Here is a 144,179-nt window from a genome sequence, read left to right on the forward strand (position 1 = left end):
GGAATTTAATTTACATTTTATATAAGCCACTAGAACAATGAGACTCTGGGTCTAGCGTTCAGAAATTTCAAGTCTGTGGCTACAGGAAATAAGATTTTCTTTCAGGGCACACATAGAAACTTTCACATCCTTCATGCAGCATTTAAGTTGAGAATTTGAAGGCTTGATCTTACCCCTTCTTTTACAATTGTATCCAGTGTATTTAGGAACAACCAGCCAACATCACCATACCTTTTAACTCCACAAAACTCTGTTAAGGTGTCAACAACACTTCCACCCAGAGCCTTGCCTCTTATATGCATTTGAGCAGCCAGCGGTGATCTTTTGCATATCTCTAAGGCCAACTCATGCCAGGAGCCATCAGTGTCATCTTGATTGTTGGAAATAAGTGTCATTAGTGCCTTTGAATTTATAATCAGATGAGAGAATCAATTCCCAAAACCCCAGAAGCAATTCAGAAATCTCATCCTTTGGATTCTGTTTCTCAAGAACCACTCCTGGTACCAAAGCTTTTAAGTCAAGGGTCTCTAGGGAAACAGAACTGACAAGAGATACATGTAAATTTTGTGAGATTTTTATAAGAATTTTCTCTTGAGACTGTGGGAATGGGCAAGTCCAAATTCCATAAGGCAGACCACAAGCTGGGAACTCTGATGAAGGTTTTTTGATGAATTCCCCAGAAGCCGGTTGACTGAAGTAGAGATGGAAATTCTCCCTTCTGACTGCTGAAATCACTTCTCCTTTTAAAGCCTTGAACTGATTGGATGAGACTTCTCTCATTGTTGAAGGCAATTTCCTCAGTTTATTGTAGATGTAATCAGCCATAGATGCAATCAACTTACTGAAGATTTAAGAACATGAAATACCTTCACAGTAACAATCATGCCAGTGCTTGCTTGACCAAACAACTGGACACCAAAACCTTGCCAAGTTGACACATGAACCTAACCATCACAGGCAACTTCCCAGGTCTTGCATTTTGTATCCATTTTTTAATCTGAGCATCTTCCTGAATTTTAAATAGCAGGATTACATAGTTGACTCGTAGTCAGCTTGTGTTCTAGTATGAAACTTAGCTTTTCCCATCTCCCTAGAGAGTAAGCCACATTTGTTCTACTGGTTTCCAAAACTTGGAATCACCTGCATTCTTTCTTCATCACATCATATTTTCTTCTTCTTTGTCTCAGCGCATGTCTAGCTGCTTTTTCCTCAGTGAAAAAATTTATACTTACAAAGAAATTTCAGTGTTACTTTTCATTGTGTCATTTTAAAACTTAGCAATCAATGGCTAAGTAAATACAAAAAAACTTGATTTTATATCTTCCAAAATTAAAGAGTTCCAGATCTAAATCATTTAGAGTTTACCTGTAAATCACTTGTAAAGTTGTTATTACTGGTCTCAATTGAGTCATGTGGCCTATGTCCTATCCACATTTTGCTGAATACTGGGTAGAAAGAGAGAAAGCATATCTCAATATTTAAAAATTCAAAGTAAATAAGTGATATAAGACTAATTATATTTTATATATTTTACTAGTTTTAAAAGTGAAGTGACTTTATACTGTGTCAACTTAGATAAGCTGGAAATATACTTCCCAGAATTCCCTTCTCTGTATGGTTCTGAGTTAGACTTGACCAGAAGAGAAATTTTGGTAAGATCTGAGTGGTGGAAATGAGGAGCAGCCATATTTATGTTCTGGAGGTCAGCATAGGACCAAGGATGGTTGCATCTCATACTAATTGTTGCTGACCTTCAGTTTCAACTTGTTGGTATAGGGCAGCCGTCAAGCCTGTGGCTCCTCTAGCTCAAGCCAGACTCCTCCTTCAGCTTCTTTAAATCCTAAGTCAGGTATATGTGAAAGTACCAGCTTTTCTTGCAGGTTTTCACCTAAATGATCAGTGTCGGCAGCCATGACAGAAACAGGTTCCAGTTTATGCTCATGGGTTCTGGTTTGCCATCACAAGATCTAATTTTTTCTCAAGGATTCTAATTTGTCTTCTTGTGTTTACTTTCTTCCTGCTTCCCCACATCATGTCCACCTTTCCTTTCCAACCTTAATTGTTTAAAATAACTTGTGAGTGATGCATCGGCTCAGGGTCTTTTACTAGCCTACAAACAAGGTTTTGGAGGGGATTGCAGTCTTATCTGAAGGCTTGACTGGGGAAGAATCTGCTTCCAAGCTCAGTCATGAGATTGTTGACAGGATTCAGTCAGTTCATTGCATGTTGTTGAACTTAGGACTCATTTTCTCACTGGCTGTTGTTTGGAAACCTCCCAGTGTCCCTTGCCATATAGGCCTCTCCATAAGGCAGCTCATATCACGGCAACTGATTTCCATCAGAACAAGCAAATGAGAAAACAGGAAGGGTGAATAGGACAGAAGCCAGCCTTGTTGTAACCTAATCTTGTAAGTGACATCCCATCACTTTTGTTATATTCTAATTGCTAGAAGCAAGTCAATAAGTCCAGTCAACACTCAAGGGTAGAACTATACAAGAATTGAGGTCATTGGGATTCATCTTTGAAACTGCTTATTACAAAAACTGCCTTTTTCTTTCAAACAGACAAAAGACCTTTTAAGCACATGCTAGGCAGACCCTCTCTTTTTAACACTAGAACTTTGGCGAATCTTAAGAGAATTTTCCCACAGCACTTCCCTGAAGAATAAATTTGTGAGTATGTCTTTTGCCTAATAGAGTGGATTTTAAATTAATACACAGGAAACTCATAGAAAAAAGGAAATGTATCAGCCTGGAATAAAGACACAGAGACAATACAAAATTAAAACAGGCATGTTGACTCCTGCACTTCTATAGGCAAAGATAGGCTAAAAGTCTACTCATTTACAAATACAGGCTACTTCTTATGGAAACAGAAGAATAACTCAGAAAGTAAAACTAAGATTCCACATGGTGGAGCCAAGAGCTAGGGAGACCAATTCCCAGAGAGTAGGACAGAGCCCTAAGCAGAGAAATGGCAACATTACCAGGCTGAATTTCAGAATTACTGTGGACCAGTGACTGCTGTGAGTCTCCCATTTTCTCCCTCTTTCAATGCAACTATCTATTGTGGTTATGCTTTGCTTATCTCCCCAGTCAATATCGTGTTTGTGGTAAATAACATATGTCCTTAGCTCAGAGATTTTCAGACCTTTAAAGAATGGTCCTCAAGAAGCTATATCCAAGGTACTACATCTGAGGAGCCTCAACCATACCTGAATCAGACAAGACCCTGTACACTGAACCTGAACCCAATTCCATAACGCGATACTTTCGGGGGGCTCTTGGAAGGGAATGAATTTATTTTGCATATTGGACACGTGCAATTCTTTGCTATTCCTTTCATTAAGAGGTTAAGTCTGTTTTCCCTACCCTTAAATCTGGGTGGGTTTGTGTTTCCACCAATGGAGTATGGCAGAAGGAAAATTTTATTTCCAAGGCTGGTTCATCAAGGGTGGAATACTTTCTGCTTTCTTGGCTGGAACACTCACTCTTGGAGCCCTAAGCTACCATGAAAGGGGTCTGAATACTTTAAGACTGCCATGCTGTGAGAAATCCAAGCCATGGAAAGGACATGTGTAGGCACCCTGATCCACAAGCCCTAGTCTTTGAGTAGTCCCAGCACAGGCATCAGATATGTATGTGAGCAAGCCTTCACGTGATTCTAGCCTCCACCACTGAGTCATCCCCAGTCTTTAAATCCTTACATCTGATGCCCAAACATTGTGGAGCAGATACAAGCCATCCTTGCTGTGTGGTACCTGAATTCCTGATGCACAGAATCCAGGAGAATAATAAAATGGTTGTTTAAAGCCATTACATTTTGGAGTAATTTGCTATACATGGTAACTGAGGCTAAGTTATGCAAAACCATCACCATTAAATTGTGAATAAATGCATATTTGGGACCAATATTTAGCTGAGGGCAGTGAACAGTGTGTTTATAATTATAAAATCTCATGCAAATTAGATAATGGGTGTAAATACTCCCAAGTACAGTTCCTGGCAATATATGACAAGGACTTTTTATTATGCCAAAAAGAAATATATGTATACATTTATTTCCAAATGCATATCACCAATGACCCTACTAGTAATAATGTTCTGGTCCAACATTTCAGTGCTTTAATGTATTGCTTCTAAGTTGCAGATGAATAAAAATGTAGTTTATTGCTCAAGGCCACACAAAACTGGGAAGAGCTGGAATTAAAAATCCAGACCTTTTTCACTCCAAATCCTTTACTCTTAACCACTGCATTTTCCTTCCTCCAGATATGTTGGTATTTACTGAAAAGATTAAGAAACAACAATTATGAAAAGTTGGCCCCACAGAAGAGGCTCAAGAATGGAAAATTAACTTTGTACTCTATAAAGAGAGACTAGGAATGATGTAATGATTGGGATCATGATAAGTTCGTATGTAGGGGGATAATTTTCCACCTTGCCTAAAGAATAAATAAATATATCTTTAATTCATCAAAATTAAAATTTAGCTGAGCTTGAGGAAGCACTTCATTTTGATGAGGATTAACACTTCATCTTATGTACTGAAGTGTGTTCAACAATCTTTACTTCATGATTGAAAACAAAAAGCACTAATTGGTACATTTAATTGGTATGTTTCTGTATACCAATACCAATGATAAATAAAGTTCAGGACTAAATGGTTATTAAGGCCCCTTGAATTTTAATTGAGATGTAACAATACTCCCATCTACTCATATTGGTTATTTCACAGATACTGGGCAAAAGACTCTCTAGATATTTAATCCCCCAAACAGGACTCTAAAGTAGGTATTACTTTACTGTGCCTTTTTCTACAGGGGAGAAAGCTAGTGTTCAAAAAAGTTAAGTAATTTTTCCCAGATCATTCAATCTCTCATTATTTCTTCTTTATAAAGTACTCTAAAGAAAACACAATGAAATCACATGTGGGGATTATAGAGTGACATGGCTAATCACAGGCAAAATAAACCTGTAGTGCTCTAAGTTTGTTTTTATTTCTATATATGTAGGTTCTTTTTGAATTACAACTATTGATCTCCTTTGAGAATAGCATTGATATTACAACTGTACAGTTCTAATAGCCACCTCCACCAAATATATAAATGTCCTACATTTATAGGTTGGTAATTTAAAAATATATACACAGAAAAAACATACGTACATACAAATCAAATGCAAATAAAAATCTTTTAAAAATCTTAGAAAGTTTTTTAAGCAGGTTATGTTGATCCTATTAAAAATGGTTCTTCTATGTACAATACATAATCTTTAAAAATACTAATCCTGGAAACAAAAACTCTTTGGTTTAGCAAAAGATTCTAAATGTAGAAATTCAATTTGCTAAGCATGTACCTTCTTGGGTTGGGCCTCCCCTATGAAGTGTAACTCTTCAGGAAGTATGTAGCTGGCTTCCTCTGATTGCTGCAAATATGAGTGGGGAGTGGTAGAGGGTAAGTTTCACATAGAACATTATCATATGACAATATAACCAAAAGCTTGAGTAATGCAGGAACTTAGGCGCTATTATTTACTCTTCCAGATCAAAAAGATTCAGAGAAAACTCTGCTTCCCATCCATTTTGGAAGGGAGGTGTGGGAATGATCATGGTCAGTACATAAAACAATACACTGTAAAGTTCTTAGATACTGGCTTCCAGTGCTATTGAAACTATCCAATTCTTATTCTGGAAAATTGCAAGGAGGAGACAGGAGGAGGGCAGATGCTGAATGACCCTTTTATTTCTAAAACCCTCCCATTTTTCCAGAGGCTTGCCTGCCTTAACAATCTAAAATTATAAACACATCCATGACTCAAATATCTTTAAAAAGAGTTATCTTAGTGATTACAGTGCATAAACATTTGCCAATGGAATTTTCATTAAAAATTAACTATGATTGTTCTATACTCTTGGTTTATTAATCACAACAATCAAAGAACTGGCCAAAATACCTGAGTTCCAAAGAGTCAGCAATGTTACCTATTAGAATATATTCTCCTCTATATTTAATGGGGAGGAAAAGCCTTAATAATTTTATTCTTACTTATTTTCTACTTTCACTTTGGAAAGATTTAGGGTATGAGATAAAACTTTTCCAAAGGCCCATCACTTGCCCATACACTATAACCACTTTAACAAGGGTTTTCAAAAGTTTCTGAGGTATCACAGCTGATCACAGGAGGATGAAAAAGTAATTTTCCTTTCTTTGTTTGTTTTTTCCTAAATTCCCCAATAGAATGTAATTACTTGGTTGGGTTAATTAACTCATTTACTTTAGGAAGAGGTATCACTAACTAATAATCAAATCTGCATTTCCCCAGACTAGATCTGAAGTATGATATTAATAAATGTCAAGGTTGAATGCAGGTGGAAGGCAAGAGCCTCTTTTTACTGCCAAAATTTCTGCAAACCACCATTCTAAGATGCTATAATGCTTCCTTGAAAATGCAAGCCAGGGAAGCTTTTCAAAAGTCAGCCTTGTTCTTTCATCTATTTGGATGACTTAGTTGCTCTTTAAAAGGCATGATCTTTTTCAACCTTATTAGGGCTCAAAGGAAAGGAGTATGATTGAGATGGAACAACAGAGTATGGAGAAAACATCTCTTCAACAAAATAGTTTTGACTGTGAGAAGGGAGATGCGATACCTTCAAATGTATAAAAAGCAAAGAATGCAATACATCAATAATTCACAGCATCTAAATGAGACAATTTAGAACCACCACCGTACCACCATCTTTCACCACCAACCATAGGCAGAGATTTCTTTTCCTTAAAGGTCTTCTAAAAGGTATTATATTACTCCCAAGAGAGAAATAATCTACGTGGGATTATTGATCTTTATAGTCCTCTTCTGTAGTGTATAGGCAGTAATCATCTTTTCTTCCGTCAGAAGTCTTTGTCCCAGCCTGACAGTTCATCTGGAGGTACACCCTTTTCCGGAGGATACTTGTCAAAGTAGCTGTGATCTGTGGGTCCACTGAGCTAATGCAGAAAGGATTAAAACAAAGGCGGGGATAACATTGACTAAGCATGCAATTACAGAGAGGTAGTGCTTATATTTTAACACTGGTTTTATAGAGCAACTACGTTTAAGTTACAGGCAAGGAAAAGATGACTAATTATCATTCTTGAATCACAGTCTCAGCCTCATGAGATCTCCCTTTTAGAAACAAATGGATTTGGTTTTTGCCACATGACAGAAGTTATTTCCTAAAGAAAAGGGGATGTGTTTTTTTTTCAAATTGAAAAAAAAAAACATTTTAAAAGTGAATATTAGAAAACAAAAATTTGTCAGAGTCCTTTCTCGACTTTATAAAAGTTTCTCACTGCCCCATATAAAACCTCCAGGATGCTAAAGGGATAATTAAAAATATTAATGATCCTTTTGAAAGAGTGAAATAACTTTTGTGTCAAATTATTTTGCAAATCGAGTGATTTCTGATTCTTTGTTTTCAAACAAACTTAAGACCTAATTGAATTATCAGTTGATAGATCATTAAAAATATTACCTATGATAGATCTCAATGTGTTTTTTTCTTGGTTGGGAGAGGTAACTCAAAGAGAGTTAAAATGACATTATTATAATAAAATCCTTTCATTGTCACTTACTTATTTATGTGAACCAGGCTCTTAGCATTTGAAAATTTAATAATAATAATAAATATAAAAACAAGGAATATAACTGGTGCTAAATTTGATACCATTCTTTTAATAAATAATATTTATGTATGGTTAAATTAAATACTTTCTTTCAAAAAACTTCTGTTTAATACTTACATTTTAAAATTTATAATATATTTGTTTGAAACTGCATGCTATGAAAATGTAATTATAACTGAATCCAGAAGAATTTCTGTTCTCACAGAAATTTTTAAAGTTTTAAAACTAAAATTTAAAGACATTTAAATGGTGATCAATAGATTTTTCAAGCATAAAGATATTTTATATTAGGATGGAATTTTAAGGGGAAAATGGAATGGAAATATGAGATTAGGGAGAAAAAGGAATGATATAATATTTCTACCTGTGCCTTTTAAATGACTACTGGGTATCAAATGTCAGTGGTATTTAGATTATATTGGGTATATCTAAAGGAGAGAAGTAAGGTTAATGTTTTGTTTTAAAATGTCAATATTTACAACATACTAGAAATTACACTCTCCACAACTGTTTTAGCTTGATGAAAGAAACCAGATTTCAATCTAAAGTGTACAAGGGGAGACATAGTTCTTCAAACTTCTTTTAGAAAACACATGAGAATAAAGTTTGTGGGGTGCTGACCTAAATCATTCCTAAGTCATCCCCCTATCCTCAACCCGACGTTCCATTAACAACAGATTATGGCAATTGAGCACTTGAAATGTGGCTAGTCCAAACTGAGATATGCTATAAGTGTAAAATACACTTATGTAGGAAAAAAATAAATGTAAAATATTGCATTGATATTTTATATTGATTACATGTTGAAATAATGATTGTAGGGATATATTATGTTAAATAATTAAAATGGATTTTACCTGTTTATTTTACCTTTTTAAAATTACATATATGTGTTGCGTTACATTTCTAGAGCAGTTAGCCTGACCAACACTGACTACTATGGAACTGAGGTGACATTTACATGTAACTGGTTCCCATCATGCACTAATGCTCATTAAAAGGCAATACTATCCTATGTAGTCCCTATAATCACAACTACTATGACATTTTCATTTAATTAAAAAAAACTTAAAAAATAGGTAATATCTGTTTATAAAAACAAATTCGTAGGGGGAAAAATCAAGAGATTAATACAGTAGATACTATACCTCTCTTTTTAAAGGTGATGGAAGGTTTCTTGCTTTCAAGCCCTCCCAATTAAAACCATTTAGCCACCTAAGAAATGAGAAAAGTACAGAGGAATATTATTTGCCTCATAAATTTTTAGCACATCAAGTTATCCATGTCTATTTTGTTGCCTGCTCCAGGTCTGCAACAGTGCGGCTGAAAGTGGCCAGAGGAAAACATACAACCATGCTGGTTGTCTGGTCTCACATTGAATTCATGCTCTCACATGGGCATTTAATGCTTCCCAGCAATCATACTAGATTTCCCTGGTCCACTCATTCTCATGCTTCCCTAGACTTATAATTCCTATGTTATCCTCTCTCTCCAAACTCTGGTACCTCCTCCCCATCATTATCTCAAATGATGATCAATCTTGTTTCACTGGGAAAGCTGAAGCAAAAAAAGAGTATTTCCACAAGCTCCCACCACACATCTGCACAACCACCCACATCTGTGCTTTTCTCCTCTACTGTGGATTAACTGTCTTTATTTCCAGCTAAGGTCACCTTCTCTACTCTGTACTTGATCCTGTCAACTCTTGCCTATCTAAAAAAGTGCTCCACCAATTCTCCTCTCTCTTGAATCTTCACCATGTCCTTCTCTACTGGATCATTCCCATCAGAACACACACATTTTGCTATTTCTTCCAATAATAAAACATTCTCCCTTGACCTGAGTTCCCTTCCAACCCTCACTCCATTTTTCTCTTTCCCATTAAGAGAAAAACTCATTGGAAGAGCTATTTAATCATCCTATTACCCATTTTCTCTTAACCACACTGAAGTTGTGTTTCACCCTTTTCACTCCATTGAATCTCCTCAATTCTCAGTTCTCGTCTTACTTAACCTATTGGTAGCGTATACCACAGTTCATCACTCAGTTTCTGAACTTTCTTCACTAGGCTTCCAGGACTTTCTTTACTTGGCTGTCCTGGTTTTCCTCCTACCTTTCCAAGTGTTCTTTTTCATTCTCTACTGCTATCTCTTTATGAAGTTGGGGTATTCCAGACTCTTTTCAGCTGTACTTACTCCTTAAGTAACCTCATTCAGGCTCTTGGCTTTAAGTAGCATATAATTATTATTATTCCATACAAATTATTCTAAAATTTCTATTTCCAGCCAAGACCTCACCATTACTTTAAAGGGTAATATATAAAATGGCTATTCATCATCTCCCACCTGTATCTCTAACAGGCATCTAAAACATGTCAGGTCCAAACTGGAGCTCAAATTGTCTGCACCAAACTTTCCCCAACTCTTCCAGCTGCTCAGAACAAAGGTCCTGGAGATGTCTTTTATCACACATCCTACCTCAATCCATAAAGAAATCCTGTCTGTACCACCATCAAAATATATCTGTTTCCAGAATCTGACCAATTTTCAACACCTTCACTGTACCAGTATGGGCCAAGCCACAACTGTCTCTTGCCTGTGTTATTACAATAGCCTTCTGCTTTTATCCATTGTGCCTTTGTTCAAAACTCCCCAATGCTTCCCAACCCACTTACAACTAAAGACAAAGCCCTTACTTTACTTATAGGTCCTTACAAAATGCCACTTCCTCTTTCACCCTTCCCACTGCCTACTTTTCTCTTTCTCTCTCCCTTGCTCATTTGCCCCGTTGCCATTCCTCCAAGAAGCTAGGGATGTTCTCAGTCCAAGGCCTTTGCACTCAAAATCTTCTGCCTGGATTGCTCTTTCCCTAGATTTCTACATGGTTCATTCCCTCGACACCTTCACATCCTTCCTCAAAGGCTGTCATCTCAGCAAGGCCTTCTTTGGCCATCCAATAAAAAATGGCAGTTCTCTCCCCTCCCACACATTTCCTATCCCCCTTCCCTGCTTAATGTTTTTCTCCTTAGTTACCTACCACTATCTAATACACCTGTTATATTTGTTGCATGGTTATATAGTTAATTTTCTGTCTCTCCCACTAGAATGCAAGCTGCCCGAGGGCAGAGATTTCTGACTGTTTCATTTCCTTCTGAGTCTCTAGCACTTGGAGCAGTACTTGACAATGAACAGGCGCTCAACAAATATTTATTGAATAACTGAATGACTCTGCAAGAGGATGCACTAACACAAGACCTCTTTCAATTGTGTCTTATAAAATCACATTGCCACGGTGGTGAAATTTCTGGTGATATGGATCTAAAAAGCTCCAAGATTAAAAATTATTTTATAGTAATCTGTGAAAATATGGTTTGAGCGGACACCAGATTTATGGATGTCTTTCCTTTACTGCTTCTGTATCAGTAACTAAAAGGACTGAACTGGTCTCTTGAATAAATGTCAAGCTTGGTGGGCTGGAAATTCAACACCAGAAGTCAGGAATGAGCAGAAGTGTGGCAAATACAGGAGAAACTAGAAAGACATGATGTCCAAGAAGTAGCCAGGGGCCAGCTCATGTAGGGCTTGAAGGCTATGATAAAGAATCAGGAGTTTTAAATGTAATAGGAAGCTATTCAAAAGTTCTAAACAAGGAAATGATGCAATCTAGATATATTTTGATCCACCCATCTCAGCTTCATGGGGATCCCAGTGGCTCCTTTGCACAGATTGAGGCTCCATTTTTAGGGATTTCTAGATACATAGTTCTGCAGATTCTTCTCTTCTTCCACAAAATACTGCATCAATTCCTTTCAACATATTTTACAATGCTCTCCACCCAGGTGCTCCATAAATAAATACTAATAAAAATTATTACTGTTAATCTACTGCTTCAAAGAGCCTTTGCATTTCTTGCTGAGTAGTTTTTACAATTTGATTTATGGCAATATTTATTTAAGATGAGTGACTATTCACTTATCACTGGGTCTTTTGACACAAACCACATTTTAAGTAAGGCAAGTGGCAGCAGGCACTGATGTGAGAAAAATATTCATCAAGAAATATTGGCAGCAACAGCACATAAACTGCTTCTTCATTTTTAGGATATGTGTAGAAGTGATTCTTGAAAATGACTTCAGAAACTTGAAATATTAAAGGTACCATTAAAACACTCACCGCAAATTATTCCTCTACCTAGCAGGAAATATTTAATTGTATATTAGTCTTCTTTCAAAACAGGTGTTTGGAGACAGGATTGGTGCCAATACTAATTACCCAGTAAATAGTGACTCGGCAATTATTTTTAGGAAAGATGATTAACATTTAGAATGGATAAATCCATATAACGATATGCCATGTTTAACTGTTTTGTTTTAAATACAAGGTTAAAGTGAACAGTTCTCTAAGAAAAAAAAGAGTTTTAGGTGATGGGAGAATGGGAAAATCTGATGTTAAACTTCAGAAAAAAAATAGCTATTTGTTTTTTATTCCAAGAAAGTGAAGGAACTCAGTATATCTTTGAAACTATTGTGGAAGGTTTTCCACACTCCTATTCAGAGGCAGAGATTTGTTTTTCAGGGTTTTTCTCCCTCCTATACACCTTAAAAAACAACATGAAAATAGAATGAAATAATGTCCATGAGCTCTCTGGGCCCACTGGAAGGCCCTGTGTAAATCTGGTGTATCTTATTAGTGAACTTACCCACTGTAGGTGGCAAAGAATATTCAGAACATTCTGCCTATTATTATTCAGCCATGAAAAGGAATGAAATTCTGATGCATGTGAAAACATGGATGAACTCGGAAGACATTGTATTGAGTGAAATAAGCCAGATAAAAAAGGACAAATATTTTATAATCTCACTGCTATGAAATAATTAGAATAAGCAAACTCATTGAGTCAGAATCTAGAATATAGGGGATGGAGTGGGAATATGGAAGAAGTTAAGGCTTAAAATGTCCAGGGTCCCTATTTGGAATGATAGAAATGTTTCAGTAACAATGGTGGTGATAGTAGCACAACATTGTGAACATACTTAACAGCACTGAAATATATATCTAAATGTGGCTAAAAGGGGAAATATTAGGTTGTATACATGGTATAATAAAAATAATTTTAAAAAGATCCCTGGAACTGTACTACACAAACAGTGAACCCTAAATTAAACCATGGTCTATAGTTAATAGTCATAAATAGTTATAAAATTGTGCTTTCATCACTTGTAACAAATATTCTACACCCTTGCAAGGTGTTACTAACAGGATGCTATATGGGAATATGGGAATCCTGTATTTTATGCATGATTGTTCTGTAAACCCTCAACTTCTCTAATAAAGAAAAAAAAAGGTGGAGGGAAGAGAGGGCAAATCAATCCCAACAGGGAAGGAAATACAAAATTCTTTATTGCCATGCTGAGGTGGGAAAATCCTTTAGCATCAATCTGCATGTGCATCTAGTCACAAATTTGACAGCTATGTTTAAATGAGCCTCAAGTATATTTACCTTACTTCTTATTAGTAGTAAGAGAGATAGCTGGAACCTGTTAACAATTGTATCAGTTCTATTTCCCACCTACCCCAAAGCAAAACATGAAGACACTTTTTTAATGAGAGAGAGGAGGAAAATATATTGGAACAATGACTTTAATTGACAGGAAACTTGTTTACTCAAGCAAGTGGGTTTATGTGTCAATTTATAATGAGAAAAGAAATTGTGATAATAGCATGCAGTATAGGAAGAAAAAGAAATTGGAATCTAAAAAGAATAATAAGCTTTAAACTGTAATCTAAAGGATGACAGAGAACGTCAAAGAACATTAAAATACTACAGGTGTTTTGATGACTACAACATCCACAGATGTGTCTCTTTCCCTCCCTCTTCCTTTCTCCCTCTCTCCCTCTCTCCCTTCCTAATACACGCTGAAGGCAGAGGCAGATAAAAATTTACAATGTTGAATACTTGGCTTTATTTCAAATAAGTTCATGAATAGAGAAAGCAGGGTTGGCAGCTCAGGGGATTTTTTTCTTTTTCTTTTTTTTGAAGCTGCACTGCTACTGTTGAGGAAAATGAATAGTGTTTCTATTCAGTGTTTCTCTCCCTTTATTTCCACACTGTGCTGATGTGCTCCTAATTCTTAGCAAAAATATCCATAGAGAAATAAAATGTCAAGAGGTGTTTTAATTTCTGAAAGAGAACATTTCAATGTATTCAAAGTTTTTCAATAATGAAATTCTCAAATGTATTTTTTGTACCATCAGTCTATTTTTCTAACTGGTATTTCATATCTATAAACCATAAGCAAAATAAGAACATCTTGAGACTTGCAGAATTTAGCCAGGCATTGATTTAAAAAAAAAAAAATCCTGAAGGCTTGAGCTTCTGTAATTGAATATTTAAAAATCAGAGAAAATGTCTTATGAAAGTTACCAATGGTTTTGAAGGCCAGGTTTTGGAAATTCACAGAACTGGAAAAGTGCATGCTAGATTACCACATATGAGTAAACATTGTTTGTGGTTTTGTGGAAATCAATGTACTTTATAACAAAAGTGAAATATAATATAAGGATTTAGAATTTGGAGAGCTAGTCAAAGGAAATTTATTTTTAAAATAAATAAATACTGTAAGAGGGTACTGCCTAATAGTCTCTTGAATATTAATATCAGAACAATGACTACATCCTACAAATTTACAAATCAAATGCCAAATGAGAACTTAATTCCTTTATAAGATCCAAGTAAATATGAAAAATAATAAAGATGGCAGTGGATAAAATATTAAGTTGCTATTGCTTGAAGATACAGTCTTATAACTCATTTTATAACTTCACTCATTCTTTTTTTCTTCCCTTTTATCCTTTTTATTATTATTATTATTTAATTAGAGATGTTAAGTTTACAGAAAAGTCATGTAAAAAATACAGCATTCTCATATACCCGTCTTTTGTTGACACACTGCATTAATGTGGTACTTTTGCTACAATTGGTGAAAGAATATTAAAATATTACTAACTATAGTTCATATTTTACATTAGGTGTATTTTTCACATATACGACCCCATTATATTACCCCTTGTAATAGTGTTGTATACATTTGTTATAATTCATGAAAGAACAGTCTTATATTTGTACTACTAACCACAGTCCATCATCCACAACAGGGTTCACTGTGTTATACAGTCCCATGTTTTATCCTCTAGCTTTCCTTCTAGTAACATGCATAATCCAAAACTTTCTCTTTCAACCACATTCACCAACATAATTCAGTGCTGTTAATTAGACTCACAATAATGAGCTACCATCTATCTATTTTCAAACACAACCTAAATAGAAAATCTGCACAAATTAAACATCGGCTCCACTTTCTCCATCCCATTCTATCCCCTGGTAACCTATATTCTAGATTCTAACACTATGAGTTTGCTTATTATAATTAGTTCATATTAGTGAGATCATAAAATATTTGTCCTTTTGTGTCTGGTTTATTTCACTCAACATAATGTCCTTAAGGTTCATTTACACTGTCACATGCATCAAGACTTCATTCCTTCTTACAGCTGAATAATATTCCATCATACGTACATGCCAAATTTTGTTTATCCATTCATCGATTGATAGACACTTGGATTGGTTCCATCTTTTGGCAATTATGAATAATGCTGCTATGGACATTGGTGTGAAAATGTCTGTTCAAATCCCTGCTTTCAGTTCTTCTAGGTGTACACCTAGCAGCAGGATTGCTGGATAACATGGCAATTCAATACTTAGCTTCTTGAGGAACTGCCAAAATATCTTCCACAGTGGCTGCACCATTTTACATTCCCACCATCGGTGAATGAGTGTTCTTATTTCTCCACATCCTCTCCAACACTAGTAATTTCTATTTTTTTAATAGGTTTGAAATGATGTCTTACTGTGGTTTTGATTTGCAATTCCCTGATAGCTAGACACGTTGAGCATATTTTCAGGTGCTTTTTAGCCATTTGTATTGCCTCTTTGGACAAATGTCTATGTAAGTCTTCTGTCCATTTTTAAATTGGGTTGTCTTTTTATTGTTGAGTTATGGGATTTCGTTATACATTTTAGATATGACACCCTTATCAGATATGTGATTTCCAAATACTTTCTCCCATTATGTGGGTTCCCATTTCACTTTTTTGACAAAGTTCCTTGAAACACAAAAGTTTCTAATTTTGAGGTCCCATTTATCTATTTCTTCTTTTGTTGCTTTTGCTTTGAGTGTAAAGTCCAAGAAATCATTGCCTACCACAAGATCTTTAATATGCTTCCCTGTATTTTCTTCTAGGAGTTTTATGGTCCTGGTTCTTATACTTAGGTCTTTGATCCATTTTGAGTTAGCTTTTGTATAATGTGTGATATAGGGGACCAATTTCATTCTTTTACATATGGATATCCAGTTCTCACAGCACCTTTGGTTAGAAGAGACTATTCTGTCCCAGTTGAGTGGACTTAGCAGCCTAGCCAAATATTAGTTGGTCATAGAAGTTAGGGTCTATTTCTGAAATCTCATTTCAATTCCACTGGCCTATATGTTTATGTTTATGGCAGTACCATGCTGTTTTGACCACTGTAGCTTAATACTATGCTTTAAATTCAGGAAGTATGATTCCTCACACTTCATTCTTCTTTTTCAGGACTTTTTCTGGCTATCCATGGCCATTACTTTTCCAAATAAATTTGATAATTGGCTTTTCCATTTCTGCAAAGTAGGCTATTGGAATTTTGATTGGGATTGTGTTCAGTCTGTAAATCATTTGGGGTAGAACTGACATATTAATGAGAGTTACTGTTCCAATCCATGAACATAAGAATGTCCCTCCATTTATTTAGATCTTTTTAAAATTTCTTTTAGCAATATTTTTAGTTTTCTGCATACAAGTACCTTACATTTTTGTTTAAATTTACTCCTAGATATTTGTTTTTTTGATTTCCTCCTCAGATTGCTCATTACTAGTGTATAGAAACACTACTTATTTTTGCATGTTGATCTTATATCCTGCCACTCTCCTGAACTCGTTTATTAACTCTGGAAGCTTTGTTGTTGATTTTTCAGGACTTTCTAAATATGGTATTATGTCAACTGCAAATAGTAGAAGTTTTACTTCATCCTTTCCAATTTGGATGCCTTTTATTTCTTTTGCTTGCCTAACTGCTTTAGCTAGAATTTCTAGCACAATGTTGAATAACAGTGTGATGGTGGGCATCCTTGTCTTGTTCCTTGTTCCAGATCTTAGAGAGAAGGCCTTCAGGCTTTCATCATTGAGTACAATGTTAGCTTTAGCTTTTTCATATATTCCCTTTATCATGTTGAGGAAGTTTCCTTCTATTCTTATTTATGAACTGTTTTTATCAGGAAAGAATGTTGGATTTTGTCAAATGCCTTTTCTGTGTCAATTGAGAGGATGATGTGGTTTATTCCCTTCAATTTGTTAATGTATTATATTAATTGATTTTCTTGCATTGAATCACCCTTACATACCTGGGATAAAACCCACTTGATCATGGTGTATAAGTCTTTTAATGTGCTGTTGGATTCAATTTGTATTGTTGAGGATTTTTGCATCTCTATTCTATATTAATATCTTTATCTGGCTTTGGTTTTAGGGTGAGGTTGGCTTCATAGAATGAGTTAGGTTCCCTCCTTTTCAATTTTTTCAAAGAGTCTGAACAGGATTCGTATTCATTCTTCTTGGAATGATTGGTAGAATTTACCTGTGAAACCATCTGGTTCTGGGCTTTTCTTTGTTGGGAAGTTTTTACTGACTGATTCAATCTCTTTACTTATAATAGGTCTGTTGAGTCTTCTATTTCTTCTAGAGTCAGTGTAGGTTGTTCGTGTGTTTCTAGGAATTTATCCGTTTCATCTAAATTATCTAATATGTTGGTGCACAGTTGTTCATAGTATCCTCTTATGATCCTTTTTATTTCTGTGGGGTCAGTTGTAATATCCCCCCATCTCATTTCTGATTTGTTTACTTGCATCTCCTTTTTCTCTTTGTCAGTTTTACTGATCTTTTCAAAGAACTAACTTTTGTTTTCTTAATCCTCACTATTGCTTTTTTCATACTCAATGTCATTTATCTCTGTTCTAATTTTTTTTAAGTTCTTTCCTTCTGCTTGATTTGGGTTTAGTTTGCTGTTGTTTTTCTATTTCCCTCAGATGTGCAGTCATGGCTTTGATTTTAGCTCTTTCTTCTTTTTTAATGTAGGTGTTTATGTATAAACCTCCCTCTCAGCACTGCCTTCACTGCATCCCATAAGCTTTGATGTGTTGTGTTTTTGTTTTCACTCATCTCAAGATAGTTACTGATTTCTCTTACAATTTCTTCTTTGACCCACTGATTGTTTAAGAGTGTGTTGTTTAACCTCCATATATTTATGAATTTTCCTGTTACTGATTTCCAGCTTCATTACATTATGGTCTGAGAAAGAGGTCTGTATAATTTCAATCTTTAAAAATTTATTTAGACTTGTTTTGTGACCCAACATGTGATCTACCCTGGAGAATGATCCATGTGCACCTAAGAAGAATGTATATCCTGCTGTTTGGGGTTGCAATGTTATGTATATGCTTGTTAGGTTTAGTTCATTTACCATATATTCAAGTTCTTTGTTTCCTCATCGATACTCTGTCTAGATGTTCTATCTATTGATAAGAGTGGTTTAAATTCTCCACCTATTATTGTAGAGATGCTTATTTCTCCCTTCAGTTTTGCCAGTGTTTGCCTCATGTATTTTGGGGCACCCTGATTAGGTGCATAAATATTTATGATTGTTATTTCTTCTTGGTGGATGCTCTTTTAAATAACATATAGTGTCCTTCTTGTCTCTTATAACAGTTTTGCATTTAAAGTTTATTTTGTCCAATATTAGCATAGCTCCCTCAGCTCTTTTTTGGTTACTGTTTTCATGAAATATCTTTTTCCAACCTTTCACTTTCAACCTATTTGTGGTTTGGGGTCTAAGGTGAGTTTCTTGTAGACAGCATACAGTTGGATCATACTTTTTTATCCATTCTGTCAATCTGTGTATTTTGCTTGGGGAGTTTAGTCATTAACATTCAATATTATTACTGTAAAGGTAGTACTTACTTTAATCATTTTGGTTTTATATGTTCTTTCTTGGCTGGCAGTTTTTCTCTTTAAGAATCTTAAATATATCATGCTATTGCCTTCTCTCCACTCTGTGGTTTCTGATGAGAAATCAGCACTTAATCTTACTAAGGATCACTTGTACATGATGACTCAATTTTCTCTTCCTGCTTTCAGGATTCTCTCTTTATCTTTGGCATTTGACATTCTGGTTACTATGTGTCTCAAAGTAGGTCTTTTAGGATTTTTTCTGTTTGGAGTTTGCTGTACTTCTTGGATATGTATATTTATGTATTTCTTAAGAGTTGGGACATTTGGGGCCATTATTACCTCAAATATTCTTTCTGCTACTTTTCCCTTCTCTTTTTCTTCTGGGACACCTATGACATTTATGTTTGTGTGCTTCATGCTATTATTCAGTTCCCTGAGATCCTGCTCAATTTTTTCCATTCTTTACTCCATCTGTTCTTCTCTCTATGAGTTTTTGCTCTTTCTGTCTTCTAGCTCACTGATTCCTCTGCCTGTTCAAATATGCTGTTGTATTCCTCTAGTGCATTTCAAGTATCTTCCACTATGCCTTTTATCTCCATATTTTCTGTTATTTTCCCATTTATATTTTCAAATTCTTCTTTATTCTCACACAATATCTTCCTAATGTCCTTTATCTCTTTAGCCATATTTCCTTTGGCTCTTTGAATTGAGTTAGGGTATTTGTTTGAACTTCTTTGATTTTTTGTCCAAATTTGTTCCCTGGACTGGGCCATTTCTTCCTGTTTCTTAGTATGGCTTGTAATTTTTTGCTGATGTATAAGCATCTAATTATCCTGATGAGTTTACTCTGAAGGTCAGTTTCTCTCTCTTTCCTAAGGTTTTATTTTTGATAGGCTTTGTGTTAAGGCTCTTCTTTGAAACTTGGTTCAACTTATTATAGGCCTTTAGAATTGCCTGTGCTTAACTTCAAATATTTTTTACTCTTTTTCATCTGATTTTTGCCCAGAGTATGCAGTGCAATCTTTAAGATTGCACTATTTGTGCAATTGTTTCTCCCTCAGGGGAAGCTTCCTTTCTTCTTTTCCTTCTCCTGGAATCTTGATCTGTTCTGCTGTTTTCGTTTTCCCTTTATTATTATTATTTTTTTTAATTTTACACTCCCTTCATTGCTTCTAGCTGCTTTGCTCTGGAAAGCAAATTCTGGGAAGATGGTCACCCCAGAGATGACTATCCCAAGTCAGTTCCAAAAAACCCTCGGGAGAGGGTAAGGAAAAATGCCCAAAGGCCTTTCTCACAGCTCCCTGAAACTGCACTTTCCTGGCCTGTCCAGCAGATGGTGCTCTTCAGCAAAATTTTCCCCCCAGCCTTAAGGGGGCCCTGAATATATGAACTTCCACCACTTTTGCCCCTGTCAGGGGCAGGTTTGAAACAATGGCCAGCAGTCCCTGTCTGGGGCAGGCTAAAACTGCAGCTCAAATTTGGACCCAGCAGTCCCAATCTTCTGATCAAAAGCTGTGATCTGTACATGGCCATGTGCCCTCCTGTTCTTGGGGTAGGAAGTGCACCTCCACGTGCCTCTCCATTCTAGGAACCAGACTGAGGCAGTTACTCTCGAGAGTAGGGAATGGGCACTGGCTGCCTCTACTGAGCATTTTACTCATAGTTTTTTTTTTACCATTGTCTAAGCCTCTTTGTCTTACTCTTCCCTGGATGCAGTACGGTGCTCCCCTGGCCTCTGGAGCCCCCAGAACAGTGTTTCAGACAGTTTCTGCCTGTCCACTAACTATTTTTTGGAGGAGGAGTGAGTCCTGGAACTCCCTACTCTGCCATCTTCCCCGGAAGTCCTCTGCCCATTCTTAATATGAATTTCTAACAGTTAAAAAATCTCCATTAATTTTGACACTAGAGAAATTATTTTGAAATTGATCATAATAACTGCACTAGTAAGACATAGAGAAAAACCCAAGCACCAAAAAGAAAAAAAAATGAATCTATATAGGGAGGTTTTGACCTACTGAGAGAAGTTGTCAAGATTACCACATTTTTCTGTATTTTTCTGTGCAAATAAGTAACTATGATACCTGTGTTTCTTAATGTCATTGATTCCATTCTTCAGATTTCCCAACCTTTCTGTTGGATTTTGCCTAAAATAATAATTAAAAAAAGTAGTTTATAATAGTTATGCTAGAGTGAATTTTAGATTAAAAGTTAATATTTATTTATTCATTCATCCTTTTATTCAGCAACCTTCATACTGTTCCTATTGTAGTAGAGCAGACATTTGAGTTTCGGGAGATGAAAAAGACATGGCTCTTGGTGGTGCGGAGGTGCGTATAACTGAATTAAAGATGGGTGTGTATATTATATGTGTTATATATATGTATTATAAAATGTATTATGTTTATCTCTTAATGCTTTAAATGCTTAAAAGAACAGGAGGGTGCCATTTTAAAACACTACTGAGAAAATCCAGGAAAGCTTAGAGAATCATTTACATCTGAGCTGGGATCTTATGATCATACAGGAAGTTTCTCATTGTACATTTATTAAATTTTAGTGCTGTAAAAATTGTTGGAAGTGCGTAAGAAACAGCAGCTAATTGAAGCTTAAACAAAAATTCCAGAACTCATCTGTTCTCTGATAAATTATTTTTAATAGTAAGTAGAAATTTGGGGTAATTTAAAATAAGGCCAGAAAAGGACTTCTTAAAATCAAGACTGAAAGAGGGCACATACTAACACTTTCTCATCACCACTGAGTTTTCCACAAAATAGCAAGGTTATTAATGAATTACTCCTTTACTATTCTAAGGTTTGTGGTGCTGTTTTGCTCTGTACCTGATAAAGGTGATTCCCAAAGCTAATCTGAAAAATGTAGATCTCCTTCGCTCTGTAAGTAGCTACTGAAATTCTGAACATGAGGTAAATTCAAACTCCTAATTTAGACTGCAAAAAATTACTTTCTTTAAATATAAGATAACTACATATAAAAGTGCAAAGAGTAAACATATACCTACTTTAAAAATGCGTTAAAATAGAAATTGGAGGCCTTCACTCTTTCCCCCAGACAAGGGGTTTTTCAAGTTCCACCTCCTATAATTGTCATTCTCACCTACAAAGCCTGCGAATCATATCCTCGGGTCGTCTTGTTATCTTTCTGGGAAAATCCATTTTTTCAATTCCTTTGAGAATCAAATTGTAGGTCATCATTTGGTCAATCCCAGAAAAAGGTGGGCTAGAGAAAGTCCAAAATAGAACATTAAAATCAGAGTCTAAGACCCACGTGGAAGTTTTCCTTCCTCCCTCCCTCCCTCCCTCTTTCTATTTCTTTTTCCACCTAACATAAGTTGCCAGATGGTTGTAATCACTAAAAAGAAAAGTGAAGGAGGGGACACAGAGTGATGGAGAGAGGTGCGACTTTTTAAGACAGTGTGGATAGGAGAAGCTCTCTGGTAAGTTGACAATTGAGCAAAGGTATGAATGAAGAGAGGGAGGAAATAGACCGTGCTGATCTATGTGGGTAAAGAGTTCCAAGACGGTAAGTACAAAGGCTAGGAGTCTAGAGTGTGTGTGGTATGTTCTTGGAGCAGGGAGCAGGGCAGTGTGGCTGGTGGACTGAGTGAGGAGCAGTGGAGTGTAGGAGAGGAAGGCAATATTCTGTAGCTCTAGCAGGCTACAGTAAGGATCAGGGAATATATTGTGAGTCAGATGATACAAATTACAGGGGCCAAATACAGTTTTGTTTTGTTTTGTTTTTTAATGGGAGTATGCCATGGTAGCTTGGACTTGGATGGTATTGGTAAAGGTAGTGAGATGTGGTTGGATTCTGGATCTACTCAGGTGGTAAAGCCAACAGGATTTGCTAATGGGATGACTGAGGCTTGTGGGAGAAACAACAGATTCAACAATGATGCTAAAGTGATTTGGCCTAGGCACTTATAAGAATAGAGTTGTCATTTACTGAGAAGAAAAATGGGGGTGGAGCAGGTCGTGGGGAGGCGAATCAAGACTTATGTTTTGAACATCGACAAGGAGATGCCAAGCAGGCAGCTGCATTTATGAGTGTGGCAGTCAGGGGAGAGGTCATGGATGGAGGTATGATTTGGGGGAGTCATCAGGCGATATTTATGCCATAGGGTTTGGTGATATCACCCAGGGAGTGAGTAGACAGAAAAGAGGCCGAGGACTGAAGTGGCAGTATTGAAGTGGTCTCGTGTTGAAAAGTCAGAAAGATGAGAAGGATCCAGTAATGGGGCAAAGAGTAAGTCCTAGTGTGGAAAAGTGAGAGAGAGGGAAGTCCAAGAAGCTAATGGAAGAGAGTATTTCAGGGAAACTTGCTAGGATGAATGACATGATGATTGAGAACTGACCACTGAATTTGGGTAACATTATAAAGCATACACTTTGCTTTTGAAAGCACTTTCATATTGATTCTCTTTTATTTAATTTTTGAAAATTAAAGGTGACTCATGAATAATCTGCTGTATCTTCATCATGCTTCAGACCTTTTTAGATACTGAGAGTTCCCACCCTTGGTAATAAATGTGAAACAGAATTGGTGAACCAACTTTTGAATAATCTGTTTTACTTGTATAGAAAATGAGATAGGAAACAAAAATCATTGCTATAATGTTTTTGATTCATCGATTTACAGCTACACTACTTTTACTTAAAAAAAAGTGGGGGGGGGGGGGGCTTTTAGTTTTGTTTTCTTTTTGGTTTACCACCTGACTCCCTAGAGTTCAGGGCATAAAAGTTAACTTTTCTCATGCCTTACCCTGAAAACCTTTACGAAAACAATTTCACAACTTCTTTATGACAGTTCAAGGTGAGCTTAGCAACTCCAAGTTGTAGGGTTTTTATTTTTGGTCCCTTTCTTATTCCCTCACTTAATTTCCCTATTCTTTGTAACAATTTATTCCAAATGATGAAGACTATGCTGAATATTCTCCAGTTGCCCCAAAACCATCATGTATGTCTTTGAAATGGATGTGGAAGCAAATTCTTGAAAACAAATTTCCATGTCCCAAGATGTTAAACAACTTTTCTCCCTGAATAACTGCCTGAAATTCTTCTCTTCCTTCCTTCATAATCTTAGGGAATGACTATTTGAAACTGATTACAGATAATAAAAAATAAACTCTCATATCTGTTTGCTCAGTACATATGGACAAGGAAGTAGAATGTCACCACAGTACTTTAACATTAAAGTGTGTTGTGTAGAAGAGTTCAAGAAAATTCTATGAAATCCCATTTTTGTAGAGTATGTGTTGAGACTTGTAACCCACTGAGTTCATTCCAGTATTTCTCATGCCCGTTCCTCATGTGACTTCCCCCGAAAGTTAAGACTGAGAATATTCAGTTACAAAGGGTTATAACGATGGTCAAATCAGTTAATGGAAAATACAGGTAGGAAACTGGAAAGAAAATGATCTGACTCATCTGTGTGTTCTATGCCTTATATTATAAACACACATGTAACACATGTATATGTGGCCTGCATGTGTAATAGAGTGTATTGCAGCTAGATTCAGAAAACCTGGGATCAAATCCCTGATCTCGGACAGGTTGCTCTCTGGCCCAGTTTTCTAATATATAAAATTTAATTCATAAAATAATCCTAATAAAAACTTAAATCATAAAATAATAAAATTCTTGCCTTATCTTCCACACAAGTCTGTGAAAACGAAATAAGAGTACACATGTAAGTGCTTTATAAACTGGAAGTACTTTACAAAAGTAAGGTAACAGTACATATAGTGTATATATGGGTGTGTGTGTTTGTATATGTGTATTGTGTGTGTGTACATTAAATATTTGAGATTCTGGAATTGTTAATGCAGGTCTTTAATCTTTTGGGGGAATGACAATTCAATCTTAACTGCTAAAACCCCTGTTGTGTCTTGCCTCTGTTCATTAGCACCTCTAGCAAGGAGCTGACAAGGGAATTAAATCCAGCAATATTGCTTTCTCTAGCATTTCCGGCTAACGATTAGTTGGGAAGATGGATGAACATGGCTAAATTTATGTTAATTGATCAGTGGATTTAATTTAACTATGGTTGCTATTTTCTCTCAATTACAAAGTAAAAAATAAGCAGATGATTACATAGCCTACAACTTCAATTCCTTCCTTATTCTAAAGTAGACTACCAAAACCTTCACAAACTTAAGTTGTCTATAATAATAGGTCTTTCCATTTTAGGCAAACAATTCTATCTTCCTTTTCCATCACTCCTTTTCCTTAATCTTTTCTCCATGTTATAAACTTAGTAAACATGCTGTATGTGGGGCAATGAAAAGAGAAAAAGGCATCATTATACTTATATATGAAAACATTTCTTAACTTATATTAATTTATCATTAGTAAGTTATTTTTTCACATTTCCAAAGAGGAGGCTGAATAAAACTTGAAGCCACTTACTTTCCAGTTAGGAGCTCATACACTAGAATTCCCAGGGACCAAAAATCCACACTGAAGTCATGCCCTTTGTTGAGAATGACTTCAGGAGCTACATACTCTGGGGTCCCACAGAATGTCCATGTTTTCTGTCCAGATCCTATTTTCTTAGCAAAGCCAAAGTCAACCTGGCAAAGAATGTCAAAGAAATTTTCAGAGATCATAAAGTTCAGTTTCCTTCAAAAATCTCCCTCTACTTCCCCAGTCTTTCTACACCCTCCCTTTTCCTTTCACACTGCACACACACACTGCATTCACGTGTGTACATGTGAGCACACATACACACCTAGGCACTGGCACTCTCATGTATTCTCCTATAGATTCAGAGGTCAATACTGAGAAGACACTGGAGAAAATTCCACTCATACATCTCTGTGCCCACCATGCATAAAGGAACAGAGGAATGTTTTAGAAAGGGGGAGCCATAACAAAAATATTGAAGCTCAGGACAAGCAGGACAAAAATAATTCTCAAATCATTGGTGATGTGTATTGGGAAAAGGAGGTAAGGGAGAAGCAATGGACCCCTGTGCACTTAAAGCTCAATCAAGGAAGGAAAGATAATGGCAGTATTGAGAGTTTGGAAAGAGGACTGTTGCTGAAAAGAATGGGGAATGAAAAATCTGGACAGCCTTTAAAAACCAGTATGTATAATGCCTGCATCCTCTAAATATCAGCAGTCCAAGGCAAAGCAAGGATCGCCCCATCCGAACGCTGTCTAGGCTCTGTACTCTCATTCTCAGGGAAGTGACTGATAGCATTTGCATTAACTTATTCATTCTGAAGACATATATTCAGCACCTACTGTAGACCAGGCTTTGTGCTAGGCCTACCAACAGAGTTGATCATAAGAACCTCAGAGTCCTGGGAAAACTTACATACTAATTATGTAATTAATTGTATTATGATTAATATTGTGTCATGTGAAACATCACGTAACAGAAGATTTTACAAAGCATAAAGTCAGAGGGTGGGAAACCATATACTTCTGGAACATAAAAGAGAAGGTAGTGGGGGAAGATGTCATTAAGGAGGTGACATCTGAGCTTGGCCCTGATTTAGGATTAATACTTCCAAGGTAATGAATCAGCGCTACCCTCAGCTCTCTTTGCAGAATTAACCCATCCACTTCTCAAAGAATCTATTCAAGGGACTCTGCACAGAAGAAAGACAGAAAGAAGGTTGGAGTAACAGAAGGAAGGCTGATTGAATAGAGGCAGGGTATATAACTGAAGTCCTGTCCTGCAAAACAGTTAGTTTCCTTCCACAGGGCTTATTTAGCACAAACTTTTCATCTCCAATATGTACACACAATATTTTAATAAAACCACCCCTCCAGCTCCCTCAAATAAACAGACACTCAAATTGTACATTTTAATATGTGCATTTTAATTGCTTTATTATGCATGCATTATCTCAATAATATGGCAATAATCTTGGCTTTTAAATTAATAAGATTAAAGCTATCAACAAAAACCCTCACCTAAAAAGTGAGACAGTGAACTATGAAACCCATCCCCCATTTATTTATTCAAATATTAATATTTAAATCTCTGTTTTACCTGAAATAAATCTCTTAGGAATTTACCTTTTTACTGATGCTTTTTAGTATTTATCACAGAGTTGCAAGTATCCCCTTATTAGAAAAAGGGAATTTTAAAAACCTAATTTGAAGTGGGCTTCTGCTGTTTTCTTTCATGCAGATAGAATGACTCATAAAGAGTATATCTGAGAGAAAGTCTGGGGATATTATGAAATTAAAATTTGTAAACAGCTGAGATTAGCATATCTACTTATTCCTCAGAGAAAGAACCAATATGAAAATCCTAGCTAATTTTGTAAAGAATGTAATTTAAGAGACAAGAAAGCAATGCTTATAATTGCATTTGTATGCATGCATATAAGGAAATATTACATTTTCTTAATTTATAATAACCTTTCAGCTTACTTTTTCATTGCATTTAAAATATCCTTTTAAGGATGCCTGGAAGTTTATTAGATGTTTGAAGGAGTTTTTCTATCTCTGAAAAGTGGCTTATTTTAATTTGAATAGCTGGTTTTGCTTTTTTAATATTTGTACATTGGCCCAATGAGATGGGAATAATTGTATTAAATTTTTAAGATTTAAGAAAATTTATTACTTTATCTCCTTTGATCATGTCAACCTCAGTCTAATCTATTAGATGTAGAGAAACTGCGACTCAGAATTTTCCAAAGTCATGTGTCTATTGTAGAAGGCCCCAGATCTTTTGATATCAAGTTCTATCTATTTTCTATAAAAGCCACACTACCACTGTTTCATATCACTATGGGCCCCTATCCCCTCTAGCAGCCAAAAGGTAAGTTCCTTCATTTATTCATTCAATGAATATTTACTGATCTCCACTATATACCAAGTACAGAATATAGACAAAGCCCCAATCCTCATAGAGATTACATTCAAGAGAAAGGAAAGATAGTAAGCATAAAAATATAATATATACAATAATGTCAGATAGTGACATATGCTTTGAAAAAATACATAGCCAGTTAGATATAGAAAGCAATAGGGGTTGTATTTTCAACAGTGTGATTAGGAAAAGCCTCCCAAGGAGAAGCATTTGAGCAGAAATCCAAGTGAAATACAAAAGGGAGCTCTGTAAAAAAATAAGCAAGATTGTTTCTGCCAGAAGGAAAAGCTAGAGTTCAAAGGCCTGGAGATGGGAACATTCATGGAAGTTCAAGAACTGGCAAGAAGGCCAGGGTAGCTGGGCCATATATGTGAAGGGGAGTGAGGCAGGAAGTGAGGGCATCACGTCACAGCCTTCCAAGCCACAGTAAGAACTGTGGAACTTTTTTCTAAGACATCACTAGAAGATTAAGAGCAAGGGTGTGGCATGGTCTGACATGTTTTAAAAGGATCATTCTAGAAGAAAAGAAAATGGACTATTTTTTCTACCCCAAATTCTACTAGCAAAACTGGGCTTTCAAAAAGAATCTCTTGAGGAGCTGCACATAGGTATTCCCACTACTAAACATGGCTTATATTGTGCTGAAATTTGAAAAAAATTATGTCCCCAACAATTTTAATAAGCTAGAAGATTTTAAGATGCTTCTAAATCTGCAGGTATGATTACATCATTCGGAAATAGAAAAATCATCATTGTGGCTTACTAGGACCAGTGTCCAGTAAGTATTAGCTATTTCCCAGAAGTTTCTATCTCTGGGTCAGTAATTTTTTCAGATATGGGTTCTCTCAGTCACATAAAAATGGATACAAAGTGACCATTCCAATTAAGTCAGATGATTCATGGAGACATAACATTCCAAAAAAAAAAAATATTTATGTGGCATTTTTAGGGCACTTAACTTTTACCCATGTCTAGACAAGGATAAAAAGAAATCTGTTTATTTTGCCCACCAACAACCAAAATTGATTTAATGTCTTTTGACACTAAGGTCCACCAACTGAAACAGGCAAATGTGGATAGTTTCCATAGTGGAAAGTGAGAGAAAGAGAGAGGCAGAGAGAGGGAGGAAGTGTGTGTGTGTGTGGAGAGAGAGAGAAGCGGGGGGCGGGGAGAGACACTAAGGTACGGGTGGATAAGTCCTTCATAGCAACAACGATTCTTTATGGGGTGTGGTAACTAACCAGAAATACTTATTTAGTAGAAGGTAAGCAAGATGAAAGGGAGTTTTCCAGAGAAACAGGAAAAATCCTTCAAGGCTCATGTCAAGGCTCATGTCATATGCCACCACCTCCTTGAAGCTTTACTTGAATTTACAAAACCAATTCCTTTCTCCTATGAGGTTCTCTAATACTGTTTACATTCCATGACTGAATCACTCATCCCAGCACCTTCTAGAAGCATGTGACTAAATCTAGCTCCTTCAGGAGAAGCATTGTATCTTATTCAGTTCGTATTTTCCACAGTATTTGTAATACAGCAAGTATTCAACATGTGTTTGATGAGGAAAACTGAATGAAGTGATAACCATTAACATCAATTTCAATAAGATGCATATATATATATGTATATATACACACATACATATAAATTATTTTAATATTCACAACTTTGTGAGGCAGGGATTATTGTCCCTATTTCAAAGATGAGAAAATTGAGGTATAGGAAGGTCTTAGATACTTGTATAAGGTCAGACTTGAACCAGGTTTCAAACGGAACCTTGTCATTAAAGGTAAATTGATGAGTAAGTAAAAGGTGTCTAAGGGATAAGAAGCAGCATATGTTAAGCACATTGATGGGAAAGCTTAATTGTTTTTAAATAAGTATAGCTAACAATGATCTGGCAATACAAATATGGTTGGAGTTGAAGATTACTTTTATTTTTCAATTTAGGAAATATTTGATATTTATTAAATAATGTGACATACGTATAAGATAATAAAGCAGAATAAAACACCCCTGAAGCCACCACAAGTTTAAGAACTAGAACAGAAGCACTGAAGATGATGTGCTCTTCCCATAATATTCCCCTGACCATCACTGGAGGTAACTATTATCCTGACTTTTGTGTTTATCATTTCCTTGTATTTATTTCTAATTTTACAACCTATCTAATATCCATAAATATGGAGTTTTAATTTTTAAAAATTTTAGATAGATCTTATATCTAATCTTGGGCAAACTGTACCTTTCACTTTCCTTTAACCCAAACTGTAGTCCGTATATTTTCACTGCTGTATAAATATACTATTGAATTAAAATGCCATGATTTTTTGTCCATTATCCTGTTGACAGACATTTGCATTATTCCCAATTTGGTGCTATTACAAAAATGCTTCTATTAACATTATTTTCCAAGTTAAGCTAGTGCACATTATGTAAGAGACTATAATTGCTGGGTCAAAGATACGGTATCTTCAACTTTATTAGATATTTCCAAACGGTTTGTTCTAAACTACCCATCCCCCTTTACCAGCAGTGTATGAGTTCCCATTGCTCTACATCTTTACCATCATTTAGTAATATAAGCTTTTTATTTCTTGCCATCTATAAGTGTAAAATCATAGTGGTTTTCATTTGCATTTCCCCCAGTAGTAGTTAGTTTGAGCTGTAGTATTATTGTTAATTTTGATATCTGTGAGAGCAATTTCCCTCAACCCTGTTCTTTATTTTCAGAAATGCCATGGCTATTACTGGTCCTTGGTTATTCTACATAATTTTTTTTTTTTTAAATCAGCTTGCCAAGCTCCATGAAAAGGCCTGCTGGAGTTTCCATTGGAAGTGTATCAAATCTGTAGATCAATTTGGATTGTACTGATATTTTTAGGATGTTGAGACTTCCTATTTTAAAACATAGTACATTTTTTGGAATTAGTTAAGATAATTCTCTTTACTGCAACAAACGTATCCAAGAATGTATAAAAGCTTAAACCCTAGATAAATTTGCTTCTTCCTAACATAATAGGTTTTCCTGAGCAACAGGAGGAGGGTGCTTTTCCAAGCCATGATTCAGGGACCCAGGCTCCTTCCATCGTATGGCTCTACCAGCTTCAACAAGTCTGCTATGTTCATCGGCAATGAGCCAGAAAGACTACAGAGAGAACAGGTGGGGAAAGTTTTATCATCAGGTCTGATCCTGATAACATCACTTCTAGTCACCTTTCATTAGCTAGAATTGAGCCACATGGAGATCAGATGGGGAAAGTTTTATCAATCAGATCTGGTCATGATAACATCACTTCTAGTCACATTTCATTAGCTAGAATTAAGCCACATGGCCATTCCTAGCTACAAAGGAGGCTGGAATATGTTGTATAGCTCTGTTATCAGAAGTAAAGGGAATAAGTCACATTACTTATTTATTTCAGCTCTTTTAATATCTTTCAATAAATTTATGTAAGTTTCTCAATAAAGCTCTTACACCTCTTTTGAATATATAGAATATATTCCTAGGTATCTTATATTTCTGGACATTTGTAAATGGTATTTATATTTCTATTTATTAACTATGTTTCTGGTGTTTAAAATTGCACTGAATTTTTACATTATTTATCTTAAATGCAGCAACCATACTAAGCTCTCTACTTAATTCTAATGATTTGTTGTTACATTTGGGATTTCCGTATAATCATATCACCTGGGAGCAATAAGTTTTGTTTGTTATATTCTAATCCATCTTTTAATTTTGTGTATATCTTACTGCACTGGGTAAGACCATATATAGAATGTTTAATGATGAGTGACAACCAAGATTTATTGGCTTATAACTAATTTTTTCTCCCCATCAACCCCAAGAAAGCTGGCAATTATATAAGTTCTGCTTACGTTGAGAACAATGTTTTTTGTTGTTGTTGCTGTTAATAACTCTTTAAGTGCAGTCTATGGCCAGAAAAAAAAAGGCCATTAACCATTATTGCTCTCATCAGCATTCCTTGGCCTTGAAATTGAGAAAGATTTAGAAAATTATTGGATCAGCATGTGGGAGGTAGTGAGGGGAGGGTCTTCAGGGTACTTGAGTAAAATCTGCTCATCCTTCATCCCAACCCAGTGTGTTCCCTGTGGAGATAGCTTGGTCCCAGGTAGGATTTCCTTTGGAATGGATGAAGACGGCAATCTAACACGTTGGGGAAGAATAGAATAAAGGCTTCATCAGTCACTGTAAACTCAACCTTGGTGACTATCAGGGAAGGATACACCTTTACAGACTCCAAAGAGATACTTCCAAAATCCAGAACGTTCTTTTATTTAGGTCTTTCTTCCAGGATTCTACTGGTTTTTCTCTGCTGGGAAAAACTCTTTCCTTAGCTTGACTTCCTTAAATATCTGACCCCTCATGGATACTTGTCAAAAAAAAAATGGTGAAGGAGGATGAAAACGTCAGTTATCAAAATGAATAGAATGTGGTGACCTTGGGGTCACCCACATAAAGAATCTTTCACCCTCAGAGACATTTGTGTCTGTTGGAGATTGAATCATGTTCCCCACAAAAGACATATTCAAATCTTAATCCACATTCCTGTGGGTGTGAGCCCATTTGTAAATAGGACTTTTTAGCTATTATTAGTTAAGGTGTGGCCAAATGGAATCAAGGCGTGCCTTAATCCATATGACTGGAGAACCTAGAGAGGAAATTCAGCTACAATCAATCAGTAGTCAGTGGAAGGTAGGAGTCAGAAGAAGCTGAGAGGAGCAAGAGATCACCAGGTGACAGAGGACTGCCATCACCTGACTTCTATAGACCCTTGAGAGAAAGCATGGCCTTGTGACCTTTTAATTCTGTATTTTGAGCTTTCAAAACTATGAGACAATAAATGCTTGTTTTTTTAAGACAACCCATGTGTGGTAATTGTCACAGCAGTTCTGGCAAACTAAGACAGTGTTCAAGGTTGGATTGCCCACAGTGTCCATTACCCAGATGCTCTGCTGCTGCACTGTCACCAGGCACCCCCCACTGCCCACAACCTCAATTGCAGGCTGCTCAGGAACCCTCAGTTGAAGCAGCTCTGCTGGGCTCCTAGCAGAAAGCCCAATTCCTATTTATGATATTTGCTGAAACTTGCTTAATGTCCCAGTGTATGATCAAATCTTGTTAATGTGTAATTCTCCCACTTTTGGGAGCGATGTTCTATAAGCTCATTAGATCAAGTTTTTCCCTTGCGTTTGTACACATCTTCTAAAGCTTTAGTGATTTTTGGTCTGAATCTTCTACCAATTTCTGAGAGAGGTATATTAAAATTCCCTACAAATGTTAGTTTCTCCTCATTCGTTCTACTAAACTCTTGATTTTATTTTTGAAGAATTTTTATATGGTAAATAAATAAAACACTGGGATTTTTATATTATCTGGGTGAAATGAACCTTTCATTATTATATAGAGATGACATTCTATCTTTAGCAAAATTTCTCTGATATTAACACAGTAAAACCTGCACTGAAATTTAATGTTCTCCAAGATACCTTTTTCAATTCTTTTAAATTTAACCTTTCTGCATCCTCATGTTTTATGTCTATCTCTTGTAAGCATCATACAGCTAATTTTTATTTTTAAAATCTGTTCGACAATCATAGTTTTTAAGTGAAAAGTAGAGTCAATTTACATATGTTAGATTCATATCTACTCTCTTGTTTTGCGCTTTCTCTCCGTATGATTGGTTTATAGGCTCCCTGTTTCCCCTTTGCTGCCTTTTTTTGAAACAATTGACATTTTCCCTATTACTTTAATTTCAATTACACCTACTTTCAGTTTCCATGCTTCTGTTGTTTGGTTAACACTGTATATTAGAATAATAATTATTACTTCATTCCATTTAAAAAAAAAACTTAAAAACAAGTTTATCATTTTTCCTTGCTCACCATTCCTTGTTGCATTTCAGATATTATATCAGGGATCATTTTTCTTCTCCGTAAGTACATCCTTTTGCAATTCCTTTTGTGTAGGAATGTAGGTGGCAAACACCCTTATCCCTGTTTGAAAATGTCTTCATTTTGCCCTTCTTGAAAGATTGTTTCCTTGGACTTATAATTCAGTATTGTCAGTTATTTTACTTGAAAGCTATTATTCCACTGCATTCTGGCACTTTAAGAATGCATTCTCAACAACATTCTCACTTGTTGAGAAGTCCACTGAAATCTAATTTTTATTCCTTTAAAAAACTGTCTTTTTTCTTTGATGGCTTTTAAGACACTCTGTTTTTGATCTGTATTTTCACCACTACAATAGCCAACCTCCAAGACAGCCCCAGTGATCTATACTTCCTGGTATTGATGCTCTGATGGAATCCTTTCTCACAGTGAACCACAGCTGGCTCTGCATGACCAACAGCACACAGCAGAAGTGTCAGTAAGTGACTTCAGAGTTGGTATTAAAAGGCATTACAGCTTTTGCCTCAGTCTCTTGGGTGTCTCACTCTGAGGAAAGCCAGCCACCATGCCACAACGACACCCAACCGGCCTGTGGAGAGGCCCACGTGGAGAACAAACCCCCGGCGTCAGTTTGTCAGCTATGTGAGTGAGTCACCTTGGACTTGGACCCTCTGGTTCTAGTCAGTCTCTAGGCGACTGCAGCCCAAACAAACATCCGTCTGAAACTTATGACAGACCTGGGGTAAGGACCACCCAGCTGAACCATTCTCAAATTCCTAACCCACAGAGACAATGACAGCTCATAAATGATTATTCTTTGTTTTTGGAGTGATTTGTTACACAAATATAGGAAGCAGAATAAATAAAATTTGTCCCATTTGAGATTCATTGGGATTCCTTATTTGATGATTGGTGTCTTCTCTAATTTCTGAAAACTTCTCAGCCATTATTTCTTTGGATATTGACTTTCCCTCATTCCATCTATTATTTTTATCTCAGAGTACAATTAAACATAGCAAGAAATTCTTATTCTATCCTCCAAGTCTCTTCTTTTCTCTTTCTTAGATATTCTTGCCTTGTCGACAATCTAATGGGAAAGCATCAAATATTTCACCATTAAGTATGATGTTAACTAGATGTCTATCCCCATACCTTATATATTGAGAAGTGCCCTAAATGGCTACACTTAACAGCTTTGCAGAAGTAAATATCATCCTTTGTGGTTTTTTTTCAAGATTTGAATGCCCTTTATTTAAGGTTTGAATGTTTACTTTTTGTTGTTCTCTGATGACTTCAGACATTTTTATACATATATTACAATTAATCCAGAAAAAGGATTAGTCTAATGCAATGAAAGCTTCCATTGAGTTTTAATTATAATTATTATAATCTTAATTTCTGTTAGTTTTTTCCCCCAAACTATTTCTTTTTCTTTCTTTTTTTTTTTTTTTTTGATAATCTCTTGCTCCTAACTCATTTTTTAATTTCCTGTCTTATTTTTTGGATTTTTTAAAATAATTTAATTTTACTGAGATTGTTCACATACCATAGAATTATCCAAAGATCCAAAGTGCACAATCAATTGACCATGGTACTATCATACAGCTGTGCATCCATCACCACAATATTTTTTTTCAATTTTTGGAACATTTTCATTACTCCAGAAAAGAAATAAAGACAAAAAAAGAAATCTCAAGTCCTCCCATACCCCTAGCCACCCCCTACCCCCTCCATTGATGAAAGAATGCTAAAATACTAACTGTAGTACATAGTTTGCAATTGGTATATTTTTTCCCTATATACCCCTCTATTATGAACTTCTAGTTATACTGTCATACATTTGTTCTAGTTCGTGAAAGAGATTTCCAACACTTGTACAGTTAATAACATTGTCCACCACAAGATTCAACTGTTTTATGCATTCCCATCTTTTAACCTCCAACTTTCCTTCTGGTGACATATGTGATTCTAAGCTTCCCCTTTCCACCACATTCACATACCATTCAGCACTGTTAGATATTCTCACAACATGCTACCTCTATCCATTTGCAAACACTTTAGTTCAACCTAGTTGAACATTCTGCTCATAATAAGCAACTACTCCCCATTCTTTAACCTCGTTCTATATCCGGTAACTTACACTTCATGTCTATGAGTTTACATATAATAATTACTTCATATCAGTGAGACCATGCAATATTTGTCCTTATGTGTCTGACTTGTTACACTCAATGTAGTGCCCTCAAGGTTTCTTCATCAGTTTTTTTTTTTAAGATGGTTTTGTTCACTCACCATACTTTCCATCCTAAGTAAACAATCAGTGGCTCCCTGTATAGTCATATATTTATGTAGTCACCACCATTACCAGTGTTTATATAAGGACATCTCTATTTCTTCCACAAAGAAGGAGGAAGAGTCAAAGAAGATAGAGATACAAAAGGAAAAGAAAGAAAATGACAGCTAAAAAGTAACAAAAGGAAAGACAGAGTTAACCTAAAGTAGAATAAAAGAGTCAGACAACATTACCAATGCCAAGAGTCCCATACCCCTCCTTTATGTCCCCCTCTTAAAGGCATTTAGCTTTGGTATATCGCCTTTGTTACATTAAAGGAAGCATAATACAATGTATCTGTTAACTACAGTCTCTAGTTTGTGTTGATTGTATTTCTTTCCCCAATACCGTCCTATTTTTAACACCTTGCAAGGTTGACATTCATTTGTTCTCTCCCATGTAATAACATATTTGTACATTTTATCACAATTGTTGAATACTCTAGATTTCACTGAGTTATACGGTCCCAGTCTTTATCTTTCCTCTTTCCTTCTAGTGTCCCACATGCTCCTAACCTTCCTCTTTCAACCATACTCACAGTCATCTATGTTCAGTGTACTTACATTGCTGTGCTACTATCTCCCAAAATTGTGTTCCAAACCTCTCGACCCTGTCTTTTCCTTCTGTCTGCAGTGCTTCCTTTAGTGTTTCCTGTAGAGAAGGTATCTTGTTCACAAACTCTGTCAATGTCTGTTTGAGAATATTTTAAGCTCTCCCTCATATTTGAAGGACAGTTTTGCCAGACATAGGATTCTTGGTTGGTGGTTTTTCTCTTTCAGTATCTTAAATATATCACCCCTCTTCCTTCTTGCCTCCATGGTTTCTACTGAGAAATCCGCACAAGTCTTATCAAGCTTCCTTTGTATGTGATGGATCACTTTTCTCTTGCTGCTTTCAGGATTCTGTCTGTCTTTGATGTTTGATGATCTGATTATTAAGTGTCTTGGTGTAGGTCTATTCATATCTGTTCTGTTGGGGTAAACTGCGCTTCTTGGATCTGTAATTTATGTCTTTCATAAGAGATGGGAAATTTTCATTGATTATTTCCTCTATTATAGCTTCTTCCCCTTTTCCCTTCTCTTCATCTTCTGGGACACCCATGACATGTACATTCCATGAGCTTCATGTCATTCAGTTCCCTGAGATGTTGCTCATATTCTTCCATTCTTTTCCCTATCTGTTATTTTGTGTGTAGGTGTTCTCGTTTGCTAATGCTGCTTCACTGGAGGATGGCCAATGGCGTCCGGAAAACCTCTGTTAGCTGGGAAGCCATGTGGCCTGCATCTGCTCCAAGTTCTGGTTTCAAAATGGCTTTCTCCCAAGATGTTCCTCTCTAGGCTTCAGCTCCTCAAAAGTGTCACTCTTAATTGCTCCTGGGGCATTTGTCCTCTCTTAGCTTCCCTGGAACAAAAGTCTGCTTTCAAAGGCTGTCTCCAAAATGTCTCTGTAAGCTGAAGCTCCTCTCTCAGCTTCTGTGCATTCTTCAAAGTGTCCCTCTTGGCTGTAGCAAGCTCACTCCTTCTGTCTGAGCTTACATAGTGCTCCAGTAATTTAATTCAGACCCACCCTGAATGGGCGGGCCAACACCTCCATGGAAACCACCCAACCAAAGTCATCACCCACAGTTGGGTGGGGTGCATCTCCATGGAAACAAAGAATTACAATCTAATTAACACTGATACATCTGCCCACATAAGATTACATCAAAGATAATGGCATTTTGGGGGACATAACACATTCAAACTGTTACAGTAGGATTTCGGGTGTCTTGTTCTCCAGTTCCTGAGTGTTTTCTTCTGCCTCTTGAGATCTGCTGTTGTATGTCTCCATTGTGTGTGTGCTTTTTGTTTTGTTTTGTTTTGCTTTTTAGCAAGTAACAATTTTGTGTATTTACCAGCAATTTGAGGCAGACATGAATGAACAGGAATGCTTGGAGGATGATCCTGATTGAAAAACATGTCAACATATCCAAAGTCCAGCCAAATACTGTGGTATTATGTAGTACAAAACAACTGCTCAGTAGTATTTCCATATTTTTACTTACAGTAATAAATTTTTTTCTATCTCATACATGATTGGATGCATATTTTGCTTTCAAATTAACAGTCACAAGTGAAGAAACAATGGTTTATTTTTCTGCTCAAGTCACCAAGCTGCTGAATCTTAAAGCTGCAACACATGCTGCATCTCATTATTTTCACTGAACAATAAGAACTTCTATTTTGATTCTTAGTAAATAGTAATTTTGTTTCTCCGGTGGCTTTCAAATGCCATTCATAACAGGTGGTTTAACATGGTGGCTATTGCTTTCAGTGGATTATATTAAACAAATCCTCATTTCCAGTGCAATCTTTCACTGAAAGTCCATCCATCAGGAATTCTCTATTGTGTTTGGCCAAGGCTGACAGCTTTGGCTGTCAGGGCTTCATTCTGCTGAATATGATATTCCTGAAATCTCATGGATACTCTCTGTGCCATTTTTAAGTATTTCTGTAAGCAATGTTCTGAACAGGTGGTCTCTTCAGGTTTTACGTTTTTGTGAAGTCTTTAACACAGTCCAAAAAGCAGGTTTCTGTAAGTTTAATGTAAGTTCCAAGAAATTCTTTAAACTCTTTTATCTGATCAGTTTCTGGGATTTGTGCATCCATATTCTTTTGATATGTTTGTCACCTTTTCTGATGCATAAGTTCCCTTTCTGTTCTGGAAAAGTGGTTTTCCAACCTGTGCTTGAATGTCTTCAGTGAGATTGGATTTCTTACTTACTTCTAAAGAAGAGGCTTTTGCATCTAACATCAGTATGAGTCTGGGGGACTGCGCGGCAGGTCGAGTCTGGGGGCGACAGGCCAAGGTCAGGGAGGGTGCTCTACTGTGTTTTTCATCTCTTGTGTTGTGCCTTTCATTTCCATAGATTCTGCCAGTTGTTTTCAAACTTTCGATTTCTACCTTATGTTCACCCAGTATTTTCTTTATAGCCTTCATCTCTTTTGTTGTATCTTTCCTGAACTTGTTGATGTGGTTTTTTATTTGATTTACCATATTTCTTTGAAAATCTTCACTAGATTGTTTCATTAAAATGAAACAATATCTCAACTGTATCTTGACTGAGGTGTAAGTTTGTTCCTTTGATCAGGCCATTTCTTCCTTTTTCCTAGTATAGATTGTAGTTTTCTGTTTTCTAGGCATCTGGTTTCCTTGGTTACCCCAGTCAGATTTTCCCAGACCAGAATGGGTTCAGGTCTCAGAATGGGGTTATATTCAGGGTGTATCTTAGAGGAATGACAGACTTTCCTGTGAGGTCTCCAGTCACTGTGCTTTTCCTAACCTGCCCAGAAGGTGGTGCCTGTCAGCCTATCGCTCCCGACTTGTGTAAGGAGATGTGACCCCTTCAGTTTCTGTTTTGGCTATTTTCCCCCAGGCTCTGGGGTCTTGTTCTGAAGGGAAAGCTGGGCCCCACCTCCTTACTCTTAGGGAAGATACACCCCCTAAGGAGTTATCATCTGAATTTGAATTGTTGTCTCTCTGACTCTGTTATCTCTACCCCTGCCTGGGTCAGAGTGCTGTGAACTGAAAATGGCTGTGGCTCTCTCCTCTCAGCCCCTCGGGTTGAGAAAGAGAAAAGGGGACAGAAAGCCCCCTTTTAGAGCCAGTACACGGCCCCCCAGTTTCATTCATCAGCCAGAGATAACACCTGGTCTTCTGGGCTCCCCCTCCTGGGACAGCTGAGTCTTCTGGTTCTCTAAGGTCAGTCATCACTAAAAGACTCTGTCTTCTTGTCGGTGGTCTGTAGCTTGTATTCAACAGTCCACTTCTGTTAATTAAAGCCACAGCAGGAGCTCAGCTGAGCTATATTCACTTGCTCGGATAGTGCTGCTAGTTTCTATCACAGCAAGGTTTTGCAGCTAAGCCTGCCATGGAGGGAGGGGGCCCTCAGTGCCAGTCCACAGTTTTTACTTACAGATTTGATGCTGCGATCTCAGGCATTCCTTCCAGTCCAGGTTGGTGTACAATGTGCAGACAGTCACAGTAGTCCCCCAGCAGTTATTCCAAATTATTTATTAGTTGTTTCTGGTTGTTCATTAATTCTTCCAGGGGACTAACTAAATTCCACTCCTCTCTATGCTGCCATATTTCCCCTCACCTCTCTTTATTTTTAAAGGTATTAGATGTATTTATTTTGCATTCTGTAACTCATTACTCCAGTATATGAGACATTTTTGTGTTGGCTTCTGCTCTTTTTCTTTATGTCAACTAATGATCATGGTACCTTTATTCCTTAGGCATTTTTTACTTACTTAGTTTTACTGGGGGCTCATATTCCCTGTAACTTTATCTCTGGGAATTTTTGTGTCCTGATTTGAGCATTCAATATTCCACAAAGAATATGCACTGATTCTTGGGCACTTGCACATGCTGCCACCATGGATCCACATTCATTTAAACACTTATTTGGGTTTTCCCATCCTTGAAGACTGGGCACCTAACTTCCATGAAGATCAGCCTGTGGCCAAGAATTCTCAGAGGAGACTTTTTTTCTTCCACGAAAAGCCTACTATGAGAGAAGCATATTTCCTTGCATGCACTTTATAAGTTGAAATTTTTTCTTGTTTTTATTTCCTGGCAAGTGTACGCTGCGTGGTTTTTGGCTTTTGCAAGGCTCTCTGATTCCACTTCCCACACTTCATGGGTGCAAAACTTGGTCTTCTGTTCCCCAAGGGCACATCAATTAAAATCAAACCTTTAGGCCACTTAGGATTGCTTGATGTCCACAAGACAGTAACTTCAGTGCTTCATTTCCACCCCACAGTACTGCTTGAGCTTGGTTCTCAGCCTCAGATGAAGCCTCCTCTTTTCTTGTAAGCTGAGCCATGCATTTGTAATACTGCTTTTTATATTTTATCCAATATTTTCATGCATTTTGTGATGAAAATATTTCAGGATATCTAGCCTGCTATATAGCTAGAAATTGAAATATTCCACATTTACTTTTTAATCTCCAAAGATTTTAAATATTATTCTCCATGTAGCTGGTTGGCAAAATGTTTCAATGGCTAACAGAAGAGTTTCTTATTTCCCTTTATTTCTAGAAATACTGAAAATGCTTTCTGATTTTCTAAAACAGCTATTAGAAAAAAAGGGATGAATCTAACAGAAAGCCTGCATCCCTCATGATGTTTTTACTTCAAGATTATTCAAAAAGGTTTCCCTAAAGAGCTGAAACGGACATAACCAATGAAGGAAATGTGAAGAAGAGGAGTAATTGGGGCCTTTGTTAATAACCTACCAGTTCTCAAAGCTGTCTTTCATGGGTAGATAAAGCTTGTTTCTTGGGAATTGGCCAGATTTCACATGAAAGGGTTTTTATTTCATTCCATTACCACAGAGAGAAATCTCTTCACAATTACACATAAATTTAATTCCTCAGGCTAAAGTACACAATTGTAACATGTGAATGGTAAAACTCACCTCAGGGGTTGTTAAAAGAGATTAATCGTAAAAGGGTTTTGCATAATAGGTTTACAAATAGTAACTGCTCATTAAATGGTAGCTATTATTATTTCCCCATATAAAAGTTGTGATGTGAGAAATTCTTAATATCTTTGTAATATTAAGTTCGGAGATGTTTTAATGTCCCTGAGGTACTGACAAGTGGTCTGTAAAATACTCAGCCTGGGTTTCCCTTCCTGATGTGTTCCCCTCCTGAGGTACAAAGTACTTTGCTGTCTCCTCAATTATGACTTTTCAGTTCTATTATAGCTTCTCTCTGGAAGCAGATTAAGGTTGTTTGGTAGCATTACTTTCTGTAGTGTTACATGTAAAGGGGTTCATGTTAGGCATCAAGGGATTACAAAAATGAGTAATAAGGAAAACCTCTGTCCTCAAGGAGCCTCTATGGCCAGGACTGTGATTCTAAATCCTATTTGCACATTAAAATCATCTAAAAAGATTTCTTTTAAAAACTACCATTTATATGTTTATCCCCTCTCCCTATATAGACTGTGACTTGGGAGCAGGAGTCATACCATCTTCTTTCATTATTCCTTTTAGCCATTCCCTATATGTATCAGGAATCAATTAAAACCTAAAGTCATAAAGTAAATTAAGAACAAACTCCAATATTAAAGGCATACTATTACATGAATGCTTAGTAGGCATCACAAATATGGGTGGCATATTTAAGTTTCTAGACAAAAATAATGTGCTTGTAACATTGCTCCCTGCATAAGTGTAATAATTTCAAAGACCATAGCCCGCAAATTAAAAATAACAGCTGTACCAAAATGAAAAAGAAAATCACCTTATAAAAGAACTCTGGGTTTGGAAACACCTCATATGACACTGTAAGTTAGAGAATTCTTCTTACCAATTTAAGATAACCCTCAGCATCTAGAATTAAGTTTTCCGGCTTCAGGTCTCTGTAGATAATACCTAGTCGATGCAGGTAACCAAATGCTTCTGTCACACATGCAACACAGAACTTGGAAGTGGGTTCATCAAAGCTGCCTCTGCAATGAAAACAGTTTCCTATTAACATGCTGGACATTCATCTTCATTCTGTTGTCTGTTCTCGGTGTCAATCATCATTTTGGTAAATCTGTGCAATATAAATGTTTTGCAGAGCATCGACACTAAAAAGTTTATACTGCTGATGAATAAGACTGTTTGCTGATTGTAAAAAAATTGGGGGGGATACCTGATGCAAACAAGAATTATCTCACTAAAATAAAAATGTTTTTATCTAAATAATTTTTCCCAGTAATCACATATAAACACATAAAATAGAAAGGTAAGAAAACAAAAACATTTATTTTGACACATATGGCAAACTCTAGTGAAAATGCAACTATTTCAATGGAAGCTTGAGCCAGACTTCTGCAATTTATTGCTTGATGAAAAAAATGACTCAAGAGATCATTTTCATTTCCTGTTTATATGGCATGTGACAGTAACTCAGAGAGAAACTGGTCTCAAATTCTTTCCTGTTTGGTGCACCTTGATCACACCAAAATTGCCCTGTGTTAGCATTGTATGCAGTTTAACAAACTGGATCTTAAAATGCGGTGGGCATTTGCCACCTGGTGAAATAGAAGAGTGTGGCTTTAGAATGAGAGACACTGAGTTTGAATCCTGTGTCATCCACTTATTAGGTCTTTGGGCAAGTTGTTAAACTGAACTGAGCCTCAGAATTCATATTCATAAAAAGGGTTTACTACTGATTTCAAAGAGAATTAGATACACTCCCTAATCGGTAATAGGTACTCCATCTTCTCAATAGATTTAGATTTTTAAATAGATTTGCATATTGAAGCAAAGACGGAAGATCCCTCTGCTTTTGCAGGTGTCAGGAAAGTCTCCTCATCCCTTCAGTTTCTCCCATTCTAATCCATCTAACATGCTCTTAACACAACACATGGTGCTCAGTGGTCTCTTATTGCCTAGATCAGTGATTGCCAACCATGAATACATATTAGAATCACCTATGAATCATTTTTAAAAATCATTTTTGGGGCCTTGTTCTGGATGAACTGAATCATAATTTCTTGAGTTAGGGCCCAGCATTTTAATGTGGTAGAAGCTTATCATTGATTCTAATGTGTAGGGTTGAAAATCACTGGCCCACATAGTAACATCTAAAAATGTTTAGCCCTGACATGAACCTCCACAATCGAGCCCCAAACTATATTCCCATCCCCTCTTTTGCTTCCCTGATTGTCCACCAAACTGTTCTGCTCATCATCCACAGAGAGACTTAATCGTATACCAAATTATACCAGTTCCCTTCCCCCCCAACCTCACCACATTTTTGTCATCTTTAGAATTTAATTCAAGCCCATCTTCTACCATCAAGTTTTTTTCTCTCTCTCCTCCTCTGAGCTTCTTATTAACAACATTTATTTGGCACTTAATTACATATTGCCAACTTCTTTTTCATGGTTTAGTTTTTGTGTTAAATAATAAAATGTCTTAAAATTGCATACATTAATCTCCCCAATTAAACTCTAAACTCATAGGAAGGAAAGTTTATATTTTTTTACTCTTTTGGTTAGAAAAACCTACCTGGTCTAGAAAACCTCTACATTGTCTACTGTGGAGCCTTATATATAGGTGATGCTTGGTAAATATTTGTGGTGTTGACTGCATACAAACCACCCTTTTGTCAAATTTAACCATTGTAGACATCTTACTCTGCTTTTCAGTGAGGGCTTAAGCACCACTCCCCAATTTCTTTATCACCCTGCTAGAAAGAATCAGAATCAGGATCAGAAATACCTAGGTTATATGCTGATTGTGACTCATGATAACCATGTGGCCTTGGATAGCTGACACCTTCTCTAAGCCTGGAATTTATGAATCCCTGAAATGGTGATAAAAACAACTACTTTGCAGGGTAATTATGACACTACTGTGATGTTAGGTAAGAAAAATCACTATTGCTACTTCATTTTATCAAGTTATATTTTCTTACAATCATTTCATGACTCTTTAAATGATCATGAATATAGCATCCCTTAGGTGCTTTAGACCAGGTGTGATGAGCCAAAAGCTACTGTTTATAAACTCTTTTACATTACCTGTCCCTTAATATACTCCATAACTCCCCACCTAAGCAGGCCTCCAGAAGCATGTATACATACTTATTGTCCTTGAAAGTACGATATAATCTGTGAAGACAAAACATGTTAATATTAGAAATCTAGTTTTAAAACCTCTTTAAAGTTATTTAAGAATATCAACAATAATATTTTGAACAGTGACCCTCCTATATCCTTACAAATATCCTAAAGCTATACAGAGCTTTGCACTGAATACTCTTTGATCTTTCCTAATTAATGCTTTGCTTTTGCTCATACTGATCTCTTTACTTAGACTGCCCTCCCTCTACCCACAAACTGAACTTCTTATTCTTCGTTTCACTGTAAAAGTTTTATCCATTCTTCAAGGCCAAGCTCAGAAGCCACCTTTTTGATAAAGTATCTCATTATCCCACTTACAAATATGACCTCTCCTTCCTCTGAAAAGCCAGAGGCTTCTGCATATATCTCGTTTTAAGACATGCCTTGCATAACAGATAGGCATGCCCATGTCTTCTGACTCCTGGTTGTTTAATTTAGGGTGGATCCCCCTGGGAACACTCTGAGACAGAGATTTGTAAGCAGTAAGCACAGTGGGGAATGCACTCAGGAACAACGCCCATCATAAGGAAGGAAGCGGGTTTAGGCAGAGGGAGAGGTGGGCTGGGATGCAAATGCAACAAAAGCCTCAGCCTCAAGGAGCTCTGCTGGGACAACTCTCCCTCCATCAGCCAATCATGAGTTGCAAGATGTCCTTGGGGAGAGGGCATGATCTTTGATGGGATGGCTCTCTTTTCACTTGAGGGGGCTGAGCTACAGCCCTCAGATGGCAACATTCCCAGAAGCTGGGGGAATTAAGAGTCTTAGTCCTATAGAATGATAGGGATAGGTAACATATTTCAACATTAGGTGAAAGTAGTTTTTGGTCTTCATGATCAAGAGACCCCTTTCCACCCTAGCTCTATGCCCAGGCTAAAGCAGGCAGTAGAGCAGCCATATCCTATACAGATAGAAGAGGCAATCTGGTAAAGTGGTTCAGAGAGCGGGCTCCCGAAAGCTGCCCAGGATTGAATCCCAGATTGGCCATTTGTTAGGTATGTGGCCTCAGTTTTTCCAATGTATAATGAGAATAATCATAACATTGGCCTCACTTCTTATCTATTATGTGGGTCAAATGAAATCAGTTTCTTAGAACAGTGCCTATAATTAAGTAATCAATATTTATTCTTGATATGATTACTATTATCCAGCTATATGCCAAGCACTTTGCAAAGGGTGGAAATGAAAAAAAAAAATGAGTAAGACCTAATAATCCATGCCCTAAAGTTTCTCATCAAGGTTTTTCAATAAAATATTGATTACGAAAGAGCATTCTGGGAGCGTAAGCAATATAAAGATAATTGGATGACTCTATTGCTTGCATTGCCTAGGTTCAAACTTTTTCATAATCTTGAATAAACAATACCCCTGGGAATATGATGGGTAGAAAGATTCTTTCAAGGCATTTGATCAAAAATTATAAATTCTAGTCATTGCAGGAGCACTTCATATCAAACAAAAATTACTAAAGCTACATTCTTGGATATTAAGACAAAAATGGAAATATAAACTGGCTTACTCTAACCCATGAATTCACAAGTAAAGAAAGTTGTAGCCTAAAATAATTGATATTTCTCCTCCAAATTCTGGTGATGGCTACATAAAGAAGAATAACTATTAGAAGATGGATCTCTTGGCATCTAGGCGCTGCTAGGACCATGTTATGGTGCCCCTTTGGTAGCCTACACATGCCAAATGCCGCTTCCTGCAGAAATTCAACATCTGCACATGCCCTACATGGTTTCTAATGAATTCTTGCTCCCCTATTCCCCAATCCTGCATTAGGTCTACATTAAATAGTTCAAATGATTCATAATCATTTTATATTCACATACACACACACACACACACACACACTTTCCTGGGAATTACTCAAGAATAAAAACATCCGGAAAACTCCAGGATCCAGACCTCAAACGTCTAACATTTTAAGCATTGTTGCTGTGACTAGAATGGAGAATTCAAAGTGGGGCCTGCACTCACTTTTTCTGCTACCTTCATGCATGGAAACACTCAAAAGAAGAACCTAAAACTCTTAAGTCCTGGAGGCCAAATGCTCACTTACTTCACAATAAATGGAGAACACAACTCTTCCAGAATCCTCTTTTCTGAGTAGACATGTTCTTGTTGCTTAGTGTCAACTATGTGTTTCTTCCTTATACACTTCATAGCAAAAGCAACATTTTCATTTTTTACTTTAACCTATGTGAAAAAATAGGAAAAAATCCCTCAAAACTAACTTACTGGAAAGGTTTGCAATACCTATATCTATATCTACATATATATTTATAAAATGTTAATTTCCAAGAGTTAAATTTTTTCACATTTAAATGATATGTTAAGTATTTAATCATTTATCCCTCTAAGCATTGAGTTCTATCAGGTTTTCACACTTCTTTTTCATAAAATTTCCAAAATAATTCACAAACATGGTTCTAAAATGCTTGTATTGAAACAAGAAAAAAACTATGGTTAGAATATTTAATGTTTAGAAAGATCTATTCAGTTTTGATTGTGTGATGTGAAAAACTCTGACTAGAATTGCCAAAGAATTGTTCTTTCTTAATATTCACATCTTTGATTCTCAAAACAAAGCACATTGAATCAAATTCCGTATCTGCTCTATCCAATATGGTAGCCACTAGTCACACGAAGCTATTTTTTTAAATTCTGGTAACATACATACAACCTAAAATTGTCCATTTTATTGACTTTTAGATTATAATTCAATGATATTAATTACACTCACAATATTGTACCACCATTACCACCATCCATTACCAAAATTTTCCCATCAACCCAAACATAAACTCCATACCAATTAAGCACTGACTCATTCCAAATCTCCACCCAGCCCCTGCTCATTATTTCTTAGAAGTGAGATCATATACTATTTGTCCCTTTGTGTCTGGCTTATTGTACTCAACATGATGCCTTCAAGGTTCATTCATGTTATAGCATGCATCAGAACTTCATTCCCTTTTACAGCTGAACATTCCATTGTGTATATATACCACATTTTATTTATCCATTCATCTGTTGATAAACAATTGGATTCCTCCCACCTTCTGGCAATTGTGAATAATGCTGCTATGAACACTGATGTGCAAATATCTTTTCGAGTTCCTGCTTTCAGTTCTTTTGGGTATATACCTAGCAGTGCGATTGCTGGATCACATGGTAATTCTATACTTAACTTTCTGAGGAATTGCCAAACTTTTCCACAGCAGCTGCACCATATTATATCCCCACCAAAAATGAGTGATGATTCCTATTTCTCTACATTCTGTCCAACAATTTTCATTTTCTGTTTTTGTAATAGGAGTCATTTTAGTGGATGTGAAGTGGTATCTCAGTGTGGTTTTTATTTGCACTTCCCTACCAGCTAATGATGTTGTGTGTCTTTTCATGTGCTAATTGGCCATTTATATATCTTCTTTGGGGAAATGTCAGTTAAGTCTTCTGCCCATTTTTAAAAGTAGGCTGTTTGTCTTTTTGTTAAGTTGTAGGATTTCGTTATGTATCCTGGATATAAAATCCTTATTAGATATATGGTTTCCAAATATTTTCTCCCACTCTCTAAGTTGTCCTTTCACCTTCATGATAAAGTCATTTGATGCATAGAAGAGTTTATTTTTGGTGAAGTCCCTTTTATCTGTTTTTTCCTTTGCTACTTGTACATTTGCTTTAAAGTCTAAGAACCCATTGCCTCAAACAAGGTCCTGAAGATGTTTTCCTATGTTATTTTCCAGGAGTTTTGGTTCTTATATTTAGATCTTTGATCCATTTTGAGTTAATGTTTGTATGTGGTGTGAAGTAGAGGTACATCTTCATTATTTTTCATAAGGATATCCAGTTTTCCAGCACCATTTGTTGCTGGGAAGAGACTATTCTTTCTCCATTGAATGGACTTGGCATCCTTCTCAAAAATCAATTGGTAATAAATGTGAGGGTCTATTTCTGAAGTCTCAATTTGATTCCATGTTCTATATGTCTGTCTTTGTGCCAGTATCATGCTGTTTTGATTATTGTAGCTTTCTAATAAGTTTTAAAATCAGGAAGCATGGGTACTCCAACTTCATTCTTCTTTTTCAGGATGGTTTTCCTATTCAGGGCTCCTTACCTTACCATATGAATTTGATAACTGGCTTTTCCACTTCTGCAAAGAAGGCCATTGGGATTTTCATTGGGATTGCATTGAATCTGTAAATTGCTATGGGTAGAACTGACAACTTAAAATGATATTTAGTCTTCCAATTCATGATCATGGGATGTGCTTTCATTTATTTAGGTCTTCTTTGATTTCCTTTAGCACTGTTTTGTAGTTTTCTGCATACAAGTACTTTACATCCTTGATTAGATTTATTCCTAGATATTTGATTCTTTTTCTAACTATTGTAAATGGAATTTTTGCTTTTCCTCTTCAGATTATACATTACTAGCATATGAAAATACCACTGATTTTTGCATGTTGAACTTGTACATCACCACTTTGCCGAAATTCATTTATTTGCTTTAGTAGCTTTGCTGTGTATTTTTCAGGATTTTCTATATTAGGATTACGTCATCTGCAAATACTGAAAGATTCACTTCTTCCTTTTCAATTTGGATGCCTTTTATTTCTTTTTCCTGCCTAATTGCTTTGGGCAAGAAATTCCAGTACAGTGTTGAATTATGTGGTGGTAGTGGGCATCCTTGTCTTGTTCCTGAACTTAGGAACTAGTTCCATCTTTCCCCATTGAGTATGATGTTAGCTGTGGGTTTCTCATTTTTGGCCTTCATCATGTTAAAGCTGTTTCCTTCTGTTCCTAGTTTCCGCGTTTCAATAAAGGGTGCTGGATTTTATCAAATGCTGTTTCTACATCAATTGAGATGATTGTGTGGATTTTTCCTTTGTTCAATTAAAATTGTGTATTACATTAATTTATTTTCTTATGTTGACCCACCTTTGCTACCTGAGATAAATCCCACTTGATGATGGCGTATAATTCTTTTAATTGGCCATTGGATTCAGTTTGCTAGTAATTTGTTTAGGATGTTTGTATCTAGATTCATAAAATAAGTGATATTGGTCTGTCTCTTTTCTTGTGATATCTTTATCTGGATTTGGTATTAAGGTGGTTCTGGCCTCATGGAATGAGTTAGGATAAAAATTCGGTTCATCAGGCACAGCCACATTCAAAATGACCAACAGTCACATAAGCCAGTGGCTACCTTATTTATAGCATAGATATGGGACATTAGAAAGCTCTATTGCAGATCACTGCTTTAGATGGATAACCAGAGTTTTCGTTTAAAAGGAAATAAAAATTTTAAAACAGATATTTGGCTTGATAGGCTTAAAAGTTGAAAAGGAGACTATATTTGACAAGTAACTAGAGTGCACAAAAATGGTTTCACCCCATATTTTGCTCACATTTGCAATTAGTGCTGTCTGTGACTTTTAAATTAATGGTGAGATTACTGCTTCTATTATTTTTATTCAGCTACAGTAAAAACAGAGCTCAGCACTGTTAATTCAATCCTTTGCCAAGATCTTTGGTGAAAAATACCACTGCAGACGGATATTTTCCTTGTCTCTCCACATGGCATGAGAAACATTACAAATACTCTTTGCCCTATTAAAAAATTGTGTTTTCCCCCCTCAGACATCAGAGATGAAGTATGACTAGGTGTGAAGAGGACTCCCCAGATCTCCTGGCAGCATTTCAGATCCGTGTGCCCAAGGCCATCCAGCAGACAGAAGTGTCAGCATAGTTCCTGGAGGTTAATGTACAGTGAATTGTTAAAAACCTGGCAGGCAAAAAAAGGGCTTGGTAATTGCCAAGAGTTCAGAGCCATCTGTACCCAGTAAGGTCACAGATCTCCATTCTACTGTTTCCTCAGAACACTTGATCTGACAGCACCACTTCTGCTTCTTCTTGGATGCTGCTCATAAAGCTCAGAGAGGTGGTGATGTGGAAGACACAACTGAAATCAGGCCCTGAGTTCCCAGCTGTCCTGATAAACACTACAGAAGGCTATACTTCAAACATCCCCTTGCATTCCTCTTATTTTCTTTATTCTGATAGAAAATTTTGAGGAATCAGAAATTAGGATAATGAAAAGCCAAATAAATATATATAGGCATGGTTCTGGAGATTGTTTACGAGACTTAACTGTAATATTAAATATTTCATTTCTGTAGCACTTCCACTCAACACATTTTTTTTCTTTAAATATATGTATATATGCACACATTTTGCTCTTTGGAAAGGTATATTTTTGTTCCATAGCTTTTTGGAAATGCTTACTTGCTACATACTCCAATAATTATCATCAAGAAAAAATTCACAGAAGGGTGTGATATAAGAAGGTTGAAATAGAAGCTATATTATTAAAAGACCTGCTACTATGCAATATACAGAGTGAAACATTTACTTTCTCAATTTCAGTTCAGAAAAACTTTTTAGATAGCAATAACAATTTATATATCCCTTTAAGATACACTGGAATACAAAGCAAACTAAAAAAGTCAAAAGGCTTCTCTCAGATGCTTGAAACGTAAACCCCTTACAAGCTCAACTCTTCCGAACCCACCAACGCCCAGTGTTGCGATAATCTCAAGGTTCTGGAAAGGGGATGATGAGGAAAATCTGGACACCTTCTCCTTCAGCTGAATCATCTCCAGAGAAAGTGCTTTAGCTAGCTTCCAGTTAGACATGGACCTCCTGTAGAAGACATGTGAAATTTTATATACATCTCTCCTTAGTCAACCAGGATTCATGTCAAACATAAATTCCACTCAGAACAATCTTATTTCTGCTAGCAGTTATTGCTCCTGTTTGCTACAAGGGTTATCTCTTTTATAGGATCAGATGTTCATGAATCTGGGGAGAAAAACAATTGAATATATAAACAAAGAAACTGAACATCCACAAAATGAGTAGACAAAGGCCAAATTGAGTCAATGAGAGGTAAAGCAGTTAATTTTTATGATATGTAAATATACCTCAATTAAGCTATTATTTAAAAAAAAAAAAAGAATCAATGAAAGGGAATGAAACTGAAGAGTGATTTCCTTTGATGCACAGAAAGGAGACGGCCACACCAAGCATCCCTGCCACATTTGCCAGATCTTGAAGCGTTCCATGGCTGAACTAGAATAATTCCTTTGAAACATGAAAATATTACTTACTATATGTCTAAATACTGTTGTTTTGAAATGTCTGTTTTTCTCTTTCAATTAAGGTTTAATGCTGTGGGCTAGATATTCATAAATTGTTGTTACTATAAAAGGCCTTCGGGAGAAAAATAAAAAATAAATTCCTTGAAAAAAACTTGGGAGGTTCTGACTGAATGCTCCAATTTGTTTTTGTTTTTGTTTTTTTTTTTTGATATTTTTATATTTTAATATTTTTGGCATGCAAGTTTTGTTTTTGTTTTCAAGAAGGAGGAATCTTTTTCTAATGCAATTTTATGAGATATATTCACACACCATATAATTCATCCAAAGCATACAATCAGTGGCTCACAGTATCATCGTATAGTTGTGCATTCATTGCCACAATCAATTTTAGAACATTTTCATTCCTCCAAAATAAAGAAAAAAATAAAAAAGAACACCCAAAACATCTCGTACTGCTTATCCCCCCCAATATGTATATACATACATACACACACATATACACACACACACACACACACACATATATATATACACACTTTTTTTGGTCTTTATTTTATTACTCATCTGCCCATACACTGGATAAAGGGAGTGTCAGTCACAGGTTTTCACAATCACATGGTCATGTGAATGCTCCAATTTAACTCAAACTTCAGTTTTCTAGAATTTTTGACTATCTAACTTTGATAGTATGGTCTGGTACAAATATGCTTACAATGTTTTACTAGGGGATTTTCAAATAATTTTCCTTTAACGAACTAGAGTTTTCTATTAAATGAAAAACTTTGCATCAGTGTCAACATATTTAGAGCCCTTTTCCCTCCTCCTTCCACTGACACACACATACCCCCAGGCAACAGAGACTTAAATTTTGAAATAATTCTAACTATACCCCTAGCTCTTAACCAGCAATCAGAATGAATGTGCTGCTCTAGTGCCTTGGCATTCCTGTTCAATTTCCATCAAAAGATAGGCAAGAGAATGTTCTTCATTTCTGAATTAATGTCCTCTTGAGCTAAGTCACCAAACAAGGGAAAGTGTCCCTTTTTCAAGGCTTTCTGTTGGGAAATTTCTCCCTAACACTCCTACTCATCACACAAAATGAAAGAACTGACACTTATAGGCTAAAAAAATAGCCATACTATTGGTAAGTGGTGTTCTCTTTGCAGAAGAACAATTAAAAGAATTTCCCCAAATTTTCTAGTCCAGGAGCATTAGAAATCACCACATAGACCATCATACTCATTAGCCCCCTTGTTCACATCTGTCGGAAGGCAAATCCAGGTTAGAGAACACGCCGCTTACTTTGCATGTCTTTTTTCATCATCACGGTTCAGGTTTGCCACATACCCTTCAAGATACTTTTGCAGTTCTTCAAATGTCCCGACTGTTTGGTTGAATGTTCTAAATAAATAAAGTAAAATACAAGAAAATGATTAAAAGCTCCATGCTGATAATGACCATTTCAACGTGACATTTTCCCTCAAGCCCATAAATGACTACTTGTAGTTATTCATGCCTTTGTAAATTGTTTTCAATCATTTATGGAACATTAAAGCTGCCAAAATATGTAGAATAGTTATTAGAAACTGTATAATTGATCCATTTAAGTTTATGAAAGCAAAGGGGCTATCAGTGGGAAAGAAAACCATTTTCTGAGGTTTTCTATTCAGGCTTACCAATAAATGTGTCTTTAATCAGAAGACAGTGGAAAGAAAGCGGTCTACATGATCTGTTTACTGAATCAAAAGATTACAGAAGTCACAAGAGTTTTTCTAACTTTGGTTAATTAAATTAAGCTACTTATTTTTTTTAAATGATAGATGAAATTGATCCCTTCCTGGTTCCTAGGTTAATACTCCTCATGTCACTTTCCTTTATCATTAAATCTAAATATTCTACCTTAACATAATAGCTCTCTATCTGAGACCCAGCTAACACCTCCTGTCTTTCCCCACCATCATGGATCACTGGTTGGCCATGTGCCACACCAGATCTCCTGGTCTCTTACCTCAGTGCAGTGTCTCTGGGAATTCTTTCATACTACACTCCCCATCAGGCAAAATCATCCCCTTCCTCACTAGTGAAACATTTTTTCTTGATTGTCCTTCTGATGCTTCCCCAACACTATATCCTGCAGTCTACCTTGAGTTACTTTTTGTCCCTTCTACAAAATAGACTATTTCTTAAAAGTAGAGAACATGCTTTATCATCTGTGTAACATCTTAAGCACCTGGTACACAGTAGAATGAAAGAACGAAAATTTATCCTCAAATACCTTAAAGTAATAAACTAGAGCCATCTCAATATTGTACTGTGGCAACTTACCACTTGCCTAGCCCTGAACAATCTACCCACGTTTAATGGATTCCCGGCTTCTTTCTGTGTCTCTATTTATGTCATTCAGCATGTATTACACCCTGTGCTGGGTATTTTCCATTTTACCCTCCAGATCTACTCTCCACTGTTTCCCACCCTGACCTGTGAACTAACCTTTGCAGAATGCAGAGTAGTGAGAAATGAAACAATATTATCATGGAATTTCTAATTTCCAAAAGTTGAAATATTCAAGTAAAACAGAAATACTTATTACATTTTGTTTTACTATTATTTATTATATACTTAAGCATTATTTTATTTGCTATTAAACTACTGAAGCATTGTTGTAAATAAATATATATATATATTTTTAATATAGATGATACTGGTGTTACAGGTGCCTAGAAATTCTCAGCTAACTGTTCAAAGTCAAACTTCAACAGTGAAAACATTCTAGCTATAACATTCAAACAGCCCTTATCCTTTGGATGTTACAGCCTGAGGGGTAACTAATAAGCTCCTTTGAGATTTATCCCAACAATCAATGATGGAAATGACACAAATAACACTTCCCATTTTTTAGAGCTATTTCTGTTTTCCAAAATTATTTCCACAAATTTTGTCACATTTTAAAAATAGGAAATATAGCTCAAAGTCTAACTCTCCTTCTTGAAATGTGTTCATTGTAAACATACATTAAGATAATGAATTAGGAAAGAAGAAATAAAAAGCCACAAGCTCTCAGTCACTCTATCTCCTTGCCAAGGTGGTGTCCTTTATTCAGCCAACATCTGGTAAGTACCTCCCATGTGCCAAGGACTATGTCATATGCTGGCCCTGTTTTGTCAGTGAAGAAGACTACCCTGGTTTCTGTAATGATGAAGCATACAGATGAGTGAGAGGACAGATGTTAAATAAAGCAATTAAATAAAGTGTGATTAATATATGATGGGGCATTTAGGAAGCTATGGGAGCATTATCATGGGATACTAATCTAGTCTATAAGTCATAGCTAGGGTGATCATACAGTTTATCATAAAAACTAAGATACTTTTCAGAGTGAAATGGGGTACCAATAATAAATGTGTTGAGATAGCCAGAAATGTACCAGGAAATTCAGGATTTAGGTCATCCTAGCCATATCTGGCTATTCATTTTTCCTAACCCATCTTCCATAACCCACGTAACTTTTTATATCTCATTGCACTTTGTATATTACTTTGCATAATATAGGGTACTTTATAATACTTTCAGGTTTTCAGGATACTTTGTATATTACAGGATCTCAACTATACACCTTTAATTAAACATTTTAAAATTATAATCTTCCAACTAATTTGCAAATTATATAGAATCACGTATCCTTTTCACAGAATATGCATACATGAAATATTACATAAATATTTGATGCATGTGATTACAGTGAAGAAAAAGGAAAGTAGTTCTCTTCTATCATATTTTTAGTCCTCGTATTTTGGAGCGATTTATGAGCTTCCACCACACAGCTTATGCCATTCACTGCATGTATATAAAATTCAAATATAATTTTAAGGAACTTACATGCAAAAATGCATTATTTGTACAATATTGTGCCAATATATTTTCCTTTTGAGAGCTGGCAACCAAAAATTACCTTTTCCCTGAACATATATTGCAATTTAATTTCTTAGCCCTATGTTTTTGCTATTGGGTTTTACTTTACCTGGAGTTCTTTCCACCACCCCTGTTTGCCTAGAACAATCCTATTAATTCTTTAAGGCTTATCTCCACATACACACACAAATGTTGCCCACTTTACTGCACGGTGATTGCTTCTTTTTCTGAATGCATGCTATGGTAGCCAAAATGGCATCAAAGAAAGAAGGCTGGAACGAATGAGGAACCCTGGATAGAGCAGCCCCTGCTCTATCACAGATGGCACTGTTGGGGCAATTCCTTAACCGATCTGGAACTCACTTTTCTTATATGTAAGGGAGAGAATTAAAATAACTCTAATTTGTAGTAAAAATTATTAACTTTTTAGGTGTGTTAATGGTATTGTGGTTATACATTAAAAATAGCACGTATTTTAGTTATGCTACCAAAATATATAGATGAAATAATTTTGTTTGGAATTTGCTTGGAAATAGCATGGGGAAGGCAGAGAGTGGCAAATACAGATCACACATAAGTTGATAATTGTTCAACTTGCATTACAGGGTTCATGATACTATTCTATCTACCTTTGAAGATGTTTGAAATTTTCCAAAATAAAGAATGCACAAAGGTTCTTTCCAGCTCTAAATCTCTATGGTTCTACATTTAACAACTTGTGTTTAAGTAGCAGTCAACTATATACTCCCCTATGAAACCTCTTGTCATTTTATTATTTTTTTGTTAATGGTTCATATGAGTATGCTCTATTTCTTGGACTGTATTTTAATTTTCTTAGACAATGTGCTGACAACTCTGAATTTCCTTTATTATATCTAGTAAATAATCAATAAATGTTTAACCTATTGACGGAAAATCCACAGGCCCAAATTCAAGTATGATTTGAAGGGAGTTTACACAAAATGAGACTTATTCTGAAAAATAACCTAAGATATTTAGAAATTAATATTGACATGCATCACTTGTAAATTGCCACAAATGTCAAATTACAACTTCTCTGCAAGTGTATATAGTTAATAAATATTTTATTTTCTGCTTGGGAGAGATAGGTTTTGTTCAAAAAAATTCTTTGACTGATTAGGGCATTTTAGAAATAAATTATGAAGTCTTTCACTGTTATGTGGAAAGAAAATCCATGAGAGAACTAATAAAGGTTATTTCTGGAAGACACAGAATTTAAATCAGTCTATTGCTGATATTTATGTACAAACTTTGCACACAAAATATTTAGCCTGCCAGCATCTGCCACTGCCACAGACAGATTCAGATCAGAAGGCCCCGTTTCTTCCCATGAATTTTAATTGACTTTACTTGCATCTGGGGATTGGCCAGCATTTCCAGGAAGTGATGAATAAGAGACTACCCCTTGGAATAACAGAGGTAGCTGTCGCCAGGTTTCTCCAACATCATCAGCATACTTACTCTCGATCTATAACCAGGCACGCAACATCATTTTCTTCAGCAATAATGTTAGCTGATCTGACATCATCACTGCAGACAAAAACAGGAAAGTCAAATAAACATCCATTTTTATTAAACCACTCAAAGACTCTCTTTTCTAACATCATGGTTTATACTAAAGCCAACTCCCCCCACAAAAAAAAGGATTTGAAATGTGCTCCAATAATGGTTATGTACACAAGAAATCAAAGGAGAAGAAAATTGCACTGGGAACACAGAAGATTCAGTGACTGTAACTGTATACAGCATCTAGCTCTGAGCCTTGTGTGCAAAATAAAATAGCTCTCTTCCGGTCAAAGGAGGTAAAACTGAAATTACCAATCAGAAATTCAGAGGGAAAACATTCAAGTAATTAAAATGTGATAAATCAACCAAAAATAAAACCAAAAGAAAGTGTTTTTAGTGCCATATTACCAATTAATTATATACTAAAATACTTTTATTACATAGAATCTAAGATGCACACTTTCTATTAAAATCTCTGAAGTCAGAATGTGTCTTATAATTGATGATGAGTCACAATATAATTAGCAACATTTTCTCTCTTTCTTGGGGGGACATAATATAATGGAGCATCTTATAATTAATGATATATTAGATATGATAAATTATGGTATATGATCTAATGATGATAAATTTACCTAACAATAAATTAGCAAAAATATTTCAGCTACATGGGCTTTCTGAGTCTGTAGCAGAGTACTCAGCTGTGTGTGTGTGGAGATGATACAGATATAGATATAAATATGATCTTGGATTATGGGCCAAGTATTTGATTTGTGAGCTCAGGAAAAGGAAGAAGATATGACATTCCTTTCACTTGTCAGTGTCATGATTTTGACCAGGAATGTTCTCTGAAAATACTGGTATTATATTTTTATGAACTTATGTTCCTTTCATAATAATTTTGTGAGTGTCATGGATTTATTTTTGCATGCAAATTTCTGAAGGAAATCCTGGGACTACTTAGTGTGAAGTCAAGGAAATATATAGAATGTAAGGAATATTGAGCCACAATTTGTGGCCCTGAAAAGTAATAGCGTAAGAAGGCACAAAAATGTAAAAATATCTGTATCCAACTTTCCTTCACATGGATTTTGGCTTTATGCTTTCAAGGGCTTTAGAGAGTTAGGTGTCTATATTAAACATAAATTCTTATATTTCTCATGAGGAAACACTACAATTAGCTGGCTGCAACATACAGCATAAATTATTTCAAATCTTGCAAAACCAGATAGCTTATTTCCTTTTCAAGAGTTCTTTTGATTCTACAGTCCATTTATAAAATAGTTCTGTGCACTCAAACTTTAGTAACTTTGTTAGGAAGTAAGACAAAAATAATAAGAAAATGTTAAGAACTATATTAAAGTTTTGAGTAATGATACAAAATGATTATATTATATACATGTATTCATATTTTTTGACAAAGACCAAAAAAAAAAAAAAAAAAACAATTTCCCTATAATTGAAACAACTTCATTATGAGCTGCTAGAAAACGGAACAGAAAATTCAGCTTGTCTTTAAATTGTATGTTTTAATTGTTTATATAATAGCTATACCAACTTATCAAGTTTAGGTAGTTGCTTTTTCATGATAGCTTTATAACTTTCAAATTATCAAATTTGTCTTCAGATAATTTACGAATATATTTTCTTTGCTCTGTTCTATCAATCAGACATACAAATCAGCAGAACTGGGGATCACGAGACAAAAATTAGGAGGAAGATAAATGAGTAGAAATCTTACTGTTTAAAAAATAAGCATAAATTTGAAATAATTTAGTTATTTAGTTAGAAATTTTAAGTAATTTCTTAAGTAATTAATTTAAAGTAATTCTTATGAAAACATATACAAAAAAGCATATACAAAAAAAGGATGCTGCCCCAAAATTTAACTTTATCTTAATAAAGTCATTTATATTTTGGAAAATGCATTTCTTCACACTTGTTTTCTGAGCTCCAGGAAGTTCAAAGTGTTGCCTGAGCCATTTTATTAGCCTTTAAAATATTTCTTCTGCAAATTGGATCAATAGTAAATAAACTCATACCTCAAAACAGTTGCACTTCAGGTAGAAACGACATATATACTATTTTGAGTTGTTTCTAAAACTTGCAAAATGAGCTGATAGAAATTCTTAAGAAAATATCACTTCAACAGAAAGATTTTTAAAATATCCAAAATATTTACAGTCATTATTTGATGATAAAGAAAGGCAAAATCTCTAAACAGGGCAATATTTTGAACCTTGGACACATACACACACACACACACACACACACACACACACAAAGTCATTCTTAAGAAGAAATTATAACGTTCATATCCTTACCTCTCCCTCTGAATTTTCTAAACTAAAAATTCTAATAGAATACTAATTTTATTTTCACTAGCAAACAACATTTTCCAATTTATTTCCTGGGATAAGTTAGTATATTTGTTTCTTGCCTAACAAATTAATTATACATGATTTTAAAAGTCAGTTTAATTTTTGTTTTTACCTCCTGGATATTGGTTGCCATTAGTTTGGTGTCTCAATTTGACAACAATCAATGAATTACTTACACAAATATGGTATATAAATTCATGCATTCACCTGATAAGTGCTTTCTCTCCAAAGTATTCTCCTTTCTGCAATGTTTTTATCAGTTGTGGCTGATCGTGGTCCTCTGTACTCTGTGTGACCTTTACCTAGGCAATGTTAAACAATTTTTTTAAAAAAGAGGAAAAGGAAAGGGCAGTTGAGCACGTATCTACGTATCCATTCAATCAAACTCACCAGAGGTATATAAGGCTGATGGAACAAGGTAAAAGACAGGCAATTTCTGAGCCTTTGCTTTGGGTTTGCTGTAGTTAGGACAATCTAACCACACTCCACTCATTTTGATGGAGGGGTAAACCTGCAGCTTTAATGTGACCAAATGACTCAACTCTCTGAAAGGGGAAGATTTTTTCATTCAAACACCACCTCCCAAAGTTAAATTTTATATGCATTCAGTGATTCCTTCCTAGGGGTGATCAAAGTAAATAACAGCGGTCCTGAAGCAACTTCTGTTATTTTAAAAAGTCTAACAGAGATGGCAGATTAATCAAGAATAAGGCCAAGTGTCAGGAGTTCTGAACCTGGTGCTCTCAGGTTGACTCAATGAAGCCTGTATATAGCCTAAAACTGAAGGCAAGCTGTGACTACGGAGAAGGGTCCACAGCCTTCGTGAGCATGTCAAAGTGGTCCATGGCCCCAGAAGGTTCAAGAACCTCCATGGCAGAGGCAAACAAAAACATCGTTATTCCTTGTTTGGGGCTACACTTATTTCAAGTCACCATGGTAACAAAGGTTGCTTCGATGGTGATTAGAAATTCTGATAGGCATCTATGCATGTCATAATGAATTAAATGGAAAAGAATAATAATAAATGCAATTCATTTATTAGCCAAAATTCTTCAAAGCACAGAGTCCAAGTAGGGAAGAAATGATAAGAAGTGGTTCTAAGTGTTGAAAGAGTTTAGGAGGTTTGAAACTATTTGGTAACATTTTACTTCACTGGGGGCCAAGTTCAAAGTTGAACCACAAACCAGTTCTTCCATGGAAGAAAGAACTTATGTAAAAGTCCAACAGTTTATGGACAAAGGTATCAATGATTTACTATTTCTTCCAATATTTCACAAATGTGTTTTCTCATCTCTGAAGAACATTGTTAAGAGTCAACATAGGAACAAATGGCAACATGTTATCCACTCATTAGCTAGTTAAAAAAAAATGCCCACTTATTTTACATATTAGGATAAAATTTGCATCAGCATCTAAATCAGTTTGAGCTTTTGCACATGAATTTACGTTCTGAGCCAAATTGTTGCTATAAATACATGTCTGACCAATGCCATTCTCAACTGCTGAGTTCATTCTCCTCCACCTGCTACTTGCCACATATGTTAGAAGGGAAAATATTCCAGCCCTGACCTGGACTCAAAGCAAGAGAAGACCTTAAGAATAATCCTGTCATTTCATACACAAGGAAGCTGGGTCCAAAGAACATCAGATGACTTGCCTAAGGTCACTCAGAAATGACAGTCTCAGCTGGAACCCATCAAAGATCTCCTGTGCTCCTAAACCCACTGCTCTGCCTGAACCCCATGAGACTTTTCTGGTAGATGCTCCTTTACCTGTTCAATGAAGAGAACTTCCTACATTGCAATACAGAGCATTGTTGCATTTCTGGCAAGCTGATTATAAAAAGACTTTTTAAATTTATTTTATGTAACATTTACTTAATATTTACCTTTCCTTTTGCTAAAATGAAAAAGGTACTTCCTTCCTCCCCCTCTCTAATGATGAAATCTCCTTTGTCATAGTATTCCTATTGGGAAGAGAGAGAAAGAAAACGTTCGGTAAGTGGAAATGTACAACTGAAGACATAACAGAAATGGAACTTCTTGTCTCTCTGAAATAAGTGTTGACACCTGTTTCTTTTATTTTTTGCTTATTGTAACTATAATTTTTTAAAATTGCAGTCATAAACTGTGGAAAAGTAAGGAGACTTTTACTTCATCATCTGCAATTATGTTTTTCTTTTGCAGAAAAACTTTACCGGAGATACTGGATTTCAGGCATGGAGGGAAATGAGAGCAAGGAATAATCACTGACATACAGGTGCAGCTTTCACCAAAATAATCTACATAGAAAATGTTTCATAGTCTGCAAAAGTCCAAAAAATGTGTGTAGAGTTTAGAAAAAGAACATATAATTAACTGATAAGTTGAAAAGATTATTCCATATAGATTTTAGGACTATACTGGCATCATTTTCTAATTCCTGGATGAATAACAGCTTTGAAGATTCTACATCCACAATAAGCAACTCTTTTATAGGAAGTCTTTGCAAAGATTTATCATCATGAAAGACTGACATTAGAATGCTTTACATGTAAATTCTGTTCTTAATGTAGTTTTAGCCTCATGAAATCTCGAATTATCACTTATTTCTTTATATTTATTAAGGTCTATTTCCCTCAGATATATTTGTATAATTAGAGAATCCTCGGGCAAGAAAAAAATCATGTATCCACCTGTCAGATCAAAAGAGCAACTCAGTATCTTAGAAAACAAAAGATGGATTAGACTGTCCCCCTTTACTTTGCTTTAATTTCATTTTGTCTCAGTTATAGAACTAAAATAGATTTCTTAACTATTTATACAAACAAAAAGGTACTTCTTTAGTTAAAGAAAAAGACATCATTAACAACATAACAGCCCTCTTTTGTTTTTCTTTTAGACTTGGAAATAAATTCTAAACTGGACTACCACTGTAGCTGTTTTTTAATACCTGTTTGAACATTTACTCTTAAAAGACATTTGTACATATGGAATAAATATTACTCCTAATGTTCAGAAACATACCTTTCATTTACATAGCATATACATTTTATAGGACATTACTATATCTCATGGAAAGAAGCAAAATATCTTAGGGAATAAAGTACTCTGAAACCAAACACATCTAGGTTCAAATCCCAATGCTGCAACTTTCTAATGGTACATCTAAGGGCTCTGAATTTCACTTTCATCAATCCAGATACCTCAAATAAGAGCATTTACCTTCAGAGATTTCGAGAGGATAGTATATTAGTTTTCTATTGCTGCCATAACAAATTACCACAAACTCAGTGCCTTAAAACAACAGCCATTTAGCATCTCATGGTTTCAGTGAGTTGGAAGTCACGGCACAGCTCGGCTCAACTGAACCTCTCTCTCTAGGGTCTCTCAAGGTTGACATCAAGGAATCGGTAGGGTTATGTTCCTTCGTGGAGATGCTGGGGAAGAATCCACTTCCAAGTTTATTCAGGTTGTTGGCCCAATTCAGTGCCTTGTGGTTGTGGGATAAGGACCCCGTTTCCTTGCTGGCAGTCAGCTGAGGGCTGTCCTTCACTCCTCGAGGCCTCTCTTCAGTCCTTGCACACAGCCCTCTACATCTCACAACCAGCAGGAGTGTGTCAAATTCTTCTCATACTCTGAATCTCTCTCTGGCTTCCACTTCTGCTGTATCTCTCTTGCTTCCTCTTCTGTCACATCCTCGGACTCCAGCCAGAGAAAACGCTTTGCTTTTAAGGGCTCATGTAATTGTATTGTGCCCATCTGGATATGCCAGAATCATCTCCCTTTCTTAAGGTCCCTAACCTTACCTATATCTGCAAAGTTCTTTTTGCCATATAATGTAACATGCTCACAAATTCTAAGGATTAGGCCACAGACATTTGGGCGGGGGGTACAAATCTGTCTACCACAATAAGCCAATTAAAAATAATGCTTTAAAGCATCTAAGAGGTTCTGAAACATAGTAAATACAAAATTAATAACTGCCACGTTAAGGAGGAAGATGATAATTGTTTGCTTAGCTGTTAATTAAATCGTCTGGAGATCACTTTCCTTTTCTTTAAAATTAAGATTATATTTCCTACCATATTCAGTGTTGTTTGAGGACCAGGTAAGATAGTGTTTCTAAAGCACCTGGTGGCCCATTTAGCACATACCAGACACATGGTATGAACAGCTGCTGGCTGCTCAGCCATAGTAATATATGACTTCCCACATAAATCACACTCCCCAGGCTTCCTGCTGTTGCTATGGCCAAGTGACTAAGCCCTCTCTGAAGGTATCTGACGAGAATACCTGATGTGTGCCACTTCCAGGCCAAGCTCATGAACCTTTTCAAATACATGCCTTCATACTTTTCCCCAACTTTAATGGCATGGCCCAAAGGGACATTGGAAGCCACATGTTGAAAATGTCAGTGCAACCTTCAGTTTAGTTTCCTGAATAACTCTGGGTAGTCAACTGGAACCATCCTCCTTGGACTGACACGTGAACAAAAGACATACTTCTGTTCTATTTGAACAATGCTATTTGGGGCTTATTTGCAATCAAAGTTTGCTTGCTCCAACTCTTTTTATTCTTTCTCATTTCAGTTTTATCAAAATTTTTGCTATCTACAAGCTCAATTTTACAGCTGAGATGACTGTGACCCTTGGAGGTTAAGTGAATGACCAAGATCTCACAGTCCAGTGTCCTTATTATGCGTCTACTGCTCAATTCCCTTTACTAAACTGCCTATGTCATGTTATATTTTCCTGTTTAAGACAGTCTGATCTTCAGTCCCTCTCATGTCCATCTCAACCTCAGCCCTCATAGCCCACATGGAGCGGGGGGAAGTGGAGAATTTCTTTAGTACTGTTAAGCTGTTCTTCAGTTATTACAAAGCTTTTGTTAAGTACAGAGGCATGGTTTTCATTCCTGTCAACCAGATAAGTTAAAAGGGAGAAAGCTTGAAAGAGAACACTGAGAAAGAGTTTTGTTGTTTCTTAAGGGACAACATTCCTAGTGGTATTTTTTCCAGGGATGATTCTTTGTCACCCAAAACCATGGGAGGAAGATAAATAATACCACCCAGAGTGTTGACAGTAACTTCATAGATCAGAAAGAGCTGTGGAAATAGGTCAGACCAAAAATACATGGCGGTAAGTACTGGCTGTGATGCTAGGCTGGTCAGCATTTGTCAACTAGGGAGTGTGTCCAGACTAGCCAGGGTGGTCACAAAGACCAAAAAGAGAGATGCAAACAGTGTGGCTATTGTCCATGTGGTTACACTGCAAAGGGGTCCCTTAGAGGACCAAAAAGCCATAGACCCTACCAGGTAGAGCAATGGTTGTCAAGCATCTTTTACTCCACCCACAACAAGAAATGCATTTTACATGTATACCCAACCCCTATGTGTGAGCATTCACACATACAGACATTTGTATAAAATCAAAACACTTTTTTCAAAATAATACATACTTACCATGCTGATATAAAAAAAAAAGTCCCCGTTAAATTTGTTTCATGACCCACTGAGTTCTGACCTACAGTCCAAAAAAGATATTTTAAGAGAAAACATCTTAGAAACCTTGAGAGCAATTACTTAGGGTGAGGCAAGAAGGTAAAATAAGAAAATCAATTCCAAGATAGATTGAGAAATAGAAGTCAGAAGAAAACTACACAACCAATCAGCAACAGCAAAAGATGGAAAGATTTTTTGGCCGTAAAGAAAATGTTCATTCTGTGATAATCACATAACAGAGCAAAATGCTAGCACCTGAGTCAGTGCAAGTAGAATATACAAGATCAAAAGAAAAATCCAAGAAAGATCTGATGGAGGACAAGGATAAAGAAGCAAGCCTAACACTTCTGTCAAGTTTTTAGTTTGTAGACTAGAAGTCTCCATTACAAAGAAGTATTGATGATATATGATCAGATGTATGACACCACACAAACCTACACACTCCCCCACCTAAGTGTATCATGTGACTACTGTAACCAAGTTGATTATTTAAAATAACTGAATACAGTTATGTGGGTTCTTAGCAGTTAATTTTTTGTCTTACCAAGTGCAAAGTTCAAAGAAGCCTTAGAAAATTTAAAGCAAACATACCTGGATCACTACCAACCACCCAAGCCTAATTTAGTACTAACCCTGACTGGTTGTCTTTTTTAAGAATGAGGTCTTACAAAATGAAAAGTGAAAGAAAGTATTTTTGGCAAGCCAATTGTACAGAAGTCTATAATTTAAATATTGAAAGAGCCCAGAGAGATGTGGTACACCTTCACCTTATTTTGTAGCTGAGGAGATATTAATGCCCACCATAATTAACTGACAGCTATTAGAGACAGCAGCAAGACCGGAAACCCTAATCTCCAGGTTTTGGACACGTGAACTGTTAATAACGTCTCTCTGTCCCGCCTTTGATGCATCCATAAACCAGGTAAAACCTACAATTATCTCAACTTTCTTAGGACTCTAGATGTAATCATTAAATGAGAAAATCCCACTGGTTTCTGCAAGTCATACTAGGGACTCTTAGAAATGAAGACTAGAATTTTAAAAAATGATTAAAAATGAAGAATTCCTGAAGGAAGAGGTAGACTGTGGCAAACTCTGAATATGTGTAGTCCATTCATGACTTTAAACCAGTGATTCTCAAACTTCAGTGAGTTTAAGAATCACATAGTTAAAAATGTTAAAATGTGGATTTGGGAGCTCCTACCTGAGAGTTTCTGATTCAGTGTGGAATGGTACCAGAGAATCTTTTGACTAAACACTATAGGAGATCTGAATAAGGAAAGGGACACCACTCTACTCTCCCACCCCTACTCCACTTCAACTCTGGCATCCAGAGAGATGGCACAACATAGTTACAACACAGGGGTGACAATGGGTCAAATGTCAGAGCTCTGTAACCAAGAGTTAGGTGACTTTATGATCAATCCCAGTATTTTGTAGTATGGGAAGGCATAGTCAAATCCCATGCTTCCTGGATTGATTACCATGGGTGGGAGCAGACGTTCCTTCCACTCCTGTCTCCTGCACTTCACAAATGCCAGGTGTGTAAGTCACATGCTCACTTTCATTATCAATAGCGACACTGCATTCTGAATCTGTATTACGCTTTAGAATTTTCATCAGTTAACTCTTAAAGCGCACCAGCAATCATATTAGTATTATTTTCACTCTCATTTTCCCGTGAGAACATAACAAGAGGCTTAAAAGTGATGTCTGCATCCAGAACTGAATGTTCTTGGTGATTTAAGCTAAAACAATAAAGGCTTTGGGAGCCACCGTACAGTCGGGGCTAATTTTGTCTAGGAGTTCAATTCCAAGTCTTAGCAAAAACATCAGATCGTCTGCTCGGTGAGGGGAAATGCTGATCCCCCTCCCTCTACCACCACCAAAAACACCTCCCAAATCAACTCCCCAACAGCGTGACAGCTTCAGCCTGCTTTTCTCAGAGATCACAAAGCCAGTTTGTGGGACAGCTGGTCCTGGAACTCAGCATGTGCTCTGTCATAGCTTCCATGCATAAGTGATTGTCTGTTGTCAGGACCCTGTTGAGGGGTCATTGGTCCAAGCTATGCTGGTAAATTATGTGCTTTTCTTAGAACTAAATGGATCCCATTACTCCCTGGTTAATCACTTTCGCATTTGAGAATTTTCACGCGTTACAGAGACATGTTTGTTTGCCAGGTAGGAATAAAGAGCCCTTTATAAAACGAGCTGCTGTCTGCAAAGGCTGAGATACACAAGGTTTCTAGGGTGTTTTAAAAGATGAGACTTTCAAACTCGAATTGTGTGTTAATTAATACTGGATTTGAACTGCCACCTATATATCCTGTAGCAATTGCCTGTGGCTACTATAAATATGTCTAATTTGCCATTTATTTTTAATGATACTAAATTTTAATATTTGCTGTCAGCATGAAATTCCCCTCTGGTGGACCTACTTTATTAGTATTATATTAAAAACAGATTTCCTTGGTTAACAAAAAAATATAGAGCCTCTCCAGCTAAAAAAAAAAACTCTCAGAAATCAGGATGAATTATTAATTTGTAACATCTGTGATTGGGTTCTGTTACATTGGGGAAAATCCCAAGAGAAGCAGGGCAGGCAGTCCTCTTGAAAATGACTTCATGTCTGAACTCTCTGGGGACACACAGCCAGGCACTGTCATCGTGGTCTGTCCTTGATAAACTGCTGGCTGGGTTCCACGAATTGTAAATGGAAACACTGCTGGTATCACTTACACTTCAGGATAATACGGTCTGTGCTCCCTTCTCAACAGATATTAGTTTACATTGTATATTGTGATTGACAGAGACATGAATCTGTCAACAATCAGTTTTACAGGGTGTTTTTTTCCTCCCACTGAGAACAGCTTTATAAACGCTTAAAGTCTAATGTTTCTCCTTTATACTATTCCTCACCTCCTTTAAACTCTATAAAAGCCATTTTGGTTTCAATAAAATTGATTTAAAAAAAAAGTTTGAGAGAAGTTATTTGCTTTGAATTTTAATCTCTGAAATCTTTAGAGGCTTTCCTGTAATGCATATAATTAGAATCTAAGGTACATGTCATAAAAGCATTATTCACGGAAAGACTTGACTGGTCTTGGACTAGAACCAACCATCTGGGTGATGCCTAAAACGAGTTTTTGAACACATTCCAATAAGCCTTTTCTCCTAGATGTTAAAATAGGTAAAGCACTTCTTAAGTGCCGTTTTTGTTTTTTTTAATGTATTTTTGTGGCCTAGCACATTCAAGAATGAAGTGTTTTACAGCCTGATTCACAGGCTTGTCACCAAAAATACCAATATACCCCTTCTCCACTCCATTTCCCATTATACATCACTGACTCCTTTCTACTATGAAGTCGCTGTAAGGGATTGTGATGTTAATTATAGAAAATCAAAGACCTCTTCAGTATGCAGATTCATTTTATTAAAAATATACTAAAAAAGACTGAAATACATAAATCAAATTTCACTTTACACATGCAAATCCAATTTCTTTACATACTTTTCAAAAGAGTTACCGAAATCATACCCTTAATTCAGTCTGAGCTGGCCTAAGGTTTTTCACAATACAGAAGTCCTGGTCTCAGTAAACTGTTGCTCTACCTTCTTTGCCTTATTATTCATTTATACTGTAATAATATGACCAGATTACAAAATGTTTTTAATGAAATCTACTTTTTACTTCAAAATTTCTTACCACTTCCAAGCAGTCAATGATCTTGGTTAATTTATCTTCAGGCAAATTCTTCAGCAAGGATACACTTCAAAATTAAAAGAAATGTCTATTTAATTTTGCTTCTTGAACTCAACTATAACAGACATATATGCAGATTTTAAATTCTTTACAGGCATTTAAAAAATATAAAGTACTTTTTCCAAAGCAATTTCCAAATATAGCATGTGTAAATGAATGGGAAATCATATGTGCACAAAGCAGACATCTATCACAGGCATATAAAAATAGCAAAATACCAGAGAGGGGAAAAACAAAAACAAAAAAAACAACTTTGGTCTCTTTGGGGAATTTTTTTTTTTACATTTGTTGTTGGTTTTCAAAGTGACTCAGCCAAAAATGTGCCCCTCTCCACATCTCAATGTCTCTTCTACTAGCATGGGCAAAGATCTCTTGCTTCCAGTGGAGAATCAAATCCATCTAAATCCTTGTAAGTTACATAAAGACTGAACTCAAGGTGGCATGGGAATTAGCATTGAAATCATCTTGGATTATTACCTTATTGTACTGTCTTTTAAAATTAATGGTAGTCAAATGCATGAAATAGAAACATTTTTACAGATATACTAAGAATGAAATAAAACACAAAACCAATTATTAAATTAAAATCAGAAATTCTACTCCAACCAATCATGATTCAACTTGCACATGTTCCCTTCTAATTTAACCCAATTTTAGTCAGGACTATTAATATAATTTCTATATGATAAGTACTTCCTTTTTACCATCTAAAATTTTACACTCATAAGAGAAAAAAAAAAAGATGCTCTTCCCTAAACACATGATTGGATCTGGATTGGGTTAAGACAGAGAGCTCCGAATGACTCCTGCCGATGTCACCAGGAGGCATGTGACCAGGAGACCTCTGTAAGTGTATCTGTAGCACAACTGTTCATAATTGCAAAAGAAAAAAAAAATCTGAACACAACCCCAGTGGGAAAAAGGATAAACTCACTGTGGTAAAGTCATGTAATGGAACATGCACCAGGAGAAATGAGTTAATTGACCAACATCAATGGATCTTAACAAAAAATACTGCGTGAAAAATGAGTCACAAAAATAGCACCATTTTTAAAAACTAAAGCTAGATACAAAATTACTATGAAAAACAAGGGAGGGATTACTAAACTTCAGAATGCAGACTATCACTAAGGAGAAGATGAGGGAATGGCTGGGAAATGACATGAAAACTTCAACAATATCACTAACTTTCCATCTCTTAGGTTGGGCAGTAGCTTCACGGGTGTTCATTTTGCTATTACGTTTTATAATTTAAACATGGACTACATGTCTTCTTTTATGTATAGCACATGCTTCCTAGTAAAAAATGTAATTGGAGGAAGAGATTATTGTATAAAATTTTTTTTTAAAAAAAGGGGAAATGTATTTCCCTAATATATCTATATATTGATGAGATGGTAATAGGGCAAACTGAATTTGTCATTGACTGATACATACCCATTATGAAAATTCTAATTCTGGCCCAAATTTGGGATCTATATTGCTAGGAAAAACCCTTTCTTGTAAACCTATCACCTTTGAGATAAGAGGAAAATTTCTTTTGTCTGTCTTCCTTTTATGAAGGCAGGGAACAAGTTAGCTTATTCACCACTGAATCCACAATGTTTCGTGCCTAGCAATAAGTATTTGTTGAGTGAACAGATGAATAAGATGGAAGGAAGGGAAGAATCAAGGAATGGAAGGGTGCAAGGGAGGGAAGGAAGGAAGGAAAAAGGAATGGAAAAAAAGACAGAAGGAAAATGTAGTAGCAATATCTGAACACACTGGACTCTAAGTGAATGAACTGCCCTGCCTAGTGGTTTAAGTCTCATCTTTCGGACATTCAAACACAAACCCACAGGCACTGGTTTGTTTATGCCTCACCTTTTTGCCCTTGTATAAGTGTTGCTCAATAGCTGCAAATGTTGACCTGTCCTTTTCAGTTGTTGGATTTTGAGAGCACCCATGCTCTCAAGAAGATCCCACAAAGTGATGCCAAGGCAGTGACTGGGCATATGGGTAAGGCACTGCTTATCATTATTGCCACCCTGCCAGAAGACATTATTACCTCTGGGAGGTAATGTTCTTGGTGATTTAAGCTAGATTTAAGCTAGATCAGCAAGATTCTATGTAAGAAGTCTTAACCCATGCAATACTCTACTTAATTAACAATGTTCTCATCCAATGTTTACTGATCCTTAATTATATGCTAGCCACTGTGCAGTCCTAAATAAGGTTACTTATCACACAAAATCAACGGCTTCCAAGGCTATTTATACAATATAAAAGCACTATGCTTAAAAAGAATTTAGAATTGTTTTTTTTTTTTTTGGGGGGGGGGGGTCATATGATGCATTACTATTACTACTACTTATTATGGATAGCATTACCTCACAATTTTATCACAGTTTCAGAGAGTCTCAAAAATCCCACAAAAGGTACACAAAGAGTTTAAACAAGGAGCTGATACTCTCCATTTTTTTTTTAAATGTTCAACTGGCTTTTGCAGTTAAATAGGCATTTAAGTTGTTTCCCTAAAATTGATGTATCCAAGCTATGGGGTACAGCACAAGCCACAAAATGTATTGTTTCAAGTATGTATGTCAACATGACAAGTACAGCTAACATTTCTGACAAGTTAATTTGCTGTAAACAATAGTAATTTGGAAGATCATGCAAAAGAGAAAAAGAATGCCTTAGGTAACATAAGGAAAGCAAAATAAATTAATTTTAATATGATCCTAGGCAAAGCATTATAAGAAAGGTTATCTTTTTCTATCTACTTCCAAATAATAGAATGTCTTTCAAAGTCAACTGAACCACACAAAAGTGAATATATGTTAGGATTTTTGTGGACATTTTTCTATATTTAAACACTATGACTCCATCAATACAAGGACCAAAAAAATAGAGAAATAAATCAGTGCACAGATCCAAAGGAAATTAAATATAATTTTTGACACATAGAGGCATTTATTGCAAAGCAAACCTTTGTTCTTTTGGTTTAGTCATGTGGAAAACGCTTTAAAGGGAGAAGCTGTGGTAAAATAACTATCCTGATAAAATGTCCGTAAAGCTATGAGGAGCCAGTCAATACATTTCATGGGTTATAAAGCTGAAGTACTGTGTTTATTTTCCAAAATCAACATATCCACTATGTGGATACACAATCTTCTGTTCTTTACCCCAATGTGTTATTCTTACCTTCTGAGGAAGTTTCTGTACTGTTCATCTCTAGCTTGAGCTGTCCTTCTCATTATATTCTGGAATACCTCTCGATCTAGTGCCCAAGTTTTCACATTGGTAATAGCTTTAGAAAGATGAATTTAAAACAAACACAATAAAACAGTGTTTAGCCCCAATTTTAAGAAAACATTCCAAAATACAATAGTATAATAATGAATGAATTTGTAATATATCTCATAAAATTATATTTCATGAAAAATGCATTATTTAAACACAAAAAATGGGAGGAAACAGATATTAATGGCTAGTTTTATAAAATCTTTTTTTTTTTTTTTTTTTTTTGGCTTGTGAAAAATACCATGATTTGGGAGTAGGTAACAGAGAATTCTCTTTCTTATTATGTTTTGCTTAGGATGATATTAAAATTAGTTTGCAATTCCAACTGCATACTACATCATCAAGATGTACTTCATGATATGATCTTATATATAGAAAACCCTGAGAAATCGACGATACAGCTACTAGAGCTAATAAACAAATTTAGCAAAGTAGCGGGATACAAGGTTAATGCACATAAGTCAGTAATGTTTCTATATGCTAGAAATGAACAAACTGAAGAGACACTCAAGAAAAAGATACCATTTTCAATAGCAACTAAAAAAATCAAGTACCTAGGAATAAACTTAACCAAAGATGTAAAAGACCTATACAAAGAAAACTACATAACTCTACTAAAAGAAATAGAAGGGGACCTTAAAAGATGGAAAAATATTCCATGTTCATGGATAGGAAGGCTAAATGTCATTAAGATGTCAATTCTACCCAAACTCATCTACAGATTCAATGCAATCCCAATCAAAATTCCAACAACCTACTTTGCAGACTTGGAAAAGCTAGTTATCAAATTTATTTGGAAAGGGAAGATGCCTCGAATTGCTAAAGACACTCTAAAAAAGAAAAACGAAGTGGGAGGACTTACACTCCCTGACTTTGAAGCTTATTATAAAGCCACAGTTGCCAAAACAGCATGGTACTGGCACAAAGATAGACATATAGATCAATGGAATCGAACTGAGAATTCGGAGACAGACCCTCAGATCTATGGCCGACTGATCTTTGATAAGGCCCCCAAAGTCACTGAACTGAGTCATAATGGTCTTTTCAACAAATGGGGCTGGGAGAGTTGGATATCCATATCCAAAAGAATGAAAGAGGACCCCTACCTCACCCCCTACACAAAAATTAACTCAAAATGGACCAAAGATCTCAATATAAAAGAAAGTACCATAAAACTCCTAGAACATAATGTAGGAAAACATCTTCAAGACCTTGTATTAGGCGGCCACTTCCTAGACTTTACACCCAAAGCACAAACAACAAAAGAGAAAATAGATAAATGGGAACTCCTCAAGCTTAGAAGTTTCTGCACCTCAAAGGAATTTCTCAAAAAGGTAAAGAGGCAGCCAACTCAATGGGAAAAAACTTTTGGAAACCATGTATCTGACAAAAGACTGATATCTTGCATATATAAAGAAATCCTACAACTCAATGACAAAAGTACAGTCGGCCCAACGGTTGCTGCAAAGGAGAGGCTAGGCCTCCCTATATTTGTGCCTAAGAGTCTCCTCCTGAATGCCTCTTTGTTGCTCAGATGTGGCCCTCTCTCTCTGGCTAAGCCAACTTGAAAGGTGAAATCACTGCCCTCCCCCCTACGTGGGATCAGACACCCAGGGGAGTGAATCTCCCTGGCAACGTGGAATATGACTCCCGGGGAGGAATGTAGACCCAGCATTGTGGGACGGAGAACATCTTCATGACCAAAAGGGGGATGTGAAAGGAAATGAAATAAGCTTCAGTGGCAGAGAGATTCCAAAAGGAGCCGAGAGGTCACTCTGGTGGGCACTCTTACGCACACTTTAGACAACCCTTTTTAGGTTCTAAAGAATTGGGGTAGCTGGTGGTGGATACCTGAAACTATCAAACTACAACCCAGAACCCATGAATCTCGAAGACAGTTGTATAAAAATGTAGCTTATGAGGGGTGACAATGGGATTGGGATAGCCATAAGGACCAAACTCCACTTTGTCTAGTTTATGGATGGATGTGTAGAAAAGTAGGGGAAGGAAACAAACAGACAAAGGTACCCAGTGTTCTTTTTTACTTCAATTGCTCTTTTTCACTCTAATTATTATTCTTGTTATTTTTGTGTGTGTGCTAATGAAGGTGTCAGGGATTGATTTAGGTGATGAATGTACAACTATGTAATGGTACTGTAAACAATCGAAAGTACAATTTGTTTTGTATGACTGCGTGGTATGTGAATATATCTCAATAAAATGATGATTAAAAAAAAAAAAAAAAAGAAATGCAATGGAAAAAAAAAAAAAAAAAAAAAGTACAGTCGGCCCAAATATAAAATGGGCAAAAGATATGAAAAGACAGTTCTCTGAAGAGGAAATACAAATGGCCAAGAAACACATGAAAAAATGTTCAGCTTCACTAGCTATTAGAGAGATGCAAATTAAGACCACAATGAGATACCATCTAACACCGATTAGAATGGCTGCCATTAAACAAACAGGAAACTACAAATGCTGGAGGGGATGTGGAGAAATTGGAACTCTTATTCACTGTTGGTGGGACTGTATAATGGTTCAGCCACTCTGGAAGTCAGTCTGGCAGTTCCTTAGAAAACTAGATATAGAGTTACCATTCGATCCAGCGATTGCACTTCTCGGTATATACCCGGAAGATCGGAAAGCAGTGACACGAACAGATATCTGCACGCCAATGTTCATAGCAGCATTATTCACAATTGCCAAGAGATGGAAACAACCCAAATGTCCTTCAACAGATGAGTGGATAAATAAAATGTGGTATATACACACGATGGAATACTATGCGGCAGTAAGAAGGAACGATCTCGTGAAACATATGACAACATGGATGAACCTTGAAGACATAATGCTGAGCGAAATAAGCCAGGCACAAAAAGAGAAATATTATATGCTACCACTAATGTGAACTTTGAAAAATGTAAAACAAATGGTTTATAAGGTAGAATGTAGGGGAACTAGCAATAGAGAGCAATTAAGGAAGGGGGAACAATAATCCAAGAAGAACAGATAAGCTATTTAACGTTCTGGGGATGCCCAGGAATGACTATGGTCTGTTAATTTCTGATGGATATAGTAGGAGCAAGTTCACAGAAATGTTGCTATATTAGGTAACTTTCTTGGGGTAAAGTAGGAACACGTTGGAAGTTAAGCAGTTATCTTAGGGTAGTTGTCTTTTTCTTACTCCCTTGTTATGGTCTCTTTGAAATGTTCTTTTATTGTATGTTTGGTTTCTTTTTAACTTTTTTTTCATACAGTTGATTTAAAAAAGAAGGGAAAGTTAAAAAAAAAAAAAGAAAAAGAAAAACAAGGAAAAAAAAAAGATGTAGTGCTCCTTTGAGGAGCCTGTGGAGAATGCAGGGGTATTCGCCTACCCCACCTCCATGGTTGCTAACATGACCACAGACATAGGGGACTGGTGGTTTGATGGGTTGAGCCCTCTACCACAGGTTTTACCCTTGGGAGGACGGTTGCTGCAAAGGAGAGGCTAGGCCTCCCTATGGTTGTGCCTAAGAGCCTCCTCCCGAATGCCTCTTTGTTGCTCAGATGTGGCCCCTGTCTCTCTAGCTAAGCCAACCTGAAAGGTGAAATCACTGCCCTCCCCCCTACATGGGATCAGACACCCAGGGGAGTGAATCTTCCTGGCAACGTGGAATATGACTCCCGGGGAGGAATGTAGACCCGGCATCGTGGGACGGAGAACATCTTCTTGACCAAAAGGGGGATGTGAAAGGAAATGAAATAAGCTTCAGTGGCAGAGAGAATCCAAAAGGAGCCGAGAGGTCACTCTGGTGGGCACTCTTACGCACACTTTAGACAACCCTTTTTAGGTTCTAAAGAATTGGGGTAGCTGGTGGTGGATACCTGTAACTATCAAACTACAACCCAGAACCCATGAATCTCGAAGACAGCTGTATAAAAATGTAGCTTATGAGGGGTGACAATGGGATTGGGAAAGCCATAAGGACCACACTCCACTTTGTCTAGTTTATGGATGGATGAGTAGAAAAATAGGGGAAGGAAACAAACAGACAAAGGTACCCAGTGTTCTTTTTTACTTCAATTGCTCTTTTTCACTCTAATTATTATTCTTGTTATTCTTGTGTGTGTGCTAATGAAGGTGTCAGGGATTGATTTGGGTGATGAATGTACAACTATGTAATGGTACTGTGAACAATCGAAAGTACGATTTGTTTTGTATGACTGCGTGGTATGTGAATATATCTCAATAAAATGATGATTAAAAAAAAAATGTAGCTTATGAGGGGTGACAAGGGGATTGGGAAAGCCATAAGGACCACACTCCACTTTGTCTAGTTTATGGATGGATGAGTAGAAAAATAGGGGAAGGAAACAAACAGACAAAGGTACCCAGTGTTCTTTTTTACTTCAATTGCTCTTTTTCACTCTAATTATTATTCTTGTTATTCTTCTGTGTGTGCTAATGAAGGTGTCAGGGATTGATTTGGGTGATGAATGTACAACTATGTAATGGTACTGTGAACAATCGAAAGTACGATTTGTTTTGTATGACTGCGTGGTATATGAATATATCTCAATAAAATGAAGATTAAAAAAAAAAAAAAAAAAAGACATAATGCTGAGCAAAATAAGCCAGGCACAAAAAGAGAGATATTGTGTGTTACCACTAATGTGAATTCTGTGAAAAATGTACAATGTTTTATACTGTAGAATGTAGGGGACCTAGAGATACCAATTAGTGGAGGGGGAATGATAATCTAATAAGAACAGATAAACTATGGAGGGTAATCTCAATGTTATGGGAATGCTCAGAAATGATTATGGTTTGTAAACTTTCTTGGATATAGTAAGATCATGTTGGAAGCAATAGAGTTATTTTAGGTGTTTTTTTTCTCTTATTCCTTTGTTTTCTTAGGGGTTGTTAATTTTCTTGGGGTATGGTAGGAACATGTTGGAAGCAATGTAGTTATTTTAGATTATTTGTTTTTCTTACTCCTCTGTTTGGACAGGGTTTATTAATTTTCTTGGGGTATGGTAGGAACATATTGGAAGCAAAGTAGTTATTTTAGTTTATTTGTTTTCCTTAATCCATTGCTTTGTTTGAAATATTGTGGGGTTTTTTTGGTTGTTGTTTGCCTGTTTGTTTTTAATTTTTTGATAAACAAAGTTAAAAAATTGAAAAAAATCAGTAGAAAAATGGTAGTAAAAACTAAATGACAAATAGGGTGGGATGGGGGGATGGTTTGGGTATTCTCTTTTCACTTTTATTTTTTATTCTTATTCTGATTCTTTCTGATGTAAGGAAAATGTTCAGAAATAGATTGTGGTGATGAACGCATAACTATATGATCATACTGTGAACAGTTGATTGTATACCATGGATGACTGTATGGTTTGTGAATATATTTCAATAAAACTGAATTAAAAAAAAAAAAAAAAAAAAAGATGTACTTCAGATTCACGTTGTGCTACAAGAGAAAGTTAGCCAGTCTGTAGCTAATCCAAATAGTGAAAAATTCATAAGCAGATGATTGAAAGTTAAATATATCTAAGTGCTGTGTATCTTTTTATATTGCTTTAAACACTGTTGCTAAAGGGAACTAATATATTTTAAGGATCTCCATGGTTACTTTTGTGTATAATGTACACAAATCATTTTTAAAGATATTACAGAAGTAAGTTTTTTGAGACAGAAAGTGTTTTAAAGGAGACATTAAAGGAAATGAAATATTAGGAAAGGAAGAGGAGCAAAAGTAGCAGCTCTAAAAGATCTAGATAAAATCATGGTTGTTAAGATAAAAAGGGCATGATGAAAGCCTTCAAAATACATCAAAATGCCAACCAAGCACTTCTTTATTAAACTTTAGACTGAACTGGAATCATCTTAACATTCTTATTAAAAATACAGATCTCTGGGTCCTATCCCCAAAGATTCTGAATCTAGTTTGGAATGGAGTCTGGTAATCTGCATTTTTACCAAATACTAGAGCAATGCTAACACACATAATCCAGTCCTATATATTGAGAGATGTCACATCTAAATAATTCATAATAAGATGAAGATTAATATTCTTACAGCCATCTCCATTAATAAGGTCAATAGAAACAGGAATTCCAAAGAGGAACAATTAAGCTAATTTCAGAAGTAATTCATGGAAAACTCTCACTAATCTAATTCATATCCCTTTTGATGTGTATACCTTTTCATTAGTTTAATTAATTTTTCTGGCTTATAATATGGTCACAACCTTGCGGAAAATAGAAAGCAAACATTCTGGATGAGCCAAAGGTAGATGTCTACATAATAAAAAGTGAAGTGGTGATTAACACAAATATTGAAATTACTCAGTTTAAAGCCATTTTCATATTTGCTATTCCAGTATCTGAAGGAAAGTTCTTTTAAATTGGAATATTTTAGACAAATTCTTCAATATAAACTCTCCTTTTTTAGGCATAGCATTTCTGTTAATAAGAGCATATTGGGCAAAATAGAAGACAAGAAGACTCTAAATCGGGATGTAATAGTGACTAACTAGATTATCATTACCACTGTATAAGAATTTTAAGATACAGCATTTCATCTTCAGTTACCTTTCACGGAGGCGGTCCTTGTGCAATTGTATAAAATGGCTAGTTCCCCAAATGTGGTCCACATAGGGATGGATGACAACAATTTTTCCCCTTGGAACACTTCTAGTCGGCCCTCTATCGAGAAGAATTTAAGAAAATCACAAATAAAAATTTGCCTAGATTTCACAAAATAAAAGAATAAAAGAATCAGAAGGCACACAAAACATCCAGGTAAGATATCTTATGCTTCTCATTATAATATAGTTATCTAAGAAGGCAGACTTTGACAATAGACTGCTGGGGTTCAAATCCTAGTTCTGCAACTTAGCCACTCCCTTTATCATGGATAAAGGGGGACAATAATACCCACTTTGTGCAGTTGTTGTGAGAATTAAATGAGATAAGAACTTAAAATAATGGCTAGTACATAATAAATGCTATATGGGCCAACTATTGTTAATATTATCATTGTTATAAAGCTCTTTCCCTGAAGCAGAGGATGGCGTTTTGTTTAGAATTCATTCTACCCCATGCAAAAAAGTAGTACACAGAATGACTGCATATCTTGAAAACACAGTACAGCTGTTGACACTGACAGAAGGACAACCTGTCATAATTGATAATACACTGGCTCTAAAGTCAGATTGCCTGCTTCTGTGTTCTAGATCCACTATTGGCTGTGTGATCTTATGCAGGTTACTTCACTGTGCATCAGTTGTTATCTAACCCTGACACTTAGGCCTACTGAATAAATAAATGAAAATCACTAAATGAGTGATTAGTGCTTGGCCGTAATCTTTGTAAGGCAAAGATGCAGAAAAGCAGAACATCAGAAAACCTCTTCACAATTCTTCTGTCCTTGCATTCTCTCTTCCCTTCCAATGAATGCAAACAAAATCTTACCTAACCAAAATCATATTTAAAAAGTTCCTAAATTGTTAAAAGAAGAAAAGTGGTTTACTTCTCCAACTTCATTGAAGAGTTAGTCTTTCCTCCTCCTAATTTACCACTAGGTAGCTCTGAGTCATCTCTCTCCATTCATTCATTCAACAAATCCGATCTGAATACCTACAGAGCACCAAGAACTGTTCTGGATGCCGGAGAGACAGAATGGACAAGACAGAAAAGATACTTATTCTGATAAAACTTATATTCCAGCAAAAATAAACTGTTTTAGCTCCAAGTCCTACAAATAAGAGATACAGATTAATAATTTCTCATTACAACTTAATTCTATCCTATCAAAACCACTTCATGGCACTGTCAAGTTAATATCATGGATCTTAATGTATTTCAAGTTTTTTTTTCTAATTGATTATGGCTCATGGCTCTTGAGCAGTACTGAAAAACTGTATGGCATATAAAAAATTTAAGCTAAATATGCTTTTACTATTTGCTATTCAAGCTATGTTTTATAAGGGAGACATTTATAATTATCAAATTAATTTGCTCAATCAGATAATTAAACAAGGCAATTCAGTCTTTAGATAACACCATAATTAATTCAAATAAGAAACTACTCAATTTTCATTTCTGTATGTGTTATATCCCTGATCCCAATGGCTAAATTGATGCTGACTCCTGTTAAACCTCTTCTCTCAGCAAGAAGCAAGATGGGCTGACCTGCGTTTCTCCTTCTCTCCCAGAAGTTTCAATAATATTTTTTTACTTAATGACCTATCTTCTCTTGCCAAAATGCTTTAGTGTTGCTAAAGTAGAAATGAAATGGCTAAGAAACAATTTGCAAGAGGGAAAATTTGCTCTGGATCATATGTCCCTAAAAATTTGAAGGCTGGCTAAATTAATTCACTACTTGGGAATAATAACGACTTGGGAAGGGCTGTATAATTTAAAACGTGCCTACCAAGAATAATACTATATTATTATAATTCATAAATTATAAATAATATACCAAAAAGTATGAAACTGACATATTTAAAGAATTAAAGAATATGAAAACAATCTTTCATATGCTATAAATAGAGTAATACCCATGTTCATTGGTTTGGACCAGCCTTACACCTAAGGCCCCAAGGAGACAAAAATAATAAAAGCATCGCTTAGAGTATCAGGAACTATAAGGCAAAACAAAAAGCCACAGCACATCTCAGGTTACCACTCTACTTGGGTGAGCCAGTTTACTTTTTTCCCTAAAACTCAAAAAGTTGGGCCACATTCAGAATTTGACAGCGCATTCAATAACCTTAGGTTCTGTTCACATAAGTTCTTGCTTCTATGTCTTAAAAAGAAGAAAATGACTGCCCAGTATAAGATCTGCACATTTGATAAGCATTTAACTAGCAAATCCTGTGTTTATCTGACCATTATGATTTCCCAGCATGTAAACATGTTCAAGTGATCATAAATGGAGATAACCATTTAAATGGTCCTAAAAGCATCATTTTTAAACTTACAGTATTTAATTTGATGTGTTTATTGGTTAAAACATACTTAATTATCTTTTGAAATCGTTGCTATATAACCAAAATATTTTACAGAACTACCAAAACAACTGTTTTGTTCCTGATACAACTACCTAAAAATGTCAACATAAGCAGCAGTATTTTAAATGGAAGCACCTTTCGGTGATTGTTGAGTAAGTGACATCGTGATAAAAAGTGTTGACTTGAGTTACATTGCCTATGTGTGCATTTTGCCTCCATCACATCATTATAAGCCGTGTGGCCTTGGGCAAGTTACTTAACCTCTCTGTGACACATGGAGTAATATGGAGATAATAACAGTGCCAGCATCACAGGTTGGTGAGATGAAACGAAATCTCTCTATTCAAGTGTCAACAGGATGAAGAAGGCATTCAGTAAATATTAAGTATTATCATCATCATGATTAAATCAACAATGTTTCTCTATTTCATGAATTCAATCAGTTATTTTTTCTACAGATAGAGTAACTGGTGGTGTGTTTTTATAAATGTTTGGAAAAAATGTAAGACAATATGCAAAATATTTGTTATATGCTAAATAGGATAATCTGTGAAACCCACCTGCCAATACAAAGATATGGTTTCCTGGTTCTCCTTGCTTAATGATGTAACTCCCTTGCTGGTAGTTTCTTCCATACATGCATTCTACCATGTCTTTGATCTGCTGAGGATCCAGTCTCTTCAGAAACTGATTTTTATTAAGAGCATCTGTAATGAGCTTCTTCTCACTGGTATAATGGAAAAGAGATGTTAGTTATGATTAATGGAAACCTTGTTTTGTTACTTAGATGCACTTCATTCTGATTCTTGATATTACTACCTACATATTTACTACTTTCAGTGAGGACAAGCATTTTTGCTGGATCCACCAAACACCTTGCCCTTATAATTACCATACTTTATGTGTAAAAGTTTGAAAATATTTTTAATATTTTTCTGGTCATCCTTTGATTACATTGATGTTGCTATCATTCCTAATTTTCATCATCGCAAATGTAGTGTCTCCCAAGATCCCTAGATGCACTAGAAGTGGATACAAGATTTTGAGATGGAAAGTAAATCTAGCTGATAGAAAGAAATTGTATTAAGGGACAGCAACATAATATGCATTCACTGAAGTATGCTTGCAGGCATAGCACCTATGGTAGTAGTTATTTTATACTTTATTTTAACCCTCACTACCATCCTATGAAATAATTACTATTCTTATTTTATGAATAAATAGATTAAGAGACAAGAAGCAACTTATTTATCATAGGAATTAAATCTAAGTCTGTGATTCCGAATTCTGTGCCATTTCCATTTCACCCCATTGTCCCTCCTAAGGTTGAGAAGTCAGTTCATTTGGAGCTAATCAGGTCTTACCAGACATAAAGGGTGATGGTGGTAGCCAGAGTGAGCCTAAGCTTTTATTTCTGGGTATGTCTAAACTAGACAGAACCTACATTTCCAACATTTCCAATCTCATACCCTATTCATTCTCCAAATCCAAGGTCTGACTCGTTGACAATCCTAGAACACTGCTTTCTTTTGTGAAGGAAATAGCTCAAATTAGTTGCCCAATCTTCATTATAATAAATTTCATATGTTTTAATTAACCCCCTTTATATGCAGATATCACACAATTATTTATCTGGAAGAAATGATGCCTTGTAGGCCAGTAAGTCAAGTCAGATTTTTTACAAAATATATTTACTCTCACGTGATTCTTTATAATAAGGTTTTTTTTTTCCTTTCTGTTTTTCATTCAAACCTTCTCCCATCGCTAACTTTACTCTGTGAAAACTGGTCTTCTTTTTCAATACAAAAGGTTTTCAAACATAAGATAAAATTTCAACGCATCAAATACTTCCATCCTGACTCCATCTATCAAATCATTAAACTACATAAAACAGACTCAACTCTTGTGCACAGGGATTCCTTCTTTCTTACAGTAACTCCATCAACTCCAGACCCTTCCAAACTCTTTGAGTACCTTTCGGAACTGCCTCCCTCCTTCATCTAACCAATCACCAAACTTCGTCAATTCTCTTTACAAAGTATCACTATTATCTATTTTATTTTCCATTGTCAAGGATATTACCACAATCCCTCCCAAATCATATTTTCAGATTAATCTTGCTAAAAAACTGACTTCATCCTGACCCCATTCTTCCTTCATCCATTAAAACTGACAATTAATTCACTTAATATATACTGAGAGCACACCTTTGCTAGGTGCTTTTCCTGGTGCAATGGTAGAGCAGAGAACAATACCAAAAAAAAAAAAACCCCAGCCCTTATTGACTTTTCATGCTAGCATGACACCCTATCAAATGTTTCTTCAAGGTCCACATTCCAATTTCCCAAAGTATGTTCCAAGAAATGCTATTTCTTTATAAACAAAAGTAGGCTGGGTTTAAACCATTTTGCAAATTCACAGTGCACAGTCTAAAGGTTCAGAGAAGTCTTGCAGTAAATAAATCTGTTTAAACCAATGTTTACCAAACCTAATGACCTTTATATGGTTTTTTTTGGCTTAACATCTATTCTTCTATGGAAGTACTGTGAAATACCCTTTTGCCTATAAAAGAAAATCAACATTCCATCATTTGGTGTTCAGCATTTCCCACCAGCAAAAATCATATCACATGGTTAGATATTGAAAGCTTTCCTCCAGAGATCAGAAACTGGACACCTCAATGAGACACTGAACCAGAAGTCTGAGCAACTTTAGTAAGGTGAGAAATAAAAGACACAAATAGAAGAAAAAAGCAAAGAGAGAAGAAAACATATAGACGTAAACATAGGAAAACAAGGAATGAAAGCACCATTCCTTCCAAAAGACGCGATTGGGTATGTGAAAAATTTAAAAGAAAGTACAGGTAAACTATTAAAACTAATAAATGATTTCAAGAATCTCACTGAATACAAGTTCAATAAACTAATTCAATTGTGTTTCTGTATCCGAGCATCAAACATTTAGAAAATGATCAAACATTCAGAAAATGAAATTTTTAAAATGGCATCATTTACAAGAGAATGGCAAACATTAACTATAGAGGATTATATCTAACAAAGATGCCTAAGACATCTACAAAGAAAAGTACAAAATATCATTTATTGGCACAGGGATGGACAAAAAACCTTTGGAATAGAATAGAAACTCCAGAAACCTATCTACACATATACAGATACTTGATTTATGCCAAGAGTTGCATTATAGAGGTATGGGGGTGGGGGGGCAGACATCAATGGAAAATAGACACATTAAAAAATGCTCACCTTTGTTCATTATAAAGGAAAAGAAAACTAAAGCCACAATGAGATACCACAACATACTCACCAGAATGGCTAAAATGAAAAAGACTGACAACATGGAGGATGTAGAACAACTTAATACTCATACACTGCTGGCAAGAGTATAAATTTGCTCACTACTTTGGAAAAGTCTTTGGCAATCTACGTTAAATTTGAATGTACATACAATGTACTACTCATCAATTTGACTTCTGGGTTTTGTTGAACACCAGAACAACCAAATGTCCATCAATTGTAGAATGGATAAATAAATTGTCATACAGTCATACAATGAAATACTATTTAGCAGTGGAGATTAATACACCACTGCTATGTACAATAACACAAATGAATCTCACAAACAGAAATAATGAGAAAAAGAAACCAGACTCAGTAGAGTCCACACTCTATAATTCCATTAATATAAAGTTCAAAATTGACAAAATGTAATCTATGGTGGTACAGTAATCCAGATGGTGGCTACCTCTGGAGTCAGTAACTGGTAGAAACTAGAAGAGGGGATGAGGGGGTGTGTGGAGGGCTGGTAACGTTCGATTTCCCGATCTGTTTGGTGGGTACTTGGGCGTGTTCGCTGAGTGAAAATTCATCAAGTGGCTCACTCATGATCTGGGTACTTCACTAAATTCATTAAAAAAAAAAAGTGTATGGCTTTGAAGTCAGAAATCCTAGGTGGAAATTTCAACTCTGCCACTTCCTAGCTGCATGACCTTGAGCAAGTTATTTAACTTTTCTGAATCTCAGATTCTTCATCTGTGATAAGTCATAGTCATCATCTATATTTCATAGGAATATTATCTACTTTAACTCAGATAATGTACCAATAAATGCTTAATAAATGTAGTAGTACCAGTTGTACTAGGAAATGATAATACAGTGTGGTGCTTTTGGGGAAGAGGTGAATGAGGAAAGATCTAGAAACCAGAGAGAAAACAAAGAAGCACAAGATCCTGCGCTCAGTTCAAAGTTCCCCAGTAGGGTTGGATCGCTAACTCATGCCTATCAAAGGTAGCATGTGTGATCCTCATGGTTTTAGTCCTTTACACCCCCAGCTTACATAATCAACATTCCTTGAAGCAATAAATTCTTGCCTCCCTGTACTGCTTCAGGAAGTTTAACCAGTCAAAGTCCTCTGATAGTCCCTCATTCTGGGCCCTCAATCTTCCTTCTCTGTTCCTGTGTATTTGAGGCCTTCGTTCTCACTGCTCTGCTTGTCAAAGCAAAGAATGTGTCTTAAGACCTTCTTTGCTTAAGGCTTTTTCATATCTGTCAAGGATTTCTTGTGAACTTCTTTCTTATCTATGGAGGAACCTCAGCAACTTTACTTGTGTGGCATTTCAACAGAAAGCATATTGCCAAGTTAGAATGCCAGGAATTGATCCCCAGTTCTGCCACTTACTATGAAAACTTGGGCAAGTCACTTAATCTCTCCATGCCTTAGTTTCTTCGGCTGTATAACGACAATAAAAACAGTCCACAGGTCACAGGGTTTCTATAATAATAAAAGCAATCAACTATATAAAGCAGTAAGAACATGCTCAGCACATAAAATGTGCTACATAAAGGTAAGCTATTACTATTACAAAAGCAGCACGTTACCAGCAACTTACAAACCTTTAAGTTAGGACAGCTCTCAATACTTTATTCTTAAAACCTGCCTTTATTTAAAGGAAAAATGAATCAAGGAAAAAAAAAATGTAACCTCACATATCACAGAAAATTAAGGTGTCTATTTTGGTTCGCAGGTGACCAACATGCTTTTGAATCCTGGGCCTCTGAATCCTCTATTCTTTTCCTGCCACCGTGAAGCTCCTGGCTCTGCTCTAAGGGGTTCTTGCTTCAATATTTAGCTAAGAAAATACGCTATATTTTAAAAATATAGTTGTATTTTAAAATTATAGCTATATTGTTGGTATATATTTATCCTTTGGAGCAAAGTAAAGTATTTTAGAAGACGGCAAATTAAGGGCTGTTCTAAGATTGCTCAATATTCCTCAATTGCCCTCAAAGTCCAAATTCCTTTGTTCACTAAACAACGTCCTCCTTAACCTGAACGGGGCTAAAATATCAAAAGCAACAGCTAGTACTCATTCCTAAGAGTATGCCGAAGACCAGAAACCTTTGAAACTCACAAACTCTTCACAAACACTAAGCGCCTACTGTGTATTCTAACTAACTTTCACCGTCTCCCCACTAACAAGCTACAGGAAAGCAGCAATAAAAAATAATTCTATTTTAACCAAGAAAGGGTCCACCACTTTCCAGCAATGGTGTCAGCGTTGTAGTCAGACAGTAGATAAGCAACAGGATCAAACACAACTCTACAGGATATTACTTAAGGGAAGCACAGAATTGACCTAATTAGAAGTACTTTCCTGGTTGGTGCATAACCGGTGCTAGTGACAGAGCCACAGAACAAGCCCCCACTTCCCCACCTATTAGGGAGAACCTGTACAATGTGGGCAAGTCGCCTGACAAGCCAGCCTCCTGCTTGTCCAGCCTCCCTGTGCTCTGCGTATCCCAGGCCTACCAAACTACGTGCAGTTCCCCAAATATGCAATTCCTCCAACGTGCCAGGAGACCTCATCTCCCTGCAATCTATTTCTTCTTTCAAAACCAAGATCTTTTCCTCTGTGGAGGTTCCCTGATTCTACCAAGCAAAGTACGTCTGCTCCTTCCTTTGTACCCATGTATCCTAGAATATTAGCCACACAGGACTGCAAGAATTAATTGCTCCAAAAAGACTGTGAACTGCAAGGATGTGGAGTATGTTTTCTTTGTCCTTTTATTCTAAAACCTAGCATTGTGCCTGGCACATAGTAGGAACTAAACGCAACTGAGAATGCTAAAGAGCGCTCAAATTCTTTCTCTTAATTTAAACATGATGGATACAAGGACAAGAGTGAAGGTGGAAAACATCAGTTGCCAAATAAACAAGGCGCAGATAATAAGGAGAAAAGGCCCCCCAGATTTTTTGAGTGATGAATTACCAACAGGAAAAAAATACCTAATAAATGCATAAACTTATAATTTGAGAAACAAGCATGAGGAAATGAGATCATTCCATGGGTGATCAGAAAATAAGCATGGCTTTCTCCTGTCAACTCGCTTACTCTTTTGCCCATATAATCAAGTATGGTTGTAATTTAATCATGTTTACTGATGCTTCATGTTCACAACAAACATTTCTCTCTCTCTTTTTTTAAATTCGTGCAGATGATCCTATTCCCACGAGCATCAAAGAACAGAGTTTAACAATGAAATGTTGAAAACAACCAAAACTGACAACGAAGTTAATCTGACACACTCAATGATATGCATAATCATCATTGTGCTTCATTGTGCTACATGGTAATTAGGTATAAATGGTAAATAGTTCTCTGAAATTTCTGTAATTAGTATTGCTCTTAGGTAGTCAAGCTCAATACTTCTGGAGTCTGCTGCAGGGAAACCTGTTCCTCTAAATCCTGATGCCCAGGGGCTCACCTCAAACTAACTAAATTAAATACTCTCTCTGGGTGATTACAATGTGCCGTTATGGTTAAGAATTACAGCTGTAAACAGGAAACGGGTAAGGAAGAGTTTGAAATTGCTTCTTCCCTCTATTTCTTCACAGAGCCAGGAGCATGACTCCATTGCAGGCACATCAAGCAAACAATCAACTAATATTAAATAATTAACAATGATTAACTAAGTAACAATAACTACTTGATATTTGTTTGTCACAAGACTTTGACATATCTTATTCTCCTCTGCAATATAACAAATAGATACAGAAACGAGAAAAGCATTACTCTCTTCTCCCTCCTCCAAGCATCCTTCGTGGAAGCTGAAACTTGGCCCGGCACTTAGGAACATGCTGCCAAGTCAGCTCCAGGACTCTGGCTTCACCTACCCAGCACGTGCAACATTATTAACCAAGGAATCGTGTACCAGAGAAGCAACAGGTCCTGGTGTGGCAAGCAGAAATCTAAGATGGTCACTTGGTTCCTCCCCACTAGTGTCATGCCCTTGAGTAGGGATGGAAACTCTAACTTGCTTCTAGCCAACAGAACATGGACATGGTGGAGGGAGCGTCATTCCCTTGGTTAGGCTGTTATATGACAACGGTGATAGGCTAGTCACTCCAGTGATTCCGTGAGGTCCTGTAACACTCTTAGCAGACTTTAGAGATTCTCCCACTGGCCTTGAAGAACTGTGTGGCCATGTTATAAGGGCACATCTGTGAGGCCTGTGAGAGGGCCATGTGGCAAGGAACTGTGGGTGGTGTAATATAATTTTTTTGAAATGTCTTGACACAATTTTGCGGCCACGGCTAGAAGCCCTTTAGGGCCCAGTTAAGGCCCAGTTGCTCCCCCTTCTCGAGTAACTGATTAAGTCTAAGTGTCGACCAGTCCTTTTACTGGGCTCTTACACTCCAGGACCTCTATGTGCTGCCGTAATCACTCCATGACCAGGTGCCAAACAATCAGGAAGAGCCTCTATGCCCCAGAGTCCAGAATTACTCAAATTCACCAATCCACAAGGTTCCCATGAAACCCAGCTAACTCTACCTGTTTGCCACACCTGAGCTGTGTCCTACAACTCCAGCTTACTATTACCCTCTCCCCAGGCACAACCCCTTGTGTGGCCCTGCAGGGCAGCCTTCTCTCATTTGGAGCTGTAAGAAATAAAGACTTCTTACTTTCATGGGAAAAATCTACCTATAGCATACTAGGGACCACAATTAATAAGAATACCATAGTAGTACCACCTAAATACTAGGGACAAATAATTAAGGACTAAAAAGAGATGTTTTGGGTCATGAAAATTGTTTAAAATGGGGAGTGATGAGGACTGTACAACTAAGTGAAGATAACATGAGATATGGATGGATTATCATAGACATAACATATGCTATGTGAACTTAGGAACCCCCTACTTTATAAGGCAAGCCCACGATTGTGGAGCTTGCTTGGGTGGAACTTATGGTTATAAAGGGGAGGCTAAGCCCACCTATAAAAAAATATAAATATAATTAAAGACTTGTGTTTTTCACCTCTCCAAGTGTCATTGTACTATGCCTCTCCATTCAAACTACCTATAATCATACCTAATATCATAAAATGATAAAACAGGTAGACTCTAGATGCTGAGAGCAGCCCCCAGGTGACAGACAGCAAGAAAATATGGACCTCAGTCCTACAACCACAAGGAAAATGAATTCTGCCCAGCACTGTGGGAGCCTGGGAGACAACCACATCTCAGGAAGGAACGCAGCCCAGTGGCCACCGTGGCCACCACACCATGACTGCAGCCTGATGGGACCCGGACGAGGACCCCACTAAGCCATGCCTGGGCTCCTGACCCGTGGAAACTCGAGATGTTTTAAGCTGCTAAGTTTGTGGTAATTTGTTATGCAGCACGGGGAAACTAATGCATTGGGTTTCCCTGATCTGGATGTCCACTTGCATATTCCTGCTATAAAACATAACCTTCATTCTTGAACCTTCTGACAACTTCCACCAGAAACAACCAGCTGCCTTCACCCACGGCTTCTGGTTTGTCAGATTGCCAAACCACTGGACTTTTCTCTTTCTTGCCATACATAGGGAGCTTCATTTTGTTTTTCTGAAGACCCAGGTAAAGGCAATATTATTTACAAGCATATTTTTTAACTGTCCAACTGATAATCAAGAGTCTTTACATACATGTTAAAACTTTTAATAATCTATGTAAAATCTAGATATAAACCTCTAATAGCAAAACATGTAAAACCCTATCTCCCAGAAGAAAATAAAAAAAACCCTTTTCTTTCCCCAGCAAAATTTTCCTTCTACTGCAAATTGGTAACAGAGCAGCACTTTCTGGAAGCATAAATTTCAGGGAGAAATAACAATAGCAGGGAAGCTGTTTCTAATCATAGCATTTAAAAATATCTATTTCTGATTATATATTTAGTTTTTACAAGGTTTTCCAACTAAAATATCAAGAACCTCCTTTAAATTTTAATCTGAAAAAGTGGTATGGAGAAGTGGTTAAGAAACAGCTCTTAAGTAGTGACATATATGTCACATAATAGTGACATATAAATATTATTATTACTATTATTATTTCTTCCATAGAAAAATTCCTGTTCAATAAAGGATCCACATTTGTACAATGCACTGATAAATTACTCTTCATCACATTCAAATGCTCGGTACTGCTTTAGAAAGGAAGCGCAAATAATAAGAAACATACTCTTCCTCGCTCCTTTTCCCTGCCTTATTTAAATAGATGACTCACTAGCATTTTCCTCTTTTACCTATTCTGCTTCTGGGGTGGGAGTGACAAATGAGACTAATCGTCCTTCCTAAAACTGGAGTCAACATCTGAAGTCAGATGGCAAGTCTTTGTTGTATCTTTCCTTTACATGAAAAAACAATAGTTTTAAATGATAGTTTAAGCTTTCTTAGCAAAACGCAGTCATTCCAGCAACTTGCCAGATGTCTCTGATTAATTTGCCTGTGTTCCACCAGACGTTCTGCATGAGTATGTAACTCTACTCTGCCGGTGCTGAAGTTTGCTAAACGACATCCACGTAAACAGAAAATTTAATTTCAGTAAAAGGTCTGACTTCTACATCCATGGGTGTCTTGGTGCTCGAGGGGGTCAGACATAAGCAGAAATGCTATCTGAGCTCCCCCTTATCCTCCTTCACCACTGAAATTCAGTTCTCAACCTTGAGAAGCACTGTACTCATTGGGGTATCCATATCTGCCCCTCCGTATACTATTTCACAGTCTGGGCAATCAGATGGATTAAACCTTTTCTCCCTGTCCTTTTCCTATAGGCTCTGTGGATCTAGCACTTGGTGCACTTGAGGCAGTGGGCAGGTTCTGCTCCATTCAGCATGGAAGAGGCCCCAGCACCAGGAAGTACCATCGTTCTTAATACCAATCAGTGGGATATGTCATAAGGCCAACTGTTGCCCAAACTGGTCCGACTTGAGAACTTTCAGCCTGGTACAGGTAGTTTGGTGAACACTACAGCAGGACTGTAGAGGAAAAGATCTGGTCTCAAAGTGAAAGGTCTTGCATTCTAATCTCAGCTCTGCCATCTACCCTGGCAGTTATTCTGCAACTCCCCTGCACCTGTTTCCTCACTTCTCCAGTAAGTGGGGTGGCACAAAACACTCATTAAGTTCTTCTAGCTCTATTCTTGTGTTCGACATATTAAATTTAAATCAGAGAGCAGAGGACTTGAGACACTGGAGTACTCAGAGTCATCATATGATTTATGATGCTTCAGAAAGGCTGTAATACAAACAGACTATGCACCCACATAATTTCTGCTTTTGAAGATCTAAAATGGTCAGTGGACACCAAGCCAAGTCACTAAAAAGTACTATGATAAATTGCAGGTTTGGTACAGCTTAAAAGAGATTCCACATTGTGCCTGCTTCTTTCTGATGGGAACATTCTCATTTTCTGTGACTTTGTCCTTGAACCAAATGCATGTCTTACTTTGTTTATAAAGTTTTCCCAAATGTCACTGGATCATGATTCCTATCTCAGGAAATAATGGTTACAGTCATTGTCCAGTACAGTCCTGTCCAGTACAGTAGCCATTAGACACATGTAGCCAATTGATCTAAAATTAGTTGAAATTGTAATTAATTTTAAATTAAATTTCAAGTGCTTAATAACCACATTTGGCTAATGGCTACCACAATGGACATCATAGATTATATAACATTTCTATCATGTAAGAACATTCCCATCATGGACAGCACTGAACTATTCTAGAGCCTGATTTTTAAAAAGTAGTCCCTTGAATTTTTTAAGAGACAAAGTTCAAGAGTCCCCCAATACCATCAGAGCATATAAGTTCCTCCACACGAAGCAGGGAAGAACATGCTAGAAGCAGCCCCAGTGGGTAGAGGTCAACGCAGCTGCCACCAGCAGGGCTGCCTGGATATCAAAGAGGTACAGGAGCCTCAGAAAAAACGCAGCCCACCAGGTCATGGGTTTTAGAGTTGCTCATAAATTATTGAAATGAACCCTCCAATTCCAAATCTATCATCCCACCAGATTTTATTCACTGGTTTCTGTCAGTACTTTATATTTTCCTGATTTTCTTGATCACAGGAGAGCTGGGAGTCTCCCCTCATTTACTTGATCACAATTAAATAAATAACTATCATAGATTCTATTCAACAAAAAGACTGCAAGTCACTCAATGGCTTTCTTATCCAGTATGAAGGGTGAACTACATCCAAAATATAGTTAACAGGTATTAGTAGGAAGAAATTTAGTAGTAAGCGCCGCTGATAAAGTCTATAAAAGTTCAACAAAGAATCACCAAAAGCTAAGAATAAATAGAGGAAAAATCTTGTCTGATACACTAAATTCTCTGAAGGTCAGCAGGAACTGCTTGGAAAAGGAGTCAAACCAAGAGTTATTGAACATCATCTTTTCATCAGTGAATGACATTCCCATCATTTTTAATGCTTTAAATTCTAGAAAATTATTTCTTGCAATTTTCGGACAGACTGTATAAAATATATAGAGTTATCTAAAGTTTGCTTGCAGATTTTCTCCAGAGCTGGAACTATTTGTAAATGGAGAACGAATTATACTATCGAGCACTTCTGAACCAACAGAGGAGTTAAAAAAAACTCTGAGTTGATGACATTAGCTATCTGTGTTTAGCCAGTTATTCTAGGCTTAAGACAAGACACATTTTGCACTTGTGCAAGGTAACTGAGGCACAAACCAGTCAGTGAAAAAAGAGTGGTGTCCATAGTCTATTTAATTTTTCTATTTGGAACCACAGGGCTCTGTGACATGCAGATGAGGAATATTATGGCATGAATGATCTAGTTTGGTCTCTTAAGTTTCTGCATCATGTCACCAACACAGACTTGCACCCATTCAGCTTGCCTTTATGGTGAGGGAAATCATCGCTAATACGTTAAGTAAGAGACAGAATTCTTTTCCACTCTTTTGTATCCCAACTCACTACAGACAGAAAAAAAGGGGGTGTGGTTTGGCCCAGAAACTGACTTGCATAACTTCTCATTTTCTTTGTCTGGTTAAAATAGGACTAACAATGAAAGCCAAAGGAATGTGCTTATCTCAGATTGTCCAGATACTTTGCACCAGAAGAATGGTGTTTTGCTTCAAGATGGGCAGACATAAGTCTTTGGAACAAAGTAATTGAATACAACCTTTGTTCAAAAGGAGAAATCTATAAGGGGTATGTAAGGAGAGGATCAAAAAAGATGAATTGCTTTTAAATTTAATTACACATACTCCTAGATATAAAAGAGCATTGATATTTGAAAAGGTTTTTTTGTGTGGGTAAAAAATATGTTTATATCTATATATATGGTAATATAATCACAATATTTAATCTTACTATATGTAAATATATATGATAGATCAAAAAATCACTATGATACTCAATATTTGTTAAAAAAGGCATAGGTTTATAATATTTATCATTTCTGAATTCATGCCATTAGAAGTAAATAATTAATAGTTTTTCAAAGGGAATAGGTAAAACCTTTGTAAACCAACTAATAAACTTTTGGCTTAGTTTTCTGAAGCCCAATATTAATGAGATTTCTTTCAGCCAGAGAATATCAATGATTACTAATACAACATGACTAATTTCCTTAACAAATATTTATTGATTGTCTACTATATGCCAAGCACTGTCAACAAATTGATTAATTAAACCTGTCCATTTCTGTTGTCAAAGTTAATCATTTATTTGTTTAAGTCAGATGTTTTATCTTGATTTATATTGCTTGTATCTGTGAATTGATTAAAATTTGTTTTAATTTCAGAGACCTTACCATTTACAATGGAAATACAGATCCATTAATAAACACTTACTCATTTAAAAATAATTCGGAAAAGGAACACGAAATCATGGTTTTTGAAGTAATGTTTCCTGCTCAATAAATTCAAACCTCACTTCCAAAAGAAATGCATACACACACACATATGAACAAACTCACAAAAGGATGCTGTGATAGATATGTACATGATCTCTTAAAAATTCTCATTTGAAAAAATTAATTCTAGCTTTTAGTTGTCTTCTCTGCCTGAAATTCTTTCTTCCCAGTTTATGCTCCTTTTCCTCCTTCAGGTCTCATCTTAAAGGTCACCTCCTCAGACAGATCTTGTGAAAATCCTGCTTCGTTTGCCTCCTTGCCCTTCTCCCTAAGCACAGACATCACCCGCTTTACAGATGGTTTCCTTCATACCATTTATCCCAACTAATAATTACACATTGTTTGCTTGTCTCCAAGTATATTGTCTATCTCCCTCATAAGATAGGCTCTATGTCTATTTATTCAATAACAAATACTTAGCATCTAGCACAGTGGCTGGCAGAGGGTAGGTGCTCAATATCAATTGTAAAATGAATGAATGAATCCAACCCCCTTTGAGCTTATTTCTTTTTCTTGACACTTGCAGACACTTTGCAATATATATTAATATTTCATCATGATTTGTGTGTATTTTTGAGTCTACTCCTATAGAAAGAGAGAAAGGAAAAGGGGGATGTGAAAGGAAATGAAATAAGCTTCAGTGGCAGAGAGATTCCAAAAGGAGCCGAGAGGTCACTCTGGTGGGCACTCTTATGCACACTTTAGACAACCCTTTTTAGGTTCTAAAGAATTGGGGTAGCTGGTGGTGGATACCTGAAACTATCAAACTACAACCCAGAACCCATGAATCTCGAAGACAGTTGTATAAAAATGTAGCTTATGAGGGGTGACAATGAGATTGGGAAAGCCATAAGGACCACACTCCACTTTGTCTAGTTTATGGATGGATGAGTAGAAAAATAGGGGAAGGAAACAAACAGACAAAGGTACCCAGTGTTCTTTTTTACTTCAATTGCTCTTTTTCACTCTAATTATTACTCTTGTTATTTTTGTGTGTGTGCTAATGAAGGTGTCAGGGATTGATTTGGGTGATGAATGTACCACTATGTAATGGTACTGTAAACAATCGAAAGTACGATTTGTTTTGTATGACTGCGTGGTATGTGAATATATCTCAATAAAATGAAGATTTAAAAAAAAAAAAAAAAAGAGAGAGAGAAAGGGTAGACTTCCTAAAACTATCTCTTCACACCCCTAGGGTTTTCAAGATAATGGAAATGACTTTCAGTAAACTCAGCTCCTGAATTCTACATGTCACAAAGCAGAAGTCCAGATACAGCAAAATTCCTGCTTTGAAGAAAAGTTCAACATAGTGGGAGATCCTTTTGCAAAACAAAACCATTTAAGAAGCTGCTCTATCCTAACATCTGAAAGGGTTGATATGTTCTTTATCATAAGGGAGGCTTAACAAATATAACTCTATTTTATCATAGTATTAAGGCAGTCCAGTCAAAGAAGGTGTGGCAGTTTCTTACCTGGAGTCCTTTCTGACTCTTGCTTTCTCAAAGGAAAATTCAGGAGGTTTGTTAAGGTCATAGGTTCGTGTTGTTGGCTCGGCAGATACCCCAGCCTTTGCTCCCCTCCTGCTATGGAGAGAGACCAACCCCGACGTCTTGCGGTGGACCTCAAGAGGCACTTTATCTGGAGAAGCCTGAAGCGGGCTTCCTCCTTGCATATGCACCACATCCTGAAGTTTGTTCAGCTGGATGCACTTGTTCTGGAGCTCCTCAGTGAGCTCAGCGATGGCCACAGTCTGCTTCGACAGCTGCTCCCGCAGCTCCTTCAAATGGTACTCCCGCTCCTGGATTTCAGCATCCTTCCTCCTCAGCTCTCTCTCCAGCTCTGTCACCTTGCTCCGCAGGGCATCAGTGGTGAGGTTCCCCGAGTGGCCATCTGGATGCTTTGGGTGTTTGGGTTTCACTGAACCATTGCCCATTTTGCTCAGGGGCCTGAGAGGGGGCACAGAATTGGGGATTACTTAGCAGAGTTTCACTTTCCAACAGCCCCCCACTGCCTCTCTCATCTAATCTGTTTCATAAATAAAAGCATAGCAGTCATTGTTAGTTTGATATGCAATACATTTCCTATGCTTCCAGAAGGAAAGCTATTGATTGATTTCCTTTATCCCCCTAGGAAGACAAGTTATCACTTGGATTAATTCATCCCCATCCCTTTGCCTGCACAAATGCCACACCTAAGCATTTTGCACAAACGCCCTGGATTACCTGCTATTCTAGCTATTCATTCTCTCCAGACAACTGTCAAAAGCGTTACCATAAAACTGCGACTTGGATGTCAAGATGGCAAAGAAAAACTGCAAACAAGCAGCTATAGCAGCAGAGGCTTCCAAATGTCACAACTCTCATAGCTCCCGGTGCGGCTACAGTAAGAAATCTTTCCCTGATTTAAGAAATAACACATCTGCATTCCTCAGGAGGAGGAGGAGGCAGCCTTGCTGTCACTTTATTAGCACTTTTTTCTGCCGTAGGTATCTATTAAGTTTTGCACTTCTGACAAAGCTTGCTATTAAAAACTTCTGGATTGTGGTCACTAGGAGAAAAAATAGAGGTGTAGACATTCTTGTACATCCTTTACTTCACATCCAAAAGCTGAGGTGGTCTAAAATATGATGACCTACTTTATTCTTTTTCTGTTGAGAGCATCCTAAGTATAGGCTCTAAAGTAGTCACTAATTCAGTGAGTTTCAGGATATGATATGCAGATTAAAGATTATGAGGGATGACTCTAGTTGATTCAGAAACATTTTTTTAATTCAATAGCTATGTATTCATTCATTTTAGCACTTACTAAAAATATAGATAATTGCACCATAAAGCTGTAATTTCACTGATATTATTGCTTAAGTGGAGGTAAATAAGGTATTTAGGTTTAATGAGTCAATTCAATGAAAATAGAAAATGAATCATTTGCAGATAACACACAGACCTAAGAAAAATGATAAAGGTGGAAACTGAATTGGTGAAGTTTGGTAAATACTATGTCTTGATCAATTCTCATAAGGTTAAATTTTTTAGGCCACATATTTAAACATCATACTATTACATGTACAATTTTTAACAACCATAACTCAAGAAACATTAAAATACTTGTACACTAAGCTTGAGTTACGTATCATTACTTAAAATCAGAAGAGACAGGTGAAGCTTTGGATGTAATCCACCCATCCTTGCCCCTCTTTCCCTCCAAATGTCAAGCTCAGAGGGCAATGAATGTTTAGACTGATTTCACAAGCTCTACGTGGTAATTGTGACTTCTACATAAACAAAGGCATAACGGTGAAGATGAAAACAGCCTCAAAGTTTCAACCAGATGCAACCAAATAGCCAATGCAGGTCACCTAAGATGTCTGGTACACACAGAAAATAAATGTACTTATAAAAGTGATCTTGCAACATTCAGATATTCCTCTGAATCCAGGTTCTATGTTGTCATGAATAAACATTACTATTCAGAGAATTGCCTTAATATGTTGTGAAGATGTGGCAGGTTTAACCTTTAAGATTCTATTGACTTGGCAAAATTATTATTCTCATATATAAAGAATATATAAGAGTGGTGAGGAGACTAGAATTCAATGAAGTAGCCCTCAACATCCTTGTATCCCTAATACACAATCAGAACATCTTAGGCTAGGACATAAGCAAATTAAATCCTGAATTAGAGGCATGAGAAGGCTGTCCCCAAAGATATTCTTAAACTAACATGTGCACAAATTTTTAATATGCAGCACCAAGCCATCTTTTAGCCAGGCTCTTCAGTTCATGGCAAACATTCCCAGGCGAAGGCAGGGGTAGGCAAGAGAAGAAGTGGGAAGAAGAGAGGCAATTGCCTTTTAAAGAACAAAAGCAAGCTCTCCACATTTTAAATTCTTTATTAAATGGAACAATTGTATACTAAGACCTACTAAGTGACTTGTGCTATATAAGGGGACTTTCTGAATTTGATGTTAAATTGGACACAGGAAAGAGTTCTAGCAGTCTAAGTATGAAAAAGTTTAGAATCATTTTTGTTCAATGTGTGGTATTCAAAACATCCTGTACCAATCCAATAATTTTACAAACCTGGAGCACAATTAAGTGGAGGGTGTTAAATTTTCCCAAAATATTAACTCTTCGTCAGTTTTAATGTAACTGTTTTAGAAGTATAAATCTTTTCAAGCTACTCAGAATTCCAAAGAGGGTGAAATGAGAATAACTAACTCATCTTTCAAGTCACTAATTTGAGACATGTAAGTAACTTACTGAATGGCTCCATGCTAGTCTGATGTCTTAGCTCACCCATTTAAATTTTGTTGTCCCTCAGGCCAAGATTTCTCAATCTATATCTGGCTTCATAAAACCTAATTAGTTCCAACAGACAGAGGTGGCCCAAGGGTCCAGCAACTGATGAGCAGAAGGTCAAACTGTAGTTGTATACAGACGCTGGAATACTGTGCAGCTGCAGGAAAAGAATGAAGTTATGAGGCATGCAATGAGGGGAATGAAACTTGAGGACACTGTGTTGCACAAAATAAACCAGAAACCAAAGGACAGATACTGTATGGTGTCATTAATATGAGAGTGAGCAAACTAATAACTATAGTGAACAAACTGAGAGTTTAAGTCCAAAGCATAGGTTATCAGGAGACAGAAAGAGGGCAGAGATTAGGCAATCGATGTTTAAGGAGTACAGAATGTTCAATATGGTTGATTGTAAAGGATCAGAAATGACTAGCACAATACTGTGTGAGGGGAACACAATACTGTAAGAGTAATTAACAAAGCTGAGTGTGAGTGTGGTTGAAAGAGGAAGGCTAGAGTAGTGTATGTCACCTGAAGAAAGGCTAGAGGATAAAAACTGGGACTGTATAACTTAGTGAAATTGAGAGTGGACATTGATGGTGGTTACTTGTACAAATACAAGAAAGTCTTACAAGAACTATAACAAACATATGTCACTATTACAAAGTGTTAATAATAGGGTGGTATATGGGAAAAATACAATTACTATAAACTAAAGTCTATAGTTAACTGTAATATGGTAATATTCTTGCATTAATTGAAACAAAGGCACTATACCAAAGCTAAATGTCAATAATAGGGGATATATGTGGTATGGGATTTTTTTCGTTGTAAAAAATGAGAATGTTCTCATATTAACTCTATTGGTGAATGCACAACTATGTGATTATACCAAGAGCCACTGACTGTACACTTAGGATGAATTGTATGGTGTGTGAATAAAACTGTTAAAAAATAATAATAATGGGGGTAAAGGGGATATGGGATGTTTGGGGTTTTCTTTTTTATTTTTATTTCCTTTTTTGGAGTAATGAAAATGTTCTAATATTGATTGTGGTGATGAATGTACAACTGTATGATGATACTGTGAACCATTGGTTGTATACTTTGAATGATTACATGATGTGTGAATATATCTCAATAAAATTGCATGAAAAACAAACTAATTAGCCTCACTCTGCTTCCTAATATCAGTCACTAAGATATGGTAGTTCTCAAATATGAATTGCTGGTCACAAGGATAATTGAACCACAGGATGTTGATCCATCAATTTAGGAACTATGGGTTATTAAAATCATTCTTATATTCAGAGGGCAGCATTTGATACAAAAAGTCAGGGCAGAATCTCTGGTCCTAATTTTCTTATCTATAAAATAGATATAATTGAATCTATCTCATAGGGTTACTATGAGCATTATGTTTGTAAAGTACCCAGCACAATGCCTGGTGTGTGGCAGGCAAAAGTAACTAGTTGCTTTTATTAGAATGTGTGACTAGAGAAAAGGCACCTAGTGTCTTAGAGTGGGGACATGCCCAGGTAGGATCATTTCTGGGTGGCACAGAAGTCTAGTAAACTAGATGTCTTTCAGACAAGAGATCCTTAGAGATGCAAACTATTCTCTTGAGGGGAAAAAAGTCTTACTCTGCCTGGATTATATCTTACATTGAGAAAGGAGGCCATCCTGGAACAAAGAGCCCAGTAAGCCTCTCCTATAAGGGAAGCCCCACGAACAGACGAATATCAAAAACTATCAAGAGGTGGGGCAAGATGGCAGTATAGGGCAGTGTGGAATTTAGTTAGTCCTTTGGAACAACTAGGATATAGCCAGGAACAATTAGTAAATAGTCTGGAACAATTGTTGGGGGACATCTGTGACTGAACACACATTGTACAGCAGTCTGGAATGGGTGGAACAGCTAAGATCTCAGCACAAAAACTGTAAGTAAAGCTCCCTAAACTACAGAGCTGGTGCCCCTCCCCCACCAGCAAGGCAGGCTGAGCTGAAACACCTCCCTATGGGAAAAAGAAGCAGTCTACTAGGAGGAAGGGAAGGTAGCTCAATCAAGTTTTAGTCAATCAATCTGGACTACTGAATATAAGCTACAAGCACAGATAAACCTGGAACAAGCAAGAAAGGAACCCAGAGGAAGAAAAGAGGCAGGACTGACAGAAAAAATAAATACATAAATAAATAAAAACAGAGGCTTTTGGAGTCGGTGAGCTCAGAATACTGAAAAAGGGGCACACAGAACCAGGCCCAACTCTGGTTCTTCACTGGTAATTGGGGGGCTGGGGACTGGCTATGAAAAGGGGATTTCTTTTTTCCTTTTTTTTTTTTCTCTCATTCTAAGTAGTCATTAGAGAAAGCCTCAGGCATTTTCAATAGTCAGCACTGTGCCAGGCAAAGATGGAGTTAAGATAGTTAGACAAAGGAAGAAGTCAAATGTAGGAGATAAATTAAGGGCTTATCTTCCTAAGAAAAGAGGGAGGTAGGGCCCAGCTCAAATGGCTGCACTTCCTCAGAGAACTCAGACCCCAGAGCTGGGGTGGGGGGGGGGAGGGGGAGAACTTACACTTAAGCTTGACTTCTGACACCATCAGTCACTGGCTGGGACAGGGTCCACTGAGAATTAAATGCACCACACATTATTATGCTGGTGGGGAGCTATGGACTGAGAAGCACCACCTGCTGTGCAGGATAGGAAAAGCACAGATTCTAGAGGCCTCACAGGAAAGTCTGACAACTTTCTGGGTCTCATCCTCTCATCCTCAGGGAAGCATGATACTGATTACACCTCTTCCAGAGTCCTGGGTTAATCGGGTCTGGGAAAATCTGATTGGGGTAATCAAGGAAACCAGATGCCTAGACAACAAAAAATTACAATCCACAACAGAAAAAACAAAGATATGGCCCAGTCAAAGGAACAACCTACACTTCAAACGAGATACAAGAGTCAAAACAACTAATTAAAGATCTTCAAACAAATACACTAAATCAATTCAAAAATCAGATCAACAAGTTGAGGGATGATATGGCAAAAGAGAAGAAGGACATAAAGACATTGGGTGAACATAAGAAAGAACTTGAAAGTTTGAAAAAACAATTGGCAGCACTAAAGGGAATGAAAGGCACAACAGAAGAAATGAAAAACACAATGGAGACACACAACAGCAGATACGAAGGGACAGAAGAAAGGTTACTAAAGGACACAACATCCAAAATCCTACACAAAAAAGGATAGGGAAAAGAATGGAAAAATGTGAGCAAGATCTCAGGGAGCTGAATGACAACAAGAAACGAATGAATATATGTGTCATGGATGTCTCAGAAGAAGACGAGAAGGCAAATGAGGCAGAAACAATAATGGAGGAAATAATCACTGAAAATCTCCCATTTGTTATGAAAGACATAAAATTACAGATCCAAGAAGCGCAGCATACCCCAAACAGAATAGATCTGAACAGACCTTTGCCAAGACACTTGATAATCAGATTATCAAATGTCAAAGACAAAGAGAGAATCTTGAAAGCAGCAAGAGAAAAGTGATCCATCACATACAAGGGAAGCTCGATAAGACTATGTACAGATTTCTCAGTAGCAACCATGGAGGTGAGAAGGCAGTGGCATGATATTTTTAAGATCCTGAAAGAGAAAACCTGCCAACCAAGGATTCTATATCCAGCAAAACTGTCCTTCAAAAATGAGGGAGAGTTTTAAATATTTTCAGACAAACAGACACTGAGAGAGTTTGTGAACAAGAGACCTTCTCTACAAGAAATAATAAAGGGAGCACTAAAGACAGATAGGAAAAGACAGGAGAGAGGGGCCTGGAGAAGAGAGTGCAAATGAAGACTATTAGTGAGAGTAAAAAAGAGAAAGAGAGGAAAAATAAAATAAAATAAGGTATGACACATAAATTCCAAAAGTCAAAATGGTAGACAGTAGACATTACATTGAGTGAAACTGGCCAGAAACAAAAGGACAGGTACTCTATGGACTCACTAATATGAACTAATATAACATTGATGAATGGAATTTGAGAGTTAAAGCTGAGAACACAGGTTATCAGGAGAAAGAATGAGGTTAGAAATTGGGCATTTGATGCTGAAGGAGTACATAAGGGTAAACAGGATTGATTGTATAGATTCAGAAATGGATAACATAATACTGTGTGATGGTAGCACAATATTGTAAGTACTCTGAACAAAGATGAGTGTGGGTACGGTTGAAAAAGGAAGGCTAAGGGCATGTATGACACCAGAAGGAAAGATAGAAGATAAAGACTGGGATTGTATAACTTGGTGAAACCTACAGTGGTCAATGGTGGTGGCTAAGTGTACAAATATAAGAATGTTTTTAAAAGAAGGAGAACAAATGCATGTCAACATTTCAAGGTGTTGAAAATTGTATGGCACAAGGGAAAAAATACAATCAATGCAAACTAGACTGTAGTTAATGATAACATTGTACCATGCTTCCATTAATTGTAACAAAGGCATTATACCAAAGCTAAATGTCTATAAGGGGGTTATAAAGGAGTGATATGGGATTCTTGGTGGTGGTGGTGTTATCTACTTTTCATTGCATTTTACTTTATTTTTATTTTTCTTCTATCTTTTATATTTTTATTCTTCATTTTTTCTCCTTTTCCTCTTTCTCAGTGGAAGAAATGGAAATGTCCTTGTACAGGTTGTGGAGGTGAATGCATAACTATGTGACTATACCAGGAATCACTGATTGTTTACTTAGAATGGATTGTATGGTGTGTGAATAAAACTTTAAAAAACAAACAGAGGGATACAAGTGCTGGAGAAAAAGTGGAGAGAGGATGTACCTATTCAATGTTGGTAGGGAGCTAGTATGATGCAGCCCATCTGGAGGACAGTGTGGTGGTTCCACAGGAAGCTAAATATGGGGTTGCCATATGGTCCTGAAACACCATTACTGGGTATAAACTTGGAAGAACTGAGAGCAGGGTCATGAATGGACATCGCACACTGGTGTTTATGATGGCAGTATTCACAATTCGCAACAGATGGAGGTGACCTAAAGGTACATCGACCAATAAACGAAATGGTGAACTGTGGTGTATACACTCAATGGAATACTGAGCAGCGGCAAAAAGAAATGATATTGTGAGATATGCAACTAGGTGAATGGACCTTAAGGATAGTATGTTGAGTGAGACAAGCCAGAATTGAAAAGATAAACATTATAATGCCGCACTAATATGGACTAACTATAATGTACATACTCTGAGAATTGAAACTGAGAGCATAGATTATCAGGGGAAAGCTTATGGAAACGGGTTCCTGAATTGTAAGATCTTACAGCAGTCACATCTATTCATGAGTTGTAATGGTTATTTCTAAATTCTGAGATGCTGAGCTCTTTGTGTACAACCTGGTCAGTCCCTGGAACTTCAGTTATATGTGTGACACCTGAGAATCAGGGCCAGAGTTCAGCAGCTAAGAATGTCAGCATTACCCCATACAGCAAATGTTAAAGAAGCTGAAAAAGAGATCAGACTTTAGAGATATGAACAAATGGACTTGGTTAGGACTAAAGTAAACCCGATTAAAGGGAAAAAGATGATTTTGCTGTGTTTTAAAACTTCAACTTCCATGTGAGACAAAAGGAAAAGATGTTTATTTGGTGGAAAATCTATATTTTCTGTAGCATGCCACGTAATTTAATTTGTATGGTCAGTTTATTCAAACACCACAATTACATGGAACCTTGAATAGGGGGTGAGATCTGGTTGGTTTGTACAGGTTGGCATGAAGCCCTGATACATCCCAGAGTAATTTGGGGAGAGAACAAAAGTATATTTGCAAAGCCCCCTTGAGGGACTGCGAAAAAATCAGAAATATTAAACTTCCCCACCTGGGGAATTCCTGATATTCTTGCAAGCACTGGGGACTACCACTGCAGTAGGCCAAGCCCTTGATCTTGGGGCTTGCCCTTATGAAGCTTGTTGCTGGAAGGAGAGGCTAAGCCAAATTATAATTGTGCTTAAGAGTCACCCCCAGAGAAACTTTTTCATTGCTCAGATGTGGCCTCTCTCTCTAAGACGACACTGCAGGTAAACTCACTGCCTTCCCCCCATGTGGGACATGACTCCCAGGGGTGTGAGTCTCCCTGGCAATGTGGGACATGATTCCCAGGGATGAGCCTGGACCTCACATCATGGGATTGAGAATGCCTTCGTGACCAAAAGGGGGAAGAGAAATGAAACAAAAAGTTTCAGTGGCTGAGAAACTTCAAATGGAGTTGAGAGATCATTCTGGAGGTTATTTTTATGCATTTTATAGAAACCTCTTTTTAGTTATTAGTGCATTAGAATAGCTAGAAGGAAATACCTAAAACTGTTGAACTGTAATCCAGTATCCTTGATTCTTGAATACGACTGTATAACTATATAGCTTATACGGTGTGACAGTGAAAACATCATGGCTTATACTCCCTTTATCCAGTGTATGGACAGTTGATTAGAAAAAAGGGGGACAAAAAGTAAATGAATAATGGGGGGGTAGGAGATGTTTTGGGTGTTTTTTTATACTTTTATTTTTATTTTTATTCTTATTTTCATTTTTATTTCTTGGGGTAACAAAAATGTTCAAAAAATTGATTGTGGTGATGAATGCACAACTATACAATGACACTGTGAACAACTGACTGTTCAATTTGGATGATTGTATGGCATGTGAATATATCTCAATAAAAATGCATTTAAAAAAATCATGAATGACACAGAGCAAGTTCCAGGACTGCAAGGACTCCTCAATCTTTGTAATTCCCTCAGGGAGACCCCTCTCTATTTTCTCCTATTGCAGTGAAATCCTGAAACCAAAACAGCCTGCCTAATTATCTTTGAAGGCAATGAGAAAACATGGTTCATAGGGAAGACGGTCCTCTTCTGTAGCCAGGGATAACAGAGAGGAATAGTGAGTGGTGGCATTTAAAAAGAAGAGATGAAAGCTATATAATATTATAAATCATTATTACACTAATGTAATTACCATTTAAGGAATGTCCTCTACCAAAGGAAACTAGAAGAGACACAGGAAAAGTAAAACTGACTACGAAGGATCTTACAAGCAGATTAACACCTGCCAGCCATTGTAGGAGAAATAAGCTTTCGTTGTCTGTTTTTCCTCCAGCTCTAAAGTAGTTTGAAACCAAAATCTTGGCTCTCATCTAAATAATATCTATTTCTCTCTCTACCCATCTGGAGTCTGATATAAATACACTCATACACACACACACATTTACACATACATATAAACGGGTAGCTACATCGTATATCTGTAAGTCTGGGGCATGGTATAGTGCTAGCTAAGAGCAAAAGTTATGGACATAACCTTTTACTTAGTGCTTATTTGCCCTTGGGCAAGATACTGGTCTTGAGTATCAACAGAAGAGAGAGTATACTATAATAAGTATAATAGAAAAGATAGACAAATACATAGATCAACAGACAAAAAGATAAAATAATGTTGGATATTATTTAGAGTTGTTATAAGGGTTAAGTGAGATAACCCATGATAAGAATTTAGTATAGTGCCTGGCATATAGTATATGTTTAATAAATTATTAATATTACTACTATTACTATGGTTAATATTATTTACCAAAAAAAACTCACCTTTAATAGAAAAGCTTATTGACCAAAAAATATCTAAAAGATCTACTACGGAATGAATGAGGTAGAGCTAATAACATAGTCAAGGAAGAGGCTGAAATGCATGATAGGGGTAGGGGAGTGATGAGAAATGAGTCTGAAAAAGCAGTTTAAAGGAAGCTACTGAAAGACTTTGTATGCCATATTATGGCACCTGAATTTTAATATAGGCCATGTATTTTTTTTCTGTTATGTATGTATACATATGTGTGTGTGTGTGTGTGTGTGTGATATATATGTGTCCTTTCAAAAAAAGATTTGTCCTTTAAAAAAACAATATTTGTGGCAATAAATATGGAATGGAGGAAAAAAAGCCCAGAGGAAGTATGACAAAGTAAAAGACTACTGCACTAGTCCAAGTAAGAGATGATGAGAACAGGATGAAGTCCGGGCCAGAGATGGAACAGAAGAAGTGGACTCAAGGAACACTTAATATATAAGTGGGGTGGCGGGTGGGGAGAATGAAAGCATAAAGCCCAAATCTACTCTATTGCCTTGAATTTCTTGAATTCCGTGAACTCAAGGGAAAAATGGGCAATCTCCATGGTAGCCAGAAGAGAAGCCATGGATATAGGAAAATCTGCAAGTTCCTTCCCTTCAGTAAATCATGAAAAGCAAAATAGATTGCTTTTTCATGATATGTGCAGTTTAGCCTGAAGACTGAGTTTTGGGTCTATACGAGGTTTGAAAGAAAATGTAAGAAGAAGGTATTGCTTTGGTTAAAGGGAAAGAGAATGTGGGTCTGAATCACAGAGGAGGAACTAATATTAAAAGATGAAAATGGGTGCAGAGGAGGAATCTCTAAATGTGGTAATTAAATGGGTGTGCACTTAAGGAGAGTGGAAAATTATTCCAATGTTTTGATCTTGGAAGGTCTGGAGGAAGGTAGTACTATTTGGTCACTTGTTAATTCATTCAAAAATGACACACAGAGCACCATCTACAGGCCAGGTATTGTGGCACTGACCCAGGTCAGGAAAATGAGTGAGCTTTATGGAGATGGTAATGAGTCTGGATTTAAATCTGTTAAATTTGAAGTGCCTATGGGTCATCTAGGTGGAAATGTCTAGCAGACAGTAGCAAAGAAGAAAGGTCAAGGCTAGAGATCTCTTCATAGTGGTAAGAATTGAAGTCCTTTTTGTAGATGAACTCACTAAGGAATAAAAGAAAGGAATGACTCTGTCATTATGGATGTACATATAGGTAATACCCGTATTTGTGGGAGAAGAGGAGGAGGAGGAGGAGTAAACAAAAATGAGGAAAAGTAGTTGGAGAAGTAAGAGATCTAGAAGTATCGGAGACCATGGAGACAGGATTTTCAAGAGCAGGCTTCAATATCACATTCCACAGATATGTCAAAGCAGATGAGATCAGAGGGAAAAGTATTGAATTTAGCCTTTCACTCAAGGCTGAGGATAGAAATCCAAGTGCAATGACAATGGGAAGAGTTGACAGTGAGAGTAGGGATTTCAAGATGGTATCATGGTTCATGGAAAGGACTTTTAGAATCGTGGAAACTTCAGAATATTTGTAAGCCAAGTATACTGAAACAGTAAAGACAGAGAAACTGAAAACACAAGAGGGGATAACTGATAGGAAAATGTCCTAGAGGAAGCAAGACAAGAAGGGATCAAGGATTTGGGCAGCACCTAGGCCTTCAGTCTGAAGGTTCTCATTAGCCTCACTTGTAATGATTTCAGAAGAGTGGAGTTAAGTATTTCATGTAAATGAGAGCCATCCCTGTGCACTGTCTTTTTGTGTCTTTTACTCTTGGACAAACAATGTTTCAGTAGAGAGAATGGCCTCTAAATTCCCAAAGAGAATTTTCCGCCATATTATTAGCTCATATCCTCATATCCGTATGTTGAACTAAACAGGAGTACTGGCAACTACTACTACATGTTGTGCGGGATGATCATCTTCCCTGTGAGTTAAATAGAAAATTGTGAAGAAAAGAGACAATATTTCTAAGGAAGTGTATGTATGGGGTGGGAGGGAAGCAGGTGTGTGTTGCTCTCTTCCTTAATAATAATTTCTAAATAGCCCCTGGGAACTTCCGGAACAAGACAAAGATCAAGTACAAAACCATCTGTCACGTTATTTCGGTCTGGATTCTTTCTATTCTTTTCTGGTTTCAACTGCTGTGATTTTGCACCTTAGTTTTTCTCAAACTTAAAGCCATTTATTTTTCTCTCACCCCCAATGTGGCTGCTTTATTGTTTTTACTGGATTGCTCTTGTGTCTTCATCTCCAGAAAATACAGAGCACGAAACGTGGAAGCGCTTCACGGCACCGAGAGTGACATAAGACACCTACACAAGTTTACAAGGACTCGTAAAAGTCCTTCCCGGACTACTCATCTCCTAGCAGCTACCCACAGCTCGGCGAACGAAAAGAAGCCGGGAGCGCACACGTAGACGGCACCGCCTAGTCCACAGCCAGGGGCAACAACCTCCACGGCTGCTCCTGGCTAATGCCCTAAGAACCCCGAGAACTCCCCGCTGGAGATGAGCTCGCCCCTACTGCCCAGAGCCGAGCTTCTTAAACACTAGTAGACTTTTCCTTCCTCCAGGAGCTCACGAAAAGCTGCCACGCCAAGCAAACGCAACGCGTGCACACGTCCACACGCCAACAGCGCTTGCAAGAGACCCAGCTGGGTGTGGATTACAGGAGCACACGCCACATCCCAAGCATAGCCTGCACAGCATGCGTTCGCAGGTGACCAAAACCAGCACCCTCCCCCCTCGCTCCAACCAGCGCGCCCCAGGCGCCCAAGCCCACCGCACGCGAACCTCACCAGACAGCTCGGTAACTTTCCAGGTGCGCAGCTTGTCACCTCCCCGCGGCCACCCCTGTGTCTCCACGTTCTCTCCCACGCCGCCTTCCCCGGCCGCCTGCGGCGCGGGAGCCCAGCGCAGGTCTGCTCAGCGAGCCCGGGCCGAGCGCACAGTGCGCAGCGCGGACCCGGGACTGCCTGCGCCGCGGCTCCAGCTACGTGGGAGCCAGGGGCGCGGGCGAGCGCGCTGCGGGCAGGAGCTGCGGCGGCGTCGGTGGTGCCGCCTGGCTCCTCCGCGGGGCTGGCGCAGAGGAGGCGCGCAGCGACGGAGGGAGGGAGGAGAAGGAGGAGGGCGGGGGTCAGCGGGGCTATTGCGTGGAGAAGCAGGGAGCCCGGCTTCTCCAGAGGTGGGGTCAGCAGCGTGCGCACCCACGCCAGACCGAACCTTTACTCCTGAGATAGGGCGGCGAAGACACCGCAATCTGCACTTTACACCCCATACCTTCTAGAGTGAGGCAATTTAAGTAGAGAGAGAACATCGTAGTTGTAAGCATTAAAAAAAAAAAAAATGTTATTTCTATTTCAAATGTGTGGGAATAAGGGAAAGGAAAGTTCAGGGAGGTATTCATCTTTTCCTTCCCCTTCTTTTCCCCCCACCCCTCTTGTCCCTTTTCACTGCAAATTCTCTCCACCTTGCCTTTTCTTCCAGAGCGCAAACAGGAGCAGGTAAGCTGGACATGCTCTTCTCCCTCACGCCAATGTCCTTCTAGAAGACATGTAGCCCCGGAGCACCTTGGCGATATGCTCTTCCCGGACTCCGGAGCCATAACTTGCGACTAGTTTGCCAATTCACGTGATGCTCGGGGCGCTGGTTCAACCAAGTTTCAAGGTACAAATTATACCTTCCAAATCTGTAGGTCTTTTTGACAGAGAACTCTCTTGATCAGCCACACAGGTAATGCTCTCCCTGTCGCCTTTTGATTACATGTTTTTTTCCGGAGGCTTGCATTATGGTTTTCTAAATAAATATATACACCCCACCGCATTATTTGCTATCCTCTGGAGTTGTGCGAGCTCCGTGGCCTCCCGCCTTTCCTCCTGCCCCCCAGAGGAATTCCACTGGCAAATCCACCGAGGACAAGGGCAGTTTCTGTGTTGAGGAATGGGAAGTACAGTGAGGGTCTTTTCTTCTATGTGCATCTAGAGAACGTTGGAAATCAACCCTCTTGGGATTTAAACCACATAGTGGCAGTAAGGTTCATGTAATGCAGGTGTGTATTTTACATACATAAACTTATACAGAAATGAGGTGTGTGTAAAATATGTTGAATGGAGCCATTAAGTTTCAGAGGAGGAAAAATGTAGTCTTGTTTGTTTATGTGCTAACTGGAGAAAAACAAGCAAAAGTATAAAGTGCTTGTTCATGAACTTATGCCAGAGTCTCTACATTTTATGCAGGCCTCCAAAAAGGCCAACTTAGAGGAGATGGTATTGGGTGAGAATTCCATAGGAAAAGGAAAAATAATTAAGTCATTGTTAAGTCACTGTGATTATAGACTGGATGTCTGTGTTCAGCATAACAGCAAAGAGTTGAAGATCAGAGATTTTCAAGGTCCTTAAAGGATCATTTAGTCCAGTTTCATTGCACTGTGGGTTGTCTGCTAATTAATGATACATACATTTGATGTAGTGGGACAAAGCTAGCATTTTTTTTAATGAAATATAAAAGATTAGAATTAAAAATAGCAGGTACATCACACTAATAAATGTGTTTTAGAAACCTTTGGCTTCTGTTAAATACATGTATATATGTGTACTGGGTCAACCATGTAGAATGCAATTTAGTACTGTTTGTTGAGGGGAAAGCTTGGAAGGCACTGATGTCAGTCCCAGGTCACTCAACTAATCACAGTTTGAGTAGGAACTTGGGTTCCCTCCCAGCAATCCTTTACTCTGTCAATTTTACCATGCTGAATTGTGGAGAACACGGAGTAGAACCAGGAGAAGGAGGAAAAGTGACCATTTTCGAGACCTTTAATCATTCGTTCAACAAATGTGCTTTGAGCAGCTCCTATGTTCCAGGCCCAGTGCTAAAAACTGGGAATTCAGTGGTGAACAAAGTTAACGTGGGATCTCTTCCAACTTAGACTGTACAATCCAGTGGGGTAAACAGATGTTGAACAAATAAACACAAAAGTAACAATTATATATGACATGTTCCATGAAATGTCATGTGATGTGATATGAGGGAAAAAATAAGGGGTCATGATTTAGATATGGGAGGCTGCAATTAATAATTAATCCAGTTCAAAATGTCTTAAATGATAAGGAAATTTATTGTTTCATATGACAAGGAGTCCCACGGTCAGGAGACTCCAGTTAGTGAATTCAGCAGCTCACTGGTGTCAGAAAGGACCCCAGCAGTGACCATATTCCTCTGCCATCTCCAGCATGTCAACTTTGTCCCTGGGTCTGCCCCAACCATGGTCCCAGGAGGACTGGAGCAGCTACAGTTACTACAGACAGCCCTGACAATGCCTAATGGTAGCAGAAAGTGTCTCTTCGAGAGTGGGGAAATCTTTCTCAGATGTTTCCAGCAGACTTCTCACTTGTCATTAGTCTTTGACCAAGTCACATGCCCTTCCCTAAATGCTGCGAAGGGGGTGGAATTATGGTGAGCAGTTTAGGCTCTTCAGGATTTGCCCTGAACTCTTCAGGATTGCATTCTTTGAGAAATGACTACCTGAACAACAGAAAGAAGGTGGAGATGGATGTTAGGTAGACAACCCAGAATCTGCTACAGGCGTCAGGGATGGCTTTTCTGAAAAAGTGACATTTAAACTTAAGATGAGTTAAGAATTAGACAAGGAGTGAGGAGGAAATACCCAAGGCAGAGGGAATAGTGCATTTGAAGTCTGACTCTGGGCCACGTGTTTAAGGCTTTACATGCAATTTCTCGTTTGCTACATCAACCCAAGGAGATATGTGTATATCAGAAAACAAGCTCAAAGAATTAAATAATTTGTTCAAGTTCACAGAGTTAAGTTGGAGAACTGATCTGTCTAATTCCAGAGCCTATAATATTGACCTCTTCTGCCTCTTTGGAGACAGAGAAAAGTCCAAATCCATTGCCCTTTCCCCGTCATTGACTGAGGAACACCCCTTTCCAAGCCCTCTCTGCAGTGTTCCCCTATAGTTCAGGACCTGTGTTCACGAATAAACCCCCTCCCACTGGGTATGCCTCTGATCCTTTGGGCAGCCTGGTCTCTGCCACACAGTGTCACCAGAGCACGAGGCTTCTCTTAATGCCAAAGCTCAGAGGTGTACTGTGGAGATATAGGGGGTAAAACGCCTTATCTTCTCTTTGTGTTACACACAGTTCGCTGGTCCCCAAGCAGCTCCCGTGTTTTACAGAAATTTCTGAGTTTTGGCCTTTAGTTTTGTCTTTCTAACAGGGACCTGCATCCAAGGGGCTGGGCTGGGGACTGATTCCAAGGGTGATACCATGCTGAACTCAGATTCCCAAGCCCATGAATGATGAAGGGTTGGTTTCTGGCTCACGCTAATCTAGTCTGAGTCTGTTTTGGGGAGGGATACATTCCCTCACAAGAGGCTCTGTGGTTGGTTCCCCTTGCACACAGGCCACCGCATCAGATTAGCCTTTGTGCTCAGAACATTCGAACTCCAGCAAGGGACATTCCAAGGCTCAAGCTGAGCTCCCCCATCAGAATCACCAGAGGAAGATTTCCTGAGGACATGGATGGGCAAAACCACCATCCTGGCGGTCCACACTCCAGTTTCTCAACATCTCTTCCATTTTGCTCTGCTCCCTCCCTTATTCTTTCATTTGTCTTCTGGCTTACCACACTGACCCCGTGGGCAACCATTTCAAGCCTAGATGACTGGGCTATTCTTTAATATTAGCTTTGCCAAACCCTAACCCTGGGAAAACGCCACCATTTGCTTGTATGTGCCCCTCTTCTCTGGGTGCCAGCATCACTGGATGAAACTGGGCCAGTTGATTTCACCACAGTTTTCGTGTTCTCTAACTTCCCTGTGGCTCACCATCCCTTTATTCACCTCAAAGCCATTTCTTCCATGAAGTCTCTCTGAATCTGCAGGATAGTGGTTTTCATACCTCTCATCCTACAATAAGGTGTTGCTACAAGTTGCAAATTCTTGTTAACTTGTCTCTCTCCTTTATCAGACTTCAGGGCAGGGGCTTTGATGTATTTGCTCTTACATCCCCAGAACTTACATAGCTCAAGTCTCTTCATTATTTAAAACAACAAACAATAAAAAAAATCCACTCTTCAATCTAGTGCCTCTATTTAAAAAAAGAAAAGGAAAAGAAAAGAAAAGAAAAGTGTTTACCAAGATACTAGAGACTTGAGAGAGAAGCCTGTACTTGGTGTCTCTACTTCCCTGGTGAGAACTCACTGCTGGTGTCATGCAATCTTCCAGGCTCAGTTCTGGGACACCAATCTCCATTCCACTCTTCTCTCTCCAAGGGGAGAGTGGTCCCTCTTTTACCAACCCCCTTCCCACTGTTCCTTGGTGAGGAGGAAGGGAGAGCCTCATGGCATTCACTCCCAGCACCTGCAGGCAGCTTCCAGTCCCTCCCAGCAGCAGCCAGAGCTGCTGTGGAGTCCCCCATTTTGAATTGACCAGTCTCTTGCCCATTCATTTGTTGAATGTCCTCCCTTCTCTACCCCCACTCTCACACCCTATTCTAAATTTTCCCAGGATTCTGTCCTCAGTTCCTTTTTCTATCCTCCCTCTCTCTCTCTCCCCTCCCCCCAGACACCCCCCTCCCATTCTCTCTCTTTCCATGCTCCCTCCTCCATCTATTTTTCCCTTCTCATAGCTTCAGTCATTAACTTCTAGATGCCTACCCTTTCATCAGAACTCCCTTAGCACTGCAGTTTATCTCTTTGTCAGTCCTTCTGCTGGTATTTATCACTTCTACTTTGTATTATTGTTATCTATCTATGTTTCTTATCTCTCTGCCAGACTGTAAACACCTGGAGGGCATGGTTCACAGGTGATTTATCTTTGTTGTAACCCCTACAGCACCCACTACAGGTTCACATCTAGGGCTTGTATGGAGCCATAACTTATTTCCCAGAAGAATTAAATTTATGTTTCTAAAATTCTGTAGGAAGAATTTGGAACATGTTCTTGATTTTCCTTCTGGAATAATGACAATTGCTTGGGATAATGGCACTTAATTTAGAAATTAATAATCTGCCTAATTAACAATCAGGTATTAGTAACTTTTACCACAAAGGGCCAAAATACAAATAAATTTAATTTTGTTTTTATCTGCATATACTGAGTTTCAATCCATAGCACACTGACTTTCCTAAATAGTGATTTTTTTTTTCCCTAGATGTAGAAAAAAATGTGTGATTTTTTTTCCCTATATGGCTGGTATACACTAACTATTCACCAGGTCTATAGCACCAGGCCCCTAGTGTTTATCATTCCACCATCTTGTGCTATTTCAAAGTCAATGTGGACCACCCATCCAACGTTTTGACCTCTCAACTCCTTAGTCTCCTCCTGTCCAATGTCCTTCGTCTCCACTCAGCTTCAGTCATGCACTCCCATGATCATACCTGGAATCCCCTCCAAACTCACAGAATCCGACAGTGAATGTGCCACCCCAGATCGTCATCCCCAGGCTTCAGCCCTTGGCCTTGCCTGTCAGCCAAAGTGGCCCCAGAAATGACTCATGCTGTTCCCATGGCTGTAAAACCCAGGCTGCTACTGTAAACAACCCCAGTCACCCTGCCCTGGAACGAGAGCCAGATCAGCATGGCCTCAGTAACACTAACCTAGTCTAGGGAGCCTCAGACCCAGGTCTGAGCTGACTACATCCACAGACGCTTCCCGAGCTACTGCCTAGAGGCGCCAAGAAACACAACCCAGAAGCCCTGCAAAGCCAATTTTCACCATCAAGAGACAGGAGCCAGGAAGAAACCAGCAGATAAATTGCTCACCCTTCCTGCCCCTCCAGAAACTGTTCGGAAATGAAATGGCTGCATATGCCACCTTTCTAGCATGACTCAGCAACCAGCTTTGTTTTCTCAAGAAGCTGTGGGCGGCTGGTACTGCACCACCTTTGAATCTTTTTCTCCTTCTCTCCCTCATTTCCCTTTATCCCTCACTCCTGCCTCCCTAGGATAACACCCCCTAATAAATTATTAACATGTGAGATTTGCTTCAGGCCCTGTTTTCTGGAGAACCCAAGATAAGATAAAGCATTACATTCTGTGACCATAGTCTTCCATCCCTTAAGCTTATTTGCTCATTTACTTTCTCTTCGTGTGTGTGTGTGTGTGTGTGTGTGTGTGTGTGTGTGTGTTTTGTTTTGTTTTTTGTTTTTTGTTTTTTTTGACACTATAGTGACCTCTAGTTCCTTGACTCTCTATTTCCTTCCTCTGTATCTTTACCTTGCTCCTTACATAGTTTAGTAGGCAGTGCATCATTTTACTCTCTTGGTACCTCAGACCAACATTAAATCCTTGCAATTACCAGACTAAGCCATTTTGGAAGAAGCCAACTTCTTATCTTCTGTCTCCTGTACCTCAGCAATGAGTGCTAGTAGACAAAATCAGGATAGTCCAGGGTGGGTTAGCTTGGGACCATACATACAGGTTACGTAAGGCCCTGTAGGCAGTGGTAAGGAGTTTGGGTTTTATGACACTAGAAATACTGGATATCAATCTCATCTGGGTACTAAATATTCCCAATGTTACTGAATTTACCTGTCAACTCTCTTTTCTACACTATGATAAAAATGACAAACCTCCTCTTTTCTTCAAACCTTTGTTTCATTACCCTTACTCATGGTAGATTCATGGTAGTTGGCCTCATTGGCTCTTCACAGAGAAAAATAACAACAACAACAGTAATAACTAATATGTACTGAGCCCTTACAATGCATGTGAGCACTGTGTTTCATAATCATTAATAAAATAAACCCTCATAAAGATGCTATCAGATGCTATTATTATAACTATTTTTAAAATAAGGAAACTGAGGCACAGAGAAGTTAGGTGCAACTTGTAAGTAAGAAATTAACTTCAGTATCCCCACACCACTCTGGAAACCCACCTGCACCAGGCTGCTTCCTTTCCTTCCTCACTTCATTAGGTTGTCCCTCATCCTGTCTACAGTCTGTTCCTACCTGTGCTCTTGGTGCCTTCCTGCCAACATTTAATTCTGATTCAAGTTCTGAATTTCCTGTTCTTCTTAGCTTCTTCCCATTAGCACTTATATATGCTTGAGTTTCCCCCACCTTAAACGAGGTCTTCTTCCATAGTATCTTATACTGTTCCTCTCCACATTTCCCAAGTACATCATGTATACTCACTGTGTTCATTTCCTCTACTCTTATTCATTCCTTTGACCCTTGGTATATTAGTTTCCTGTTGCTGCTATTACAAATTAACACAAACTTAGTGGCTTAAAACAACACAACTTTATTGCATTTCTTGAGATCACAAATCTGAAATGGGTTTCACTGGGCTAAAACCAAGGCATCAGCAGAGGTGCATTCCTGCTAGCAGCTCTAGAGGAGAATCTATTGCCTTGCCTTTTCCGGCATCTAGAGGCAGCTCGCATTCCTTGCTCATGGCCCTTCCTCCACCTTTAAAGCCACCGGCTTAGCATCTTCAACTCTTTCCCTGACTCTGACCATCTTGTTTCCCTCTTTCACTCCTAAGAACCCCTGTGATCACAGTCGGCCCACCCAGATAATTCGGATAACCTCCCCATCTCATGATCTTAACTTAATCAAGATCCTTAACTTGATCACACCTACAAAGTCCCCTTGCCATGTAAGGTAACATATTCACAGGGGTTATTATTCAGCCCACCACAATCAGTAAGCTGACTTGTTTCACCTACCATCTATATGATGGTGACTCCCAAATCTCTGTTTCCAGTTCAGACTTCTCTTCTGAGATCCAGATTGAATTATTCAGCTGCTCTTTCAATATTTCCCCTGATAGACCGAGATGCAGGCCTCTGAATATCAACATGTCTAAAAGTAAAGAAACATTTTTTCCATGGGTAATAATTCCTCCTCCAGGATCTCTTGTACAGATGGCCATAAAGTAGCTAGGCTTCTCTAGTTGGAACTTGGGCAGCCATCCTTGTCTTCGAACACTCTTCCACCCTGCAAAGAAAATTCATCACAAAGTCCTGACAATTCTGCCACACCCATAGTGCTGGTAATCATCCAGCTTTCCCCATCAGCCCTATCAGCATCATCTTTTGCCTAGGCTGCTGTGAGAGGCTCCTTGCCGTCTCCCCGTAGCCTCCCTTGCTTTGCCTCCCAGCCCAGCCCCTGGCACATTCTGCCTTTCTGTCAAAGTGATCTTTTTAAGAACAGAAATCAGTTTTGTCATACCCATGACAAAAGTCCATTAATCTTATAGACATACAACCACAGTGCTCAGGGCCACAAGGTCATCAGAATCGGAGGAATTATATGGGACCTGGGGAAAATAAACATTGCCCCCATACTAGAAAAAGAAGACTACAAAATTGAATTGCAAACTGTTTCATTAAAACCTCTACAAAGCATGGCATTATACCAACTAGCAGCTCAATTATATGTGTATACATGCATATATATAAAATCAATGGATTATATATATTATATGTAACATATTATATACTGTATATAAAATTAGAGGAACAAAAGGAATGATTTAGTCATATCAAAATTCAAAAGTGTTAATTATAAAAATTGTTCATTTTTCACAAGAAAATATATGTATATTTATTGAATGGGGCGCCAATATATTTTAATATGCTTAATATGTTCAAGAAGTGAAGCCTTCAAAAGGAAGAGTGCTTAGGGCCTGTAAGGATTTTAAAACAGCCTTGCCTCCAGTCTCCTTCCCACTGCTGTTACAGTAAAGCCCCAAGTCTTTTAACATGCCTTGTTGGCATGTCAGAGCTGCATTTTCTAGCTTGCCTTGGGAGATATCCATGCTAGAGAAATACGTTGGCCTCTGAGGAGGCCCTTAATCAGTGCTTCTCAAACTTTAATATACCTCTGATCAGCTAGGGAGCTTGTTTTAATGCAGATTCTGATTCAACAGGCCTGGGAGATGGCTTGGGTCTTGCATTTTTCGTGAGCTCCCAGGTGATGCTGCTGCTGCTGCTGGTCCAACAGGCCCTGCCTGTTGCTGTTGAACACTGAGGGCTCCATAAGCTCCAGACTGGCCCTGAAGTTCAAGGGCTAGAAGGTGCTGGCAGCCTGATGGTAAATCTTTATGGGAGAAGAAGATAATTTTGAGAATTAGCAGAGGAGAGACCTGATGTCCTCATATAAATGGAATTGGAGCTGAGTGAAGGGGGTAGAATAGCAGGAGGAGCTAACATATACATACACATATATATATGTATATATATATGTTTATGTATATATATATATAAACTCTCCAAACATTCACTCACACTGTCTTGGACTTGTCCCCAAGCATGTTTCTCAGTGTTAGAACCTGGCTGAACATTTGCCTATATCACAACTTTTATGAAACAGTTTTATAATTATATGTTCATGAACCTGTTTCAGTATTAAACTGTAAACTCCTATATGGCAGAGACAACCTGTTCCTTATGGTGATCACTCAATGAATATTAGATCAGTAAGACAATGACTTTAAATACCTTCTATAGTGTAATTTCCAGACAGAATGCAACAGAGCTCTGGCATGCCAGAAAATAATTTCACCCCACAGAACAGTCTTGCGTGCAGTAACCAGAAATGGGTTAGCTGTTTTGGTACCCAGAAACTGTGTGTCCCAACAAATAGAAATAACATGTAGCAAATGACAGCCCTAGCTATAAGCTTAAAAAAACATGTATGCCTATCTAACAATAGCTAGGGTAGCATAAGCTGTTTGTTGTTTTTTCTTTTTAATTTTGGCTAACTTCTGTTTGTTGGTTTGTTTATTTGTTTTTGTTGTTATATATTAATTTATATTAACAGTAGTGACAACTTTACCTCTAAAATAATGGAAGATAAAGACAATAATTTGAGTGTTATTATTATTAATTTTTTTTTTTTGCTTGGGTCTTTTAAATCAGAATTTTACACCATGTAGATATGGGCTATCATTTGTCCAGCCTGGTATTTAAACAGCAGAAACCTGGCTTGAAATATATCGCATTTATCTTTTCACATAACCATTCACGAGGAATTGCATTCATTAGGACCTCATTGTAGATGTTAAGTTGTCTCATTTCCCAAACCCAGACTGCGTATAACTGATTCTTCCTCCCAGATGGTCCTCCAGACACCAAAAGCTTTCATTTAATCAGTCAGCAATAATATTTTCCCAAAATATAAGGGTAATTGAGAATCGTGTTTAGTTTCAGTCCTTCATTGGGTCAAATTGTTTTTCAGATTTTGCTTGGCCTGTATAAACAGTGCACCACTAAGTGAGCTCAGTTGACTCCACAATGCCAAGCAGAGCCATCTGCTCAAAGACAGCAAATAATAAATCATCAACAGGTCTGTATCAAGCCAACATTTGCACAAAGAGGCCTCTAAAAGATAACTACATTTTCTTCCTTCTTAGCACATTGTGAGATGCCACCATTTATTTTCATTTTGTGAACTTGCCAATGGGGATAACTATAGAGTAACCTACATTTTGTAACTCTCTCCCTTGCTCTGACTATTTTATTTGTTACTGACTTTACAATTTACACATCTAGCTTCCCTTTGGAGTCCCTGATTGGGATTAAACTACCAATTTAATTTTCCATTGCATTTTTTAAAAATAGGTTCCTATAATACTAATGAAGTGTAATAAAAGTTTTACTCATAGTTTGTCCTGGTATCTAGTTATTTCATTTATAAGAATATTTATCAGGGGACAGCCATAGCATACACAACACCATAGAGGCTGAGTATTTACAATTAGTGGCCCAATAAACTTCACAGAATATGCCTAACACAATAATGGGGGGAGAGGGGGTGTCAATATGTATGTCTTGAATGTATGTATGAACATTGCTTAGCTAGTTAGCTATAAGACCAGAAGTGAAAACTTTTTGTCAATTCTAATACAGTGAAAATATGTGTGAGACAAATTATTTAATTATAAATTTTGTTAGAAGATGGAATATCTGCAACTGTGATTAAGAATTATTTTCTTTTTCCCCGTTACTAAATGGTTCCTTTATTGAGAGAACATTTCAGAAAGTACAAAATTAGCACACCCTCCAGTAGCCGATTACAACAATTCACCCTTGTATGTATTTTGTGTAGGAGTTGAGGCCCTGGTGTTAGGGGAAGAAGGCTTTGAAAGTTTTGAATGTTTGGAGTAGGGAGAGTGGACTCCAGAGTTCGGCCTCAGGATGGAGATTAAATATCCAGTTTCAGTTGCAGATTGGGAAGCAGGAGTGGCAGCTGCCCTTGTGGACAGAGCAGGTTCAGGAGAAGGGAGCAGGGAAAGGGCAGATGTCCTAAAATATAGAAGTGATTTTCCTTATGCTTCCACACCCAACCTATACACCAGACAGAAGGAGAGTGGGTTTTGAACTTCTTCTGGGGTCCATGTTTGTCTAATTCATTGGTTCTCAATTTTTTTTAGCTCTGAAAATTTTTACACTCTTAAATTATTAAGGACCCTAATGCACTTTTGTTTATTTGGGTTATATCAATATTTACTGTGTTCAAAATTAAAACAGGAATTTTTAAAAATTTTATTTACTAATCGGTATTAAAAACAATAATTATAAACCCATCACATATTAATGTAAATGACACAGTTTTATGAAAAAATAATTACTTTATAAAAATAAAATAGTGAGAACGGACATTGCTTTATATTTTTGAAAATCTCTTTAATGTTTGGCCTAATAGAGAACAGTTTTGCATTCAATCTGTTGTCATATCATGCATCACAATAACATCTAGAGAACTTCACTGAATGACAGCAAAAAGGCAAATAAGATCTTAGTATTATCAAAAAAATAGTTCTGCTCTGGGAACCCCTGTAAAGATCTTAAGTATTCCTTTGGGTCCCTGGACCCTTGGAAAACTGCTTCTCTAATTCATGAGCCCATTACTGCCTCAAACGTCATGGATAGTCCCAAAGCAACTACCACAATGGCTGTCTCTGAGATTCAGTCCAGTGACCCCATTAGCTTCCCTAAGCTCAAGCTTCTTACAATGGCAGAAAAAATAAAAATGGTGGGAATTACTCAGCTCTGTGATGCTTTCTCAATTCCCAAATGTAAGTAAGTGAATGAATGAAAGAATAAAATTGTTCCTCAATTTTATTATTTTCATTTTCTTGATTTTACAGTTGGATTGTAGTACCCATCATGAAGCTGGGTTAGCTGCATTCATCTAACATTAACAGTCTTTTGGTCCTTTGTATGATCTTCTACCACTTGACCTTAAACCCAGTAAAATATGGAGGGAAAACAGCCACGTGGAGAGTTTCAAGTCTGCTGTAATAATTCATTCAAGTGTTTGTTCATTGACCAAATCATTCTTTTGAACCAACAGTCTTTTGTTCAAATCTAAGGACTTAATGTTGAAAAAGGCATCTTCTAGAATTTCATAGGCAAATAGAAAATGCTGTATTTCTATAAACCTTCATTCAGCATGCATGCATTCATTCAGCATGTATGTATTAGGCATCTACCACATGCTACTATGAAGTAGATGCAAAGAAGAAACTTTCCTTGTTTTATGAAACTCACAACTTAGTGGGGCAACAAACCTGAACAAGTAATCCAAATAAAATATGCTAAGACACACTAAGAGTAAGTGAAAAGCTCCATTGGAACTTGGAGGAGAAAGTGAATATTTTCACTAGGGGAGTTAAGGAAGATTTCTGGCTTGGCAAGAGGCATTATAGCAGGAACAGGAGAATAGCTTTTGAGGTCTGAAAGACTCAGTTTCCTTTGCTTTCTAAACCTCTCTAAGCCACCATTGCTCATATGTAAAATGTGTATAATAACACCTAAGTCACAGGGTTGTGAACACAAACGTGATCTTGTGTGTATAGTGACAGTGTTGGCTATCATGATTAGAGGAGTGACAGAGTCCTTTAGATGGAAAAAGAGTCATTCATGCATTCTAAGTGAGGAAAAACCACACATGGAAAAGGAAGGAGGCTTAAACAAGCATAGTGTATCCAGGAAACAAATGAAATAAAATAAGAATGTTAAAATTAGTATAATAAAGTACCACAAGGTCCCTAAATGAGGCAAGGTAAGAATTTCATCACTTCTGTTCAAATATCACTCCTTGCAATAACTACAGAGAAAAAAAAAGAAGATATAAAGCCATTGTTACAGTAAATCACAATGCTCAAAAGAAGACAAAGAGAAATAAGTATCTGAGTACAAGGTTAGGTAAAATTTTTAAGTTTTTATAACAGTGAATCTGCATGGAAATGGGCTTTCTGGGGAGCTGGAGGCAAAAATATAATTCAGAGATACCTGAACACTCACTGTTTTCCCTACCCTTGGATGAAGTTGTGGTCTGCCAACACTGAATTTGGATCAAGAATCAGAAGAATGCAACACTTCCAAACATTCTCTTGAACAGAAGTCCATAGACTGCAAAATTTTCAGGGATGATGGTGTAAGCTTACACATAAAGGTACTTTGGTAGCAGGAACTGCATTTTCCAGATCTGAGGTCTCCCCATGGTGGGACAGTGCTACCAAAGCAGCTGCCTCCCCTAAAAGTGCTAAAGGCTGAGAGCAGTAAGGCTGTGTGACCATTTTGCAAGCCATAAGATAGGATATCCTTGGTTAATTAATTTTGGAACTAAATCTAACAGTGCATGTGCGGTGGTAGTGGAGGGAATTGGGGAGAGACCCTCATTCTACCTGCCCATATCTATGATGCAGGATCATAAAGAGTCAGAGAAGAGTGTTTCGGAACCACAATGTCCAAAGTTGATTTAAATATCATTTATGAAGTAAGGAGTAGGTTATTGTGTCTAGAAAGGTTGGGATCAAATCATGAAAAACCAAGGTGTTTGTACATTATCATTTAGACATTGTTTTGGTTTGGTAAAGTGGCTGGAACACAATATACCAGAAATGGATTGGCTTTTAACAATGGAGATTTACTAGCTTCCAAATTTACAGTTCTAAGGTCATGAAAATGTTCAAATTAAGCCACCAACAGGACGATGCCTTCTCCCCAAAGACCAGCTACGGGTGTCAGATAGCAGCTACGGGTGTCAGATAGCAAGGCACGTGGTGATGTCTGCTGGTTCTTCTCTCCCAGGTTTCATTGCTTTCAGCTTCTGGCTTCAGTAGCTTCCTCTCTCAGCTTCTTTGGGGCTTTTTTCTATGTTTTATCATCCTATAAAAGCCAGTAAGAGGATTAAGACTTACCCTGGGGCACTGCTCACTGAAATAACCTAATCAAAGTGTCCCACACACATTAAGTCTACACCCACGGAAATGGATTAAAAGAAGCTGATCTTTTCTGTGGTACACACAGCTTCAAACCATCACAGGCATTGAGGAGCTATTGATGTTTCTAAGTAACCAAGGGAGTGATTAAACTTGTGTTTTAGAAAGCTTGCTCTGGCATAGTGTGAAGGACGAATGGTCTAGGGAAAAGATTCCAGGTAGAAGCAGCAATTAGGAAGCCAATACAAGGGTCTAGAGAAAGAAATTGGTTGGGCACGCACTGGACAGGTATGCTGGATCAAACAGAGACCATAAAGAGGAGGGGAGGGGAGGGAGTATAGAACATTCTGAGTGAACGTTGAATGTGAACGGGTAGGAAGACATAGCAACTGATATTGACTGATGTGATGAGTTTGGTTAAGTGGGTATAATGTGTCACCATTAAATGGGACAGGATCACAGGGAAAAATATATATTTTCTAAGGCGTGTAACAAATAATAATACAAGATACATAAGATTCTATAAAGAGATTACAAAGGCATGCATGGCATTTAAAACATTTATGAAAAACTGCCTTTCCCCTGGGAAGTTAAACAAGTACATTGCACTGCAGTGTTTTCCACTCAAAAGTCCTGCAGCCACCCCACACTCAAAATGTCCCAAAAGGGGCTGATTATTTCCCCTTTACTGTTGGCTTGCCCACCCCCACCCAGCCCCATCAATGAGCTCTGTATTCTCTACCTTGGTGGGTAGGCACTACAATTTACCTGGTCCCCTAAGTCATAAATCCAGAAACTTCCTCAATGCCTCCCTCTCTTCAACCCCCATATCTAGTCACCAAGTTTTGCCAATCTACCTTGTAAATATCTCTTGTACTTACCCTATTCTCCAGTCCCATGACCACTGCCTTACTTGACTTCCTAGTCTTCTCTACCCTGCTCTATTACCATAGAATTTTATCAAGTCAATCGGCCAGTGGAATTGACCCCACTCCAACATCACAGACAACATTTTCTTTGCAAAATGCAAGTCTGATCATATCACTCCCCATGCCCCTGCCCAATAAAGTCTAAACCCCATAATGTGACCTACAAAGCCCTGTATGTTCTTGCTCCTACTTACGCCTCTAATCTTTGGCTCCTTCTATGCATGTTCCTTCTCAGTACAGTCCAGCACATTTCAGGATGTTTGAACTTTATAATCTCTAAATACCCCTTGTTTCTTCTTTGCGTATGATATTTCATCCACCTGGGTTGTCCTTCCCCATCTTGTTCTCCTGAAAGGCTTAGCTCTCACCTCTCCTTTAATGTTATCCCTACCACTTCTGTGCACAACTAATCCCCCTCTCTTTCTCTGTTCTACTTATGTATCACAATTATAAAATTGTGTTGTCATTTTTAATGTGGCTGACTCTCCAGGTCACCTGTGTGCACCTTGAGGGCAAGGTCTGTCTAAATTACATTCCACCAACAGACTGAGCATCTGCTTTGTTTCATGCACCATCCTTTTGCTTAAGATATAAAAATGAATGGATTACTCCCTTAATGTTTATAAAAGCTGTCTACTAAAGAATTGGATAATTCAAATATCAAAAGGGGCTTATAGCCTAATAGGAGAGTCAAACAAAAATGTAAAAAACAAAAATAAATTGGCCCAGTCAAAAATGAATTATTACAGGTAAGGTCACAATTTCAGTGTTTGGTTAAAAACCACTGTAAAATGTACGGGCCAAAGAGTAGCTACAGAATTATCTTTAAAGCAAACCACACAGATCAAAACAGAACAAAATGAGAGTGAATTTCCAAATATAAAAATGATGACATTTTTTAGTTCTTTCAACGAAGAAGTCAGTAGACCGATACATTGCCTTTGACATTTTATTTGCACCAACTTAAGAAACTCTGAACTCAACTTTTCTCCAGTCAAAACAGAGAAAAGGTATAAAAATAAATGTGTTTTTAAAAAAATTCAAGAATAGGTAAGCTATTCATTTTCTGATCAGAATTGACCTCCAAAAACATCTGACCTAGCTTCTGACTGGTGGAAAACTTCCCTTCCTTGCCACCAATCCCTCTAATCCAACCACACTCATTTCTCACCTGGTTCACTGCAGCGCCCCTTTGTCCTGAAGTTAAGGTCCAGTCCCCAATTTAGCTTGCAGATCCCCACATTATCTGGCCACTGACTATTGCCCCTCAGCTCTCTCAGACGCAGCCTACTTGTATAAATGCACCTAACACTTCCCTTCACAGGGTCTTTGTTAAAAGCCTGATTAAACAACGCCCAGACTGAGCACATGCTCAGGATTTCACAGAAAACTACTTTGAAATAATTTGACTTGAAATTTAAAAAGTAAAAGCACTAACTGAGCCATTTTTGGGAAATTCTGAATCCCGGGGAACTTGCTCACACTTATTTTTTGGTTTAGAACTATTTTAATTTTGAATTACATAGCGATGCACATATGTCTAGGAGAAGGAGAGAATAATAAGCTTTTAAGAAATTAAGATTTCTTTAGGTTATAATCCAGTCCTGCCTTCACAGTGAGAAAGCTTTTCTCTTAACCCTCTGCCTGCCTCATTTCTACTTAAGAGTCTTACATTAAATAAAACGCTTAGAGAAGCCATCCCTCACCCCAATAATCTACCTCTCACCTTTCTGTTAAAATCCTACCTTTGTGCTCTACTCTGTTTCCATTTCTTGGCTCTGGTTTGCCACCGTCATCCCTTACCTGGACTACTGTGCCAACTTTGTAATTGGTCTTGCCACTCCTACTTCTATTCCTCTCAATCCTTCTCCACACAGCAGCAGCCTATTCTCATAATAGGTCAGGGCACTTCTCTGCTTAACACCCTTTAATGCCTTCCCATTTCAGTAGAACAAATCTGATCTTCATTCCCTGACCTATAAGGTGCTGGATGACCTTGTTACTGACTTACCTGGCTTGCTATCCTCAACCACATTGGTCTTTGGTTAAGATTCCTCCTCTATCATACCAAGATTTTCACCCCTCAGAACTTTGCACATCCTGTTTTCTCCACCTCTTTTGGAAATGACAACTTCTTTCATGGGTCTCAGCCTCAGTATCACTTTTTCTGAGAGGCCCTATCAGATTACAGCCTTTTAGTGGCCTCATCTGTCTTTTTCTTTGTTTTCTATTTGTCTCTGAAAATTTATCACAATTTAACAATTATTATTAAAATTGTGTTTATTTTTGATGAATTGATTAAATAACTAGTTGGTCTTGTGGATTGTCTCTCATACTCAAAAGTGAGCTCCATAAAGACAGGGTCATATCTGACTCATGCACCTTGAGTCCCAGTTTCTAGCATGTTAACTGACTCATCATAAGCCACTAAATTCATCTTTATTGAATTAATGATCTTTTATTGTACCATTTATGTTATACTCATAGCAATGTACACAAGTTTTATTACATTTTATGTGTGTTATTACTGACCTAATTTCTTCTTCTTTGCTAAAGTTCTCTGAAAGCAAGAATCAGAGTCATTTTCTTCACTGCTACATTAGTGGAACCTTTCAAGTAATAAGGCTTTTAAGATATATTTATTCAATAAATGGTTGAATTAAATAGTTGATAAATGGGAGACCATTTAAAAGATAATATTGAAGGTCCTAGATAGTTCATTTTATTAAAGTGAAGCAGGTAAACCCTGCTTTCAACCATCAGAATTTGGGAAAAGCAGGTTTCAACAAGCAATAATTTACTATGATCCCTTTATTTAATTCTGTCCATAAAAGTTAACATGTAATAACCAACTTACAGAGAGATTTTCCTTCCTTTCTTTCTTTCTATTTTTTTTTTTTTTTTTCCTAATCAGTTACCCAATCCTGTATGTTAGCATCTACCTGGAATAGACTATATTTATGGGCATGGAACACACTTAAAATCATTTATGATGTTTGACAACCTAGTCTTTATTGTTTGGATATTAGTCTTAGTATGATTTTGGTGAGAGGTTTACTTTGAGAAGTTTCAGAATTGATATTGGTACATAATCTAGTCCCATGCTCCTGATCTATGGAAGAATTTTGGTGCTACCATGTCAAATAGCCACAATGCTCTGTATCTCTTCCAACAAGAGATGAGATCTCTTTTTCCACATGTTGCATCTGAGTTTCTTGTGACTTGTTTTGACCAACTGAATATGGCAGAAATGCCAGTTCTAAGTCTTGCACTCAAGAGACCTCCCAGCTTCTGACTTTTCTTTCTTAGAAATCTGAAAATGCAATTTAAATGAGCTTGGCCAGCCTACTGAAGGGTGAGATACCACATGGAGAGAGATCCCAATGGTTTCAGATACCCCAGTTGAAGCCATCGTGACCAGCCAGCCTGGCTGACCCACCAGCTACCTGCAAACACATAAGAGAGCCTGGCCAGGACCAGCAAAGTCTAGAACTGCCCAACTGAGCCTAGTCCAAATTGCTGACCTACAGAAAAGTGAACTAAATTAGTGGCTATTGCTTTAAGTTTTTAAGTTGTGAGGTGGTTTGTTACACAACACAGGCTAACTGATACAGCCATATTTACTTCTCAGTATATTGACTAATTGGTTTTAAGACCGTAGATTATCCAGATATTATAAATTGAGTTTAAAAAGCTAAGTGGTGATGTCATCAACATGGCACCATAAGACATCCCTGGAAAAGTCTCCCCGCAGGAACAACTAATAAAAGGATTATTCCTACTTGCATGTAACTCTGGAGGATGATAGAGACTGGAGAAGGATTCCACAAACTCTGAATTGAAGAAAAAGGGGGAAAAACACCAAAAAAGGGTAGAGGATCTATGACGCAGTCCTGCCAAACCAGACCTCACTTCTCACTAAGTTCTGTGTAGCTTTAGAGTCACACGGAGACATCAAAGCCTGGGTACCCCCTGCCATGGATGCAGACCACAGAGCCACTCATAGCAGCAAGTTAGAACTACAAACATACCCAGGCACAGGGACCAAAGTTTGCAGAGACGCAGGCTGGAACACAAGTGACTGATTAGTGTGTGCATAAAAAAAGACCCCCAGACACCAAAGCAGAACTGTTGGCAAGAGGTGCACACACTCAGTCTAGTCTCTGATTACCAGATCACCTAAACAAAAATATTCCTTTCTGGAGCTCCCCAGGACAGGAAACCCTGATGGGGAAGTACTCAGAGGCAGAAAAGCCTCATGGAGAAAAAAAAAAAAGGAGAGGGGGCAATACTGAACCTCTGTAAGGCACAATGGGTCCCAGAATGGGAAAGTGTAACAAAAAGGGGACACGAAGTGAGGGAGAAAAGTTGAACAAATCATAGGTGCTGGGAGCAATTCTACACAAAGCTAAACAGAACAGATCAAGATTACTGGAAAAGGAACAGAAGAAAGGAAGATTTCTCCTAGAGGTGAAACAATTGCACATAAAAGGTTGACTGTAAAAGTTGCAGAGCAAGAATCAGGTGCAGAAGTCTTGAGAAAATCTAAAGAATTAAATATATGCCACTATAAAGGTCTAGTATAAGTTGGACCAGGCAGCAGGGAAAAGCTTAACACAAAGCAAATCTATTATAAAACCATTGGTGAGAGGGAGAAACTGACTTTCAGAGTTAGAACATCAAAATAATCAGATACCTAGACATCGGTAAAAAATTATAAGCCATACTAAGAAATAAGACATGGCTCAGTCAAAGGAAAAAATTAAAACTTCAGAGGAGACATGGGCATTGTAACAACTTGTTAAAGAAGTTCAAACAAATCTCCTAAGTCAATTCTAGAAGATGAAGGAAAAAATGGATAGAAAAAAAATTAATGGTGGATATAGAACTAAAGGATATTAAGAAGACAAAGTGTGAGCCTAAAGAAGCATGAGCCATTTTAAAAAGAAACATAACAGAAATTGTGGGAATGAAAGCACCATGATGGAGATTAAAAAATAGTAGAGGCATACAATAGCAGATTTGAACACGTAGAAGAAATAATCAGTGAACTAGAAGACAGGGCAATCAAAATCATACATTCAGAACAACATATAAAGAAAAGAATAGAAAAAACTGAGCAGCATCTGAGGGGCTTGAGTGAAAGCATGGAGCACACCAGTATTTGCATCATGGGAATACCAGAATGAGAATAGAAGAGAAAATGGGAAGAAAGAATATTTGAGGAAATAATGGTTGAAAATTCCCCAACTCTTATGAAAGACATAAATATTCATGTCCAAGAAGTGAAACATACTCCAAACATAATATGTACTAATAGACAAACTCTGAGACACATGTTAATCAGAATGGCAAATGCCAAAGATAAAAGGAAAATTCTGAAAGCAGCAAGAGAAAAGTGATCCATCACAAACAAGTGATCCTCAATAAAATCAAGTGCAAATTTCTCATCAGAAACCATGGAGGTGAAAAGACATTGGTATGATATAATTAAGGTACTGAAAGAAAAACTTCCAGCCCAAAATTCTTTACCTGGCAAAACTGTCCTTCAAAACTGAGGGGCAATTTAAAACATTCACAGATAAACGAAACTGAGAGACTTCATCACCAAAAGACCTGCCCTAGAAGAATTGTTAAAGGGAATCCTTCAGGTTGAAAGGAAAAGACAGGAAAGAGTGGCTTGGAGCAATGTGAAGAAGTGAAGTTCTTCAGTAAAGGTAATTAAAGGCTAAATGCAAAACCCGATAGTACTGTATCCTCAATATATAACTCTAATCTTTAATTCCTAAAAGAGTTAGAGCACAACTGAAAAAGAAATAATCATATTTCCTGAAAATGGATATGCAAAATATAAAGAGGTAATGAGGGACAAAAATAAATCAAGAGGGGAAATGGAGGGATATAGGACCAGAGAACATGTAGGCTATTGATATGAAGCTGATATCTTTTCAAATTAGTAGGTGATGAGAGATGTAGGTATGTAATAAAAATCCTACAGTAACTTCTGAGAATGTATTTTTAAAATATACAGAAAGAGAAACAAGAAAGGGATTAGTCAGGACTGGAAGTTCCAGCCAGAACATTTAGGCAAGAAAAGGAAAATAAAAGGCATTCAAATTGAAAAGAGAAAAGTAAAACTTTAACTATTTGCAGACGACATGATCCTGTATATAGAAAGTCCTAAAAATTCTACAACAAAGCCACTAAAGCTAATAAAAAAAATTCAGCAGAGTGGTAGGGTACATGATCAAAATGCAAAAATCAGTAGTGTTTCTATACGCTAGTGATGAGCAATCTGAGGAAATCAAGGGGAAAAAAATTTACAATAGTAACTAAAAGAATTAAATATCTTGGAGTAAATTTAACCAAGGATGTAAAGGGCTTATACATAGAAAACTACAAACTTTTGCTAAAATTTTGATTGATTTGCTAAAATCAATCAAAGAAGACATAAAGATGTGGAAGGACATTCCATGCTAATGGAATGGTTTCTTACATTTTACATCCAAAGCACAAACAGCAAAAGAAAAAAAAAATAATTAGGACCTCATCAAAATTAAAAACTTTTCTGTGTCAAAGGACTTGGTCACAAAACTGAAAAAACAACATACTCAATAGGAAAAAATTTTCAGAAGTCACATATCTGATAAGGGTTTAATATTCAGAATATATAAAAAAATCCTACATTTCAACAGTATAAAAGTGAACAACCCAGTTAAACAATGGGCAAAAGATTTGAATAGACATCTCTCCAAAGAGAATATACAAATTACATGCAAAAATGCTCAACATCTTTAGTCATTAAGGAAATGCAAATCAAAACTACAATGAGATACCATTTCACATCCACTAGAATGGCTACTATTAAAAAAAAACAAACAGAAATGACAGGTGTTGGAGAGGATGTGGAGAAAAAGGAACACTCATCCATTGTTGGTGGGAACGTAAAATGGTATAGCTGCCGTGGAACACAGTTTGGTAGTTACTCAGAAAGTTAGGTGTAGAATTACCATATGACCTGGCAATGCCACTTACAGATATGTAAGTAAATGAAGGGAAGTATTTTCAGGCTCTTGTGTCAGGCAATGGTTTCTTCTTTAGAAACCAGGTACTGAAACATATATTTGCACATCGATGTTCATAATGGCATTATTCACAATTGTCAAAGTTGTAAGTAACCCAAGTGTCCATCAACCAAAGAATGGCTAAAGTGTGTTATATACATACGATGTGAAAAGCAATGAAGTTCTGATACATGCAACAATGTGGATGAACCTCAGAGACATCATGTTGTGTAAAATAAGCCAGACACAAAAGGACAAATGCTGTATGAACTCTGTGCCAGTTTGAAACTGTTATGTACCCCAGAAAAGCCAGGCTCTTTTAATTTAATCTTGTGGGAGCAGACTTATTGTGGGTGGGGTCTTTTGATTAGGTTGTTTCCATGGAGATGTGTTCTAGTTTGCTAATGCTGCAGAATGCAAAACACCAGAGATGGATAGGCTTTTATAAAACGGGGGTTTATTTAGCTACACAGTTATAGTCTTAAGGCCACAAAGCATCCAAGGTAACACCTCAGCAATCGGGTACCTTCACCAGAGGATGGCCAATGGCGTCCGGAAAACCTGTTAGCTAGGAAGGCAGCTGGCGTCTGCTCCAAAGCTCTGGCCTCAAAACGGCTTTCTCCCAGGACAGTCCTCTCTAGCAAGCTTGCTCCTCTTCAAAACATCACTCACAGCTGCACTCCATCCAGTCTCTTTGAGTCAGCACATTTATATGGCTCCCTTGATCAAGGCCCGCCCTGAATGGGCAGGGCCACGCCTCCATGGGAGTTTCCAACCAGAGTCACCACCCACAGCTGGGTGAGGCATATCTCCATGCAAACAACCTAATCCAAACGGTCCAGCTTAATCCCCACTATTATGCTTGCCCCACAAGATTGCATCAAAGAATATGGCTTTTTCTGGGGGACATAATACATTCAAACTGGCACAAGATGTGACCCCGCCCATTCAAGGTAAGTCTTAATTAGTTTACTGGAGTCCTCAAGAGAACTCAGGAAGAGAGAGCTCAGAGCCAACACAGACCCAGACACTTGAAGATGCAGACAGAAAGACATTTGGAGATACTAAGCTAAGAGATGCTTGGACAGAAACGCCCCAGAAGAAACAAGCAGAGAGCCAAGAGAAGCTAAAATATGTAATCCAGAGTTTGCCCCTGGGAGAAGCAAGCAAAATACCATAGGAGCTGAGACAGAAGCCCGGAGACATTTTGGAGAAAGCCACTGAAACCAGAAGCTAAACCTGGAAAGAAAATTCAGCAGAGCTAGCCATGTGTCTTCCTATGTGACAGAGGAACCCCAGATGCCGTCGGCCTTTATCAGAGACAGTATTTTCCTCTTGATCCCTTAATTGGGACATTTTCATGGCCTTACAACTGTAAATTTGTGAACTAATAAACCCCCATTGTAAAAGCCAATCCACTTCTGGTATATTGCATTTCATCAGCTTTAGCAAACCAAAACAACTTCATGGATATGAAATAATTACAATATGCAAACTTATAGAATCAGAATCTGGATTATAAGTTACCAGTGGCTGGGCTGGGGGTAAGCAATGGGGAGTTACTGCTTGATTTGCAGTTTCTCTTTGGGTTGATTGTAAAGTTCTGGTAATGGGTGTGGTGATGGTAGCACCATATTGTGTATGTAATAAACAGCACTGAACTATATATGTGCATATGGTTAAAACAGAAATTTTTAGGTTGTATATATGTTTCTAGAATAAAATTTTTAAAAACACACTATTTGGGTACAACACAAATAGTGAAACCTATTGTAAATGATGGACTATGTTAATAGTACAATTATAGTTAATATAATTATAAAAATGTTCTTTCATGAATTATAACAAATATACCATTCTAAAGCAAGGTGATAATAATAGGGTGGTATATGGGAACTCTGTATTTTATTATTTTATGCATGAGTTTTCTGTAAATCTACAACTTCTTTTAAAAAAAGAAATACAGAGCTGTGCTGGTTACCTGGAAAACTTGCTGAGACGAACATTCGATGAAAACATACCAAGTCTCCCTAGCACTGCAAGGATATGCTAGAGGTAATTTATCACACCTATTTTATTTTTTCTTTCAGATTGCCCTTTGGGACATCTGATAGCAGTGATCATACTATCACCCTAAGCTCTGATATGGTACTTTCCAATCAATAACTCTAAGGCTCAACATGCCCTATTGTCTAGCAAACCAAATGAGGCACACTTCACAGTATCTTCAAGTAGGTAGAAATCATTATTTATTTATTTTTGTGTGTAATGTTGCATCTTTAGATAACAATATTTTCACCTGAATAATCTTAGTCTTGTGAAGCTAAATTTCATGCATGTCAGAAGCGTTTCTCTAACTGAGTAAATATTGAAATGAGCTTTTGACATAAAGTGTTAAATGTGTTTGGTCATCAAATTTGACTTAATATTCCAAAGGGTATCCAAATATTTTTGGCAATGTCTCAAAGCTCTCATGAATCTCCCAGCCAACTGTTGCTTTGATGGGAAGTTTCTTTACCCAGCAGGAAGTTTTTCTAGTTAATTCACCATTACTTAGAATTCCATATTTTCCTCTTTCAAGTTTTCCTACATTTTTAAGTGCAGCTAGAATTTTGACCAAGAAATGATTTCCAGACTCCTTCCTGTTTAGTAGCCTCATTACTCTCCCGTTGGGAAACTGAGAATTTATGATTCTAATTCTCACTGGATTAATCTCATTCAAAAGCTTACCCTGCATCTCACACATACTATTGCCCACTTCATGAAGAAGTCAACAATTACATGTGGAAAAAGCTGAGAATGAAGAGGCTTTTTTTTTTTTTAAAGCAGTAGTACTTATATTTTAAAATACAATTTAAAACAAAGTTAATGTTAAATATAGTTTAATTTTCCCTTTAGAAACACTTTGACCAAAATTCAGTTTTTTTAGGATTCTCTACCCCAAATCAAGGACAAAATCCTACCAACAAACATGCCACTGTACCCCCCACCACAGTTTCTAACCGTATTAAAGTGCCTGTTTTGCATTAAAGAGCCCTGTTAACTGTTTCGCGTCTGTCAACATTTTCCCCTGGTGGTTGGGTGGGAAGATGGAAAGGTCTTGCCACTCCTCGATCTTCACACTGCTTTCCTTTTTACATTGGCTTTACCTGGGTTTCTGCCATTTCCTATGTTCCAGGAAGCCTGCTGCTTTTACCAGGTTCTAATCCACAAGTTAATATACAAAGTTTATCTGGTTTACAGACATAGATTGTCTTGAATAATTTCATCTGCTATTGCAAATTGGCCATACTGGCTAAGAGCCTTAATCGCTACATTAGGTTGTCCAGAAATTCTTTTGTGCTTTGACCTTTTATTTTAATAGTCTGTAGCTGGGGAAAGTTGGTTTGGCGTATAATCATCATTTCTTTGGCTGAGTGCCTTTTTCTCTTTTTTCATCTCTAGAAATGTAATAACATCCATAAAGTTTTCTTTCTTTTAAAAATTTTCTTTTTATCTTTGATTGTTGGAGACTACGAGAGTTTTCCACTTTGCTTTCCTCCTCACTTTGGAAATGGTCTGACTCTCTTAGGGGCCGCTTTCATAATCAAATTTCTTTGGCTTTGCAAGAACCACAAGGAAGTGCTTCTTGTTGTAGTACTTCCTGAGTAGGAAATCTGTGTGCCAGAACATATCAGACAGTTTTCCCCCCAGAACTTTCGAAGTTGAAGAGCCACTGATGCTGAAATTCTAGCAAAAACCCCCTTCCCAGGCTAACCAGCTCCCCCCCCACCCCTGCCGCCCCCAAAATACTTCTTTCTCACTCAACAAATCTTCCAGAGATCTGGAAATAAATCTTTCTCTGTCCAGGAATATCCATTTATTTGCGAACAGACAAACAAATGAAAGGTGTTTCCAGGAGAAACAATGGCCAGAATGGTTCTTTTACATTCCCCTGCTTTGCTACTTAAACAGTAGCCTCCTGAGATTGTGATCACTAAAATTTTGGGGGCAGGACATAGACTGTAAAGAAAGAAACAACTGAATAAGGAATCTTACTTCCAAACAAGTGATTTTGACAGTTCGAATGATAAACAACCCATGACAGCTGAAGTAATGGTCGTTAAGCTGGTCAGAATAATCTTATGGTAGTTTTCTCATGGAGCTACCCTGGGACATAAGATATCACCTGTGAGTGCCTGATTCACTAGGTACATGAAGAAGATCACTAAATATTTGAGTGTCCTAAAAACCTTTTTAGACACTGGCTATTCCGAGAAATTCAGACGAATTGTGGTTTTAGGGTTTTTAAATCAGAAAGTTGAAGTGCTTAGATGACTGGAATGCATTCCAAATAGTAACAAAAAATGTAAGGAATCAATATTTATTGGGAGTATACTCTAGGGCCAAAACTTTACATAATCTCATTTATTGCTCACAATAACCCTCCAAGTAGGTATTGTATTGTATTTCTATTTTGTAAATGAGGACACTTAAGCCAAGAGATATTAAGTTACCTGCCTAAAGTCATACTATGTCCTGCCTAGTAAGCTAGCATGCTAGACCTGGGATTTTAATCAGGTCTCTCTTCAAAGTCCAATCTTATTCTATTCTACTCATATGGTTTCCTGAGAAGTAGAAGTATAGAGAAAAGGCAAGGAGATAAGATTTATTAATCTTAGTCACATTTCCTATATGCTTTATTTTCCATGTATACTAAGGGCTTGGGAAAATGACGTGCAAATTGTGTTAGCATCTCTTGAATGTGGAGACACTAAATAATATGTTTTCAGTGTATGTAACTCATGGCTGAAAGGAATAACATCAAAATTGAAATAAATTACTTTGGACCAAGTAATATGACTAAGTAAGAAGTGGGTATGCTTTCATATCCACAGAGCATCAGAGATGCAGTGTAGTGATTATGAACATGGGTCTCAGGAGCCGGACTGCTTGTTTTCAAATCTGTCTTCTTCCTGCCACCGGCTGTGTGAATCTAGGCAAGCTACAGGTTCTTTGTGCTACAGGTTCCTCATCTGTAAAACGGGGATGGTTTTAAAGAACTTACTTTCTTGGGTTAAAAGGATTAAATGAGCCACATATAAACGTTATTTGGAGCAGTGTCTGGCTTACAGTAAGCCCTTAAAACATGCTACCTCTTATTATCTTATCATCTGAATCTGAGAAATTCTATATGTCTATCCATGAACATTAGGCATCAGATGGCAGTATTATCAGACTGTCCAAGAAGTTCCCAAGATATATCATGGAGTTTTAGGGACTATAATCTGTCCCATAAATAGCTAGCAGAGAGCCAATATAGAGTGGTGGTCAAGAATACAGCCATCAAGTAATTTGTTCCTACAGATCAGTGTCGGAATCCTGATTCCATCACTTGGTAGAAATATAACCAGGGTAACTTAACCCAGCTGAGCATTTTTCCATATCTGTAAAATGGAAGAATAACAACTACCACACAGGTTTATAGTGAAGATTCATAAAATCATGCTTGCATAGTATCTAGAGGGTCTCAAGAAGTTATTTGTATATGTATCCATCATATCAGTTCAGTACTCTTAAGCCCAGAATAGGAATTCATTTGCTTGATGTCTTTTGAGTTTCCCCACCCTACATCCTATATAGATAATGTAAATTCACGTGGAGTATTACAGTTTACTAGTCCTTTCACTTCTGTCATCTCATTTAAGGGATGAAAACAGAGATGCAGGTTGAATATAATACCCTGACAGGCCAAAAAGGACATAACTTTGTGAGACAGGCATTGTTAATTATAGATTGTTAATTACAGATTGCAGAGAAAGGCAGAGAGATTTATCCAAGATCCCAAAGTTACTAATAAATAAAGCCAAAACTTGAATCCAGATCTTCTGAATAAAGCCTTCTATAATAGTTTTTCAGTTTTCCCTAGTTTCTTTGGAATGTTCTTATGGGAATTATTTGGCAGTATATAGGAAAGTTGTGACAAGGTGTTTTGTCTAGCAATACTAGGCTAATACATGCCTCCACCATTTACATTACAATGTCCAAAATGAAGCAAAAAAACAAACAAACAAATGAAAAACCCCACAACTTTCCAAAAAGCAATAGAGAGTTTCAAATTAGAGAAAAGGAGATAGAAATACAGATAGGCTTCATCTTTTGCAAATATCTTTCATTTGCTGTTCTCAAGTCAATAAGAATCATGTGACAAGTAGTTTACAGAATCCCCATTGAGAATTGTGAACCTAAAAAAGGTAGGCAGGAAAATAAACTGAGCAGACAACCAAACTCTTTATATTTTATTCTCTTTTCGTATATACACACAGATAGGAACATTGAAAAATGGTTTTAAAATCCAATAGAAATATTACTAAGTTATGGAAAAAATATAGTTGATAGGGATATGTAGATAATTCCTATGATTTTTTCTTGCCCTAATCCACTGTCAATAACTTATTCCAGTGGTAGAAGCTGACATTTACTTTCTTGCCTTTTTTTAAACTCCTGGGTTTCAGCTGAAGTTCAGTTTCCAGGAAATCTCTCCCCATTTGGGGTCACTATGTACCATAGCCTCAAATTCCTCCTGAGTCCCTTGCCCATGTATACAATCATACAAGTCACCATCTGTTCAGGCTGGTTTAGTGGACAGGGCCCATGTGACAAAATTATACCCCTCTAAAAGGAGTTGGAATGAAAGAGAACAGATATTACTCACTCATGGATGGTATTTAGTGTAGGAAACCAAGAGGGCTAGCTGGCCATGATCACAAGCTTTGCCAGCAGGCTCTGACTTTTGTGTTTTGGTCTCTTGTATCTGTCAGGCTCCTATTTAAAGAGTGCTGAAGTATAGGAAATATAAAACCAAGTCCTTTGATACAGGAAGGCAGCCCTGCTGCTTTTCACCTTGAGAAGTTGAAAGAGAGAGGTATAAGATCAGGATATTATAATAAACGCTTAATCTTAGAGGGAGGAAAACAGAGGTACAGGTCGAATATAAATACCCTGACAGGCCAAAAAGGACAGAAGAAATAATACTGTGAATCAAGCTACACTGAGATTCACTTCTGGTTAAAGAAACTAACAAAATGAACTGCATGGGGGGGGGGGGGGTACTTTTTCCCCAAATGATGCACTTATTTAAATGCCTGGATATTTGCTGTTTCTCCCAGTATCACACATTCCTTTGCCCACTCTGAAGAGTCCACTGTAACATAAAATCAGGACTTCCTGCTGTTTCACTGTGACTATCTGGTTTCTTATTTATCAGCTCCACAGACATGCTGCAAGGCTTTCAGTGAGCTGTGGACCGCAAGTGACTATGCAGTGCAAAGAAGACCTCACCATCCAATTTAACAGATTCCAAAAAAAGGAACTAAAATCCTGAAAGAAGGCATTCATGACAGAAAAATTATGGTTGGTGAAACTTGGCTGAATTGGTTGAGGAATTCTTCATCTTTCTAAAAAGATCCACCTCATATATTGGGGCTAAGTTCGGTCATGAAAGGAACTATTTGAAATCGTGTTGTTCTTGCATCTGGCTGAGGACATACTACTCCAAATTAACCACATACGAATGCCATTTTTAGTTTTTCAACATTTGTTTGAATCAAGATTCACATCTTTTGAGGCACAAGTCTTTATAGTTGCAATACAGTTAATAAACATTGGAATGCTTGTTATGTCCTGGGTAAGTTAATTTTCTGGTTAGATAAAATGTTACTCATAATTTTATTTCAATGCTAATTTGTTGAGAATCATGCTAACGTGTTAGCATGTGTTAGCTTTCTGCTTTGAAAATCAGAGTGTACTTCATGTAATTTTATTACTTCTTAAATCCTTAAACATCTTGCCATGCTTTCATGTTACCACTATGACAATTAAATATATCTCCTGGGTGATGTTATGGAAGATATTAAAAAAAAAGTTAGATGACATATCAACATAAGACTATATTCTCAAGGATCTGTTTGTAAAAATGTCCATGATTTAAGCTTGCACTTATGTCATTTTCTTCTCTTATAAATGCATACAGAAAGAAATGTATGTTGAAGGAAGGATGGAGTTCAACTAAGATTTTACTGCACAAGAAGCATGTGAAACAAGGACTTAACAATACATTAGGTTTGGTTTTCCTTTTATTGCTGATAGTGTTGCCAGAGAATACATTTTACCCTAGAAATCAAGTTAGAGATTTGTTCAAGAATACAGAAAAGCTTATTCACTAAAATTGTCTTATTCCATTATGTATCTCCTTTTGGTTTCCCTATTACCACTGACTCTTTTCCCACAATCTCCCAACATACTCAAGACTCCAGAATCCATTAATCTGATTTTGCCTCAGTCTACCTCCTATCTTTTTTCAGTTCTTTACTTCCACAGTTAGGATAACTGGGAGGAAGTTGATAAGAGAGGGTTGGAAAGTCAAAATATTAAGCAGGAAGACTAAACTGTTGAACAGGTTAAAGGTTCAAGCTTGGGGCTGGGAGAGAGGGTAGTGAAAAAAGTGATGGAGAAATGGCTGGGGATGGGGCCAAAGGAAAAAGAAACCAGATCAAATTGGAGACTAGGTCTTCAGCTAAAAGCACAAAAAGACTAGTATAAAGCCAGGTATGGACATAATATAGGATTGCAAGCATGGATACTGTCAGCTTTTTTATGTTTTCAGGGGGTTTTAAAATAGGCTCCCATTAAATGACAGGTATTTTTTAGATGTTAGCGTACTTTATTTGGATCAGTGCTTCCAAAACTTTTTTCCATTTGATCACAGCCTGTACTTTCCAGCCATGTATCTTCACTATAGACCTACTAAACTATTGTCTCCTTCACATTTCCATGATTTTCTTCATACTATATACTCAGTTTAGACACAGCACTGTCCCTCAGAACTTTCCCTATTGATGGAAATGTTCTATTATCTGCACACTCCAATATAGAAGCCACTAGCGGCAAGTGGCTATTAAATAGCTGAAATATTACTAGTGTGACTGCCGTAGTTTACTGGGGCTGCTATAACAAATACCATAGATGGTTGGCTTAAGCAACAGGAATTAATTGTCTCACTGTTTTGGAGGTGATAAATAAAATCAAGTGGACCCAACTTGGAGGCTCCAATACTAAGCCCTATGTCATCAAATCCAAAACCTAAGCTAGTTTCTATTTCTGTAAATGCCTGGCTTGCCCAGAAAACCAAATTTAAATAGAGCCAATCAGTTATCGCCAGCTAACTTCCTCATTCTTACAGTAGCTAACGTCCTTGTTCGTAGGCCAGCAAACCTCCCCATTTCTAACTAACTGTCTGCTCCTCACTTTTAGAAGTTTTTCTTTATCAGTTTTGATGACAAGGACTGGATCAGAAGGTGACTGCTGACAGCTCTGGAGGAAAAGGCAACATAGAACACTTTGAGTTCTATGACCTAGTCTCCAAAGGACCAAAATCTTATTGAGGAGAAAGCTCAAATTTTGAACCCAAGTCCCTAAGCTTTGGTTCAGTCCTCAGTTTCATTTTTGCTACTGCTGATTTCCTTGTCCTATGCCCAAGGTAATAAGTGAAATGATAAAAACGGGATCCTTCAACTCTTAAAAATGTGTTTCTCCACACTTTGGCACCCAGCATATTACATGTTCAAAGATTATGGGGCCGGATGCTGCGCCTATCTAACCAAATAGCAAAATCTCACCAAATACAACCTAGAGTTGCTATAGTCATTACGGGGAATGTTCCAATTAGACAAATTTACCCATCTCAGAGGTGCACTTGAGAAAAAGGGCTCCTGAATTAGGCCAACTGGGATGCTTATTTTAACTGATAACTCAGTCTATTAAGAAATTCCAAGACTCTATTAATAGCTTATATAAACAAGTGAGTTTTGTATTTCCATGTTTTCTGTGTTCTGTGTTTTTATGTTTGATGTGGCTGATAAATGTTAAGTTGAAACTATCAGCTATTTTGTCTGTCTACATGTTTAATGAATATTTTCCAGATTGTATTACCTAATCAACTTGTAAAACACCTTAAAAGAGCTCTATTCAAATTGGTTTAACAATAAATAAGATTTACATATAAATTAATGTTCCTAAAGTCCTAGAAATTAGGGAAACCAAACTTCTAATATTTCCAATGAAAAGAGAATATCCGTAGAAATAAAACCAAATGTTTAAAAAAAAAATCAAGTTTGTATAATTCAGATAAACCTTTGACAAAACAGGACTAGTTTAATATTGTTAAATAAAAACAGCTATACTTTCTGAATTATCATTGTTAAGTACAACAGAGTCAGAATTTTATTCTACTTGGGCATATTCTTCCTAAATTTACACAGTTTTACTGATAAAATAAGCTAGCATTATATTTACTAGGGCTTTAAGATGATGAAAAATGAAAAATTGTTTTTAACCAAATTGAGTTATTATTTTGACAAACTTTATTTTAAGTACAATTTTGCTTTGTAGGATGTTTGAAGACAGTTTCAAAGATCTTTTTGGTATCTTAAGGTATGCAGGTATGTAAGGTATGCAGGATGTGTTTTGTTAAAGAAAAAGAGTAGTTTTGTCCTAAAGTAAAATGACTAGTTGTCTCAGAAGGAGAAGCAAGAATGTGTAAGACAAAACCAAAATGAATACAGAAAGTTGTAAAAGGTTTGTGGAAAAGGAATTTTAATTGTCTAGTTAAGAAGTTGATGGGCATGAGATTACTAACGCAAGATTGAGTGGAACAATGAGTAGTTACCTAGGACTGAATGAACTGATCAAGAATGATTATCGTTTTGTTTGCATTTTTGCTGATGTTTTAATGTTCTATTTTCTAGACACAAGGAATCCCTTACTCTTTTCCCTTAAGCTATCTATAATTCATAAAACATTCATCTTTTTCTCACTGTCTGAACCCTCCAGAGTTTGGAAACTCTTATTGAATGTACTTATTTTTATGGCAAAATAATTATTTGCAAAGGCTCAATCAGCATCTATCCTCCTTGTTGAGAGGGCATAATAGGAGATACTGGCTAACCAAGGCTTTGACTGGAATGTCATGTTTGAGAATGATGCTCATTTAATCAGATATGACAACACACTTTTAAGGAACTAAGATTGATTTTATGGAGCCAAAGTTTACAAAACTCCCTTTTAAAAACCAGTCTGGTACCTGGCTCCAGGGCTCCCAGCCTAACAGGTCAGTAAAGAAAGTTACTTTCTGTACAGCAGGTGAAATCTGGGTCGAGTTCTTGGCTTGGCATCCTAGCCTTGAGAGGCTTTTAAAAGTCCAATCCAAGGTTCTTTATGAAAACTACCAGCAAAGCAAACTTTAAAAAGGCCTGTACGGTAAATTGCCATTTTTGCTGCACATACATAAATAATCAGGCAAACTCTAATGAAACCAGCCTTATTTTCTGAATAACAATCATCTTTTTGAGGTTTTCTTTGATGAAAAGGAGGGTGACTGTAGAGAAAATTGTTTCAGTGGAAAACTAGAGCACATTCCTGTGGGTTATCAGATTCCATTCATTGTCTGAGCTGTTTTGTATCCCCTTCGTAATTTGCAGATAACTATTTGGTTTTGTTGCCTACCTGTAAATTGGACTGGATCCTGTGATCTAACATATGTTGTCTACCCTAAATACCTGTCAGAAAGCTGATTTTTGTATACTGGGCCTCAAACTGACAAAAGAGGGTTAATCCCCCCAACCCCTTGACGTATTGTAATACAGGGTTCTCTTCTTTCATGCACACCAGTACACCTTCCCTAGGAACTCATGACCTGGAGTGAGCAGTTATAAAGATATCTAAGGTTATAAAACATGTTTAATACCACCCAAAATGCTCCTCAGGCCCTCCAGGCTGGGGTTGACAGCTGAGCATCAGTGTTCTTGCAAAACAGATGGGGGCTCTAGATACCCTGGCTCCCCATGAACAATGTTTCACTGGTGTTAGTAAGTCTGGCACAGTGATAAATAACCTGAGTGTTTTAAAGAACCAAGTTAACATGACTCATAATATCAGTGAAATCCAAACATTTCAATGGACAGAGGTCTTTCCTTGTTGTAAGGCAGATGCTATAATAGTCACTAAAAACACTTACAGAAAATGGATTCCTGTCTGGGAAATTTCTTCAATTATTTTTAATGACCAAGGCACTCATTTTACTGGGCAGGTCGTTAAAGCGCTAACTAAGATTCTGCAAACAAGTTGGCATTATCATTGTACTCACCACCTTTAATTCTCTGGAAAAGTGGAGAAAAAAATGGCATGTTAAAATTTAAACTGTCTAAATTAACAGAGGAAACCAGGTTACCTTGGCCTAAAGTTCTTCCACTGGCCCTTATGGCCATTTGAAGCACATCTTTTGGGAAACATAAACTTGAAATTATTACTGGAGGACCATGTCACTTGGTCTCCATCTTAACATTGATTCCTTGCTTCCCCAGCTGGAGATAATTCAGTTTGGTAAATCTTTAGTGACTTATGCAAAAAGTTATCTCCAACAGGTGAGGGACATATTTCCAGGTGCAAATATTCTTTAGACTCTTCACACCCTAACTTCCAGTGATTATGTACACTAGAAGCCACATCAATGCAAAAGAGCCCTGAACCATTCTGGAACAGACCTTACCAGGTACATTTAACTTCTGGCAGTGCAGTTAAATTAGAAGGGATTGAACCTTGGGTTCACATCTCACAACTTGAAAGGGCTCCGCTTCCCAACAATTGGTACTATGACCAAACTGGAGACCTCCAACTAAAATGTACTAGACAGCTTCATGGAGTGGT

General features: G+C 37.2%; 1 protein-coding gene and 1 pseudogene across 3 annotated transcripts; both read right to left on the reverse strand.

Moving 5' to 3' along the window:
* Positions 1-4,115: 4,115 nt before the first annotated feature.
* PRKG2 (protein kinase cGMP-dependent 2) lies at positions 4,116-109,271 on the reverse strand. Of its 3 annotated transcripts, none has more exons than XM_037830086.1 (19): positions 109,044-109,271; positions 95,734-96,207; positions 81,595-81,761; positions 78,612-78,725; positions 71,940-72,045; positions 68,700-68,763; positions 61,401-61,478; positions 59,720-59,814; positions 57,087-57,155; positions 53,043-53,096; positions 51,084-51,237; positions 46,593-46,729; positions 44,429-44,518; positions 42,220-42,361; positions 25,183-25,346; positions 21,872-21,994; positions 20,842-20,904; positions 8,813-8,879; positions 4,116-6,986 (listed from the first exon to the last, which is right to left on the reverse strand). In XM_037830086.1, the coding sequence occupies exons 2-19, from the start codon at positions 96,192-96,194 to the stop codon at positions 6,891-6,893; spliced, it is 2,244 nt and encodes a 747-aa protein (XP_037686014.1). In that variant the 5' UTR covers positions 96,195-96,207; positions 109,044-109,271; the 3' UTR covers positions 4,116-6,890. The 3 variants fall into 3 exon arrangements, with proteins under 3 accessions (XP_037686014.1, XP_037686013.1, XP_037686015.1); XM_037830085.1 differs by having other exon boundaries at positions 52,998-53,096; XM_037830087.1 differs by lacking the exons at positions 53,043-53,096; positions 57,087-57,155; positions 59,720-59,814; ... (5 more) ...; positions 95,734-96,207; positions 109,044-109,271 and having other exon boundaries at positions 51,107-51,139.
* Positions 38,205-38,779, reverse strand: LOC119529575 (annotated as a pseudogene).
* Positions 109,272-144,179: the final 34,908 nt, after the last annotated feature.

Source organism: Choloepus didactylus, chromosome 3 (genome assembly GCF_015220235.1).
Source record: "Choloepus didactylus isolate mChoDid1 chromosome 3, mChoDid1.pri, whole genome shotgun sequence".
In the NCBI taxonomy this organism is placed as follows: domain Eukaryota; kingdom Metazoa; phylum Chordata; class Mammalia; order Pilosa; family Megalonychidae; genus Choloepus; species Choloepus didactylus.

Bases quoted from the DNA above. Each gene is read 5' to 3' on its own strand.
- PRKG2 (XM_037830085.1), bottom strand. From the start codon at position 96,194: ATGGGCAATGGTTCAGTGAAACCCAAACACCCAAAGCATCCAGATGGC. The intron at 81,762-95,733 runs GTAAGAAACTGC...CCATTATACCAG, and splicing joins AGAGTCAGAAAGGACTCCAG to TGAGAAGAAGCTCATTACAG. The intron at 57,156-59,719 runs GTGAATGCATGA...TTTTGTCTGCAG, and splicing joins GGAGAGAAAGCACTTATCAG to TGATGATGTCAGATCAGCTA.